Genomic DNA, 102,263 nt, shown 5'->3' on the forward strand with positions numbered 1-102,263 from the left:
TTTACACATACTCCTTTACTTTCCAAAATAATTAGCAAGTAAATCCACTCCATTAGTGGTCCCCGTTAGCTGCGAACGGTAAGAGTGTTTTGATCATTTTATGATCGATATACCCTTGATAGGGTAAAGATATGCCCACACACTACTCTAAACTCTGGATGTTATTATAATCTCTCTAATACTTCATGTGATGCCTGCGTTGCTGCGGGTCAAAAGGTTCAAGCCAATTTAACTGCTCTCGACAGTAATATATAGCATGCTACTAATTACTGGTACTTCACAATTCTCTACACTGGTGGAATTGTTAATCAATTTGGGCCGAAGAACATCAGCACTGCGTCCTGCATTTTTTAACTCCCAATTGCTTTTGTCGTGGATGGAAGCAACAACAACCACTTAGCTCTCGTGCCTACCTTAATTGGTGTTGGTGTGGTTGTTCTACTTATCTCCTGTTTATTGGTTTTCTATATATGGTGGCATATTGGTTCAGGAAAGGCAAGCCAGGAGCTGAGTTTGATGTAGAAGAGCAGCATGCAGGGATCGAAACCATGGTTGCATATGTAAGAGAAAAATATCACGGGCAACAAGTATAAGACTAGAAATACAATAAACAAATAGTAAATACAAGACTTATCTGATTGGTATGGCAGATAGTATCGCACCGCATCAACAATACACGTTCTCTTGTGTAACTCGAACAATAAATGGTAGAGTTGAGTCGCATCAAACGATGCTCTCCTTCACGTTTTTAGATGCCCCAATTCTGCAATCTGGGTTAACCATGCATCTATACCCCCAAGATAAAACAACTCTCTAATCACATAGGTTGCAGTTCCAAATGTGATTACAAAGGGCGTCCAAAGGCTATATTCACTAATTCATCGACATTGACCGACTACGGTGGGGAAGAAAAAAAATGTATTTCAAAAACAATTGTTAGAGAATGAGCAAGACCTCCTCTCTTTATAAAGGAGAGGAAGAGACACCCCTAGGGGATGTCTCCAAGAGATATGTCCTAACTCATGTCTTTTTCCATAAGGCTTGTTTGTTAGCCGCTCAAACAAGTCTTCCAATAGGCACCTATTGGCTATTTATGTGTCTATTAGGAGAGCACTCAACCCTCCAACAAAATTGTATTTTGAATCTTTAATTTTAAAACAATTAAAAATCCAACAGCATCGCAATAATTTCTCAGTTTGGTTCAAGATTGCTGACCTTGAAAAAGCTACAAATTATTTTCAGAGAAGAATTTGATTGGGAAAGGTTGGTGTGGAGTCGTGTACAGAGGGACCTTATCAGATGGTACTCTAGTAGCTGTGAAGAAGATCACAGAATCAGATTTTTAAGGGTATGCAGAGTTCTGCAATGAAGTTGAGCTCATCAGCATTTTTAAAGCACATGAATCTAGTCCCCCTCTGAGGTTGTTTTGTTACAGAGGAGGAAGATGACGAAAGAGGCCAACAAATGGAAACCTTGGAGGTCATCTCTTTGGTAGAATGATGAAGAAACAACCTCTAAGGGCCTCAGAGGAGGAGTATAATCTTGGATGTGGCCAAGGGGCTTGCCTATCTTCACCATGGAGTGAAGTCTGTAATATATCACAAAGACATTAAGGCCAACAATCTTGGATGCTTGTGAAATCATGGCAGATAGATGAAGCTTTGGATGCTTCGTTACTGAAAGATGGGGATGTTGCAAATCCCAACCTGAAGGAAATTATGGAGAAATCTGTTCTAATTGAGATTCTCTGTGCTCATGCATGTCATGGTGGCTCTAACGCCTACAATCTTGGATGCATTAAGGATGCAGGAAGGAGACATCGAGGTTCCTTCAGTTTCAGACCGGACGTTGCCTCTTGGCCACTCATCATCATGTTTCATTGATGGAAACACTTTTAGTACATCACCTTTCTTGGACAGGCCACTGCTAGACGGACATGAGAGACATGCTCTGGTAATCAGAAAGAAAGTCTCGTCGGTAAAAATAGTTTAGAGCAGTCCTTCCTTTTAGGTGAATTATTCATCATTAATCATGGAAACATGTATACATAAGGGTCACAATAGTGTTTCATTTATTCTTAAATCTTTGTAGTTTATACAAAATTATCTAATTCCAGGTCGCCGGAAGCCATTGGTGAGTTGTTTTAGCTCGCGACAAGAAACAACTACAATGGTGGTCACCTCAGAGGTGTAGTAGCAGCGGCAAGTAAAGGGTTTCTTCGTTCGATTTGAAATAAGTTTATTTTAGCATGAAGGGCAATGTGGTCAATAAATGAACATTTCTAACGTTTTCAATCCGAGGTTAATGGAGTGGGTTTACTTGCTAATTATTTTGGAAAGTAGAGGAGATATGCATAAATATCCAAAACATATGGGTGGATCTGTGATTAAGCTTTATCTCATGGGAGATACGTGTAAATTTCCCTTTTTCAAATGGTTCCCTTGGTCCCTTTGTATATTCCAATTTCTAAGAAGTTTTCTTTACCAAAAAAATAAATTTCTAAGAAGTTTTTATTTAGTATGTAATCCTTCCATTGATGTATTATATAAATTATAAAGTTTTTTTTTTTTTTTTGAGAGGGGGGTGGTAGACACTATAAAGTAGTAGGTTGTGTATATGCATACTCCATATTTTAATATCTTGTATGGAAAAGTTAACATTTCGGTGTTTTTTGTTTTTGGAAAAGTGAACATTTCGGTTTGCAAGTAGGGATGCAGATCCTCTACTACCGGGTAGCTTGGCAGTAGAGAATCCAAATTGTTACAAGTAATGCTAGTAATACACCTCCCAAACACAACACTCCCACACACACAAGAGGAAAAGGGTAATAGGGTCGTTGTGGCCTTGGGCAATGTCTGGGCTTGGAACAAATGTGTTCTCCGGCTGCATCATCGCTCATGGAGTTTGTCAAAGTTTGTCCGATTCTCCTCTGGTGATCTATGCAGTCTGATATGATCAATCCATATCGTTTTGGTATCGATATTGGGGGCAATCAGTAATGTTTCTAATTCCGTGAACAAAAGCTTTGGTGTTGATTAAGTTGGATGAACCTTGTAGTCCTTTTTTTTATTAAATGAAGTTTTCTTTCACCGTGTAGAAAACACCCATGAATTTGCCGTTATTACTATCCCCACTGATTAGAGGTTCGAAAATGCCTTTCATTATTCCCTTACACTTATTCAAACACGGAAATGAACATTAGTGGATAACACGTGTTTCGAGGGAAACTCGATTTTATTTTTAAGTGGCATGAAAACTTATTAATTATTATTTTTCTCTCCTAGGGAGAGGGTTTGGCATGCCGCTAGACGTTAGCTTCGATAAGCTAACGATACACATCATAAGGCTAAACACAGGAGGACAAGGAGGTCTTATCGAAAATGCGAAAGAATGACACATGTCACATGCTATGCACCTTGGCGGTGTGCCCAACCTTTTTTATTTATTTTTAATTACTAATTACTTGTGACAATTAATCAGTTTACGACTGGTATTTGAAATATTCGAAAGGAGGTGGCGGGGCATGATTATAAGAATATTAAGCGATAGAATAAAATAGTATGATTGCAAGTATGAAGTATTAGAATACCACATTTGATTAATTTCTCTCACCTAAACAATCATTGAGAAAATTCATTAACGTAAGGTATATTAGTATATTCGCATGTTGAGTTTTTTTTTTTTAATAGAAAATTCGCATATTGAGTGAGGTCATTCAATATTTGATTTTCCATCTAAGAAAGATGCTTACTAACAGTAAATAGATATTCATCAATAAGAAATAAAGGGGGTAATAATAACATAAAAAAAATATTCTCCCTTAAAAAAAACATAAAAATGATAAATTATCATATGTAAATGGTTTAACATCCATGGATGACAAAAGTAATTGTTACTTCACAATCTAATGTGGATGAAAATTCTCACATGTTAAAGTTTTAGCTCAATAAAATTGATGAAAAATTCAATCTAATGAAATTATGGAGAAAGTTCCCTATGTTGGGGAGTGTTAATTTCCCACGCCTCAACAATGGGAGTGTGGGGAACAAATTTATCAATAGGGGGCTGATCAGGGAGAGGAAAATGTTTGACAGAAGAGATATTGTGAGAGGGCATGAGAATCTGGCAGTGTGGTGATCTTTTTTCCCCTAAGCCGATTACCAGGAGTGGATGCTTTAAAATAGAGGAAAAAATACAAAATGGGTTAGAGATCGATGTTTGGTCATGTAGTACCTGCACTAGCATGAGGGCCAATATGAGGTCATGTAGCACCTGCACTAGCATGAGGGCCAATATGAGCACATGCATGGGTATCAACATATATGCCATTTTCTTTACCAACAAAAAAAACATATATGCCATTTTTTTATTTCGTAGGGGCAGAGTAGTACTTTCATGTTCCCATGTCTAGATGCCAAGCAACGCGATCAGGTAATGTTCTTTTTCCTATACAAAATATATGAAAGACTATACAAAATGTTTTTTATTTCTTCCATAAACTATACTGTAAGTATTCCTTAAATACCTAATGATATGGCAATGCTAGAGAAAACATTTGCTTATGGTACAATAAGAAGGATAAAGCTTTTATGACAATGCCATTTATTTCTTAGGAAAAAAATTTACCACGACGTTAGTGTACTACCGTACTATCACCTTCTCATATGATACATATTTAGGCGCATGTTCCCTGCTGGGAGCGCATCTAGATGCAGGCTGTGCCAGACACATGGGATGGGATAGGGACGGGGTTTGCATAATTGAGGAGGGGGGAGCGGGCTGGTCATTTCACCCACCCCCTATGTGCCTCCCGTGGAGAGAACTCTATCCCTATATTTTTATGTTGAGAAAGAGAAGGTCATCAAATTGTGCAACGCACGCCTGGACATAGGGGCACGTGAAATGGCCACCGCACATCCTTGGAACTCTGAAAATGACTAGGGGTGTGGCGATCATTTCGCATGCTCCTATGTTAAGGCGCAGGGACAGCATGTGTGACGTGATCGGTTGACATTCTTTCTCCCTTTTTTTTTTGTTCTGCCCTAATCATGTGAACCTCATATCGATTATACCATTTTCTACGCTAACATTAATGTGGCGTGGGAGATTCCCCAATATTGGCGTGGGAATCCTTTCCTTTTTCATATTCTAAAAGCATACAGAAACGGAACTGCATAATGTTGACCATATTGCGCCTCAATATTATATAAGACAGTTACACTTTATAGAAGGCATATATACCTATTTTTTATTTTTGGGGGTAAGGTACCTATTTACCTTCGTAACAAAAAAAAAGAAAAAGGGTACCTAATTACCTATTTACACAAATATTTCTTAAGGTGTAAACAAATACGTAATTTTAAAATATTGGGTAACCTCATATAATTATCTTTCTCTAATACTATATAGATAATAAGTATAAATACAGTTAATTTACAATTTTTCTCTTTTATCATATTATTATTATTATTTTTTTTGTGGATCGAGCGATCGCGGAAGATGTGGTTTTCCTTCATTCTCAGGATCTAGCTTCTTCTCTAGCACTGGTTCATAGAGAAGTTTGAATTTTCATATCTGAGTTAGAGTCTTCACTCCTCTTCACATTTCGTTTTTGTTTATTTTGGTTAAAGTCTATTTCTTCTACAAGCAAGAGAGCTTTCTTTCTTGTTCGGGATTGTTTCCTTCTGGATTGATCCATATCATTCAGAAGGTTTTCATTTCAAATCATATTTATTTCAAATTTTGATTTCTTATTACCTATTCCTTCTTACTTCAATATTTTATTTTGTGACTTCTGAGGTCTGAGCTTCTACAGATAGAGTGGTTCCTTATCTTTATTTTTCTCTCTCTTTGGGAATTCGGTCTTTCCTAAGCTTGATTGCGTATTGGCTTGTGAATGGAAGGGAAGGGCTTATAGTGGCCTTGAAGGATTTTGGAGTAAAATGTTATATTTGAAGCAACCGCGTGACATTTTAGGGTTTTGGAGTTTGGAACTCCGGTGATCTCTTCTAGAGCATGTCAGTTTGATCACTCCCGAGCCTGAGGCTCGGGATCCGAATCATGGCGTCAGATAACGAGCCACGGGCTGGGATCGAAGAGTTGCCGGACTTGATGGGTTGTTATCTGCAGAAATTCAAGCTCTACGAGACTCGATCGGTAAATCAACTTTTACGACTTCTCTTATTATTATTGGCCGCTTTACTGATTTTCGTTTGGCTTGTCATTCCAATCCGCGGCATACTTGTTGAAGATGTTGAATAATTTTCTCCTAATTTTTTTTTTTTTAAAGTGGGTCTCCTTTTAAAATTTTGAAGCTCTGTCCTTTGTTCCGGATTTGGCAACGATTGTGTTGAGAGTTTTCTGTTCTCAAAGCTATACCCCTATGTTCGTAAGTGTTGATTCGCTTGGCAAGTCGCGTATAAAGAGTTTTGTAATTTTTCAGCTGTATGTATACCTTGGCTTTGAGCCTTTGATTAAATCATTTAAGTACGAAGGTTATAAACCAGTTTTGCAAGTCATATAGCATTCTTACTAATCAACAATCCATGGTCCATCTGATCTGATCTATTTATTTATTTACTTTTGTTGTTTTTCAGAATGCCAGTTGTGATGATATCTGGTAGTTCCTTCTTTTTTTATTTCCCTCTCTCGATTAGTGCAGAAAAATCAAATATAATCATGGTGTCCTGCTTTTGTTGTTTTCTTTAGTGAAGGATAGAATTATCCTCCAGATTTTGTATTGACATCGAAACAGAAGAGAGTAAAGGCAAAAGTGTCATAATTGGACTTCATAATTGTTGAGTTTGAGTAGCTCAAAATTAGATTCAATATCTTCTTCATTTTTTCCCCATTGTATTCCCCAATTTTCTAAGTTGCTGTGTTGCAACTGTTACACTGCAAAAGAAGGTAATGAAGCAAAAACATTGATAGGTTGAAGTGTTGAACACAAAGATGATATATTGAGGTTTTATAGCCATGTTATAATCTGAATATCTGATTATCGAGTTTCTTATATACTTGATTCAATAATTGTGGTTTAACTAAGTTGGTGTTGGATTTGCCTGGCTGATGCCTCTTTGATTTATCGCTTGCACAAATTTGTAGGTTCTTAAAGCATTCCTCATTAAGTAGAATGTTCATTGTTATTCCTAGAAGAAAGATACTTATGATAGTGCTTCTAAGCAATTTTACCTTTATGGTCTGCCTATTTTGAGCCACTTGAAGTGCTCCTATGGTCAAACCGATCGCTGGATTGGAAGCTCCCTTTGGATTAGCCAGGTGTCAAGTTGTGTCCCATCTCCATTATATGGCCCCTCCATCTGAGGACTTTTGCCCTTCTACTTTTAACAGTTACCCTAAAGTTGACGTTCAACCAATATATGAAGCTTTCTATCTCCATGGGAAAATAGGATTATGCTTATATTATGCTAGACATACTTAGTGGACAACATGTCCACAAAATTTGAGCACCATCATAGATGGCATGTGGCATATATTTATTCATCAAGGAAAGTGGACCCTATTATTATTATTATTATTATTATTAGGGTCATTGTTCTCTGTGCTGCAGCGCAGGCTGCGCCCAGACACAAGGGGGCGGGGCGGTCATTTTGCCCACCCCCATGTGTCTGGGCGCAGCTTGCGCCCCCGGCATGGAGAACATTTTCCCTTATTATTATTATAATTATTATCTTTGAGGAGAGGGTTTCCTATACCGTCAGTGTGGGAAGGAATCTGCACGCTACATCAATTGTTGTCTTAAAGTAGTATTCATATGGGGCCCACATATTTAAAGTAAAAGAGAGAAAATATTAAAAAAATCTATAATAGAATGAAATTGCACTCTGGCAGCATAGCAATCTTTTTCCCTCATCTTTATTTGTAATATCGCTGTTGTTCCTATTAATATTTTTGGGGCTGGGGTTCCCAAGTATGTATGTGTTTTCAGTTGAGATTTGCTAATTTAGTCCTGTAATATGAATTTTATTGTGCTTTTGCTTGATGACAATATATCACGATTGTCGTGTTAAACACCACATGCTGGATTTGATTTGTCCGAGATTCTTTATATGCTAATTGGGCTAATATGTTAGTTCATTTCTTGAAACTTGTGGTGCATTATGGATACATACTTTGGTTAGTTCCTGGTTTGGATAGAGTTTTTGGACCTGTGGCTGGGTCTTCTTTTATATTTTTTGTTTGTTTTTCCCTGTTTGATAATCTCTTGCCCTCAATAAATTTACGTTTTTCACTTTAATTTGGTAATTTGACTTATTACCAATTGAAGATTTGATGACATTGTTATTTTACTTATTTTAATCTAGTTTTATTTCACTTGTTGATTGCAATTATTAAGTGTTTATATTGAAGTTTGATTCTACACACTTAAGAAAGGTTTAAAGTATCTGTATCGGGTATCGTATCGGAAAGGTGATTTTAAGAGACATGTTGTATCGTATTGGAGATACGTATCGTACACTACAGATATGCACGGAAATGGTCAAGATACAAATGGAAATATACATTTGGAGCAAAAAAGTGTATTTCCATGTGTATCTTGACCATTTTCAGAAAACCGACCTTTTTCTGTGAAATCTCCTTCAATCTCTGATCTCTGCTTGTTGGATGGTGCAAAGGATGATGTTGTAGCACTCCTTGATTTGTTTTTGACTGTAGATTAGAAGCCCCGACTCCAGAAGTGTGAAAAATCTTGGTTAAATTGAAGTTTTCAGACTCTCGGTTGAGAGTTTCCCTTATTTTTTCCTTCAGAATGTGTGTTGTATCGAGTCTGTGACTCAAATTTTTTTTAATGGTTTGTATCGGGATGTATTGAGCCGTATTGGCCGATACATATCGATACATATTAAAGCACCCGTGGAACCCTTTACCGGACGTATCGATGGTATCAATATGTATCGGTCGTATTGTATTGGACCTTATCTGCCGTTAAATTTTGATACCATTCGAGACAGTCCATTTTTTTAAAAAAAGAGACGTATCGGTATGTATGTTATTGGCTGATACGATACGTTACATACCGATACTTTAAACCCTGCCCTTAAGTACATTTTCTCTGTATGCTGTATCATTTTCTCTCCATTCTGTTTCCTTGGTCTTACTTTTTATCTATCTATCTTGCCTTGTGATTTTCACATAAAATTTACTCATTCTGTTTTGTACTCTTTTTGCACAGAACTTTTACATGATAGGTAGAGACAAGAGTAGGACATTTTGTAGAGTATTAAAGATAGACAGGTTAGAGCCTTCCGAGCTGAATATTCTTGAGGATTCTACCACATACTCCGAAGGCGAGTGTTATGATTTGTTGAAGCGGATAAATGAAGGGAACAGGTCCACTGGTGGACTTAAGTTTGTCACTATTTGTTATGGAATTGTTGGTATGTATGATTCATTTGCAAAATTTTATGTCATGCTTTTAGAGACTGTTGATATCTTCGTGGCAGCACTAATTTGGCTTATCTTTTCTTAGGGTTCATTAAACTTTTGGGGCCATACTACATGCTGCTTATTACAAAAAGAAGGCAGATTGGTAAGATAGGTGGCCACACAGTATATGCAGTCACGAAGAGCGAGATGATTCCACTGCCGAACCCTGCTGTGCAGTCAAAAATGGCTAATTCTAAAAATGAGAACAGGTCTTTGTCCAATCTAGGTGTAAATGTATAATGCCCATGGTGCTTCTAAAGGGACACTAGAAACTACTAGTCAGAATTGTTTATTGTTCCTATGTATGTAGACGAGGAATTTGTTTTTTGATGTTATTTTGTTATTCATGGCTTCTAATTAATTGTTTTGGAACAAATAATATGAAATTTTGATGCCTTGGTTTCCCATAATAGTATGTAAGCTTCAAAACATGGCGGATTTTCATGTACAAACTCTGGTATTTGTGGAATGCACCCTTCAATGTTAAATTGATGATGTCGTGAGGATGATCCAGCCTTTTCCCTTTGAATTACTCATGCTAGTTAAAGATGAAAAAAGTAGTGGAATTGTAAAATAAAAATAAAGATTAAATTGTATCCATATCTTCGGGTCTTCGCATCCTTTTATTTTTACAGTTTCCTAGATGCTATATGGCATTTCAGTTTCTGCCAATGTACCAACGCAAACTTCCTGCTGTTGTGAGGTTAATATTTCATTTTGAATGAAACAAGGTATTATCTGGGTTTGAGATGTCAGTTTAATTTTACTTTTTTAGTGTTATGGTTAATAATTTAAAACAAATGTTTAATAATTTGTTTCTTTCTCGTAGTTTTGTCTAAATTTTGGGTAAAGCATATTCATGGATTTTTTGTTTTGGTTCTTATTGATGGTTTAGATACAAGAAGCTCCTATGCACAGTGGATCTTACAAAGGACTTCTTTTTCAGCTACTCATACCATGTTATGTGTAGTCTTCAAAAGAACTTATGTGATAATCAGACAGGACAAGTCCTTTATGAAACAATGTTTGTCTGGAACGAGTATTTGACTCGGGGAATACGGAATCACCTCAAGAATACTATCTGGACAGTTGCTTTGGTCTATGGCTTTTTTAAACAGGTAAGGGCTTTGGGGAAATGACTTGGGTTTATTATCACTAAATACACATGATTTAATATACAACGATATAGCTAGACACAGAATGTTGTATAGATGACTTTGTTCAACTTCACTGCTCATTGCCAAGACTGCTTTTCCAACTAGTCCTTGATATTACTGTAGAAAACTTTAAGGATTGGTTTGGATCACAAGAATTCAAGAAGATAGGAATGTCTTGATTTGCATTTCATTAGGTGGAGAGTTTTTGTCTGACGAGGAACTGTGTACCTCCACCTAAATCATGTAGTTTGATTTACATTAAGCTGTGGCAAGTATTTGCCTTTTTGGGGATCTAATCTGCCAGCTGGATGGTTTAGCATTACTAGACTCAATGTAAAACCTAGCGATTCACGACATTTTGGGCTCCTATCATATTATGATCCAATTGGAGCCTAACTGCAATCTAGTTTGTTGATATTGCAACTTCATGTTGCGACTGAAATTACCAGTAGCGTAATGCTTATCTCATCAAATCAATACATCTGGCATCTATTTTTAATAAATGGTTGGGTATGCATATTGCACATTCATGGGATCCAATTGTTTCTGATTTTGTTGTAGAAATTAAGCATACATGTCCATTTCCTTCTGCAGAAATTAGAAGTTGTATGTGTTGCTGATGGATTTACATATTCTGCTGCAGGCTAAACTTTCAATTTCTGGGAGGGAATTTAAGTTGACTCTCATTGCTAGGCGCTCGCGTCATTTTGCTGGCACCAGGTTGGACTAAGTAGGACTTGTGAAGTATTTTTGAGATCCTGTTATTTATCACAATCGTATTGTTTAAAGGAAACATGGGTGTTCTTGGGGACACTGGATTTCAAGGAAATGGGTTATACTGGGGAGTACTAAACTCGTTGTCTTTAGAACCACGGTGGTTTATCTTCTACACATTGTGCAGTTACAAGGGCCAGGATGTATTACATGTTGGTCCAAATTAGACTGTAGCAGTTGCTTAAGCAAATAGACTCCATAAGCAAAAAGCTCCAGAATAATGTGACCCACACACATGAATATGGTTGGTTCTGATTCTTGGCTTAGGATGAAGTGGGTTCCACAGATGGTGAATCACGACATCTCTGATTGTGTAGTACAGTTTGGGACACAGAAATTACCCCTTTCTCAAGAATTCCCCTGTTTTTTCTATTATGTCTGTTGATATTGAAGTTCAAGATACTCATCTTTTCTCCATTTGTTTTGTGCAGGTATCTCAAACGAGGTGTAAATGAGAAGGGTCGAGTGGCTAATGATGTTGAGGCGGAACAGATTGTGTTTGAAGATGTCCCTGAAGGATGTCCAACGCAAATAAGTTCTGTTGTGCAGAACCGGGGCTCAATTCCCCTATTCTGGTCCCAAGAAACTTCACGTTTGAATATAAAACCTGATATTTTATGTATGCAATTCTTCCTTCAATTATAGCATTCGAAGTAGTAATCACTTATAATTGTTGTTACTCACATTTTTCTACCTGATTCCAGTGTCAAAGAAGGATCAAAATTATGAAGCTACTAAACTTCATTTTGAGAATCTTGTCAAGAGATATGGAAACCCAATAATCATTTTGAATTTAATTAAGGTAATGTATGCTCTTAATTTAGCTGTATTGAAATCACTTGGGATGCTAAAACTCTTCTTTAATACTTGATGTCCTTTGTAATGGGACTTTCCAATATTTTTTTGTATTTGATTGTTAATTTCATGGTTGGCTTTTAACAGACACGAGAGAAAAAGCCCCGGGAATCCATACTTCGTGCAGAATTTGCAAATGCAATTGAATATATTAATAAAGATTTATCAGAAGAGGACAGCTTAAAGTTTCTTCATTGGGATCTACACAAACATTCTAGGAAGTATGTGGCTTCTCTGCCTAATATTTGGTTTGATCTCTTTCTCAATTCTGATGCCAATTCTCTTCCATTGTGGTATGATTCTAACTTGATAAGAATATGATTACTTTTCAGCAAATCTACAAATGTTTTGGCACTACTTGGCAAAGTGGCTGCATATGCATTGAACTTAACAGGTTTCTTTTACTGTCAAGTAACACCATCTTTGAGATCTGAGGGATCTTTGAAGCGGCCTCACTTTGAGTAAGTGTTACTTAAAAGTTCATTAGCTACTATATTGGTGAATTTCACAGTTATTAAATGATGGACCTATTGGTGTGGTTTTTCTTTTCCTGAATCTGTTAAACTTCTTTGAGTGGTGCATTTTGTAATTGTCCTCTTACATGTCTATACAACATTCCCTTTTTGTAAGGGCAGCAGATTTTTTGTCGTGTAACGGTAGTGAAACACATTGATGAATGTCCCACATCACATGTGTTTGCACTCTTTACTCACCCTCCAATCATCTGACCATGAAGTGCCGTAAAAGTAGGGAGGGGGGAGAGGGGAGGAGCCTGAGGTTCATTAATGAAGTGTGCCATGCTAAGTGTTATAAGAGATGCACACATTTGTCATGCCTCAAGCTATTGGCATGTTGCTCATCAGTCAGTAAATTATGGAAAAAAGTGATCCTAAAGTTGCAAAAAACAAAGTTTCTAATTTTCAAATTTGTTTTTTTGACAAAAGTGCAACAAAATGATTAGGGCATCTCACATTTGGCCTGAAAAGGAAAGCAGCTTCTTCTGACGAAGAAATAGAGAACTGTTGAGGGATGGGGTGGGCAGAGAGAGATGGGAGGAGAGGGGGATGGAATAAGCAAAGCACTGAATACACTAGATAAGCTTTTGGAACCTAAGTTTAGAGAAGGTTCATGTTAGTTGACTGGTGTAATTGATATGGCAACCTTGGGGGTATGTGGTGAAATTGTAACTTCTTAAATGGAGGCCATGCTGTACTCATCCTATTGGTACCTATCTAGATCCTCTATGTTGTGTCCACATTGCATCCATTTCCATGCAATTGGAATTTTGTTTTGAGACCAGGGGCGGATGGGACATTCTGGGTTGGGAAATGTGCAATCAAATCCCAACATGGATGTAAAGACCACGATTAGATGGGATTCTGAAGTAATTCTAGTATCCATATTCATGCTTATCCGCAAGAGTCCACACAAAAGTCTGATTCTAGGATTTACTAATTGCCCTCAAGAAACAGGTAGAATCTGAGAATCATATTTTTGTCCAATACAAGCATTAGGATAATTCTCATATTAGATTCCAGAGGCAGGGTGGTAGAATCCATCCAAACCTAGCACTCCACTCAATTCTGATTTTGGGCTTGTATTCTGAACTAGAATCCTGTCCAAATGTGACCAAAGTGTATTTATACCAACCAAACACTTGGATATCTGGGGAATTGAATGTTATTAAGCTAAACTTTATTGGCAGCTCTTTGCACAACTCATTTTATCCCCTGGATTTCCAAGCTTTTGATCCATTATTGCCTAAAGAGTTGTCTGTTATTGACTGACATTAGTCCGGCTGGTTTATCTGCTAACCTGTGAGCCTGCCTCATTCTTATGCCCTTTTATTTTGATCAAATCATTGATGTGTCCATTGACAGGCCTGTTTTCAGAACATTGCATTTGATGCTACATGGGTGGGTCCATGTGATGGGTTACCCTGCACCAATCTGACTTTCTCAGTCATAAAATTTCAGCCCAAATGAGCCAGGGGAGTGGCTCAAATTATAAATATTTTCATTTTGTATTATTATGTTCATTTTTCGTAGTGGAAATTTCGTAATTTTGAAAATTTTGGTAAACTTTGAGCCTCTTCCCATTCTATTCTCTGGCTGAAACAGTGAGATTTGAGACGTAGACCCACACATGTAGCACCATGTGGAAGGTTTTGAAAGGTAACATCGCTAGGCACATTTAAAACCTCCCATAAATTTTTATTTTTCTGTTATCCAAATAAAGGACCAAGTTTCCCTTCACCCATGGTGAAGGAAGAATCCTTCAATATGGGCATCCGTACCATCAGATGCCCAAGAGGAGGGGTAGTTTTAACCCCAAACAATTGAGGGTGGGGGGTTTGTGTCGGGACAAGAGTATCATCACATGGTCACATCACCAATGGTGATGGGATTCTTCCTCCCTCCACTGGTGAAGGAAAACTTTTGCCAACAAATAATGGTGTATGATAGGCTGGGTTAAAAATTTCCATCCACTTTCCTGGGTCTTTGTTGATGACTGTTGTAGATTTTTGGATATTGGAAAGTGTAGTTCTTGAGTCAAACGAGAACTGGCCCCATTGCAGCTCTTTCACATTTATAGGTTTGGTTTGGTTGACAGGAAAGATGACGCAGCAGGTGATTGGTCTCATCAAAATCATTGCAACAATAACATGGAAGATACAGATAGCCTGGAACCAGGACAGAGTGAAGATAATCTTGTTGTAGGCAAACAAGGACAGATCGAAGATAGTCTTGATGCAGGCAATCATTCAGTCAAACCATCCATGTTCCAGAAGGGTGTCCTCAGGACTAATTGTATTGATTGCTTGGATCGCACAAATGTTGCCCAGTATGCTTATGGTTTGGCTGCTCTTGGATATCAGCTTCACGCATTGGGGTTTATTGATTTTCCAAAAATAGACTTGGATGCCCCTTTAGCAGATGATTTAATGAGGTTTTATGAGACAATGGGTGATACCCTTGCACTCCAATATGGGGGATCTGCTGCTCACAACAAGGTAATATTAGTATTGGAAAGCTTATATTTCATTGATGACCCAACTTAGTTTTGTTTTTCTAAATTGCAAGTTGCCAGCCAGGATGCACTGCCTGAGTCTCTGACCTACCAAGCCATAGTTGACCAGAATAATGATCCTGGTTGTATTTTTTTTTTTTGCACTCTATTTGGTCACGGAAAAGGCAGGAGTAGATTCAGATGTCCAGTGAACTTCTATCAATTAGATGGTTAGGATGCCAGAGACAGAAATTTTTTTATATGACGATCTACTAGGTTGGAACCACTGTGCTGTGAGGGTTCACATCCACTATATAGTTGTCATATGCATGTGCATAGACAGGTAGTTGAAGCCCGAAGCTCTGCTATATCCACCTTTTTGTGCAGGAATAGAAGCTTTTTCAAATGAGTTTAACTCAATCTTCAGAACGATCCCAACAGAAAAAAAGGGGGGGGGGTTGGGGTGGGGATAAAAAACTGGGCACTCTTGTATGTTTGGTATTAATGCTAAATCTCTCTCCCATCCCCATCCTCATCCTATGTACAATTTAGACCGTAAAATTTTAAACCTTAAGTATCTCCCAATTAACATACTTTGTCATGGCTAGCCAGGCTAGGTATCTATTGAAATCTCTACCCTTTCTAGATTCAACTGACCACTTGTCACTCATATTCCAGTCAACCCTTGGGAACTCTATTTGTAGCTCTGCTTTCTTTCACCCGAACAAAATTGTAAAATCTTCAACCCTAACTTCCTCAAACCTGAACTTTCAGAGTCTTTGGAAACTTGGAATAATTATGGTACTATTGTACGCACAAAGCATTAACATCATCACAGTCGTCTCTTCTAACTTTAGGTTAGCAGCCCAAGTCTTGTTTCGTTGCCAATTTTATCTGGATCTATTTGCTCTCTTTTTATCACCGTGCACACATTCTAGGATTCCCTTAGTAGGCAATATTTATTTGCAGTTATTCCATCTTAGCAAAAACGTCATGGTTCATTATATTTGCACTTTTCCTTTTTCACTTATTTGACTGTTCTATCCCATGCTTAATGAGCAATATCCTAGGCAAATTCACTGTAGTTCATGTTGAATCACTGAGTTGGATTAGGCAATACCATTTTGTGGTTGGTTTGTCCCACATTTAATGTGGCCTAAAAGGATATTGCCACAGCTTTTTATTCTAGTACCCAATCATATGTTAATAATTTTCTTCCCTCTTAATGTTTGGGCATTTACAATGTTAAATAGATATTCTCTGAGAGAAGAGGTCAATGGAAGGCAGCAACTCAATCTCAGGAATTCTTCAGAACTCTTCAACGTTACTATAGCAATGCCTACATGGATGCTGAGAAACAAGATGCCATAAATGTGTAAGTACAGTCTCATACTCTCATGCTTCCTATTGGCTGTTTTTTGGGGAGAAAATCTATTCACCTCTTAGATAGCACACTTGGCAATAGCAATGCATTGTGGAAGAAGTATTGTTTTGGCTTATGGACTTAACATTTGGTTGATCTCACCTAGAAGTTAATTTGATCTGTTGCATTCTTGGTCTAACTTATTGATGTTGTTTTTCTGCACTCGGCTTAACCAACAAGCAGGTTCTTGGGGCATTTCCAACCGCAAGAGGGTAAACCTGCACTCTGGGAGCTAGATTCAGATCAGCATTATAATGTTGGGAGGCATGGTAATATATTTGGGGATGAAAATGCAAGGTAATGCATGATAAGACTGTTATTGCCCACATGTGCAATTATTAAATCTGCAACTGCATCCCATCTGATTAGCTTTGAGAATATGGATCTCGTGCCCAATAGAGGGTCAAGAGTTTATACCTTGCTACTGTGGGATCTCGTTGATCCCCTTGTCCTTTTATATTCTACTTTTCCATGCTTGGTAAAATTTTTTGGTTACTCATGATCAAAGGTTTGTTTGGAAGATTATTAAAATTTAGGTATCTCATCATTTTAGCCTTTTGATAGAGTTTTGGAAAACAATCTATTGCATGATCTGTGATCTACAAGTTTCTATTATGTTGAGCTTTGTGCGATGGTGCAGTTTTTTATTTTTTTTTCCAGAATTTGTGTGATCTTACTTTCTTTTGCCAGGGTGTGATGGGGTAAGTTCAGTGAGAATTAGATTTTCTATATTAGTAGTGTTGAGATTGGCTACGTTACCCACTAGGGGTACCTAGTCCTAGTTGGCTTTTATTACTTATTTTGTTTATGTTTTAATTGTTTTAATCCTGTTTTTCCTCCCTATACGATTTCTATTTGGGATTCCTAGTTATAGTGGAAATTCCTAGTAGGAATAGGATTGGGGGGAATTCATATCTTGCTGTAATTTGATTTTGTTATAAATAAGAGGCTGGGGTGATCAATCAGATCATCTAAGCATTAATTCCCAAGGCTGTTAACATTTCATCAAAGAGAAGTTAGAGGCAGGGCTGATTTGCATTCCCTTTGTGACGTCTACTGATCAACTTGCAGATATCTTCACTAAGGGATTGTCTGGGAAGCTGTTTCATCCCAATCTAGTCAAGTTGGGCATGATCGACATCTTTGCTCCAACTTGAGGGGGAGTGTTGAGATTGGCTACGTTACCCACTAGGGGTAACCTAGTCCTAGTTGGCTTTTATTACTTATTTTGTTTATGTTTTAATTGTTTTATTCCTGTTTTTCCCCCCTATACGATTTCTATTTGGGATTCCTAGTTATAGTGGGAATTCCTAGTAGGAATAGGATTGGGGGGAATTCATATCTTGCCGTAATTGGATTTTGTTATAAATAAGAGGCTGGGGTGATCGATCAGATCATCTAAGCATTAATTCCCAAGGCTGTTAACAAGTAGAATAGTAGTTAATTTGAGATAAAATGTTGGCGGTTTTCTCCTCCATTTTTACTATTGGTTAGGTTCTTAAGTAAAATTGTGCTTGGTAATTGTGTTTACTTCTCAATCAGATTTATTGCATCAAACATGAAGTTAAAAAATGTTTATTTTTGCTGCAATTTGTTTTTATTAATTAGTAATGGAAATTTCTGACGCAGTCTGCTAACTTGATAGGAATAAGACATGTAGTGGGTTTGGCTTGGTTGTCCTGTTTGTGTCATGTTTTGACTAACGTTCAAGGTTTCGGTTTCAAGCCTGGTTTCGACTAGGCTTGAAACTGTGAAATTTCGTTCGAAACCTGGAAAGTTTTGGTTGCTGGTTTCGATTGATGGTTTCTACGTCCAAATGGCCAAAGTAGTTCCCAAAACTTCTAGGAAACCCTATTTTAGGCTCTTTTAACATAGTGGAACCCTTAGATTGTAAAAAAGAAAAAACACATACAAAATGGTAGTTTGGCTTTGGAACCTAGGTTGGTTGTGTATGTGGTATGATGTACGATGCTGTACACAAAATTTAGTACTAGAACACACATAATTCAATTAAGATAAGTAATGAATAAGCATAAAATTAGAAACCATTTCATATTAATCAGATGGTATTTATGGTTCATTACGAAGATATGAGAATGATTTGGTAAAAAATCACAAAAACTGAGATTTTCTATGAAGTTTTCCTCTTTGGAGTTGAAACTAACGAAACAACACCGAAACATGAAACATGGCTGGAATTTCATCAAAATTGCAAAATTTCAATTGAAATCATGCATTTTATACAAAGGGTTTGACAAAAATGATACAAAAACCCAAAACATGGTCTAAATTTCGCTGAAACTGCAAAATTTCGGTTGAAACATTACAATTCTTCAGTATCGCAGGTTGTTTTGTTTCGACAGCCTGTGAAACCGAAATATTCCGGTTGCTTTTCATGAAATTTTGTCAAAACCTTGTACCGTGGTTTTGACATGACTAAACTGTTGATAAACAGGATGTGCTTAGGTTGAGTGTGTAACCAGACAAACCGTGGTTGCGGAAATAACTGCTATCAACATTATATTTGAACACCATTAGAGCCTGGTGGAGTATCTGTTGCTTCTCATGCTTGAGCTCAGGAGTCCAATTCATATGCTTGTATATTTTATGAAATTTTAACTTCATTCATAAGACATGCCATACTCAAACAAACCTGAACGCAAATTGTTAATTAAATGGGTTAATTGTGTTGGGTTTATGTCTGCTGGTTGATAAATTGGTGCTGCTCATACTAGGTTTCTTACTCATCGTCTGGATGCATAATATTCGTGGTTTTCAAATTCAACACGACTAATCCGATACACTTGACACATTTCTTCCCAATGATTAATATCGTGTAGTTTGATATGTTTCTTAATTCCCAAGTGGATCCAATGTGAAGTAGATTACCCAAAACAGTATATCTTTCTTCTTTTATTACCTAGATCTAAGCAGTTTCCAGATATCCCTAAAGAAAATGAGTTATTTGGTTATTCCCCTAGGATTAGCAAGCACTTGAGATGATTTATGTAAAAATACTGCAACATACTGGTATTCCCTGAATATATAGAGATTTTCGGGTAATTTTGATGTAAACTAGTTCCAGAAAGCCCATCAGCAAAGACAGCAATTTCTTGGAACTTATATGCATATGCTGTTGGAACTTAAAAATATTTCAAAATATATTGAATAGCATCTCTTTCGTATTTCAGTATTTTGAAAATCAAAGCTTAGACTGTGAAATATTTCATATATATAACATTGAAAGTTTGATACAAAAATATAACAGTCCTTTGATAAGTCAATTAACATTTAAAAAAACATAGTATGATATGTGTTCTAATATTTTCTCCTATTATTATCTTCTTTTAATTGGATCCTGGACTTGTTTTTCCCCCTTATGGTACGTCTTAGTTTGTCAACATTCTTGTGTTTTCACTTTGAAGGGATTTAAAGTTAACTATCAGTAATTATGTCGGTCTTCAGCAATAAGTCTGTGCATATGCTCAAGCAAGGAAGTTGGGAGTTGGGATGAAGCAAATAGTGTGTCTCCCATCAAAATGATCTAGATGGAAATAATTATAGCTGAGGTGGAGAGATGCCTTACTAGTGTTGATTCTGGGAGAGCTGCTGCAGTTGGTGATAGCAATCAAAAACCTGTGGGTTGGGGGTTGCATCGAGCCCTGGGAGAGCTGTAGTGGGATTAGGAAGACTTCGTTTGTGCTTACGTGTTTAGCTTTTAACTTTCTTATTTGTAGAACAGGCTTTAGGTCATCACAAAAGTTAATCATAAGGAGTTCTTGAAAAATTTTATTTTGTAAAATGGCTCTCTTGCTGAGCCCTAGTCAACCCACTTGCCGCATGGTTTGGTTGCTGCTGAATGCAGAGTGAACACTAGTCTCCCTGTGCACCTTTCAAAGGATCAAGGCCATTAAAGCATTTCTCAGTGCCAAAGAATTCAGAGTAGAGAGTGGTGAAGTTTGGTTCTACATTCTGAGCATTTTCTCAGCTGACAAATTGATTCTATATGCTTTCCCCCCTTGCCCATTTGACTATTTCAACCTGAAGATTCTTCCTTGTAATTTACATTGCCACAGCTCATTTAGTAATAATTTTCTCTGTTTCCAGGTCATGTTTCAAAAGATCGTTGTCAGATGGCAACATACTCTGTGAAAGTGACTCACCTATATCAGCTAAAAATGTTGGGCAGAAAAAATTTTCTAACTTGGGCTTGCCTGAAAGCGTGCAAGGAGGAGGTAACAAGGGTCTTTCCGAGTCCACACCAGAAATCTCAACCTGTGAAAGTGATTTATCGTATTCAAGGTTGGCTTATTCTATTTTGCCTTTATTATTACCATGAAGAGGTTCTTTACCATCTAAATATCGCCTGGTTTCCAACATGCCCTATAATAACCTGTAATGAATTTGGTGATGTATGCACCGGCCATGATAGAAAAATTTAAAGAAGTCATTTTCCTTGCCTCTGCTGAATTTGATGTATCTGATGGTTATGAACATCCAATTTTGCCACTTCTTTTCTTTTTTCCCCTCCCCTTTTCTTTTTGATCCCATTCCTGATGTAAATTGGCCGTCTAAAACCAGCCGCAGGTGTAGGGATTCTTCCCTACACCAGCATGAGTAGCCATCGTGTGGTGTAGGGGAATCCCTACACCAGCAGCTAAAATCATGGGTTGAAGTTAGTATTTTAATTTGTTATTTTTTTAGTCAGTCCTTTATTGAATTATAATTCTAATTGGGATTTGTTAGAGCTAACACCAACCAAAAGTCCAAAACACGAAAAGAAACAAAAACAGAGCAAGTCGACACAGAGATTTAACGTGGTTCACACACCAGTATGGTGTGCTACGTCCACGGGCAAAGGCGAAGCTGTTTCACTATGTATGTAAATCGGAGAAAGTTACAATGGAGAACCCTCAAGAACACCCAAAACGGCGCTGCTGCTCTCTCCCTGGAACCCTAAAACGAAAACCCCAAATCTCACTCTCTTTACAATAAAGCGGGTAAAGAATATAAATACTCCTCCATCGGATCGGGTCGGGTCGTACCGTGTTGGCCCAAGCCCTCCGCTACCATCACTGATCTCAGAAAAAGTTCCATTCGGGTCGCCACCAAAAAATGTCGAAGCGGGTCATTCTTTGAAACTGGTCCAAGAATTCGAGACATACATAACAGGATTCCTATTGCAAGTTCGAATCCTAGTTAGAAGTCCTTGTTAGTATTCCTTGTTCAGTCATGAGTCCTAGTTAAGTTCTGAGTCATAGTTAGAGTTTGATTTCTGTCCTGCCATAAGGCTATATATGTGTAACAGCTCTTGAGAGCCCCCCACAATTTAATTAATAGAAATTTGCTTTGCAATTGCCACTGTCCTGAGATAGGCTGTGAGGGTGAGATACCCAGGCTGAGATAGCCTTCACTGTCTCTCTCTCCATTGATCTGCATTCAAGTTTCAAGTTGTTCATTTCTGCTACAGCCGATAGCTTGAAGATTCAATTGCTGGTTTCTGCTATAAAGTTCAAAGATCCATAAATTAACAAGTTCATAACCCCATCCCCAAAACCCTTCTTTTCCTAATCCTCTAAACCCAACCCTAATATTCCCCCATATTCGAACTTCATTCGCCATACCCTAAATCCTGTCCAGACCAATCTACTCATCAAAATTTTATCTTTTCAGATTCGATCTTTCCCTCTCACAATAAAGGAAACTCGATTTTGGTCCCAGCCCCAGGTGATCACTCTAAACCATAGATTCTCCCTCATTCTACTTTCCCAAAACCCAGAAACCCAAACCCTGATTCAACCTTCATCTTTGTTTACATACTCAACCTCCATAAAACATCTCAGGACCTACACTGGAAGACTTCCCTTCACCAACTTAACCTAACCCTACCATCAAACCCTAATCCTAATTTTAGAATTTCACCTATTTTGACCTATCCGATTCCTCCAACCCTTAGCAGATCCTGATTATTGGTTCTAGTTGGTATTCTAGCCATCTAGAATTACATTAATTCGTGTGACGAGTATGCATGAAGTGTTGTGGTAGTTGACATGGAGAAATGTTGTCTTGGAATAGCGTGTCATTTGAACTTTGTGGTGGATGATGCTGCCAGAAGTCACCATCCTTGATTATTTCAATGCATTACTTAAACATTGAGGATTACTTCCCCTGTGATCATTCTGTCTTGTCCCTATATTTGTAACCAAGGCTCTTTTCTTGACAAGACCACTGGGTGGCACTCTCCATAGATCTTCTCTGAGGGAAGGAACTATGGTTCATAATGATACGTAGCAATCGAGTGGAGGCCTCCCCTTTCTATATGCCGCACTGATTTATCTAAGTTTGGGATCAAGGTGATGCAGGAACATTTTAATATGCTGTTTGTTAATCTACTATTTTTAGTAATTAACAAATATATGCTGTTTAAATCGCTTTGAATGAAAATATTTTTTTAGACATCAAAATAAATAAATATTTTACATTTTTACCGCACTTTTACTTTTGAGCATGTTTTACCATATTAAGATTTATGAAATTTTTAGATTTGAGAAAAACCCCAACATTAAAAAGTTGAAATTGTCACCTACCGTTGAAAATCCAGTTTTTGTTTTTGAAATGGGGGGTTGACGTTTTATCCTTTTCGAATTTTATTTGTTAACTATTATTGGATTCAAATAGGGGGGTATTTGCTTATTTATGAATAGTATCTTAAGTAAATGAAATAACTTACTTATATGATATTAGGCATAAATAAGTGTCTGTCCTGGTTTCTGGCTTAAATAAGTGCCTGTCCTGGTTTCCAGCCAGGTTTCCTCAAGTTTCGATGGGGATAAGTGACTTACATAGGTGTTCAGGTCGAAACTAGCAAAATATGGTCGAAACAGGTCGAGTTGGGTTGAAATATGGGACTTTTTAAAGTCGATGACCATCTCATCTCGGTTTCTTGCGAAACCAAGATTTAGTTCCATGCTTCCCAGTAGGCTTTCCTTTGATCAGAATTTTAGGGTGATCAAAACCTCTGGTTTCTTGCAATAAAATTCCTCCTAATTCTTTTTTTTTTTTTTTTTTTTTTTAAGTTTCAGATTTGTTTATTTAATTGTTGACTCCAATCTGACCGTTAGAACATCGCAGTATTTTGGGTTTTGATTATTCTAACAGTTTATGAACATTAGCCAGAATCTGACCTTCATCAGAAATGAAATGGTTGACTTTTACCCTATGGTTGACCTATATTGTGTTTAGGGTTTACTGGTGATCATATATGGGGTTTGTAATTCTGAACTTAGGGTTCATCCTACCTACCCCCCACCACTTTCAGTAGCTGATACTAAGCGTTACTTAAGTGGTAACATTAATATATTCATTAAATAAATGCTCTATGAGAAAAATGCACTATAAATATATGTGTGTGTGTATATATATATTGTAGCATTTAAAACAAAAAATTGATAAAATTATGTAGTACGCATATTTTCAATCCATTTTCTTTGAATCCTACAGGATTTTTCATATCTTCTCAAGTTCTCCCCATAAATTTGTATTAAGCTATAAATGACAAAGAAAAGGTTAGATAATAAAATGCAACATGATACATTCAGCAAGGTAATTACTGCCTCAAGTTAAAAGCCTTTACAAAGTAGTTGACCAAGGGGTGCCCAAATTCTACCAAAATTGGTCTTTATGAAAAATGCTAGTCAACATTTTAACTCACTGCCTATAATCTGTTTTGCATAACTAATTCTGTTTTGTTACTGTAACCATGGGAAGATCTGATTGTAGAAATCTCATATCTTACTATCCCACCCCCCAAAAATAAAAAAAAGAGTGATATTCCGTCCCCTGGTTTGTTATGTTGACAAGTTGGGGGATCCCTCCTGTCCATCTGATAGGCGTCTCTCCGGAATATCCAACTCATAAGCAACTCTCAATATTGAACATATGTTCAGTGTCTTTGAAACATGTGTAGTGTGATCTGCTTTAATCTTCTGACATTTGACATCTGATTCAACTTAGTGGTTGTCTTTCCATAGGTACACACCATCAATGTCTCAAAGGCAGCTTTTTACAGACATGCAGAGAGACCACTGTCTTGAAAGCAATCAGCAGATTTATTTCAATGAGAATGGTGATACATTTAACTGCTCTAATTTTCTTGATGTCGACTGGATATCTTCATCTGGAAATTCGTGTGAAGAAGAAATTTATGACAGGTAAATTTTGTTAATTCCTTGGTGAGTTGTGTTTTGATTTTCTTATTGAGAAGGTTTTCTGTTACGGAGGAACCCTGTGGAGCCACAGTTATGCATGTCATGTAGAAGTTGATATGGCCAAAAGGCTTCAAACATTGGAATCGGCTTTAGTAAATCCGCCAATCTGGATCAGAATCCATGGACGGCATTCCTGATTATGAACTGATCCTCAGAGTGACCTGAATCGACCAAGAATTTATATTTGGCCATTAACTCCTTCATTTGTCTATCAGAAAGGCAGAGATTCAAGGAGACTTATCGTTTTGGTTCAATCCACAAGAGTCATGAGCCAAAAAGCTCAAAAATATGAAATCTAAGGAGATATAGACTCCTCTTCATCCAACTTTCTGAGTGAAGTGGATGATTCTGGCTGAGTCGGAGCGGAATCAGATTGGAATTCATGGCCACCAATCTGCGTTTCTAGCAGATTCAGATCATTGAAATCATGATGGACCTCATGGCCAACGTTGCATTCCATATTTGTTTCCGCCCCTAAGAGTTGTTGGGTTTTCTTAAACAAACAAGACTTGGAAAAGTGGGTATTTTTCCACATAGAATAGTGATGTAGGCTGAAAGTTACCACATGGAGGGGGATGGCCCGAGGAACATGTGGACATTTTCGGATGCCAGCTCAGCTGACTTCTCAGAATCAATTTGAAGCAGCACCACTTTGCTGCTCCATAAGAACAGTAAAATCTGGAGAATTTTTCCCCTTCCTTTTTTGGTTCATGAGTTATACTTGCTCTCTGCTTGTAAATGTGTGAGTTTTGGTATGGGTGAAGTTAACATTTGCCAAGGTTGGTGGACTCTTTAAAGTTCACCAGTTTCCTTGTGCAGAAGTGGTGGACATGGGTGGGTCCATGTTGTAGAGGATCTTGCACCATTCCCACTGGTCAAGTTTTGGCCTAATACAAGAATGTCATAGGGGTTAAAAACATGGTTCAAATTTATGCAAAATTACAAGAATGCTACAAACCATTCTGTAATAATAATTGTTGGTGTCATTTCTGTAGTTTTTTCACAACTTTTTATGCACTATGGAGTATGGCGTACTTATTATGGGTTTAATTTTGACCAATTAGATGGTTCGGTTCTTTATGACATGGATGTGTGGTTGGCTACTATTGACCTTACGTAATTCACCACCCTTGGTGAATTACAAGCTCTTGTAATCGCCTGTAAAAGGCAATTCTTGCTAATTGTAGACCATCGCGTGCGTTAGTGCCATAGTTCTTAGTGTCATTTCTATCTGTCCGAAATTGCTGAAACAATGCATTTTTTGGGAAACTGTTCTGGTTGGGCATTTCGATGGGCAAATGGTCATATTAGGCTCCGATACTTATTTTAGCCTATATGAACATATGTAAACCTTCATAATGCAAAAAAAAAAAAAAAACAAAAAAGTAACACAAAAGTCATGGCTTCTAGGCTCATGAAAAGTTCAGGCCTATTTGCATGTGTAACTTCCTCTGCAAGACCATCTCAAGAGTCATGGCTTTTCTAGGCTCATGATTCTGCTTCCTAGGCTTGAATCTGATGTGCAGGGGGCGTTCCAGAAAGGGAAGGTTATCTCGGATAATATAGGGTTGGCTTCTGAGTTGTCTAACATCATGCATGTCTCTGCCCGTGGAGTGAGAATGGGCATTAAGCTCGATATTCAGAAAATCTATGGCTCTTTGTCATTGGATTTCCTGTTTGCAGTGTTGCAAAGTTTTGGTTTCTCAGAGAAGTGGGTTTCTTGGATTCATCAGCCTTTGGTTTCCTCAAGAATCTCTATTATACTCAATGGGGGTCCAGTTGGTTTCTTGGGGCGGTGAGAGGGCTTTGTCAGGGTGAAACCATCTTCCCCCTTCTTTTTATTCTGGCTGAAGAAGCCCTCTGTAGAGGGCTGAAGGCTCTGCTTCAGAACAACATGATTAAATTCCAACTTGGCCCTAGAGATGTGGAAGTCCTTTCTCATCTTCTCTTCGCAGACGATGTTTTCATCTTCAGGAATGGCTCGTTAAGGTATGTGTGTAACCTTAAGGATTTTTATGTATGTACCAAGAGTTCTCAGGGAAGTGGATTAACCTGGAGAAAAGTAAAATCTTTTTTGGATATGTCTCTCCTCGTCGTAAGCAAAGCATTTCTTAAACTTTGGGAATTCTTCGAGCTCTCTCCCTACTTGATATCTAGGTGTGCAGATTTTTGGGGCAGAGTGAAATGGTATCATATTCTTCCCTTGATGGATAAAGTCAAGAACCGGTTGTTGGGGTGGAAAGGCAAATTGCTTTCTATGGCAGGCAGAGTAGAGCTGGTCAGGTCGGTCATCTCGGGCATTCCTATGCATAATTTCTCCATCTACTGGTGGCTGGAATCTCTAATTAAACCCATCCAGTGGTGGATTGACGAATTTTATCTGGAGTGGTGATATTGAGTCTTCCAAGAAAATCTCAGTAAAATGGGAAGATGTATGGAGACTCAAACTTGAAAGGGGGGGGGGGGGGCGCTTGGCATTAGGCATTTGAGGGATGTTAATAAAGCCTTACTTTGCAAGCTTGTGTGGCAGATCAAACATGGAGATTTGAGTATGAGCAAGTTTTTACGTGCAGGGTTGTTAACAAGGATGGATCCCTCAAGAGAGGTTTTAAATCCTCTTCGGTTTGGCCTAGGGTGAGGAGACTATGGAGTTTTGTGTTTGAGCAAGAGCGTTGGATTGTTGGTGATGGCAACAAAATTCTGACTTGGAGGGATACGTGGTTTGGTCAATCCTCGATAGTAGAGCTCTCTGATTTGGATCCATCTATTTTCCATGGGATGACGTTGCACCTCTCTGATTTCATTGAAAATTCCGAATGGAGATTCCCTGATGTTGAATCTAACAGCCTTTCTAATATGTTTTTTTTTGGCTAAGGCTGTGAAACTTCCAAAGGCTTGTTCTTGGTGTTTACTTCTTCAGGAAATTTTTCAGTCAAATCGGCTTGGAATGCTTTGTGGGAGAATAAACCAAAGGTGTCCTGGTCACTGCTGGTGTGGAGTAAATATCTTCAGCTGCGTCATTCAATCCTTGCTTGGAGACTTCTTGATGCAAACCCGAGAGGGTAAGCAAGCCAAGATCGAATCTAGAAGAGTAAAAAGATAAATAGATAAGTTGTAGATGCAGATAGATAGGTGGCAGCCTAGAGTCCCACTAGTTGCCCAACCGTCGAAGTCCCACCGAGGTCATGATCGAAGGAGTCCACCTTGATCCCACTTTAGTCTCACAAGCAAAAAGTTTTCAAAGAGAACAATTTGTTTTCAATTCATCGTTGCCTTTTAGAGCAGCCAGTACTTGCATTATATAGAGACGGAAATCTTGAACACAACAAAATAACATTAAAGAGACCCTTAGAATTCGAAAATCCTTTTGGAATTCCCCATACATAGTTAACAAATCCTAAACATAGATATCTGCCCCTAAGACATAGAAAACTAAACCCAAAACATTGAAATCCGCCCCCAATACATAGGAAACATAAACCAAGAAAATTAACCAACTCTTGAAATTCTAAAAGACACTAAGAAAATTGACTAACTCTTGGAATTCTAAAAGACACTAAGAATACCAAAAGTCTTCTCCAGCAACTGTTCCAAAATAATGGACCCAAGTGGACCCAAAAAGAACTATGTAAAATAAACTCAGCAGGGCAGGTTGGGACAGCAAGGACCTGCCTGTGGCTTGAGCTGGTGCTGGCCTTTGGACCAACTTTTGGCCCAAGTTTTGGTAAAGAACCTTGTGAGCCAATTTCTCCCTACATCACTTCTCCATGGTAAACTACTGACAGATGACAAGGTGAGAACAATGCCTTCCTGGTGTGAGCTTTATCAAAAGGAGGTGGAATCCTTGGATCACATCTTCTTATCCTGTGATTTTATTGTTAGAGTTACTAGTAGTTATGTTCTAAGGGTAGTTTGGGAACTAGCCTGTTAACTAGTCTTTTTCCCTTTTTTACTGTTTACCTCCTTAGGGAGGTGTATGTAATTCCTTTACTTCTACTAATGAATCAATATAGCTGTGGAGAGATATCTCTCACACACACAAGTTACAACCGAAATATTATTCCTCCATTCTCTTGTTCTCTTCTTCTCCTTCACTTACCTATATTCCCAACCTAGAAACCAACTTGGTATCAGAGCCAAAAGGTTTGAGAGTCGTATCACCACTCTTTTCCACATTTTTTCCCTCTCTTTGAAATCCTTTGGGTTCTAGGATTTCAAAGAAGAGGTTCATATGTAAATCCTTTGCTGAAGTAATATGACATAGGTTTTCTACAACCTATTTGGTGATTGAAGATGGTCCTTGAGATAGTGTGGAGCTCCTTTGAAGTTATTTTCAATTAAACCAATCGGCAGCCTAGGGTTCCGCCGATTCAAGGTTGCGACCATCTCGGTCCTTCTTTCGATATCTTTTGGAGCTTAGAATAGCTCAATAGAATCGACAAGGGTCCCTTCTATGCTCCAAGTGTGCCTCCTTGATGAATGAAGGTATTGTTCAAGCATAGCTCGGTTTCGTTGGAATTGTTCTGCTGCCCAGATTTCCGCCAGTTCAAGGTTGAATCAATGGCTCAGCTTCATTTCAGCATGGGTTTGACTGTTGGACCAGCCCATTAGGATCGTACAGGGGTCCTATTTATTGTGCTTGTGGTCCTCTTTGATGGATGAGAGCATCTTTTGAGTCCACCTCAGTTTCGTGGTGACAGATTTTCTGCCCAGGTAAGCCCGATAATGCTGTATTGTCCTTGTTCTTGCATTTAGGGTATGTTGGGCTTCTTGTCGGTTGAGAAGTGATTATGAATATCTGTATGTGAGTATTGGAGCTTGTTTAAGTGCTTTTTCTTATTGGGGAGTGTGGGAGTGAAGCTTTTTTCTTGCTTGGAATCTCTGTTTTGTGTGTTGGGATAATTTCGTGGGTTGAGTGTGCACTCCCCTTGCTGGCGTTATCTGTTTATGGTCAAGTGCTATTTCCCATACACTATGGTTGATACACCTACATCTCGAACTTGGTTCGGCTACCTCCTGACCTCTCCCCATAGCTCCTCCCGTTGTCTATGAGAATGTGCCCTACGCAGATTTCCTTTGTGAAACTTGATGGCACTAACTATTTGGATTGGTCACACTCCGTAAGGCTTTCACTAAGAAGCAAACGGAAACTTGGCTATATTACTGGTACCATTACCGCTCCTGAGCCTACCTCACCTACTTATGAACAATGGGAAGCCGACAATTCTACAGTCATGACATGGCTGATTTTCTCTATGACCCCTGAGATTGGACGGAGGTTTATAAGAAAGGAGACTGCCAAGGCTATCTGGGACAGCGTTTCACAAACTTATGATCGGGTGGGTGACTCTGCCAAGGTCTACCAACTTCACCAAAAGATCAACTCCATGCGACAAGGTGATAGGACCATTTCTGAGTACTATAATGCCTTTCTTGGCCTCTTGGAGGAATATGATCATTATAGAGATCTTCACTTGAAGGACCCAGAGGATGAGGCTAAGGTCTATCAGACTCTTGAAAAAGAGCGTGTCTTTACCTTACTTGGTGGTCTGAATCCTGACTATGAGCCTATCAGACTTCAGATCTTAGGCCGGTCTCCCTTCCCATCTCTTAGTGAGGTCTGTAGTTACTTACAGAGTGAGGAGACTAGACGTGTTGCAATGGAGCCAGCTTCTGTATCTTCTCTTGAGAGGTCAGCCCTCAACTCCAGTTCTTCCCGCGACACCCGTGGAGGTGGTCGTGGGCCGGGGCCTGGCCTAGAGGTAGCTAACACAGTAGAGACAGTGGGTGCCAATAGTGTTGGTAGGGACCGTTTTAAATGTGACCATTGTGGGAGAACTGGATACACCAAGGATCGGTGTTGGTCTCTTGATGGTCGTCCTCCTAGCACACGTAGTCGTGGTGGCCGTAGAGGGGGAGCCCGAGCTCTCTCTGTGATGACTGAGGCAGATACTATACCGGATGACCCCACCTTTATGGAGACAGTGGTTCGGCGGGTCATGTCACAGCTTAGCACATCTTCTACACCTTCTGTAGCCAGCTCCTCATCATCCTCGGCCTTACAGGTCTCTACTTCACCTCTATGCAGTCTAGTCTTGGGTCATTGACTCGGTGCTCACGACCATATTCGGTACGTCCCATAATTATGATTCCTATACCATTTGCTCGTAAGGATAAGGTTAGAATAGTGATGGCTCCTATCCTCCATCTCTGGTAAGGGTAGTATTCCTGTGACCTCGTCTATTTCTCTTTCTTCTTCTTCATGTTCCTAACCTTACGCTTAATCTCTTATCCGTGAGTCACTTGACAAAATCTTTGAATTGCTCCGTCACATTTTTCCCTTCTCACTTTGTCTTTTCAGGATTTGGTGACGAAGAGGATTATTGGTAGTGGACGTGAAGAGCAAGGCCTTTATTTTTGACCCTTTTCGCCACGCTCGGTCTTATGTGTGTGGTCATACTGAGAGTAGTTCTGTGGAGTCTGTTATGTTATGGCATAGGCGTCTTGGCCATCCATCTTTTGTTGTAATGAGGAAACAATTGCCTCACTTATTTTCTTCTGTTGTTTCTTCTCATGTTTTTCAATGTGAACCATGCATGTTTGCCAAACATTGTCGTTCCTCTTATCCATATCATGGTAATAGAACTGTTCCTCCTTTTCATCTTGTGCACACTGATGTTTGGGGACCTTCTCCTACTACCTCTTTATTTGGTTATCGTTATTTTGTGTCCTTTATTGATGATTTCTCTCGTGCTACTTGGACTATTTTGATGAAACATAAAAGTGATGTTTGTGATGCGTTTAAAACCTTCTATCAGATGATTCTTACTCAGTTTGACACCCGAATCAAAGTTGTTCGATCTGATAAAGGGGGGGAATACATGTTTAGTGGTCTCCAAAACTTCTTTACTGATAATGGCATTCTCCATCAGCTAGCGTGTGTTGACACTCCCCAACAAAATGGGGTTGCTGAGAGGAAGAATCGCCATTTATTGGAGGTCACCCGTAGTCTCTTGTTTGGTATGCATGTCCCCAAAACCTTTTGGTCCGCTGCTCTTCTCACTGCTTCTTTCCTCATCAATCGCATGCCTACCAAACTTCTTGACTACAAATCTCCCTTGGACATTTTATCTCCCAAAGTTTCAGCTTTCTCTCTTCCCCCTAAGGTCTTTGGTTGTGTTTGTTATGTGCATGTAAACAAATCTGCCCGCACTAAACTTGATCCCAAAGCTCTCAAGTGTCTCTTCCTTGGGTACTCTTCTACTACCAAGGGCTACAAGTGCTATCACCCTTCTTCTCGCCGGTGTCTTATCTCAAAGGATGTCACCTTTCTTGAATCCCTTCCTTTCTTTGCCCCTTCTCAGCATCCTCTTCAGGGGGAGAAGTGTGGAAGTGAACAGGCTGCTGATTTTTTTCATTCTCCTCTTCCTATCTCTCCTTTTATGTTTGACATTGGTACACACAGGACTGTGGATGTGGTTAATACTAGTGATCAATCTCAATCAGATGTGAACACAGAATTGGTGGTTGAAAGTGGTCCTAGTAAGGAGAAGGATTACCACATTACATACAGAAAGGGTGAAGGCGTACATAATCAAAGAAAGCAAACCTACCAAGAGTCCTCTTTGGATCCAGATCCATATTTTGAGCTTCATCACTCTCAGGCAGGTGACATCCCTTCTCCTCCTTGTGATTTAGACCTTCCTATTGCTGTTAGAAAAGGGAAAAGAGCTTGTACTAATCCTATAGCCCATTTATTTCCTATGATGCTCTTTCTCCCACAAGTATGGCCTTTATTACTGCTCTTTCTACGACTTCTATTCCCAGGAATGTCATCGATGCTATGTCTCGACCCAAAGTGGAGACAAGCTATGTCCGAGGAAATGATGGCCCTTGAGAAGAATGATACTTGGCAATTGGTGGACCTTCCTAAGGGACGTGTCCCGATTGGGCTGCAGATGGGTCTATACAATCAAATATAAATCGATGGCAGTGTCGAAAGATACAAAGCAAGGTTGGTTGCCAAGGGATACGTCAAGTCTATGGGATCGACTATCGAGAGCGTTTGCTCTCGTGGCCAAGCACAATTCTATAAGAGTCCTCTTATCCTTGGCGCCAATAATGATTGGCCTTTATACCAGTTAGATGTGAAGAATGCTTTCCTTCACGGTGACTTGGAAGAAGAGGTGTACATGCAAACCCCTCCTGGCTTCAAAATGCCTTCAGCTGAAGGGAAAGTGTGCCTTCTCAAGAAAGCACTATATGGTCTCAAACAATCTCCCAAGGCATGGTTTGAGCGCTTCCGACAGGCTATTCTGAGAAATGGGTATTCCCAGAGTTAAGCTGATCACACTCTCTTTACCAAGCGGGGCAATGGAACTATCACAACCCTCATTGTTTATGTTGACGATATTGTGGTCACAGGGGATGATATAACTGAAATAAGTAAACTGAAAGACTACCTGGCACAGCAGTTTGAAATCAAAGATCTGGGTCCCTTGCGGTACTTCTTAGGGATTGAAGTATCAAGAACCAAGAAAGGAATCAACATATGTCAACGGAAGTTTGTCCTTGATTTGTTGACAGAGACAGGGATGTCAGGCTGTAAACCAGCAAATTCTCCCATTGAGCAGAATCATAAACTGGGAGAAGATTGTGGTTCTCCTTTGGTTGATGCGGGAAAGTACCAACGGCTAGTGGGGAAGCTTATCTATCTTGCTATGACTCGCCCGGATATCTCCTATGCGGTGGGAGTGGTGAGCCAATTCATGCATGCTCCCAAGAGTGGCCACTTAGATCTTTGTGTACCGCATTATTAGGTATTTGAAGTCTTCTCCAGGGAAAGGACTATTATATGCCAAACACAATCACTCGAGAGTGGAAGGCTTCACTGATGCTGATTGGGCTGGCTCCATTACAGACAGAAGATCTACCTCTGGCTATTGTACCTTTGTGGGAGGTAATTTGGTTACTTGGAGAAGCAAAAAACAGCATGTTGTAGCGGATCTAGTGCGAAGCGAATTTGAGCCATGGCTCATGGTGTTTGTGAACTCATATGGTTGAAAAGGCTTGTTCGAGAACCGGGATTTGCTACTGAAGGCCCTATGAGACTCTACTGTGACAACAAGGCTGCCATCAGTATTGCCCATAATCCGGTTCAACATGACCGAGCCAAGCACATTGAGGTTGATAGGCACTTCATCAAGGAGAAGATTGATTCTGGCCACATTTGTACTCCGTTTGTGCGGTGGTGATCAGGATGCGACATCTTCACTAAAGCTCTTGGTTTTCCTCGATTTAGTACACTCTTAAGCAAGTGGGAATGCATGATATATATTCTCCAGCTTGAGGGGGAGTGTTAGAGTTACTAGTAGTTATGTTCTAAGGGTAGTTTGGGAACTAGCCTGTTAACTAGTCTTTTTCCCTTTTTTACTGTTTACCTCCTTAGGGAGGTGTATGTAATTCCTTTACTTCTACTAATGAATCAATATAGCTGTGGAGAGATATCTCTCACACACACAAGTTACAACCGAAGTATTATTCCTCCGTTCTCTTGTTCTCTTCTTCTTCTTCATCTTCTTCTCCTTCACTTACCTATATTCCCAACCTAGAAACCAACTTTTATGTGATATATCTTTTGTTTGTTCCTGGCTTGCTTTGAAGTATCTTGGCAGCCCTAATCTTCTATCGCAGACTTGTTCTTATGGTGGAAAAGGAAGGTGCAAGTTTTTTTTTTTTCCCTCTTAAAGAGGGTTGGCTTGCTGGGTCAGTTCTGATTCCCCATATTTGTGAAGCGCGAAATTATGCTCTTATATCTAAGTTTAAAAGCCATATATCTTCGGTGCAAGACCTTCTCTTATCAAGGCGTCTGGGTGTTCCTATCCGCCCTCGCCTTCTTCGTGGGTCCCTAGAAATATTTTGGTTTCCTCCTGTAGGGTTGGTGAAGCTCGATGTGGACGGGTGCCCTTTGGGGAATCCTTGGGAGGGTTGGAGCTGGTGGTGTCTTCCGTGATGAGTTGGCCAAGGTAATCTTTTCTTTCAGGAGATTTCTTGTGGTCAAAACGAATTTTGCAGCAGAATTCTGTGCTGCTATTATTGAGTTGGAAATGGAAAAAGATCTTGGCTGTCAAAAGGTGAGGGTGGAATGTGACTCAGTAGCAGTAGCCCTTTTGCGGATCAGATATAACTGCAGTTGGCCTAGCAGCGTAAGGCCTATCTCTAAAGTACCTCCAGGTGATCTACATCCACATGGTATCAATCGGTCATCTAGGCAAACGAAGAAGGAAATATCGTAGAAGAACAAGCTTTCCTGCGGAGGAGTCAAGGTATCAAACTCCTGTCAGAAAAAAGCCCTTGGTGGTGCATATTGTGGTCCCAGAAGCGGTACGACCACCTCATCCCTCTAGGGACATTCTTTGGTACACATGGACGACCGATATGGCGATATCCACATACTCGTATAGCCACATCTGCAAGTGAGAGTAAAATCATGATCAGTTCAAGGATATGGAAGAAGTTCAGTCCGCAGCATTATAAACGAGCAAAAGTACCTGGATGATGTAGTAAAAGCCATAGATGTAGAAATGTTGACCTACGCCACCTCACGAGCTAACCGCAAAGAAAGGTTTGCATACGACCGGCCCGTTGGTACCGTAATTGAAACATTATCAGAGCTACTTGCATTTTTTTTAACCTTCTCTCTTCCAAATCTTTCCTTCCCTTGAGCACCTGTAACCGTTGACCTTTGGTAACACTTGAGTTATCTGCTTATTATAAACGAGTCTTTTGCTTACTCCTAGACTAAAAAACTTGCGTAGCCCCTCGCGGAACCGTTTACGTGCCTTACTGACTATCCCTACCGCAATGAACAGTTTTCTTACTGCTTTAGTTGGAGTTGGTGTTCTCTCATCAAGCGCCTTACCCAATAGAGCCGCCCAGCTTACAGAATTGGTGGCCATTGTGAGATACGGTGGTGAAGTTGGGTTCTGAATACAAACAGAGCGAGCAGGGGAGGCAAAAGGTATGACATTGAAGCTGCTTCAAGGTAAGCCCCTGAATTGGTTATGCCCACGACTTGTATCAGAGAGTGCTCCATTGGCATTGGAGGCACAATTGAGAAGCCATTTCGGGGGTTATCATAGAGGAACTGTTTGTTGCTATCATTGAAAGTTGTTCCATGGTTTGTTCGTCAAGATTGGCTCTCTCCAGTTTTTTCTCTCTTCTATCGAGTTGAAAGTTTCTCACTGCTATAGAGGAGCCAACCCCCTTGCTGATTTTCTAGGCTAGTCAACTGCAAGATTGGAAGCCTCGTCCTCGATGGTGCCCCTGCCTCCTATGCAAGCAGAGTTGCTTCAGGATGCTCATCGGCATCCCAGATTTCGTTTCTTGTGATGTGCTTTCAGCTTGTTTTTTTTATAGTGTTGCGAGCTTTCCTCTCCTGTTGATGGCCATCCCGAAGGTGGGAGGTTAGCTTTGCTTTTCTATTGGTGTGTCTGGCTTAGTCCAATGTATCTTTGTATATTCCTTTTTTTCCTTATTAATACAAATGACCTTTTAGAAAGAAAAAAAATATCACGTAAAGTGCTGGTTTGGATTTGCACCCTTGGTTGGCAGTATTCATCGAACCCTATTGTATGCCTTGTATGATATTGTATATTCTACACAATGTTTTAGTACTAGAAGCTGGAAAAAAAAAATAAAACAAGTAAATTAGCCCATGAATGAAGAAACATAATATTCATTAGTTATGAAATAGTCAAAGTACATGATAAGTATGGTGATTCATGATAAGACCCAAGTCCCAACTCCCAACAATACACATCCATAACCTCGTATCTAGCATAGTTTCTTAATAGGGGCTCGTAGGGTCCTGTGCTAGGATCCTATGGAATAACAACCACTTAGACACAGAATCCTTAACCATCCCCTTCATATCACTCCACATGTGCTTCAATTTAGCTTGCTTGTGGCCTTTTTTCATGTAGACGTCGAGATCCTAGTGTAGTATGGAGTCCTGTTGTGGTGGTGCTGGTCTCGTACTTTGTGATCTCCTCAGGGGCAACTGAGGCTACTACCTACTCCCATGTGGTTGTGGTTATGTGGATCCACTACCACTGCCCTCACCACCTGTTGTAGACGAACCAGCTCCTCCCTTTGAAACTGGCTTTGCTCCTCGCCTGTGCCTGTCGTAAATCCCTAGCTTTTGCCTCGACATCATCAAGCATATACATTCGGTCATCATCGTCCCTTGGTTGGGTGGCTAGAATTGCCTCTCAAATTCCTGCTTTTCTACCTTCCTCCGAGCCCCTCTCCCTATGTGTGCAGCTATAGCTCTAGAAATCTCCATAAGAACCATAGGGCATGTGGCCAATCTTTGGCATTCCCAGCCAATGTTGTTTCAGTTCTGTGGCTACTCCTCCCAAGATCTACTTTCCACAATAATTACACTTTGTTTTTTTCTTTTCACCACATACTTGTCCATAGTTGTCACGGCGTCTCGACGACTCAAGGCGGTGGAGAGGGTCAAAATGGCAGGCGACACCAGCTAGGTGAACAAGGCGTCCAAGGCCCCCGCCTAGGCCACCTAAGCGCCCAAGCTGACCAAGGCGCCTAGGCGACGCCTTGACAACTATGATCTTGGGTGGGGGTATTCCTCATGCTTTGCTTTTCCCTTTTGACTCTTTGTTCTTGTCAAGGTGGCAAGGTGACCCAAGGCGGTGGTGGGGTGTCTAAGCGCTTAGGTGACAAGGCGCCCAAGACTTATTTTTTATTTTCCCTCTTTTCTAACATTATTTAGTATGCTACAATATATACCATATATCATAAAAAATCAACATTAAGCCACATCAAGTCATCAAATATCAACATTAAGCTACCTCAAGTCATCTAAATCAACATTAAGTTGCATCAAGTGATTAAAAATCATTATTAAGCCACATCAAGTCATAAAAAATAAACATAGAATTACATGAAAGCAGAACTGAAGAAGCATCTATTGGAAGTTTGAAACAATCAAAACATACATTTGGTTTATACTGTTTTTGGAATTGTTCATTGTCTAAGGGCGCGTTTGGTAACGGTCTGAACAAAGAACGCTCGTTCTTGACTAGAAACGTTCTTTTGCGTTTCTAGTCTGGAACGGCGTTCTGAGATTGAAAATGACCGTTTGGTAATGGTCTCAAGAACGCCGTTCAGAACGAAAATGGTGTTTGGTAAAACCTGTTCTTCCCTATTTGATGTTAATTACAATAATGCCATTTCTTTGTCAATTATACCAAAAAAAGATTTGTAAAATCCTTTTCTCTTAGCAACCTTAGCATAAAATTAAAATATCTCATTAACATAACTAAAGTAAGTATAAAAATATGTTAAATTTCAAAGATGCCATTAAAATTGGGTTCTTGTGTGGATTAGTGGCATAACTGACTATGCTATGAACAGTTGAATAAAGAGGGCCTTGGTGGACTCGAACCACCATCCTCTTGGAACATGCTCATGTTCCAAGTGCTCTACCAATTTGAGCTAAAGACCCATCAAGTTGTCAATGAATTAACACAACAGATTAAACCAAATTATATTCTCCATTCTTTTTTGAATTAATTTGCAATGAATGAATTTTAATGGCCCAAGAAGCACAAAAGAAATCACTCAACGAAGCTGTGGAAAGGGAAAGCGTTTTTACCCTATATGTGTGGCCTGTAATCTCCAATCTATACAATCTTTGTCTTCAATTCTAAGCAAATCCCAGATTTGCACTCTGCTAAAGCCTTCCTGAATTTTCCTTTGTTACAGTAAACTTCCAGCATCTCCTAACAACAAAATTAACAATTAAAAATGGAACCGAATATATTTTGCTGGTCTGGTTCTTAGGAGGTCCTTTGATCATTAATACTAAAATGGCACATGTCATGCAGGTTTAACTTCCCAGGTGAAAGCCTGGAAGTCGTCGTTTTCTCCTCTAAAAAGCTTACAGATCTTGGATTTGAGTTCAAGTACAGCTTAGAAGAGATGTACAAGGGAGCCATAAAAACAGCTAAGGAGAAGGGTTTGCTTCCCCTTTCTAATCCAAACCCAACTCAATAACACTAGCTGGAACGCTAAACCAAAATCAGAGGAAGCTGGAAAAAAAAAACACAAACAATGAAAGCCAAGAGGATATAAAAGGAGGGGGCAGAAGAAGAGGAATTAGGCACAGCATCATAATGCAAAATCTCTTCGATTCTCTCTACTTTAACCTGAAGCTCCAAACTTTAATTCCCAATTACTAACCAGACTGTTCTGTGTTGTGCAATTTAAAAAAAAAAAAAAAAGGAAACACATTCATAATGATCCTCATGCTTCTGTAGGAACATCTCATCATGATCATCCCATAGAGAACCAGTTCTACAAATTCATAAGTGAATGTGCTAGAGATAGATGTATCTTTAAGGGAGTCTATGCATCAAGGACACCATATTTCTATGTTGCTTTACCTTTTATTGTATAGAGCAATTTCTGGTTTGTCGTCCCACTTAGTGGGGTTTTTTTGTCTTCTTGATTGAAGTGCTTATTCATTTAGAAAGGGGGAGGTGGGGGGAAGAGATTGAAGTACAACCAAATGCTCTGTAAGAATTATTCCTTTAGCTAGAGACTTGACTACCATGCCAAGCCTTCCAATCTAAGCTGGCATCTTACAGAACATAGTCCAGCAATCATATAATATCAGTCCATACAAAGAAACCAGTTGATTAACACCTGAGCTCAACCAATCGACAATATTTAATACTGAAAACAAAATAAATCAATGTTGAGCAAACCATACAGGTTTGTTCTAGATCAAATCAGCCAAAAGAACCCCAATCATCAGGCATAATTTGTGAACCAACCAAATTCAAATTAAAAATCCCCCATTTTCAATCGAATTACCTCACAAAGCTGATGTGAACACCCAGGCTTCGGTGAACAGCGGAGCAATCGATGCAAAGAAAAATCCCATACGTGACGAATGCCCATGTTGGATTCTTCGCATTGCAATCAAAACACATCTGCAGCAAAAAACCGAAACAAATGAATAGTGAGAACCGAAAATGAATCCGTACAGATCTGCAACTCTTAAACCAGATCTCAAAATAAAAAAACCAATAAAATTGAGATAAAAAGAAGAGGGAAAAACAGAAACATGAACCTTGTCACAGGTCATACAAAATTCCCAAATCACACCAAAAAAATCTCTAAAATTACAGATCATACAAAATTCCCAAATCATACCAAAAAAATTTCTGAAATCCCATACCTTTTCGGTTGAATCCTTCGAAGTATAGGGTTGGTGAGTCAATTCGAAGACAGAGAGAGTGAGAGGGAGAGAAAGAGCCAGAGAGAGAGAGAGAGAGAGAGAGAGAGTGAGAGGGAGAGAGCGAGACAGAGAGAGCCAGAGAGAGAGAGCGAGATTGAGAGGGAGAGAGAGAGAGAGGAAGCGAGAGAGAGAGAGAGCGAGGGATAGAGAGCGAGAGAGACATGAGATCATGGTTTGGCCGTAGTTGCAGGTACCTTCTCTTCCTCTGCTCCTTCTATTTCCTTCTCTTCCCCTACTCCTATTTCCTTCTCTTCCCCAGATCTATCGCAAGGAGGCAACGATTCTGTTGGCTTCTTTCTCAAAATCACGGGTTTTCACGATATCGCGATGTAATTGTCGTTCTTGTTCTTTTGGTGCTCAAGACCTCCGGTTCGTTCTAAAAGAACGAAAAAACGAACCGTAAAGCCAAACACTTTTTTCATGTTTTTTTGTTCTTTTTGAACAAAAGAACTGTTCAGAATTACCAAACGCACTCTAAGTATAACTAGTCTCACATTTGGTTTGTAATGTTCTTAATAAATATGATCTTATCTATAAGTAATTAAACTGTTCTTGATTTAGAGAAATGTTCTTGTTCTCTAATCAAATGATTTTATTTTTACATGAGACTTTTTGTATTAGTTAGAACACAAAACCAGCTTTCCAAGAAATCCAAGATTGCTTAAATCTTATTTATATTGAAAGACTTATGTTCTAGTCAAACCTTATTTAGTGTGCACGAATGCTGTCAAAATCGCTTTGAATGAAAAAATATTTTTAGATATCAAAACAAGTGAATATTTTACCGCTCTTTTGGGTTTTTAGCAATGTTTTACCACATTAAGATTTATGGGATTTTTAGATTTTAGAAAAACCCTAGCATAGAAAGTTGAAATTTTCAACTACTGCCAAAAATCCAATTTTTTGTTCTTGAGTTGGGGGGTTATTTTTTATCCTTTTGGAATTTGTTTTTTTAACTATTTTTATTGGATTCAAATAGGGGGTATTTGCTTATTTATGAATAATAAACATTTACTTAAATGGTATTTGGCATAAATAAGGGCCAAACTTGGTTCAATACCACTAAGGCGATAGTCGCCTAGACCCCAATCCGCCTAGACGACGCCTTGACAACTATGTTTCACCATTAATTGATACTTCATGCTTCCATGCTATGTCTCTCCTGTCGTCATCTCTTCCCCGTGCCATTGTCTCACCATCGTACTGTTGCATGCAGAAAGCAAACCACGATTAATCGAGACACATCAACTGAGACCACTAAAACAACTATATAGCTATTTATTATTTGGGAAAAGGTTCTCTGAGTCACTGGGGTAGGGTACAGTAGCATCCCCATGTCTATCTCTTTCCTCTAAACATGGAATGATCTTGCTGACCTCCCATGCATGATATTGCTTTGACGCAGCTCGTTGGTGTCCCTCTTGCCGCTTGCTCAGAGAACCCTCACCCTTATTATTTTTCCCCTAACCCATATATTTTTTTTAATTAATAATAATAAATTTTCATAATATATTTTTTCTCTCTAGAAAATATTGGCCTAATACAGCAAAAGCAAATATGGTGCGACACAATAAGCCTCATATGCACTTCAAAATACTCTGATAACTTTCACAAATTTTCTTTATTTTTCCAATCAAAACAGAATATTTTCCCTTGTTTTTTCCTATTTTTTGAAATTCTAAAATATGTTTCATAATTTTGAAAATAAAAAAAGTATTTATCGGCAAAAAAAGTACCAAAAGAGAAATCCTAGATAACATTGCGCAGAGATCAACACCATCATTAGTTGCCACACCATCATCTCTACCCCTGCGTATTATGTTCCATGGAACTATGGAAGATCACTATTGCTGCCCCCTGTCAATTAGCACCATGAGTGGCTAAGTTTCCTTTGCCTTTAGGTGTAGATGAACCTTTTATAATTGTTATTTAATATCTGGTTTAAGCATACTTGATTGTTTGATGTTGAGACTCCATCCCTTTGTGGGTGATTTTAATTGAATTATTTAGTTTAGAGAATGTGCTTCTGTGATTCATATTTTCTATTCAAACAATAGTTTTTATCGAAATTTTGGTTGCACCGATGATAGCTTATAACTGACCGAACTAAGCGTGCTAAGCGTATGCGAAAGACGATAGTGATCGGCAAGATAGGTTATAACCAGGATGAACTAAAAATATCATTGTGTGGTTGCATTAGGCTTGTAGCTATAATGAACCGAAGAATGTACCAGAGTTAAGTAGTCATGTCAAAGGGATTTGAAACCTAAAGGCTGTTTTTCTCATCAATTCTCACTTTTGTTAATTAGTCGTTAATTTAGTTTTAAATTTTGCAAATTGCTTTTCAAAACCACTTTCACATCATTTTAGTAAATTTAGCCTTTCAGTTCCCCGTGGATTCGATCCCTATTTGCTACTATTCTAATTAGTTTAATTAGGGTTTATTTTTTATTTCTTAACGACACGATCAAATTTTGACTGCGTGGGGCAGTAGATCGACCAACAATGTCTAACATATGTAATCGAGCCCGATCCAGTTTATATCGTCTCTAATTTTTTCACATATTTGTTGTAGGAGAATTCATTTATGAAACCATAAAAAAAAAATAAAATTATATATAAACAGAAAAAAATTTCTAACAGCGTGAGGCGATCTATGTCTGACATACAAAAATTCCATCATCAACCATCGGGTATTTATCTTGTTTTTTGCAAAAAATATTTTTTGGGAAAAGTTCATTACCTGGAGATTGTTGAATGTAGCCAAATCTTCACCAATAGGTAGTAACCGATCTCTTTGGAGTGATGTGGCAAACCCCCAATAGCATATTCTAGGAGTTTGATGAGGAGATGTGGCAAAAATCCAAGCAAATTAGTTGTTTTCTCCTTCCTGCATGCAAGACTGGCGAAATAGACGAGTTCTGGTCAAGAACTCGTGAAACAAGGTATTTAAATGAACAGGAAAGTATCATTTTGCCGAAACGACACAAAATAGGCCAAAATTTTGGCAAAACACAGAAATTTCAACTGAAATAATGCAGGTTTTGTGATTCGCTTGTTTTAAATTTTTTTTTGGTCTCGGTTATATTGAAATTAGCGAAATTTCTTGGAGATTTAGAACTATGGTTAGTGCAACAGTTTGATTACTGGCACATCAGCACGCCTGTTAGCAACCTAGGGTATTTTTTTAATTTCCTAGTTCCTTCGTGTGTTGTGGGAATCAGGATATTTTAAAAACTGTTTCTGACCCAGTTCTTTGCATTTTCTGTAACCCCATGTCCTTTTCTTTTTCGTGAAAATGGAAGATAATTGTTTTACTGGTAGAAAGTTAATGACTACCAAGGTTCCTAATTTCAGTTTTGACCAGACGTATTGTCGAAATATGCGAAATTGGTCAACTCGAAATGGCCATTTCGGTGGTCAAATGATGAAGAAGAAGAAGAAGAGTATATTGAGAGAGCCTCGAAAAAGTAATTCATATAGAGATAAGTTGTACAGGGGCAACAAGGGGAAATAAAAAAAGTAAAAAGGAGAAGAGAGGGATCCCTTCTCGGTATTAGCGCCAGACTCTCTGATACTCCCCATCAAGCTGGAGCATATATATCAATCATGCCCAGCTTGTTACAGATATAGTCAACCTTCCCACTTCCTAATGACTTAGTAAAGATATCTGCAAGTTGCTCTCCAGTCTTGATATACTTTGGAGAGATTACTCCCTGTTGAAGTTTTTCTCTCAAAAAGTGATAGTCCACCTCAATGTGTTTAGTTCTCTCATGGAAGACAGGGTTTGAGGCAATATGTATTGCTGCCTGGTTGTCACACCATAATTGCATTGGTGTAGAACTCTCAAACCCTACCTCAGTCAATAACATCTTCAACCAAACCAACTCACAAGTGGCATGTGCTCTGGCTCGATATTCTGACTCTGCATTTGATCTAGCCACCACACTCTTTTTCTTGCTCTTCCATGAGACAAGGTTCCCTCCAACAAATACGCAGTAGCCTGTAGTTGATCTCCGATCAATCGGTGATCCAGCCCAATCTGTATCAGAAAATCTCTCAACTCATGTATGGCCATGATCAGTGTACACTAACCCTCGTCCAAGAGCTTTCTTGAGATACCTTAAAATCCAAATGACAGCATCCCAATGAGGTGTCCTAGGAGATGACATGAATTGACTTACAACACTGACCGGAAATGAAATATCAGGTTGAGTGAATGTCAATTAATTAAGCTTTCCAACCAACCATATCTCTCTGGATCATCAAGGGTATCTCCCTCATCTGCAACAAGTCTGATATTGGGATCCATTAGGCTATCAAGGGACTTGCACCCTAGCATCCCAGTCTCCGTAAGCAAGTCAAGAGTATACTTTTGCTGTGAAAGTGATATGCCCTTCCTGGATCGAGCCACTTCGACCCTTAAGAAATAATTCAACTTTCCCAAATCTTTAGTTTGAAACCTCTTTTGTAGATGAGTTTTCAAACTATCAATGCCTGTTGAGTCATCACCAGTAATCACAATATCATCAACATATACAATCAGAAAGATCCTTCTAGCACTTGTCTGACGATAGAAAAGAGAATAGTCACTATTGCATCGTGACAAGCCAACTCAAGAACCACTTCTGTAAACCGACCAAACCAAGCCCTCGGAGACTGTTTCAATCCATACAAAGATTTCTTCAATCTACAAACCAGCCCAGACTCCCCCTGAGCAACAAACCCCGGAGGTTGCTCCATATACACATCCTCATGAGGATCTTCATGGAGGAAAGCATTTTTGTCATCAATAGGCCATCGATGAGAGGCGGCAAGAGAGATCAAGACACGAACAGAAGAGAGCTTGGCAATTGGAGAAATGGTATCCAAGTAATCAACACCATATACTTGGGCATAACCCTTAGCCACCAATCTAGCTTTTAGGGAAGCAAGAGAGCCATCAGCATTAACCTTGACCACATAGACCTAGCGAGCAAGATCCCAAGTATGGTTATGCTCCAAAGCCCGTAATTCTTCTTCCATAGCTGTCCTCCAGCCAGGAATAGATAATGCCTCTGCAATGCTCTTAGGAATAGGATGAGATGCAATAGTAGAAAGACAAGATTGAAAGCGAGAAGATAAGCCAGAATAAGAAACATGAAAAGAAATGGGGTGTTTAACACACTAACGGGTACCTTTCCGATGAGCAATGGGCTGATCCAAATCAGAAAAAGGAGGATCAGGGGTGGGATCCACAAACGATAAAGACGTGGCAGCAGGAAGAGCATCTATGGGGGCAGCAACTTCTTCTCTTGGACGAGGTTCATGGTGATAACCATTAGTGATGGGAGGCTGAACATGAGGCTGCACGGGACGCTGCATAGGAGGCTGAATAGCACAAAGAGGAAGATCCTCATCCAAGGAAGGATCCTCAACAGGCTCATGCTAATAAGTGCGAGACTCAAAGAAAGAAACATCAGCAGTAATAAAATACTTGCGAAGTGCGGGAGAATAACAGTGACACCCCTTCTGAACACGAGAATATCCCACAAAAATGCATTTAATAGCCTTGGGATCTAACTTCGACAAACCAGGAGTATGGTCCCAAATAAAGCAAACGCACCCAAAGACCCGTGGGGGCAAGGGGAACAAAGAGTCAGAAGGGAAAAGCAAAGCATGAGGAATACCCCCCACCCAGGATAGAAGAGGGCATTCGATTGATAAGATAACAAACAGTTGACACTGTATCAGCCCAGAAAGACTTGTCCACTTTCATTTCAAAGAGAAGGGACCGAGTCACTTCCATCAAGTGACAGTTCTTCCGTTCAGCCACACCATTTTGTTGGGGTGTGTCAGAACAGGAAGACTGATGAATGATCCCACGAGCGGTCATAAAATCAGATAAAGGGGCAAAAAAATACTCACGTGCATTATCACTAGGCAACACCTTAATATAAGATCCAAATTGATTCTTAATTTCAGCAATAAATGAAGAGAAAATAGAGAACAATTCAGAACGACTTTTCATTAAGTACAACCAAGTCACACGAGAGTAGTCATCAACAAAAGTAACAAAATATGTAAAACCCAACTTGGAAGACACACGACAAGGGCCCCATACATCTGAGTTAACCAAAGAGAAGGGATGTAAGGCCCGTTTGTTGACACGAGGGAGATAGCTCACACGGTGGAGTTTCCTAAACTGATATGACTCACAATCTAAAACTGAAAAGGAACGCAAACTAGGAAACAGTTTTTGCAAACTCTGTAAGGATGGATGACCAAGCCAACAATGAAGTTGATGAGGGGAAGCTGTGCTGGAACAAGCAATTGAAGATGAGGTCTCAAGAAGATAAAGTCCCCCAGATACCTTGCCTCTACCAATCGTCCTCTTCGTCTGCAAATCCTGAAAGACACACCAATCAGGAAAAAATGTTACAGAATAGTTGGAGGCATTGGTAAGTTGGCTAACAGACAAGAGATTGAAAGGAAATTTAGGTAAGCACAAGATAGAAGATAAGGACATGGAAGAGGTGGGCTGAACAGTACTAGTGCCTCGGACAGAGGCACAAGAACCACCAGCTAAAGTAACACTCGAATGAGAAGATTGTAAAGAGGAAAAGATATCTGAGATGCCAGACATATGATCCGATGCCCCGAAATCAATAATCCAGGGCCTAGAAGTGGAGAGACACGCAGTGGCATTACCTTTCTAGACAAAAGTAGCTGTGGAAGACATGTCCTGAGCAGCCTTGCTCTGACTGTAGCGAGCATATTCCTCCTCTGTCATAGTCAAAGTCACACGACGGTCCTCAATAGGTACAAGTAGGGCTGCAGGATCAACACTAGCAGTGTTAGCAATCTTGGATTGTGGGGGTTTGCCATGGAGCTTCCAACAATAACGCTGAATGTGGCCAGATTTGCTAGAATGATGGCAAGTCCTTAGAAGACCAGATTTCTCAGACCTCTCAGGTATGTCATGGGTACTAGCGGAAAATTATCGCCCCCAGTACTGGGGGCGGTCCAAAGCGCATCGTGCGGCGCAGCACAATCCATGTGTGCACAGTGGGCCCCACCGTGCACACATGGATCGTGCTGCGCCCACGATGCCCACAGGACGCCCCCAGTACTGGGGGTGATAAAGATCCGGGTACTAGCAGAAGGTGCAGCTGGGGGGGACTTGACAGGCTGACAACCCCCACTGCGGCCACTACTCATAAGAGCGGCACTATCACTAGGAGAGACTCGAGTAGTGTCACGAGACATGCGAAGAACTCGAGAAAAGGTGTCTGCAAGAGATGGAACTTCAACACCTCCAAGAACCTGAGATTGTACTGAATCAAAGTCAGGGCCCAAACTGCCCAAAAAACTCATAACTGCAAGTTGCTCACGCTGTTGTTGCATCTGGGTAACATTAGCAGTAATGGGCAGCAAAGTATTCAACTCCTCATACATTCTCTTGAAATCAGCAAAGTGTTGGGTCAAGGGTCAACCCTTCCTATCAACTCGATAAAACTCTTGGGAGAGTTCATAAATCTTGGATAGATTGTTGTGTCCAGAATATAAGACGGCCAGGTAATCCCATAAATCTTTGACAGTGTTAATATGGGTTACAAGATCTACAATAGTACTATCCATTGAGTTCAACATTTGACCCAAGATATGAGCATCAATGACCTCCCATGTGTCAGCATCCATGCTAGCAGGTTTCTTGCCAGTCAAGGGATATTTCTCATCCCTCCCTGTGAGAACCAGGGTCACAATCTTTTGCCATTGCTGAAAATTCTGACTGCCTGCTAACTTCTTGGAGGTCAGAAAATTTGGGGAAGATGATATGACCTCAGTCATAGCCTTGGTGTCCTTCGATGTCTCTCCCATAATGATCACCAAAGAGGAACACCAAGAAAATACCAAACAGACAGTTGCAGCTCTCAAATAACCCCCAGAAATCGATTCATCAATTCAACGGAAGCATAAAAAATGCACAAAAATCTATCAAGGAACCAGCCGAAGTGTATAGCATATCAAGCAAACATTGCGCAGCCCAGAAAAGCAAACCAGTAGCATATAGAAACAGTCCAGCAGAATAATATCCCCCAAAAAATCGATTCAAAATATCGATATCGATGCCATATCAAGACCAAGATCCAATCCAGCAGCATAGCAACATATTCAACCCCAAAAATCAATTCAAAGCAGTATAGAGACATCAACACAGTCCAGAAAATCAATCCACAACCATAAACCAATACGAAAGACATCAAACCTGAGATTTCAATAAGAATCAATGTCTTCAAATCATCACTGCACCCTCCGAAAACCTTCAAGAGTCAGAAATGGGGTAATATACCCCCTACGACAGGGAAGAACTGTAAAGTGTCTTCAAAATCTGCTTGAAGCTAATCCAACGTCTTCTTTCAGTTGTAGAGATAAGAAAGGAACTAATATAAAATAGTAGAAGTGTGCCCTCTTGGATCAGATATGCTCTGATACCATGTTAATAGAAGAAGAAGATAAGAGTAGAGAGCAAGCAAGACTCTCGTTATTGAGAGAGCCCTGAAAAATTAATTCATATAGAGATAAGCTGTACAGGGGCAAAAAGGGGAAATCAGAAAAGTAAAAAAGGTAAAAAGGAGAAGAGAGGGATCTCTTATCGGTATTAGCGCTAGACTCTCTGACGCTAATCCCGAGAAGGATAAGTTCCCTTCTCTACCCTTCTAACAGGCCTGAAACTTCATGTAGTGCCTATTTAAGCATGTATACTGTTAAGAGGACCAGATTTAGAACTCGATGCTTGAATGAGTTAGTCATCCCAAACACATCTTTATTTATAATCATAATGAAGGATGAAACAATTGTACATTAGCAATGTGGGACTAAACCACATGTACGAAATAAATAAAATAACAAAAGAAAGAGGACCAGAATACCCCCACGGTATTCTGGCCATATAGCTAACATTCCCCCTCAAGTTGGTGCATATATATCATGCATGCCCAACTTGACTAAGATAGGATGAAACAGCTTGCTACTCAGCCCCTTAGTGAACACATCAGCCAGTTGATCAGTGGACTTCACAAAGGGAACACAAATGAGGCCGGCTTCAAGCTTCTCCTTGATGAAATGATGGTCAACCTCCACGTGTTTAGTACGATCTTGCTGGACAGGATTATGAGCAATGCTAATGGCGGTTTTATTGTTGGTAATAAAGCATCATAGGAAGATGGACAACAACACCAATATCCTGCAATAATCCTCTAAGCTACAGAAGTTCACAAATTCCTTGTGCCATTGCGCGGAACTCGGCTTTAGCACTAGACCTTGCCATAACATTCTGCTTTTTGCTACGCCATGTGACAAGGTTCCCACCCACAAAGGAACAGTAGCCAGAGATAGATTTCCTGTCAGGAGAACCAGCCCAATCGGTATCAGTATAGGCTTCAATCTTCAAGTGACCATTAGGAGATAGAAGGATTCCCTTTCCCGGAGCAGACTTCAAATACCTCACAATACGATGGACTGCATCCATATGAGAGGAATAGGGATCATGCATGAACTGACTCACCAAACTTACAGCAACTGCAATGTTAGGGCGTGTGTGAGAAAGGTAGATTAGTTTGCCCACTAACCGCTGATAAGCACCCTTGTCAACCGGCTCACCCTCTTTCTCCCTAAGTTTTGTAGTAGCTTCCATAGGAGTATCTGAAGGATGACAGCCAAGTACGCTTGTCTCAGTCAATAGATCAAGGACATATTTTCTTTGAGAAAGAAAGATGCCCTTTGAAGATCGAGCAACTTCTATCCCTAGAAAATATTTTAGGGGACCAAGATCTTTAACCTCAAACTCACGGCCAAGAAGAATTTTCAAATCCCTGATTACAGCATCATCATTACCCGTGACCACAATATCATCCACATAGACTATGAGAAGAGTAACCTTGTTACCAAGCCGTCTGATAAACAAAGTGTGATCAGCATTGCTATGCTTGTAACCTGCTGAAATCATAGCCTTATGAAATCTGCCAAACCAGGCCCTAGGTGACTGCTTCAAACCATAAAGGGCACGCTTCAACTTACAAACCTTGCCCTTAGTCCTGTCATCAGAAAAACTTGGTGGAAGGTCCATAGAAGGTCCATATATACCTCCTCCTCAAGCTCTCTATGGAGGAAGTCATTTTTGACATCGAATTGCTGAAGATCCCACCCAAGATTTGCAGCAGAAGATAATAACACCCTGACGGTGTTGAGCTTTGCCACTGGTGCAAAGGTCTCCTGATAGTCAACTCCATAAGTCTGAGTGAACCCCTTTGCAACCAGACCTGCCTTATACCTATCCACCGAGCCATCAGCTTTTTGTTTAACCACGAAGACCCATCTACATCCCACTGGTTTTTCCCCTGGAGGAAGAGCCACAAGATCCCACATATTATTTTTGTGTAGTGCTCTCATTTCTTTAAACATTGTAGCCTTCCACTTTCCATCTGTAGATGCTTCCTGCCAATTTCTAGGAATCGAGATAGAGGAAAGAGAAGATACAAATGCACGAAAAGAGGGAGAAAGAGAGTTATAAGAAACAAAATGAGATATGGGATGTAAAGTGCAAGTCCTAGTACCTTTGCGAAGTGCAATAGGTAGGTCGGAAGGAGATGGATTACCAGGAGATGTAGGATCTGTGTCTGGAGCCGGCAATTGGATGGGTACTGGTGCTACAGTGGGATGCAATTACCCTCTGGTGGATCTGCCTCTTGTATAGGTGATCATGTTGGAGTTGTCAATTCTCTTCTGAAATTCACCAATAGTTCTCTGGACTGGAGTCAGCTCCCCCTGAATAGGAATATTAACAACACTATTTTCTATGGTCTCCCCCTGTAAAGGATTCCCATTAGGTGAGGGAGGAACAACTAGAGGTTGTTGGGCAGTCTCCAAAGTAGGATGGGTAGCAGCCGTGGGTGGTAAAGGGGGCTGGACAGCAGCCGAGGGTGGTAAAGATGGCTGGGCAGCAGCCAGAGGCACCTCAGGTAAAGGAATTTCGAAAGCCACATCTTCACCAGCACTCTCCCCCTGAAGAGGTGGCGAAGAATAATAAGAAATGGACTCATGGAAAATAACATCCATACTAACCACGTTACGGCGGGAAGGGGAATGGTAGCATTTATAGCGTTTCTGGGTTGGAGAATAACCCAAGAAAATACAACGGAGCCCCCGAGGTTCAAGTTTGCCTGGAGATTTGGTATCTCTAGCATAACACACACAACCAAACACCTTGGGAGGCACAATAAAGGAGGAATTACCAATCAAAATATCAGAGGGGCTACGGGAGTTAAGTACCCTAGAGGGCAGCCTATTGATGAGATAGGCCGCCGTAAGAACCACATCCCCCCAATATTGAGACGGGACATTTTTCGCAAACATCAAAGCTCTGGCCATTTCTAACAAGTGGCGGTTTTTCCTTTTTGCCACACCATTCTGGGCAGGGGTATCAACACAACTAGTTTGATGAATGATTCCATGGTCAGCTAAATATTTTTGAAATTGTGATTCTTTATACTCTGTCCCATTATCACTTCTCAATATTTTGAGAGTTGCCTGGAACTGAGTTTGGACCATTTTATGAAAGTGCTGAAAACATGAAAAAACCTGATTTTTTGTGTGCAAAAGATACACCCATGTGTTCCTAGAATGGCAATCAATGAAAGAGACAAACCACTGATGACCAGAAATAGAGGGTTTACGATTAGGGCCCCAAACATCAGAGTGCACTAATTGAAAGCAAGAATAACTCCTTTTATTTAAAATAGGATAATTTGAACGTGTCTGTTTGGCCAGAACACACGCCTCACAAAAAAAGTCATCCTTAGTACGAAGGGTGACCAAACTAGGAAATAAATGTGCTAAAATTCCTAAAGGGGGGTGACCTAACTTAGAGTGCCACTGGTAGAGTTCAGAAGAGACCATGGAGTTCTGGTGTAGTGGAGAAGGCAATGGTGGTGGAGAGAAGCGACCATCATCAAGCAGGTACAACCCACCGTGCACTTTACCCAATCCAATCGTCCTCCCAGAGTCAAGATCCTGAAACACACAATGAGAAGGAAAGAAAGTGACTTTGCAGTTAAGATCACGAGTAATACTACTAATGGAAAGAAGGTTAGTAGTAAAATTAGGAATATGCAAAACAGAAGTTAATGGAAGAGAGGAAGTGTAGTTGATGATTCCTTTTCCAGATATAGAAGAAAGGGAACCATCAGCTACCTTGACCTTGTCTTTCCCAGAAGTGGGAGAATATCTATGAAACAAACCAAAGGAACCGGTCATATGATCTGTAGCCCCAGAATCTATGATCCAAGGATGTGAAGCTACATAAGCACAATGACCCCCAAATGGAATACCTGACCGGGCAAAGTGGGAACCTGAAGTAGCAGAAGAATTGGTAGTAGCTGATGTAGTAGAGGCAAGCAACAGCGGAAGACCTCAGCATACGAAGGAGTGCCTGTAGATCATCCTGGGATAGACCAGGGTCAGTAGCAGGGGCCGCAGTAACAGTCTCAGTCTGATGGGCCTTGGTCTTGGTCTTAGTCTTTGTCTTGGTCTTGGCAGCCCTTTTAGCTTCAAAGTCAGCCGGTTTCCCATGAAGTTTCCAGCACTTCTCCTTGGTGTGGTAAGGTTTGTGACAGTACTCACAAACAACAGACCCAGTAGTAGAATCACCAAGAGAAGCAGTGCCACTAGGTGCAGGAGTGGCAGGGGCAGCAGCCTGGAGTGCCGATTTGTCAGAACAGGAGGATGCAACATGGCAGCCCGACGGTTCTCTTCAGAGGACACTAAGGCATAAGATTGTTCAAGTGTGGGAAAAGGCTTATGGCCCAACACTTGAACACGAATCTGATCATACTCCACATTTAAGCCAGCCAGAAAATCGTAGACCCTAATCTTGTCCACATGCTTCTTATAGGAGGCAACATCAATAGCTGTACTCGGGTGAAAGTCAGAGAAATGGTCCAGTTGTTGCCAAAGGCTGCGCAAGGTAGCATAATATTTGGAGACTATCAACTCTCCCTGAGTAGTGTGAAGGTCCTTCTTCCTGATTTCATGGACCTGGGCATCATTGCCAAGCTGTCCATAAGTCCTTGCAAGCAGCCCAAATTTCCGCGGCTGTGTCAAGGAGAAGAAAATTGTGTTGTAGCTTTGTAGTCATAGAACCGATCAGATAGGACATAAGAACTCCATTGTTGGCAAGCCACTTGTCCTGAGCAGCTTCAACCTTAGTAGGCATAGCAGTGGTTCCCCTAATATGACCAGTAAGGCCACGGCTTGCAATGGCAAAGGAGGCAGACCTAGACCAAAGCAGGTAATTTGTGCCATCCAACTTGATTGGATTAGGGGAAAAAGTAAGGTAATCTGGTTTGCTGTTTCCATCACCCACAGAAGTAGCAGTCGAATCCACAGAGTCACCCATGACGACAGTGAAGAATTCCAAATCGCAGATAAGGGCTGTTGTGAAGAGAAACCCAAGAAAATCTCCACGATAAGGGCTGCAACAATGATGAAAGCCTTCTAATAATGAAGGAATAAATATCTCCAAAAATCAGCAATACCAGACAGAGGAAACCTTGAGATCGATTTTTGCAGGGTTTTGAACAAAACCCTGAAAGTGCTGAAATCGATAAGAGGAGAAGATGCCCAACCAGTGAGTGGATTGAGGCTGAAATTGCAGTCGAATCAGTCTAGGCCAGAGGAGAATCACTCCTCAAAAATTCAGAATCAACTGATATATAAAACCCCAATGTCGACTATTGTCAGGGTTTTGAAAAACCATGAAATCTTGAAAAAATATCGACCTTGAGAGGCTGCAGGTGCTGGAATAATAAATTGCTGCAAGTCTGGAGCTCCAATATAGTGAACAAATCCCTTGTTGTATAGAGGGTTTCTGTCCAACGAAGGCTGAAGTCTTCAATATTCACAGCAAAGAGAGTGCAGCACCCAATCGATCAAATCTTCATATCATGGGATGAGGTAAAGGAGGGTAGCAGCTGGATCAATTGATCACCTCATCAGTGCTGCCCTATGGGACAGAGAAGAACAAAACGAAACAAAGGGAAGAAGAGAAGAGAAAGGGAGAAAGATCGAGAATTAGAGAAGGAAGGAGATCGTGAATTGCAATCTGAGTTCTAATCCTGCTCTGATACCATGTTAAGAGGACCAGATTTAGAACTCGATGCTTGAATGAGTTAGTCATCCCAAGCACATCTTTATTTATAATCATAATGAAGGATGAAACAATTGTACATTAGCAATGTGGGACTAAACCACATGTACGAAATAAATAAAATAACAAAAGAAAGAGGACCAGAATACCCCCACGGTATTCTGGCCATATAGCTAACATATACATGTTTGAATCGTTAGATTGAACCCTTCCCCCGCAAAGTAAAAGTTTGATGATGCGGATAAGTCACCTTAAGGTCACATTTTATTGAAAATAAGCTTTCGGTTGGGTTATGTAGGTGTTGGGCTTTTGATCCCATGGCTTTACTTTGTAATTGGCCAATTTAATGAAGCCTAAAAGATGGGTAGAAAGTAGGAAAACGGAATTTACTTCGTTAGTTTAGTTAGAGTCATGTTTTGAGTCAATTTCTTTCATTATTTTAGTTCCCTAATCAGTTTATGTTACCTTGTTAGTTAAGGATTGGGTTAGACCTTTCTTTTTTAGTGTTTGAGTCTATTTTTGAGTATTCTATATAAGTTTGTAAAGGGCTACAGCCTTGTACACGAATTTGATTGATAAGATTTTGGTTTGAGCCTTTTCTTTTATTCTGTGAGTGTCAAATGGCTGGTGGGATTCCAGTCGAGGCTAGGCTGGATTTCAGACCAATCCATTGGTCGGATTGAATTTAATATCAGATTTCCATCTCAGGGATCTCCGCCCGTGAGGTCACTGTTTTCTAAATTACTTCCAAACCACTCATCGGACCATTCCCTTTCTTTGAAGGGTTATTATCCTTTCTATTGGCTATTGTTTCTTAGAGTGATGATAATTTGAGAGGTTTTGATTTTCAGTCAAATTTGGAGTGTTCTGAGTGGGGTTTGTCTTGGGATCTTGTCTGGGAGGTTTTCTTTCAATCATCCACCATCTGGTTTCGAACCCTAGGTTGCTAGTGTATGCCGTGGCCTAATGTATCCTTTTCCTTATATAGCCTATCTTCACATAATTTAGTCTTATAACATACAACATTCAATAAAACATTTTGAAATATGCAAATGGAACGAAGAACCATAAAATTGACGAGCATTACACAATTTCGACCATTTACATTTCGCCGAAATTTCGACCAAAACCTTGTAAACCCGTCAAGTTGCTGGTGATTTCGTTTTGATCAAGGTCGAAACCAAGATAAGTCGTTGAAATTTCAGTATTTTCAACCAAAATTTCCAACCACGGACTACATTCCAGATTTGCCTGCAAGAGAATGGCTTACTTTGAAGCTGTCATAGCTGGGAAATGATTCCATCAGGATCCTAACAAATCTGTTGCAGTGTCTTAGACCATGAAAATTTTGATCCAAAGTCTGAAGTCTATTAATCTGATGGATAGGATGTCCTTGCCATATTGGATGCCCCTATTCCTGGATTACTTGTATCATTTTTTGAAATAATGGCAACTCCAAATTTGAGGACAGGGTCTATTGCAAACTGGCCTGACAATAAATTTGCTTGTAGGAATTTAGGAATGCTTTAATGAGAAACTTTATTGAGTAATTTCTAATGTCTGCAGGTCTGGCCTCATTAACTCTCCAACAACGGGCTTGTCATCAGAAAACGTTGTGGATGGAATAACAATGGAAACAACTCCACCTCAAAGCGAATATGGATCCAGCATGAAGGTGAGTATATTATTTTATGGAAAATTCAAGGGCGTAACAACAGCTTCGATCCCTGTCGTGCACTGGGACCCACCCCTGTATTGGCATGCATTACTGCACAGCTGGGATCACAGCCACTATAATGCTACTTGTACTTTGCAGTAGCACCCCCACCATCCCTGCAGATTTATCAGTGTCTATATTCTGCGTTTGAATTATTGTTACTTTTTTTGAAACTGTTAGTCTATGTGGAAGGTAAAGAAAAATAAAAGGCACCATCACTCAGTGGCGAGTGGGCTGTGCAGACTTCATGGGTCCTTGGATACAGAACCAGAATAGAACCTTCAGAAGATCATTGTAACTATTACACATCTTGGATGGTCAAGAACTATGAGTCTGTAGATAATCAGTGAAGTTCAAGAGTTTGTAGACTTTTGGTGTGGGGAACCCATAAACCCATGTTTTTTCTGTTAACCTTTTTGTGGTATTTACGTCATGTTCTCTGCAGAATTTTTTGAGTCATTGCCCCCCTCCCCCACCTTGCTCCCCCCCGAAGAAAAATTTGTTTTATGCAAATTTTTTTAGGGGAGCATCTTGTCAGTGCTCAAGGTGAACCTAAGGGCAGCTTTGATTGTGGGTTTGCCAGGACTTGAGCCAACTTGTGACTGAAGGTGCTGTACCAGATTTGACTGGACAATACAATATACTTGGTAGCCTTTATCTACACTGGTTGTTGTGATGCATTTGGGTCCACTGGAAAGGATCTAAATTTCTTTAACTCCTCCCCTAAACGGAAAAACAAGAAGGCTATTTTAAGATTTATGGACTTGTACACTTGGAGGGACCATTGCTTTTGTTGTTGTTGCAATAAAAGCTGCAGCCCTAGCTTCGTGCAAAAAATGCAAATGTTAGGACTGCATGAATCCAAGCCTTCCTTCCCAGGGGACTTGCACCTGTAGGGGTAGCACCTGGTTTCAGTCCTTTAATCAATCTGCAGCTGTAAATGTTCCATGTTTAAACCATGCATTTAACAGTTAACTGTTCACCGTTTAGGAGGACAATCTGGAGGAAGTGAAATGTAATGATATTAAACTGAATTACTTTTTTTTTATTTGTTTATTCGTTTCTTCCCAAGGGATATATTTAGGTGAAGAAACATTTCTTTCATCTAAAATTTTCCACCTCTTCATTTCCCCTTTTATTTCTGCAGGGAAGAGGGCAGACGGAAGCAGACCTATCTTATGATGCTGCTCAGGGTTCAGACACTGTGGATGAATTTTCTGACAGCTTTGTGCGTTGGGTGACATTTGGAGAGACACTATGTCATTGACGCCCACCAAATTTTCCTTATCAGTCTTTATTCCCCTGCTTTACCTAACTCAACCTGTCAAGAATGCCCAGCCCCTAAGTAGGAACCAAGGAGGGAATGAAAAAGGAAATTAGGGGCGGCAACAAATGCAGTGGTACCGGCATTCTTTTGTATGATAATCTCTGTTTAAGAAAGGCCTGATTGGCTTTCATGTATGATTTGCTGCGTATATTCAATCCTGAAAACCTTGGTCAAAGTCCGAAAGAAAAAGTACAACAGCGTAAATAGGGACAGTGAAATTCTTTTTGGAGCTCTTTGTTCCCTTTTTCTTCCCCAATTTAATGGACTGCAGAGTTCATATTCTTGTAAATATTTATAAAGACATTCTGCTTATTCAACCTTCACTTTAGGGCATTTTTTGTTCCGTTTACTTTTTGATACTCTCATGGTACCAAAAAATACTGATCCTGCAAAAAGCTTCTCTTATCTGAGTTTCACCATGACAATATTTAACTAGGGATTCCTGCACAGCATGAATTTTCTGCAAAGATTATTATTATATTTTTTGGTGGGGGGAGGAGATGAAGAAAGATTTTGTAGTTTGATCATGGCAGCTTGAAAACAGTCCGAGTTCAAATAAGCATCATTTTGAATGGAATTAAGTCTATCAAGAGGACATCCAATCATATGGCTCGTATTTAGAAAGACAGTTCTCTCTCTCTCTCTCTCTCTCTCAATAGTGATGTATGGCAAAACAAGTTTAAAGCTAAACCTCACTAGTGGGGATAAGGTGTTTCATATCCTCAATTGTGTACTAGTTAGTCATAGTACTACAAACAAACTAGTTCAATTGAACGACATTAATAAATTGAACAAGCTCAAATAGGAAAGGAAAGGTCGGATAACTTGCCCAATGGAAACATAATTCAGGTATTATTTTAAAGGGAAAAAGTTCTTTGTGCGGGAGTGTGGCCTATGGCAGCACTTCCATGAGTCTATCTCTCTCCTCTTCATATAAAAAGACACCTCTGTCTCCTTGTTTTGAGGAGAGACAGAGACACGTGGGAGTGTTGGCGTAGGCCACACTCCCGGACAGAGAACTACTTCCCTATTCTACAATACAATGGGAGAGAGAGCTTGAAGTTCACTGTTCTGGGGAAATAAAAATAGATTGATTGATTGGGAAATTTTCATTCAACTCACTTTTCAGAAAAACCTAAATTAAATAGTTTGACTCGATTTGCCTTTCAGAAAAACCTGGTGACTAGGCCTTGTCAAACCTAGTCAAGACGAATCAGGTTTTTTTTTTAAATGTAATACAATAAATATTTATAAATTAGTAAAAAATAAAAAAATTTAGAAAAATAAAGGAATCACATATCAATGCATTTTGAGTTCATATCATTGAACAAGAGAAAGGAAGCCGAAGAGTTGAGGATTTCTTACTGTTTTAAATACGGATTTACTATTTTACTCAACTCAGATTCTTTGTGAATCGGTTTTCTGGTTTTTTAATAAATGATTAAATTAGTTGAGTTTGTCATGACTCAGGTAAAAATACCGATTCTTATTTGACTCGAACGATTATGACCAAGTCTTGTCAGTTTTTACCCTGACCTAGTCTACATGATTCTTGACCAGGTTTTTAAAATTTTGACTCGACTTGGGTGGCTCGCCATAGTCAAAGCCTAATTTTCCAACTATGGATATTACAGGAGAAGTATAGGAGATTGACAGAAATTTTCACTTAACAACACGTTGCAGTCGGGGAAAGATATTGTTCGTAGACTTTGTAGCCCACTAATTAGCTTTCCTAAAGGCGGTGAAGCTCCAAACGTTTTTGCTATGTCATGCCCCTACGAGCAAAATAATCCTCTCCAATTCCTTAAAGTGTGGCAGTGTGACAGTGCTAGGTGGAGATGTTGACACCTGGCAGCGGTCGCATCCAACGGTCTATAACAATGAACTCGGACCATTGGATGCGGCAGCTGTCAGGTGTCGACATCTCCACCTAGCACTGTCGCACTACCACACTTTTAAGGAATTAGAGAGGATAATTTTGCAATGTTCTCACTTCTCGATTTATCTGACGATGGAAAATGCTTTTTCATTGTCATAGTGCATCGTACAGACGGATTTTAATCTGATATCAATGAGCTCGGATTGTTGGATGCGACAGCTGCCAGGTGCCAACATCTCCACCTAATACTGACGCACTGCCAAACTTCAGGAATTGGGAAGGATTAAAATCCTTCAAACTAGAGTACAAAGATGGTTTTCTAAACAATGTGACGAGTATCAACTAGCAAAGCTATATAAATTGACTTCGCAGCACTAAATGGTCAATGCACCTACCAAAACTGATGTTCGAACAGCGTTTGATAGGACAAAAGCAACACTGCTCAACACCCTTGCATTTAAGTCTTCCGCCACCACCCTAAATTGGTAAAGAGAACGCCACCCGGTTGCGCACGCTGATTCTGCACCCTGATACAGGGACGCACGAAATGATCGCCACCTCCTGGAACCCCAAAAATAAGACATTTGGTGGGCGAGGATATGATCTCATTGTAAACACAAAGTTCAGGTAATATAAAGAAAATTCCGAAGCATCTATACAGGAAAAAAGAACCCATGGGTTGTGGGGATCTACAATAACAAAGCGGAGATGATAGTTGGAACAATAATGGAGTAGAATTTCTATTCAATAGAAGAGTACAAAATTTCCACATTCATGAGTAATCAAGCTTCTGGTTTCAATCATAAAAAAAAAACATGCTTCTGGTTTCAACCGAGAATAGGGAAGATCCGGGTAATGTGTTCTAGAGGGATACTATCAGCAGTGTTTTTCTTGAGCTCTGGCTGGTTGAATTCATTGCGAGGAAGAACAATAAGCTGGCCCCGACCGTGGCCCTTCTCAAGAGCCCATCCACAGTTGGCAACCTGATGCTCCAGGAACTTGTCCAGCGAGAGCCCTTCAATGTTGATAGCCTGTTAATTCATCAAAAAATGCAAAAAAATATCTGAAGCCACTCAAGCCAGTAGGATAAACATACTCAACGAGTTTAAGAGTTAGATAGGAATGCCTCACCGCTGCAAAACCTAAGAATTGGTTGTCAACCATATCTATTGAAAACTGACAAATTAAATGGAAGGGAAAGGGAACCATAGCTTACCTCTGCAAGTACAGCTCTTGGAACCTTTTGGTAAGTCAGGGATAGGACATGAATTGCATAATCTTGTATTGCTTGCTCAAAACCTGCATTTTTTAGACAACAAGAATGTATCAGGGCAGCAATAAATGTATAGTGAAATAAGTCGGTAAAGATTTCAAACTAATTCACAGAAAAGAAAACTACCCCACCCCTCATCCTTCCTCCCCCACACCTCCCCACCCAAAAAAAAAAAGTCGGCGGGGGGGGGGGGGGAGAATGAGAGTGGCCAGTTAAAGCACAATTGGAATGCATTCCGACTGAAGTGGCTTGTTTTGCCATATAGACTACTCATTTGTTCATTCTAAGCCTTGGTTGGGTGTGGAATAACCTGGACCAGACCCGTTTAAGAGGCTATCTGAACCACACACACATTTAAGTCTTTTCCCTTGGTTTTTGAAATGGTTCATGTACTGTGCTCATGACCAAACAAAATGTGACTTTTTTAAAGCTCTAAAACTTCACAACACAAATCTGATGAAAATAGACACATGGTTAAAGGATGACATGGATAATATCTCTATTAAACTTGGGCCCTAATAGAGACTTCTACATGGCCAAAAAACCGCATCATTTCCAAGTTTAAAAGAGATTCCATGTTAGGTGGCTCATGTTTTCTTCTGTTTCCTCCAGTAATATATACACCTGTCCTGTGCTTTCTAAGAAGAAATTTCAATTGCATGCCCAAGCAGCATAAAGCAAGGGAATATAGATACCAACCATATCAAATGATATATTCTTTAACAGTTTTAATTCTTACACTTTGATTAGTCAAATGAACTAAACAGCACCCTTTAGAACTCATAACTCTCCTATTCTCTTTATTTCTACTTTTATCAGCAAGGATTACATGTTCGATAACTTGAAATTGCTAGCAGCATTTTAGGACCAAATCTACAGCAGGAAGGTATAACATAAGAGTAACATACAACATCAAATTTTACCTGGCACTACTTCAAGTATGTGGCGATTCTTTGCTGCCTCATCCCAGAACTGGCGGAATCTTGCTGTCTGTACAGGATGCATAGACTTTCAGGCCATTCCAAGCATGTGTTTCATTGTATATAAAAGACAACAAAGACATACCTCCAAATAGTGTGAGAGGACAATCAATGTCTTGAACTGTTCTTCCATTTGCTAATAATCAAGAGAGCCAAATTGAAGCAGTGTGTTAAAGCCTACACATGACTAAAACTTTGGAAAGAGAAAAGAGGGCAAAAGAAAGCTAACATTTACAAAGGGACCATCACTTGGTCTTCAGGAATTCAATATTACTCATTTTTAACAAATTTCAACCCCCCCCCACCCCCAAAAAAAAAAAAAAAGAGAGTAAAAGGGAAATAAATGGAATGAAAATGCAAAGGAACCATTTAAAAGAAGGGGAAGCATTAAAATTCCAATTCGATCTTGATTAGTATAGATAGCATATCGACGAGTCATTTGCAATTTTTCATACATATGCATGTTGACTTGAGTACTAATCGAGCAATGTGGACTATTGGGTCGACTGGCAGCCAATAGGTTTGATCCATATCAAGTAAGTCTACCAACTAGGACAACTATTGTGCATGTACTTTTACTTGGCATAGGAACTAAAAAACATGCTCTGTGTTTCACATTTATGTTGTCAGTTGACTGACTAGGTAAAAAGCATCATAGAATTCAATTTCTTTTCCCCATTACCCTATCCCCTAAGATAATTCTAAGCTATCCTTTTTTATGAATAGTGAGCAAAACTGACCTCACCAACAACTAAAAAAAGTACAATAATCTTTAAAAAACACTGATGGCACATTAGTTTCAACTTCCAAGAAACAGAACCTTTAATATAACACCCCAACACATTGGATCCTAGAGGAGCACATCAATATTATTTCTTTGACAGAGTGGAGCACAGAAATAAATAACAAGCACACAAAATAAGAGGATAAGGAAATGTACCACGCGTTCTGGGATTAAAAAGAGACAAAGACCAAAATCTGGTGCAGGCATTGCCATAAGAGCCTGCTCAAAAAGGAAAAGAACATAAATACCAGACATTTAAGAGAACTAGGGGAGAGGAAGGTAGAGAACCTTCTTAAATGTTTAAACATTTTAACTAGACCTTAACCAAAATGCGTGCAACGATATTGGTACTCATTCGCTCTGGTTCAAACTGTAGAATAAACAAGATTCATCGGATGTAAATAACTCAGAATACTTCATTTAACAAACAAGAAATGTGTGTGTGGGTGCATTAGATAGTTACCAACCTGATAGAGTCGAAGAAGGCACAGATTTGCATCCAGACTGTATGTTTGAGATGAAACCTATATTGAACAAAGAGGGAGACAGAGAAAGGAAGGAAAAAAACTTCCACTATTATGAATTGGACAAAATGACATATATTACCAACACATATATACTTAAGAAAACTACGATAACTCAAAAGGCTCTCTAAGATGGAAATAACAAAATATTAGGCCGACTCCCATTTAAATCTTCTGACAGAATTCATAAATTACCATGCTTAATCTCTCTCTCTCTCTCTCTCTTAATGGATAATTTCTTAGGCAACTGATGGAATACTTCTCAAAGAAAGTTGCAGGGAATGAGAGTTCTCAGCTTGTTCTTGAGTAAGTATTGCAAAGTTCTACTGCAGATTTTCCCTTCTGGGTTGTTGGAAGGAAGACACAACGTCCTTCTGTGTTTCTTTTTTGAATCACTCAAACTCGGAGAGGGGAGAGGAGAATCGACAACTTCACAAACAAGTTTCTGAATTGACTCTATATTATGAGGTGTTGAAGAAGTTGCAAACAGATGATCCACAACACAAGAAGTAGAGTTGATGACATAAAATGTGGTAGACGATCGATTCATCACATATGTTGATTTTAGCAAACCTCCAATGTTTGACAAATACTTGAATGAGGAAGTCGACGAACACGTCAGTTTCATGAGGCTTGAACCAGATTCACAACAGGTTTTCTGGCCTCATCATGGCATGTTAGCAGGACTCAACTTAAAAGATTGTTTTACTTGCACCAAGATAGACCGGTTGACCACCCAGTAGACCGTCTGGTCGACCCCCAAACCATTTTGTTTGATTCCTTTCATTCATGCTTCTATTCCAGTATTTGCAGAATTGGTTTCCATTTTTTGTAGAATATTTAGTGAAGAAAGAAAGAGGTGATCTGATCACCGTCTGCAACAAAGGCAAGCGCGTTCGGTGTTGGCAGGTTCAAAATTTTGTTTTTGGGTTTGCAAATATTTCACAAATCCAAGATTAGATATGGAGAAGAATCGTGAACCCTGTGTTTTGGTTGGCATTTTTGTGGGGTTGCATACCTTTTTCGCAAAGCGATTAACAAAGAGAAAGAAGGATCCAGGTAAACAGGATCTATTTTTCATTCCAGTTTTTATTTCCATGTCTGTAGCTTGTGGTAGCTTGCCCAAACACGGAAAGCTAGTTTCCATAATTGCAGAATTTTTAACGAAGAAGTCCCCCAACAGCAGCTCTTAGGTCTGCCAGATTGCCATCTCCAAGAAGGGAAGACCAAAAATCCTTGAGATCTTTGGTACCGTTTGATAACGTTATGTTTCTGGTGTTTCTGTGCTATTTGTGTTCCTAGCACACAAATAGCACAGAAAAACCGTTTGATAAATCTGTTTTGTTTCATGTGTTTTTGATAACATAAATCAAAATTTATGGCCATTTATGCCAATAGAACCAGATTTGTAGAAACAAGTATTACTTGTTTTTACCATTTTGTGTACCAATGTGAAAAAGTGTTACCCGATAAATGCAGGAAAACACCCATCTCTCGGCCTTCTCCCTTCTCTTCTCTGTTCAGCTAGCGTGAGAGCTCCAAAAAATCCATGGCTAAGGTTGAGAATGAACAGCCTGCAAAATCAGAACCCCGAAATCGGAGAAGAACTCAGGTTCCATCAGCTATAATGCTGGGGACTCGGTTGATCTGGGTTCTTCTCAAGCCGCTGCGACTGTGTCTTCATTGGAGCTGCCTGAAAATTCTGCTCTCTCGTCTCTCTCGTCTAGTTTTTTTTTTTTTTTTGGGGTCGTTGTGGCTGAATTCTTGCAACGGAAAGGGAAGTCAGTGAGGGTGGTTCTGTGAAACGAGGGCTGGAAATTAATCTGCTTAGGGTTTTTCTGAAGTTCCTGCGTTGGTGCTTTTGTGTCTTCTCTGGACCTTCTTTCAAATCAAGGTCAAGCTGCTCGGTTTGTTTTGGTTTTTGGCAAAGGTTCTCAGAAACCCTTCATCAGATCTTCCCGTAATCTCATCCTCCGTTTTCGGTCAAGAGACGATGATCTGATTTTCTCGTCGGCATATTCGAATCTGGTAACGCTCCTTTTCCTTTTGTAGCTTTCTTCCCCTGCTCGCAAACCCTTGTTTTCTTTTTTCAATTATTAGTCTATGGAAAAGATTTTATTGCTCCTTTCCTCAATTGGGTTTGGTTCTGATTCTAGGGTTGTATCCTCTCACTTTGGTTTTCAGTTTAGTGTTATTTTCTTCATTGAATAGTTGAATTTGACATTCTGTGCTATAATTACTTTGGTTTGTAGTTCTTATCGAATTGTTTGAGTTTCTAGTTATTTCTCTGGGCTACACACACAACTTCCATCTGATGATTTTGATATTTGGGACAGATTTTTATCTTCTGTTTTTGGTTGGGCTTAGGGAGAGTTCTGATTTTTTTTTAACTAGCAGAACACTGAGGAGACGAATGAGTGTGGCAGTGGGTGTTGAGCGAGTGAAAATGAAGGACAAGGTGGGAAGGGGTGCTGCTGGGGATCGAAGATGGGTTTGGGATTTCACGGGAATTAAAGGGAAGGTGGGGGTTGCTGCTGGTGTTGTTCGGTCACAACTACAGAGAAAAGAAATTAGGAAAGAAAAGGAGGAAGAAGAACAGAATGGGCAAAACAAAACAGGTTTATCAAACACCATTTTGCAATCCAGAAACGTTATTCTGCAAACAAAAACACCAAAATACGTTTTTGGTGAGAAACGGAACAGAAACACACGTAACGTTATCAAACGGTACCTTTGTTTCCATTCTCGTTTCCGATTCGTGTGTAGCAATGAGAAAAGATGGTGGAAAAGTTTCCATTTTGTGCAGATTTCTTGTGAAGAAGAGAAGACGAGGAATAGTAATGTTATTATAAGGTTTTTGTTAGAGTGTGTACAAGACCCATTGGATTAGCACTTTTAGTTCGTATGATGATCCATTTCTGGAGATGACTTTTCTGCCGTCTCAACTTTAATTCATCCAAGCCATGAGCATCACCAACGGACCAGATTTGGTTGCATCTTTAGACAAGGCTTCCCTCAATGAATCAGAAGTGAGGAAATGGAATCTTCTTCATTTTTTAGTGTCTGACTTGACAAAGAAAGGTGCCAAAATGGTCCCTAAAACTCGAGGATGAGTTTTCTTCCATCTTGGGGGGGGGGGGGGGGATGATGCAATCTTGGAATTGTATCTTATTATGTCTTTAAATTTATTTGTAACTATAATTGAGTTTGATTCTAGGATTTTAATTATTTTTGGGTTTTTGTTCAGTTGACGGCTCAGCCCAAGCCCGTGAGTAGTTTGTTTAATTAATGTAGGCTCATGGTAAAATAAGTTTAGGGTTTTATTATTTGCTTTTCATCTGAGTCGTAGGAACTTAATTAGATGGGGGTTTGGTATTGATTTGGGTTTGTTTAGGTTTTATTTTCTTATAAATATGAATTGAATTTGGAGTTCCTCCTTTTTAAAGTCTTGAAGAACTTCACCCCTTTCAAGCCTTTAAGAGCTTGAAGACAAACCCTAGAAAGAGCTTGAATTGTGCTGGCTGAGCACATCCTCACCCTCTATCGTTCTTTGAAGAGTACGATAGTTAGTTCCATGATTCCGGCCAGCGCCAGCAACCTTCTGAAGCAAAGATTGAATGTTATACATTCAGGCTGTATACCACATATACCTTCAATGAGATTACAAGGACTAACCAAACTCCACTTTCCACCATTCCTGCACCACATATATGTCCCAGAAAGATGTTGCAGATAATACAAAGGAGTGTCTGATGTCATGAACACTATCATAACTCTCTTGAACACTGTCAATGCGCCCAACGATACTATCAGAATGACATAGATGCAGAGTTAATATAGAATCCTTACATTTCCTTCTATCTCTGATCAAATAAGTTACAGGTCCAAATCCTGATTATGTGCAAACAACTAAAATCAATTTCAATCTTAATGTTGACAAATATTTAGGTCAATAAATTGCCACATTTTATTCCAACATCGACTCCTTTCTTATTTTTATGGGTTTTTAACTTGTACGAGTTTTGGGGGATTTTTTGAAGTGCCTTTCTATAGGAAGCTTTGCATCTTACACCAATACTGAATGCGATGCAGAGATGAACCACCTCCCCAAAACCCAACAATATTAGCGAGCGGAGTTTGGGGGTGGGGGGGGTGGGGGGATGGGGTTCTCGTGTTCCACAGTCCCAGTAACTTCTTCACCTTGAACCATAACTAATTACTCTTAAAAAAGAGAAAATGACAGAATCAAAAGAAATAGAATACAGAGAAACATATGTAAAAGAAAGACAATATACGAGGAGATAGATGCCAGAGTCTCACCTGCTCGTTCACATAGTTTTCGAGATCGGGAAGAATGTCAGGATTGTACGGGTTCACAGCGACAAGCTGTTCAACCGTGTACGAGATCGTCTGTTTTGGAACCTCTCGTTCTCTTCCCATGGCGGATTTCTGAGATTCGCCGCAAGTAAAGCTTTGCAACGTTCGAAGGAACAAAACAGAGAAGGATCAGAGGGACAGCAAGGGTTTCTTTAGAACAGTCGGCTTTAGGGCGAACGTAGGAATTGTAATATAAATCAAACATCTTTAAATTAAGGGAGGGTCACAGTTTCCACACCACTCCTCATGGCCACCGGTTCGATTCCTAGTTGATCTTGTATCGATGGATCGGTATGGCAAGGGTAAAAATGTTAAAAAAAAATTCAAAGGGAATTGAAGGAAGAAATTTTAAGATGCATAAGCCACCGAGGGAAATATTTTTTAAAGGGAATGTCTGAATGACACTAGTATGGGGATTTTTTTCCTCTAAGGTTCCCTAACCATACGATTCATGAGGTTCTCCTTAGGGATGCTCGACACATGTCAAAGCTGCATCCAACGGTTGGCTTTGACAAATACAGTTTGCAGAGCTGGTTCCCAAGGCTACAATGACTTTCTCTCTCTCCTCTCTCCACTCTTTCCTCAAAACCACTGTCTTCTCTCTCCTCTCTCCACTCTATCCTCAAAACCAGCCTTATCTCTCTCCTCTCTCCTCTCTCCACGTTTGCAATTTCCCAATGAAACAACAAAGTGCGTAGACGTCTCTTCTCTCACGTCTCCTCTCTCTTGTCTCTCTCCTCTCTCCATACTATTTCCAAAAATCAACGAAGAGCCTTGGAGAAACTCCGGTGAAGCCGAGCTTGGATGCAGCTTTGCTGTTTCATTGGAAAATTGCAAACGTGGAGAGAGGAGAGAGACAAGGCTGGTTTTGAGGATAGAGTGGAGAGAGGAGAGAGAAGAGAGTGGTTTTGAGGAAAGAGTGGAGAGAGCAGAGAGAGAGAGAGTCACTGTAGCCTTGGGAACCAGTTCTGCAAATTGTATTTGTCAAAGCCAGTTGTTGGATGCAGCTTTGATACGTGTCGAGCATCCCTAAGGAGAACCTCACGAACCGTATGGTCAGGGAACCTTAGAGAAAAAAAAATCTATATGTAAGGGTGTCAATTGGGTACGGAACCAGGTATTCGGTCCGGATCCGGTTCGGTTCCAAGCAATGGCAATGGGATCCAGATCCGGACCAAGTCCCGGAGCGGTTCTAGAATTGAATACTAGAACCTTTCTTGAACGGTTCCGGTTTGGATATGGTTACAATCCAGTTCTTGTATTCAGTTCTTATTTAGTTATTACATCTGGTTATTATATTCAATTTAAATTCGATTATGTCATTCGGTTATGTTATTCACGAGACAAAGCAAAGCAAAAGTTTGAGATCAAAATATATGACTTGCTTAAGTAAAAGAAATATTGATAGAATATTAAACTAATTGGAACAGATTGGTTAAAAAATGAGACAATTTTCAAGTTATATTACAACTATTAATTCATTAAGAGACCTAAATTTGTTTTTGTTAAATCTTCAATCAAGCAACTATTTCAAATGAATAGAAGAATTTTTTATTTTTAAAGCTACAAGTATTAGGGTTTTATGTTAATTTTTAAGGCGGGTATTCGGTCTGGATCTGAATAGATCCACATAATAGGTGGGTAGATCCGGATCCGATCCGAACCAAATTATAAAGCCATTTTTAGATCCAGGACTTAACCATATTAAATTCAGATCGGATCAGAACCGGGTATTCGATTCGGTACTTGGTTACTAGTTACTCATCGACACCCTTAGATGTAGGCAGTGTTTGGTATGCATTTTTGGAATGCATTCTAACTCGATTTCGCATTCTTGGGCCTGAGAATGTGAAAACGACCAAAAAGACATTGCAAGAATGCATACCAATTAAACACAGTCATAGTGTATACATTAGGCGGGAGCCTTTTTCCTTCTTTTAATTGCTACATGTCTTACTCTCAAAAATTCTTTAAGATATGGAAGTAAAAAGACTTTCAAAAATAATTTGAAAGTGATGTATCATTATGTTATTAACAAAAGGTGTCATCGATTTACCCAAAAAAAAACAAATAATAAAAAGTATCACTGTTATGCACATTTTTCGAGTATACATGTGAAAATGATATTATTATCGTTGTAAAATAAAATTGTGTATTATATTAAAAGAGCAAAAAAGTAAAATAGAAGGAGTTTTCTGTCTGGGAGTGTGGCCTATGTCAGCACTCCCATGTGTCTATCTATCTCCTCTTCAAAACAAGGGGGCAGATGTGTCTATTCATATAGGGAGGATAGAGATAGACTCATGGGAGTGCTGGTATATGCCACAGTCCCGGGCATAGTTCTTTTCCAACCAAGTGTAGTGTAGATTCATCGACATGGGCTTTTTTGTGTTTTTTGTCAAGGAAGCGTCGTTTTGGCTGCTGCAGGGTTCCTAACCGCGTATCATGACTTGGAACCAAAAGTGACTTCTATAATTGTTAGGCTCCATCAAGCTTCTAAATTGGGCCTTCGGATCAAGGAGGTTTGGCTCTCAAACAAGGAAGCTCTTCAGCATATTCCATAGCCTTCGCAAAGTTCTTGGCCATGGAATATTGTGCCTCTGCTATTTAAACGGAACGCTTGTATAGATGGTGATACAATTTTTTTTATACCTCCTAACCAAGATCTTATTTTGTGGATGACAAACTTTGCTTGGAAAGCAACCCAATGTCACCAAGCTTGTAGATATGATAAGGACCAATGTTCATACTCTTTTTATCCCCTAATTAATATATATTTTTTTTCATAAAAAAAATTAAAAAATTAAAAAATCCCTTTCTTAAAACACCAATAGGATTAGGCTTGATTATCCTTAAAATCACTAGGTTTCGGTAGGGTGAATTTTTAGGCTATTTAACTTTTTTTTTTTTTTTTTTTGGTAAAGGGGAAATTTACTGAGAAAGGGGGTGTGTACAGGCAGCAGCTTCACGAGAATAGAGCTCATGAAGCCACTGAGTGGAAAGAGGCCAATCTATCAAACACACCAATGACAGGGCTTTCCTAGTTAGGGCATCGGCAACACCATTAATGGCCCTAGAAATACAATGAAAAAAAATAGAAGAAAAAGAAGCAGAAAGCCTCCAAATGTCACCAAGCACCACAGCTGAATCAATAGGGGCTGTACACGAGTGATCCAAGATGTAGTTCACGGTAAGGTGAATTTTTAGGCTATTTAACACGACTAGATGAAAAATTACTAGAAGAACACATACTTGAAAATTTATTGATGACCGTAAGTGCTTTTGTAGTTAACCGGCCTGACTAATTAGAAGCCAGACAAACCCACAGATCATGACCAAGATTAGCAAGTAGTCAAATTTTTAATATTGTAGACACCATAATATAACACAACAAACTAAATAAAAGAGCAACATTTCAATCATTATTTACCATAAAATCCCTTTTTTTTTTTTTGGGAAGAGAAGAAATCCAATGGCAAGATGATGGTAAATGAAACCATGTAAACTAAGAACCCACGGATCCTACCAAAATTTAATACTATTTCCATCACCCATATGAATAAAGACGATTTTCCTAAGCAAATGTAATATCTTGGTAATGCTATTCTAGGTCCAAGGCCCTCTCTTAGATTCCACCGAAAAATTCAATAAAAAAATTAGAGCAAGAGATCTCTATTTGGTCACATGGTCTCTACACAAGCGTTTGGGCCAATGGGTGAGCAAGCCAAGGTATCTACCCAAGGGGCAAAAGTGTCATCTTACGGTGCCCTGTGAGAGGGTGTAGGAAACACCACCAAATAGAGATGTTTTTCCAAAAAAACTATTATAGAAATATTTAGCCTTTAACAATGATGACCAAACTGCCATTGTCATTTAAAAGCTTCCCCAAACTTGATTAACAAAAACCCTAATTATGGGTGGCAGGTCCCTCATGCCCAAACCTCCCAAACATTTAGGTGAACAAACTTTTTGCTCACCTTACATACTTAACAGGTCTTTTCTCACCATTCCCACCACATTAGAAGTTGAAATAGAAAATAGTTCATCCAATAAGTTGAGATAGAAGATAACATGAATAAGCAGATGTACTTTCCACAAAGCCAGTCACCTTTCAACTCGATCATTAAATAATTTTTTTACTTAACCCCAAAAAAAAATAAAAAATGAAGGTAGGCAACATTGAAGAGTCCATCCATGCCTCAATAGATTGGCATCCCATTTGAATTCCGAACCGCTACAGTGATTCCTTGGAGAAAGCCCCTGGTCTCTACTTCAATCTCACTCCCTATCATACCATAGTCCAGGCCAACAAAGATAATATGATTTTGAAGTGTAAAACAAGAATCCTAACTATCCTCATTAATAAGGGGACTAAACCAACGAGATATATTGTGTAGAACCAAGAAAAAATCAGGTTAATTTGACATTTCTATAAACAATTTGGTTCTTATGAGTCCAAAGAAAATAATAGGCCTGTAAATGGATCAGATTTGGCTCGGATATGGACCGGATGTGATCGAATTTGTATATTCTCTAGCTAAATATAGATACCTCTAAACGGATTCGGATGGATTTGGATGTGGATTGAATTCGAATTTTCAATCATCCATTTACATCTCTACCTTGTGTAACTCGGATGATGAGCACATTTATGTGTGAAATCTTAGGGCATAAAGCATACATTTTACCATATTGGACAGAGTTACTCGATGCTTTCTTATGCTTTTCGGGTTTTAGGTGAATTCTTGTGAAAATGGAGGAGATGATGCTAAGGAAATGTTTTTAAGGTGTTTAAAGGTGTTAATGTCTTGGATGCATAGCCCATCGAGTCGGCTTCGCAACGGTTTAAACGGCACATGATTCCGAGTTGAACGAAGAAGTTACGGCGATTCGTAACGCTACACGAAAATGGTCTATAGGGGTTTATTTGTAATTATTGACAGTCGGCTGGGGACAAAGTGAAGCGAAAGTTCAGATTATAGGGTCTTAACAGAATTATTAGAAGTTACATTTCTTGTACCGAAAGATTCCATTTGGAGGGCTCGGACAGTCCAACTTCAACTTGAGATATCTTGGGCTCCCGAACTCCAAATTGGACGAAATTTGGGTCTATTTTGGTGATTTTTCGCAAGAAACACAATGGTGAGGCCTATATAAGCACTCCATGCTCCACGTTTCCTGAAGGATAGAATGGGTATTTTATTTATTCTTGAAGGAATCCTAGTCATCACCCTTACTCTCTCTCTCCTCCAACTTCTCAAGGGCACTTACGAATTCTACTTGGGATAGACTTATTTTGAAAGATATTCTCATCTATGGAAAGTTGAAAAATCAAAGATGCTTTGATTTTATTCTTGAGAAGATATCTACAAGAAAAGCAAGCACTGTTAGAATTGGAGTTTACTTTTCTAGAAATAGAAGTCATGTAAACAATCTTCTCTTCTTCTTCTTTCTAATTTTTCTTTTTCTTAGGATTCAAGGCATTGTAAAGAGGAAGGAGAAGAGAATATTCTCTTTTCTTAGGGAATATTTCTCCTACACTTCCTCTTCTCCCTTCTCTTCTCTTCCCCTATAAATACCCCTTGCCTTTGGGTTGTAGAAGTTAGTTAGTTTTTAGTTCGAGTTTCTAGTTCAATTTTAATTCAGTTTTTTAGTGTAATTTTTATTTCATTCACTTAGTGAAATTTTCTCTTCTTTTCCTATTTTTGGCTTAAGTTCTTAGTTTTGATTTCAAGTTCTTAATTTTGATTTCATAAGTCTAGTTTAATGGTTGTAATAGTTTTAGTTTAAAGCTTCCTCTAAGTTCCATGTTGATGACAAGACATGGAGATTTGAAGAGGAAGCCATGGTGAGTTTATTTAAGTATTCAAGCACATCAAGGTATCTCATTCTCCCTCTCTCTCTATCTCTCTATCTTCTTCTTCTTCTCCCTCTATTTCTTTTATTTTTTTTATATGGTTGTGATTTGTGGATGCACTTTTATTCCCTTATTCCTTTTATGTGGTTATAATGTGTGGTCGTATTTTTATTCCTTTCAATTTGCGTTAGTTTGATAGGTTAGATGCTCATGTGTTAGGACGCCAATTTAATCCCTTAATTTTGTTAGATGCTTATGAGTTAGGATGCATTAATTTTCATTAATTTAATTAGTTTAAGTTAACACTTTAATTTGGTTCACTTTGCATTACTTTTAAGTTAGTTAAATAGAGTGGCGTATATCTCCTCGTGTTCGACCCGTGGCTACGATTGACCCGTACGCTTGCGGTTTTATTTTAACTCAAACACCGGACTTTCCTCCCCTAGCGGATACAATTCACTCTCTTTTGATATCTCTTAACTCATGATTCTCTTTTCCTCATATTCTAAAATCTGTTGAATCTTCAAAAACCCTGAAGATCATTATTTACTTAATTTATTATTATTAAGTGGTCGGATTTTTTTGGGACCAATTATTATTGGAGTATTCGGATTTTTTTTCCAGAGATCTCTAAATGAATACAAATGTCCCTAAACAGATATGGATGTGGATCGAATTCAAATTTTCGATTATTCATTTATAGCCCTGGAAAATATAAGGAAATAGCTATTGTGCTAAAAACCACTTGAGTTTGAGATTCAATGGCATCATAAAAAATAAATTAAAAAAAAAGAGAGAGGAAAGAAGCAGGCTAATGATGGAATCCATAGACATAGTTTCAGTCTTCAAACTGTCCTTTCTTTCTCTGGTACATTCAAGTGACTAAGAGGAGTACGGCCCCACTATATTAGTGTTGCATCAAGAAATCGTCTAGTGGTCCCTTCGAGTGCCGTAACCTGCAAAAGGACCTGGGTGACAAGGAAAAATCGGTGTGGTTCTGGCTTAGGACTCTCCGATGCCTAAGTTAGATCTCTCTGAGCAAACAGATGAATAGTTAAAATTCAAGATGAGTTAATGGGGTAGAGTACCTTCGTATTTATAGTGGAGTGTGGCAGTATGGAGAGTCCTAGTTGGTGATGAGTAGTCCTCGTAATAGATAGACGTTTCTAGGTAGTAGGATTCCTCTCTTGGTTGGTTGCTTTCCTACGGGAGATAGAGTCCCAATAGGGAGGATGTTCCTGGTAGGTAGACATTCATACGTCTTTGTGTGTTGGATAAGGTCCTTGGTGCATGAGTCCGTCTGGAACTGTGTCTCTGGTGGGTGGTACCCTCTACCCATGAGATGATGTATATCTTGTCGTTGATGGTAGTAGCCTGCGTGTAGTACCTGGACTTGGTTCTTGGACTTCCTTGTTGGTCCTTTGTCTTCCGGGCTAATCAAGTGAGATGTTAGGTGGCCGGGCTTGAGATGGCCTCCCACTTGGGTCGGGACACATGGCGACTCACGATTGGTCGGTGTAATTTTGGGTTTATCAATTAAGCTCTGGCTAGCATCTTCCAATGACATTGTTTGCTGGTTTTCTATGTGTACGTTTCACATACAATTAGGTGATGACACATGTCCTTTTGCTTCTATAAATGCCCTCATGTCATTTATGAAAGCAAAAGAACACATATCATCACCTAACTGGACATAATCGAAACATGTCCACAATATGCAATAGAAATAAGAGACCAGTCTACCAAAGAGAGGCATTGGCTGGGCACATTAGACACCACAAGAGCGGCCAGGCCGTCTTAGAATATTTCAGAGCCGCCTGCTCCATGCGGGGCTCATGCACTACCACCAACTTCGTCTTCCTTGGGCAGAGCTTGGGCTATGCTTTTCAGCCAGCGGATCGGGCCATGGCTGGGATTTTTAGTCCAGGAATAATTTTCAGACTGGTCCACAATTATCATAATTTACAATTAATATACATTATTATTTTAATATATGAGAAAGTTATAGTTGCCTGGGCTTCTCGAGCTTGCACGAGCACGCTGGCCAATTGGAGGACATGCAAAAGCATCACCTTGAATGAGATTTCTGCCTTTTCATGGGGGCAGCATGGTACTTTTGCGTGCTTCATATCTAGGTGCAGGAGCCACAAGGGCCACATGACCAAGTACCGTTCTTTTTCCCTTTATATATAAATGTCTAGATCATTTTTTATTTATATAACATTAAAACGACATAAACAAGGCTGCCAAGCCCGAGCCGCCCTGAATCCATAAGGGCTTGTGTTTGGTCCCATAGATTGTAGCATTGGCCCAGGCCTAACACTCAGTATATATAATACAATGAGAATTCTGGTCCATGGCAATTTCAGACCTGGGCAGTCAAACCTACCTGATATAAGCAAGGTGAACCTGATAAAGGGCTATGATCAGGCTCAGATCATGGGCTTGAAACCATCGACTTATGGTTTTCAACCCAATAGGCTATATTATACCCATCCCAATTCCCAACCTGTCCGATTAAGCCCAATTGAGTCAACCCACCCCAACTCGATTGACCCACTTGATTCAGCCTGATCCCATAAAGAATCCACCCATTTGACTTATTTTTAGCCATTTTTTCAGATATATTGAAAAAAATAATAATAAAGTGGGCCAGACTAAATTGGCCCCATTATTCATGGGCTGGGTTCAAGTTGGGGTACTTCTAAGTCTGAAGACTTTGAACCCATAAGAACCTGGTTCTTAGTTCTTACTCAACGTTTAGCTTACGAACCAGACCAACCCGGCCTGTTTGCCACCCGGGTTGGTTCCCAATTTTCAGAACTTCAACATCTTATGCCCAACCTCTCCCCAAACCCCCCCCCACCCCCCAAAACAAAAAGAAAAAGAAAGAAAACCTAAAGCAAAAGTCATAATGTATTCTATTTTTCCTACCAAAGAAAAGAGCTCAAGTCCAACTTCCCAATCAATTTTAGTTGTAATAACTCCACCCCCAACCCGCCTCCCGTCAAAAAAAATTACAATCTTTCAAATCCTTAGGGCCGTTTGTTTGTCGAATAAAAGTGGGATAGTCAAAAAAAGGTAGGAAAAGTGTATTATTTCTCCACAAAATATCAAGGATGTGTGTATTTGGATACATAGGGTGGGAAATTTCCAGACAAGCTCATTAAATGCATATATTCTTGTCTGGTGAGGTAACACCTCTTTTTTTCCCACCCCATTCACTTTCAAAGTTATTTTGGTAGGACTTTGGTACTATTCATGGAAAAATTACTTTTGAGTCTATCTCTCTCCTCTTCTTATTTTCTTTTTTTCTCATGGAATCCCACCCCATCTCCATTTCCTCTCTCCCACTAAATCCCATCTCCATTACAAAATGTATATTCCATTATTTACTTTCCTTTCCTTTCCTTGTCATCCCAACCCACAACGTATGAGACCCACACTCACAAGTTTTTCACTCCTTTTTATCCGGCAAACAAACGGAGCCTCAATGATTCAAAAGTTCTCCCACCTAAATTTTTTTTTTTCTGACATTTTACTGTTATAGGTTGACAACTCAAGTTTACGAAGGGAAAAAAAAAGTGAACCAATGGATGAGGTTCCCTCCATTGCGAGATCTGATGTTAACACCTCAACCGAATTCAAATTTTTTTTTTTTCAAATCAAAGAAAGAGTAAACTCATCTTTTCAATTTATCCTTTAATTAATTGTGTTTGCTTTTGTATTTTCAAAGTCATTGACTTTCGTTTATTGCACATTTTCAAAACTTTCATCACAAGATATCTACTCTAGCACATGGATGATGTGTTCATTATGATGGTTGGATAGACTACAACTAGCTTTCTTTCTTCCTTTTTCTCTTTTTTGAAAACAAAAAGGAAGACCTTCAAAAAGAAAAAGGAAAAGACTCTCTAAAACAATCTCCATAGAGAAGAGGTGGGCTTCCATTCTCATACGAGAATGAGATTCCAATCATCCAGATGGCATCCACATTGTGGGTTCATCTGGATGATTGGAACCTAATGTGAACCCCAATTCCATAGAAAACGTATCAACGATGAACAACAAAACGGTTTCATGCATAAGGTGATAGAGTTCTACCAAAAATACACATTAGCTGATAGAGGGTCATTTCATGTGTGTGGAGAGAGAGAGAGAGAGAGAGAGAGAACCCTAGGGTAGGAGAAACCTTTTTTGTTCCCTAAAAAGGAGGAGATGAAGTGTGAAAATTGTGAGAGGGTGGCGAGTCTAGTCATAGTTGGCAACACCATGTAGTTTGAGTTGGTGCGGTGAGACGTACAGCGGGTGAGCATCAACCAAATTATTGATTAACCGCACCTTACTTAACTTAAAATGCCTTCAAACTTTATAACTACTCCATCATCATCGATACATATAGGACGGTCACAGTCACTCACTACTCACTATATGAATTCGGATCCTCTCCATTCTCCAATGACATTTAATCATTAGAATCGATTAAAAGGGCGTATCTAGTACAAGAGGCTCCCACCACTGTGGGGTCTAGGGAAGGTCATAATGTATACAGTCGTATCCCTACTTTCAGGTACAGGATAATTTCAAACTCAAACCAGTGACCACTTGGTCACAATGGAACAATTTTTCTGAATTTTTATCACCTCCAATTCGTTGCCCCCTCCAATTCCCTCCAATTCCTCACATAGGAGCAGAAATGATCACCTTACCCACTGCCCGAACACACTGCCCAAGGTGGGGTAGGATGATCATTTCTGCTCCTATGTGAGGGATTGGAGGGGGCAGCGAATTGAAGGTGATAACGATTCCAACTTTTACCGTTTCATCAAACCAATGCTTCTTGTGAATGGTGTGAGATCGACTCTAGTAGTTAAATGTCATTACTGATCATTAGAGAGGATCCGGACTCTACACTACACCATGTCCTAATTAATGAAGTCCCAACAATTAATTAATACCCTTCTCTTCAACCTAATTCTAATAATTAATGGCATTAATTATCGTTGTGGAATGCTTGTATAACAAAGGAACCAGAACCGTTTGAAGAATTAGGAACATCCATCTCATCATCCAATACTGAAACAGACCGGCCTTTTAACCTAAACAATGTCACCTTTCCACAAATAATGGATTTCAACCCCAATGAAGAAAAGTTCTCTGTGATGATTTATGAGTGTCCATCTATAGTGATCAACTACTCCTCTACTTCTGCCTGCCCCTACTTTCATGTGCGTCCAATACACAACGGGGCATGCAAAGACCGCCTTACCCCTGCTTGGGCAAAGCGCTCGAGCAAGGATAAGGCGATCTTTGCGCATCCCATTGTATGTAGGGCGCACATAGAAGTACGGGCTAGAGGATGTGGTTATCCTCTACTACTAGTTTGTACTTACATTGTTAATGCCTTCAGATCATTAATTAATCAATCTGCTCAAGTCTCAACAACTTCTCCAATATGATTAAATTTTTATCCCATAAATTAATTTAGCAAAAAAAAACTGTAATCGATCGTATGGTTAGCATGATTTCTCCACCTAAACACAAATCAATGTCATTATGCGTAAAAAAAATCATTCAGCCCCAGTAAAATCAGAAATAGCATCCAAACCAATGCCTCTTTGTATAAGGTAGGGGACTACGCGACCGGTAGTTACTGTTCTCTTGCCCATTAATTTAATTGATGAAATATTATAATTATTTGGCAGAAAACAAAATCATATCCAATGGGCGGGAGGAGCCGCCGCAAGCAATAGCATACAATGTTTAATTAGTGGTTTGGTACTACAATTTGACAATATTATTATGTAAGATTAATAGGTGGCTTGAATTATAATAATTAAGAGATATTCTTTTCATTCATTCATGTGCAACAATAATAATAGTTGAGATTATAGATGTTCACTTAGGGTTGACGTGGTTGATTGATTAATTTTATTTTTGAGAAAGTTTTTTTTGTGAGGATCAATAAAATAAAAAATTAATAAATAAACAAAATAAAAGACAAGGCATTTTAGTAATAAATAACAACAAACTTGATCTTATCCTAACTTAACTTAATGAGGTTTACTATATGGATCCAAACAAAATAAATAAAAAAGAGAAATAAAGACATGGGAAAAGATGGATAAAGAAAGAATTGAGAAATGAGAAACCGAGAATGACAAACGAAACATGAAAAATAAATAGAAAAATGAAAGATGGAAAAATGAGACATTTTAAAATAATATATATTTTATGAGATGGTAATGGTGCATGGGTATCTCTTGGGCATATGCTCCTTGATCTCTAGTGATTGGTAAGAGAAAACAGTGAGATAAGCCTCACAATTAATTAACCGACACTGCCCTTCTTTTGTTTCTTTCACCAGACACACTCATCTAGGCAGCATCTTTACACGACCTAGCTAGTGTAGATCTCTCAATATGTGTGAGCATCATCAATCTTTTATTTTTTTTGAAGGGTGATCTAGATCTCTATCACTAAATAAGTTTAGCAAGAGAACTGAGAGACGAGATCAGAGAAGAGGTAAGGGTGTCAATCGGGATGGTTCTCAATATTTGGAATGGGGTACGTATCGATATTGGTACTAAAGGTGACAATCCTAAAATTGTCCCATTTAATTAACGAGATCAAACCTAGGTCCTGCTCTTGATTATTAACGATACGATACCAATTCCCAAACGGTTCTAAGCATTCTAGAAAAGAGAGAAGAATTTCAGTAGTTTATAGTAATAGAACTAAAGGTTCATCAATTGCAACCTTCATAAGAGAAAAGCTAGACTACCCAATTAAATGCATCAAACTATCGTCATAATCTGTTGAATACAAGAACATGAAATATATCCTTTGAAAATACACTAGCGATTCTGATTCCATCCAATATCTACCCAATATGATGAAGTTTTTTTTTATCCATATATTAATTTAGGGAAAAATATCATTAATCAATCGTGTAGTTAGTGTGGTTTTTACGTCTAGACATAAATCAATGCCTTTGTATGTGAAAAGATTGTTCAGTCTCAGTAACATCGTAAATCGTATCCAAACCAATGCCTCTTGTGTTGTATAGGGGTTACGTGACCAGTTACCGATCTCTGACTCATTAATTTAATTGATGAAATATTATAATTATTTGTTAGAAAACTAAATCATATATCCAATGGGTGGGAGGAGGGGCCGCAAGCAATAGCATACAATGTTTAATTTAGTGGTTTTGTTATCGATATTCTTTTCATTGGTGTGCAACAATAATAATAGTTAAGCTAGCGCGCACATACGTCAGATTCATGCATTTGTAACCATGATCCCATGGTGATTCACGCCTTTGCTTTCTAATAGTTTCTATTTACTTCTTTATAGATGTTCTTTGTTTTTGTTTTTGGGGTAAATTCTTTATAGATGTTCACTTAGGTTGACATGGTTGATTGATTAATTTTAGGCCCTTAATTTTATTTTTGAGATAGTTTTTTCATTAGGGTAAATAAAATAAAATAAAATAAAAATAAAGGATGAGGTATTTTAGCAATAAATAACAATAAACATAGTGTTATCCTAACTAAATGGAGTCTAATACATGGATCCAAACAAAATAAAATGAAAAAAACTAACATCTGACAAAATAAGAGGAAAAAAGAGATGGAAAAAGATGGATGGAGAAAGAGATGAGAAATGAAAAATCGAGAATGACAAATGAAAGATGATAAAAAAACAGAAAAATGAAAGATGGAAAAATGAGGCATTTTAACATAATATATATTTTATGAGAGGGTAGGGGTGCATGGATATCTCTTGGGCATACGCGTGCTCCTCGATCTCTAGTGATTGGTGAGAGAAAATAGTGAGATAGGTCTCACAATTAATTAAGGGAAAATTACATGATTAGCTACTTTTGGGTTTTCATTTACAAAACTATCCACCCTATATTTGAATAAACAAAAATATACAAAAACAAGTTAAGGTATACAAAACTGGACAAAATAGTGACTTTCCCTCACACACTTACTTTTTTAATTAGACATTTTTACCCTTGTCATTGCCTTCTCGCCCAGGCATCCTCCGTTCCCTGCAACCCTACCTTTGTCCCAGCCACCGCCATTCTCTGCTACCCCAAATAACAGAGGGAAAAAAAAAGAGATTTTTTCAGAGGGGAACTGCCGAGGAAGGAAGGAGAGTCACTGTTTTGTCTAGTTTTGTAAAACTAAACTTGTTTTTGTCTATTTTTGTTAACTCAAATATAGGGTGGACAATTTTGTAAATGAAAACCCAAAAGTAGGTAATCATATAATTTTCCCATTAATTAACCCATACTGCCCTTCTTTTGGTTCTTTCACCAGACACACCCTAGGTAGCATCCTTACCCGACCTAGCTAGAGTAGATCTCTCAATATGTGTTAGCATCATCAATCTTTTATTATTCATCTTTCATTTTTAATCCTTCTTTTCCCCATCTTTGTATTCCCCTTTTTTTTTTTACATCTTAGTTTTTCCTACTTTGTTTTGTTTGGATTCATGTAATCGACCCCATTAAGTTGGATGAGGCTGAGTTTGTTGTTGTTGAGAAGTATGAGGTGTCACATTAGAAATAATCAAGGATAAGTGATACCCATCATTAGAGGGTTGATTAGTTGTTAGTGGAGATTATGGGGGTGGCAACACCCTAATGGACCACATGGTTCCAAGTGAAGCTGCCACCATGTGCATGGCAAAGGTAGTGGTGGCAAGCCATGGCCAATCACATGGTTTGGCAATGTGATGGTGGCAAGACAAAGGCCAACCACATGTCATAGTAAGGAAAAGGTGGCTTTAAAGTGATTTTGACCAAGGTAAGTAAGGTTAGTTAGATTAATAATTTGATTAGACTTAAGATAAGTGAGTTAGTAGGTTAATTAGATGTTTCCTAATTAGACTAAAGGTTGAATATATTGTGTTAGAATTAGTAGTTAGATTAGTGTTTATTCTAAGCTAGACAAAGATTCATTCGGTTGGGTCTATTTGGGTTGCTGAGAGTTCCAAGTCCCAAGGAAAAGAAGAAGATAAGGGATTAGAGCAGAATCCAGGTGAGTTCTGATTTTTATTTGTGATTTCTACTTATTACTATATGATGGTTGATGATATGCAAATGAATGGAACATGCTTACTTATTTTCTTTATTTATAGGTTAATGTTGAGTATACAGATTATATGAAGGGAGCTTATATTTAATGTTATAAAAACTTATTTCTTGTGTGAGTGAGACACGTATTAAGATTGTATGATGGTGAAATGTTATATGATCTTTGAATGCAATGAAATGTGATACTGTTTTACAATACTATGTTATGTGAATGAATGAATGAAATACTAGGTATGAAAAGTGAAATGGGAAATGTATGAAAGAATATGAAAGGTTGTGTGAAATGCTTATATGAAAGGAAAGGATAAAAAATGAAAGTAATAAAGAAAGAAGAACTCATGTGACTAATATCACTGTCTAATAAGGGGTTAGGTACTGGATGAGATAGACAGTGGCAGGACATCAAGATGACTAGACTTGACCTAATATTTGAAAGTTATGTTTATAAATGTTGAAATGCACTTATACTCTTGTACACCTGTTTTTATTATATAGCATATTCACCTCACTGGGCTTGTAGTTTACCCATTTATATACGTTGATTTTACAGATGATGAGGTAGGAGAGTGTACTTACACGAATCCTACTACGACAGGTTGCGAGTACATGAAATGTTCGAACATGAAAGAGACATTGAAGATGTTTTGATGATTTTGGGTATTAGAGATGTTTTGTGTTGCAATAGCTTTTGAATACTGTGTTCATGATGCAAATAACTATCACCAGTGTTATATGTTTTAAACTATCAGTTTAGAACTATTATCTATATCCAACTCTAGTTTAAGTCTTCCATTGTGTATGATATATTTGTATGGAAGTTGTGGTGATTTTTAGTAATACTATGGATCGTTTGATCAACGCCCGTAAGGGCATTACCTTTTACCTTATCCAGGGTTCAAGTCGTTACAATGGCCCTTACACAGGTACAGGGGCCAATGAGAGCACTCGTAAAAGCATCATGGGGGCATGTCCACCTTTCATAGGGGGCAAGAATGTCATTTCGCCCACTGTGTTTGGGCTTGGGCGATACAATCCCCCACATAGAATTTTTATCCTTAATTAATTAAGACTATCATTTCTCTAAATTTTATTAGGGGTAAATTAAATGTCACCCTTGGTTTCAAACGAAACCCAAATCACCCCCTGGTTTTTGAAAATACTCATTCGTCCCCCTCTACAGTAACGGTGTTAGTTTGCTGGTAGCTATTATTGTGAAAGGACTATTTTTACCCTTGTACTAAAACATTAGAATTAAGTTTACAATACTACAAAATCTATGTTTGGATGTCTAGGGTAGTTTAGGAATTTAAATTTATTTAACTAGTTGACATCATCATTTAAAAGCATAAAACTAATGGAAGGGACTAATTTGTCAAATTGGGGTCTAATACAGGGGGCGATTTGAGTAATTTTAAAAACTAAGGGGTGATTTGAGTTTCGTTTGAAAACCAAAGGGTCATTTGAGTTTCATTTAAAAATCAGGGGGTAACGTATAATTTACCCTTTTATTAGTTAATTTTCATGGGGAGTAGACTAAAGTGTAAGTATTAATTTTTAGGGGAAGAGTTCTCTGTTTAGGAGCGCGGCATCTACACCAACGTAAAGATCAATGAAATCGCGTGCAGAAACATCAACAGAGATAGAATTTCAGCCTTTTATTGAGGGTGTTGCAGTTATTTCGTAGACTCCCATATGTCTATCTCTCTCCTTCTCAAAACAATAGGGCATAACTGTCTTTTATAGGAAGAAGAGAAATAGACTTATGGGAGCGTTAGCTAGGTCACACTTCTAGAGAGATTTTTCTCTTTTTATTTGTTCAAGATTCGTTAGAACGGGTCGTATTAAAATAGCCCAAGTATCTGCCCTGTGACAGGTGGCCTATTTTTTTACCAAAAAAAAACAGACAGGTGGTCTATTTGGCAATAAGATAATGGGCTGCCCACTTTCCCAAAGCCGATACAATAACTTCACACTTTTTAGTTTTTGTGGTCCAAGCTCAATTATACGTAAGTAGTATTTGAAAAAAATTATTGATGTGGATTACGACATCGGTCTACTTGGGGCATAGATGATGAGCTGGTAGAATAAGTTTCTCCTTCTGTTTTTGAGGTCCAAGTTCAATTGTACAAGTTTATATATATATATCTATGGGAGAGGTTATGTAAGTGGGATTTATTGATGTACTATTTTATTTATTGATCCGCATCCTCTCCAATGAGGGCTTTGCCCAATCAGGCATCGAATGGTTGGGCTGCCTGACACACATCTTGGCATACACCCAATTTGCGTGCCTAAGCAGTCCAGCCATTGGTTGCTCCTAGGTTGATGCCTTCATTTGAAAGGAACCAAATCCTTTATTTATTCATTTCATGAACTTTTTAATTTGTGTCATACGATAGACCACAATTTAGGGTGCATAAACTTTGATGGGTGGAGTGTAAAAAGGCGTAAAAACCCACCCTACTACTACTAGGAGGTCTTGGGTTCAAACCTCTTAATTCTCATTTTCCTTCCCTCACCCCATAGAATAATCATCTATCTAAATCTAAAAAGCGAAAAAAGATATATAGCTTAAAAACAAAAGGTATTTAGCTTCCTCAACTGGCTTACTATCATCTTCATCTTCATGGGGTGAAAGTACATATGTGATATAGACTTGAAATTGAGGCTTGTACGTTTGAAGTGATAGTGTTATTTGTAAGCCATTTTTTGTGTGTGAAAAGGAGTCTTACTGAAGAGAAAGACAAGTGAAATTTAAAGCTTACTGATTACAAAGGTCACGAAGCCAAGAGATGGAAAGAAGCGAATCTATCTTACCTGCCAAGGATAATGCCAACTTGATTAACTATATTAATTCTGTACATCCCCCTCCATTGTCATTTTCAAGCTTTACCTTTAACATTACAAGATTGGCTGTAAGATTTAACGACGCCTCCTTTTCTTGTACTTGAATAAGGAGTAAACCATGGATCGATCCCTGGATTATTGGATTCCACGTCTCCCTCCTTCACTCACCCCCTATCTTCTTCCCTGCAACGCGCCTTCTTCAACGTCTGATTTTATCATCGCATCATTGTGATTTGTGTCTTATTATGTTTTTTTTTGGAAAATTTACACATATCCCCCTGAGGTTTAATGAAAGGATATTTTCAACCCCCAGGTTTGGAAAATTCTACGTACCCCCCTGAGGTTTACAAATGATAACAGATAGGTTCATTCCGTCAGTTCATGACTGACACTGTTAAAAAATAGACTTGAACTGACGGAATTGCCCTTACACAAAAATTTAAAAAAAAAACAAAAAAAACACCTCCAACTCATCTTCCCCAAAATCGACCAATCGATTTTGGGGAAGATGATTTGCAAGTTTTGCTGTGTTGATGCACTGATTCAAGGAAAAAACCATTAAAATTGGGAGTTTCCAAAACTAAATAAATGAATTGAATCTCTTCACCCCTTCATTACCTCTTCTCCTTCTTCTTCTAAAACCTAATCGAATTGCTGCTCCACCATCACCACCTACTGTTTAAGCAGTCGTTCTATCCTGGATTCAAGATCATTGTCTGAAATATCTTTCTCCATCTTCACCAAAAATAAAAAATGGCATTCTCCATTCCAGAGGGTCAGATTCCGTGGGAGAAGATATTTTCCCTTCACAAAAAGTGGGTCCTTAACGGTTTGTTTGTATCCTTCGAAACAGTCCATAAGTCCCATTCCATTCGGAAGCAGAGATCTGAGCCAAGAACTGTAAAGCCAAGATCTTTTAACCGGCGAAAAGGGTAGCATCACTGGAGATCTGACACTGTAAATTTTTACTAGCTAAGTGGTTTTCCAATATTTGTAGGAATCTCGAATTTCATAAAAGGGATAAGTCTTCCTTGGTTTTTTGGGCTCTCTTCTGTTCTCTTTCTCCCAAAAATTGAAAGGAAAAGGGACGAAAAATGCAATCTTTGCTTTGGATTTTCCAAATTTTGAAATCTCTGCGATCGCTTCGATTGACCTTCCCAAATCCTCTGCTTAGAAAACCTTATAGCTAATGGCGATCGTTTCTTCTTTATCTTCCGCCAGGTGCTACTTCCTGTCAAATTAACCCCTTGATTTTTTAGGTTGCTGAACCTCGAATTTGTTGGCTGGTTCCAATAGAGATGGGTGAGTTTTAGTACTTGAGTCCAGAATTTCTGCTCGAGTGAACCTCATAGCATGGAGTTCTTCTCTTCGAGGTTTGGAGCTACCGCCTGGTCTTTCATCGAGGAAGAAGAAGAAAGGTTCTTCTATTTCTTAATCTGACATTGGCCTACTTCTATCTGTTTTGATTTTTGTGTCAAGCATGGCAATCTTGAAGTTGTTAAAGTCTCTCTTTTTTCATGTCTTCACTTCATTCCTGATGAGATTCCTCTTAGGAAGATGAGTTACAGGTGGAGTGGATTTGAAAATTTTCCCTAATTTCAGTGAGGGTTGAAAGGGTTTTGAAACCTACAACTCATCTTCCCCAAAATCGTTTGGGGAGGAAGGGTTGCAGGTGTGTTTTTTTTTTTTTAAAATTTGTGTAAGGGCAAATTCGTCAGTTCAAGTCTATTTTTTAACAGTGTTAGTCATGAACTGACGGAATGGACCTATCTGTTACCATTTGCAAACGTCAGGGGGGTATGCAAAATTTTTCAAACCTGGTAGTTGAAAATATCCTTTCGTTAAACCTCAGGGGGTATGTGTAAATTTCCCTTTTTTTTTCACTCTTTTCTTGACATCCAAACATAACCTTAACTCCTTAAGTATTAAAGAATTCCTTAGTCAAACGTAATTGTAATTGTATAGAAATAAATGTAATGTAGAATATGTGTATGGTGGATTTTAAAAACTTCAAACGGCCACTCACAGAATGACAGGTGCAACCGACCATATAATACATATAGCGAGTCGTAACGCGTAAACTTGCATTTTCTGGGGAAGTTAACATCAAGTCGTCAACTCTTCTACCAAATAAAACGTCGTCAACTCAGAATTAAAAATTGTTTTTTCCCCTTTTGATAAAAGCTTTCCCAAACATAAACCGGGGGAAATCGCTCGCAGCTTTGAATTTTATTGCCCGCCACGGTCTGGCCGAATTTTTCTCCATTTCGGTTTCCTATTTGGTATAGTTGTCCAGTTTTTTTCATAAGAAAGCGAAAATAACGACTTAACCTCAATCCGACAATGTGTTCGGACAGGGGATTAGATCATCATTTCTGACCCCTTATGAGAGGATTTGAACAACTGTTCCAAACAAGGAATTAGAGAGGATAATGATCTCGGCCTGGCCTGGCCTGGCCAACCAAGGCAGCCTATCAGACCATCAAGATCCAAGATACGTGATGACATACAATCGTCACCAAAATCCAAAATCCACATGCGTATACATGTGAGAAGCCACCACTTGTCTTATTTTTGTTATTTGCAAAAAAAAAAAAAAAATATTTATGAAAACAAAATAAACATGTGATTGGGTTTCCATGGGACCGTGCCACCGCCCCAATTCCCCACCTCCCCCACTGCCAAACTTACGTGAGCTGCTGAACTTAAACAGTTAAACCCCTACATTCCCTTACGTTGTCTAAATTCCGCGAACAGTATAGTATTAGGTAGAGATAAAGTGGGACCCACACCTTCTCAGAAGAAAAAATAAGTGGGACCCCCACCCAGCAACGTATCTTCTTTTTGGAACCCCTTGGCGACTGGAGCACAGAGGAAGAACGTTTCTTTGCTAATTTATTTGCCACTTTCCCAATTGGAAAGGAAAAATCTAAAAAAAAAGGTTTTTAAAAAAATCGTATACGATGAAACTGGAAAAGAATAAATTAATGGCGCAGCGGTTCCGGAATGGTGAACCCGGCGGCAGTGGAAAGCAGTTTTGTGAAAGCAACACTCAAACAAGAGGAAACCAGGTGGGTGTGAGTAACAGAGCCTCCGCTACTTCTCCACCCGAAACAACCAATTCTCTAAAACCCAACATTTCCCCTTTTGCTATATAAAGTGGTATCCATTGTTGCTCTTCCTTCCTCCTATCTCCTATCTTCTTCTCTTTTTCATTCATTTCGTCTCTACTTCTCCTTTCTCTCGTCTTCCTTACTGTTTTGTTATTCTGTTCAAGGTGAAAAAAAAAGCAACTTCTTAGCTTCTTAAAGGTTTCAATACTCGAAATTTTCTGGGCGGTGAGTGTTTTTTTTTCCTTTTCTTTTCTTCCTGTTGCTAACATTAAAATCCGAATGTTCAGTTTACTTTCTGGTTTTTTATTTTGCGAGATAGATTATTTTTCCTTTTTTCATATAAAGGAGGCGGTGGAATAAGATCGTAGTTGTTGTTCTACACGTCATTAAGGTTTCTTGGTTGAAAAGTTAACAGAGAAAAGTTGAAATTTCTAAAAGTCTGAATTTTTCACATTTTTAGGAGACCTGATAGCTTCGACAGAGCTTCTATGAGATTCAATCCAAATTAATATGCCTTTGAATATTCTCATTAAAAAGATAAGGTCGGTCGGTTGTTTAACACATTTGTTTGTAAGTTGACTTCCTGGTCTCTTTCGGTTCTGTTTAAAGTCTCTAACAATCTGTTCTGAAGAATTTATTGTTTAACATTTTGGTATATGTTTCTTCAACTTTCTTGGGTCAAATATGGGGGTAGACTGTAGAGGTTTAGAATTCTGTTTTGCCCTTCTAGATGTTGCTTTCTGTTTTCGGTTTGACTCACTTGCCCTATAAAGTTTGTGTTTTTGGATCAAGGATTTCCTGATTTCTTATTCACTGTTATATCTGTGTTGCAGTCCAAGGTTTCTTGAATTGTTAGTAGAAATTATAGCAAAAAGATCATGGCGGAACGTGCCTTAACTCGGTCTCATAGCCTACGAGATCGCCTGAGTGAAACTCTCTCTGCTCATCCGAACGAACTGTTGGCTCTTCTATCAAGGTTTTGTTACTTCCTCATGGGTTCCTTAGCTTATATATTTTCTTTGCTCCTTCCTTACCCACTTGAGCTTAGAACCTATTATTCAGATTTGCATAAGAAAATCTAAATGTCTTCTTGTTTCTGATGACATTTTTGGTATTATAGGCTGGAAAGCCAAGGGAAGGGAATTTTGCAACCTCATCATCTCCTTGCTGAATTGGAAGAGATATCTGTAGGGAACAAGCAAAAGCTAACGGATGGGGCATTTGGTGATATTTTAAGATCCACTCAGGTGAGTTTGATTACAACGGCTACTTATTAAGGCCTACTGAATCATCTTTTTTGAATATAGTCACATATTCACATTTTCTTTCATTCAATTGTAATTTAGGAAGCAATAGTCTCCCCTCCATGGGTTGCCCTGGCTGTTCGCCCAAGGCCTGGAGTTTGGGAATATTTACGTATCAATACCAACGCGCTTGTTACAGAGGAGTTGACTGTCCCTGAATATTTGCAATTCAAAGAAGAACTTGTAAATGGAAGGTAATTTTTTAAATGCATGTATTAACTTACTTGTTTTTGTGTGAGGAGGGCGGGCCTTGGTGCAACGGTAAGGTTGCTCTATTGTGACCAAGTGGTTACGGGTTCTGAGTCTGGAAACAGCCTCTCTGCGAAAGCAGGGGTAAGGCTGCATACATTATGACCCTCCCCAGGCTCCCGCAGCCCTTTAACTTACTTGTTTTTGTATGTTCTCTAATTATTGTTTGTCATCAGAACTTCATTCATCATATCTTGCTAACTCTGATGCAGCGACAAAGATCATTACATGCTTGAGTTGGATTTTGAGCCATTCACTGATTCTTTTCCTCGACCAACTCTTTCAAAGTCCATTGGCAATGGTGTGGAGTTCCTCAACCGACACCTCTCTGCAAAAATGTTCCATGGCAAAGATAGCATGCATCCACTGCTGGATTTCCTCAGGGAACACCACTTCAAGGGAAAGGTAAACTCAGGCTATAAATTTGAATGCTTAACTATTTTTGTTCAAGTTTTCTTGCTTAATCATACCCCCTATGCAATCTTTGATTGAAGCATGTCACTTTTGTCCCCAGATACACAATGCAAACTAGAGACTTTATAGAACCCTTCTTTAAGATTTTCTTAATGAGTTTAATGTAGGATGTTTCCATGAGTCTCATGTTAGTGCTGTTTGATGTGCTTGGGCAGACTATGATGCTGAATGATAAGGTGCAAAACGTTACTGCCTTCCAATCTGTTTTAAGGAAGGCAAAGGAATACCTATCCAGTCTCCCTCCAGAGACACCATATTCAGAGTTTGATCAAATGTTCCAAAATATTGGGTTGGAGAAAGGGTGGGGTGATACTGCTGAACGTGTCCTAGAGATGATTCGTCTACTATTGGACCTTCTTGAGGCACCTGACCCATTTACTCTAGAGAAATTTCTTGGGAGAATCCCCATGGTTTTCAATGTTGTGATTCTTTCTCCTCATGGATACTTTGCTCAATCCAATGTTTTAGGCTATCCTGACACTGGGGGACAGGTATGTTTCCATTAAGAACAGTTCTACTTCCTTACATCTTGAGTACTACATCCGATTTTGAGTTATTTATAATGCATAATTGAGTTTTATTATTTCAGATTGTTTATATTTTGGATCAAGTTCGTGCCTTGGAGGCTGAGATGCTTCAACGTATCAAGCAGCAAGGACTTGACATCACCCCTCGAATTCTCATTGTAAGTTTGGTGATTGTCTTATTCCTGCTTATTCTATCCGTCTTTCTTTGTTTCGTACCTTTTTTTTTTTTGGGAGAACGAGGGCTTCTGTTTGATGTTTTATCTTGCTGTCACACCCAGGTGACCCGACTGCTACCTGATGCAGTAGGGACTACTTGTAATCAGCGTCTTGAAGAAGTTTCTGGAACAGAGCATACTAGCATTCTCCGAGTTCCATTCAGAACTGAGAAAGGGATTCTTCGTAAATGGATCTCAAGATTTGAAGTATGGCCATACTTGGAGACATTCACAGAGGTAAAATGTGATTCAACTAATACTCTTTCTGGTGCATGGATTCATAGTTATATGTTTCACTTCCTGAAAGCATTTACATATATTCTCTCCTGTCTTGATAGCTACGGCTTGCTAAAAATGTCTGTTACTCCTTGCGTTGTTATTAGGATGTTGCAAAAGAAATAGGTAAAGAGATGCCGGGCAAGCCAGATCTGATCATTGGAAACTACAGTGATGGAAATCTTGTTGCCTCCTTGTTGGCATACAAGTTAGGGGTCACACAGGTTAGGTGTTGAATAAGTCTGTTTGCTTATTGGATATGGTTGCTCACATTACTCCTTCAGAAACTAAGACATTGTTCTCATTTTCTTTTTCTTCTGCAGTGCACCATTGCTCATGCACTCGAAAAAACTAAATATCCTGATTCTGATATATATTGGAAAAAGTTTGAAGACAAATATCACTTCTCATGCCAATTCACAGCTGATCTAATTGCTATGAATCATACAGATTTTATTATAACCAGTACATTCCAAGAGATTGCTGGAAGGTACCATTGCCTGTTCAATCATCTTTTATTTTTCTTGTATGATTAATTTAGTGCCCTTTTTTGGAGGCCATAATTCTTATGCTTTCAATGTTTCAGCAAGGACACTGTTGGACAATATGAGAGTCACACCGCATTTACCCTCCCTGGACTCTATCGAGTTGTCCATGGTATTGATGTCTTCGACCCCAAGTTTAACATTGTCTCTCCAGGAGCAGATATGAATACCTACTTCCCCTATTCAGAAAAGGAAAAGCGACTCACAGCCTTCCACACTGAGATTGAGGAGCTTCTTTATAGCCCTGTTCAGAATGAGGAACACATGTGAGTTTTGCTTAATTTTGCCTGATCTCTGTTTGTCTTTTGTTCTGTGTCTTATAATAAATGTCATTTTATTGGGATTCTGCAGAGGTGTGCTAAATGACCGGAGCAAGCCAATCATTTTTTCGATGGCAAGATTGGACCGTGTGAAGAACATTACTGGATTGGTTGAGTGTTATGGTAAGAATTCCCAGCTGAGAGAGTTGGTCAACCTTGTTGTGGTGGCTGGTGACCGGAGGAAGGAATCAAAGGACTTAGAGGAGAAAGAAGAATTGAAGAAGATGTATGGTCTCATCGAAACATACAACTTGAATGGCCAGTTCAGATGGATTTCTGCCCAGATGAACACAGTGAGAAATGGTGAACTCTACCGTTATATAGCAGACACAAAAGGAGCTTTTGTACAGCCTGCATTCTATGAGGCTTTTGGCTTAACAGTTGTTGAGGCCATGACCTGTGGCCTACCAACATTTGCAACTCTTCACGGGGGTCCAGCTGAGATCATAGTGCATGGGAAATCCGGTTTCCATATTGATCCCTACCACGGGGATCAGGCTGCTGAACTTCTAGTGAACTTCTTTGAGAAGTGCAAGGAAGACCCAATGCACTGGGACAAGATCTCGCAGGCAGGCCTGCAGCGAATCAAAGAGAAGTGAGCAGAAGCCGACTTAATCTGTGAAATTAGATTCTTTCATTTATAAATTAAGTTACCGACTGTTGGGTTAGAAGAAAATAACCACATTTGCCTGTTTCTTTTCTGTTTCACAGGTATACTTGGCAGATATACTCTGAGAGATTGATGACATTGGCTGGGGTCTATGGCTTCTGGAAGCATGTCTCCAAACTTGAACGCCGTGAGGCCCGCCGCTATCTTGAGATGTTTTATGTCCTCAAGTATCGTAAGTTGGTAAGCTTCTCTGCCCATCCCAAGTGCTATTCAGTATTCTTTAACTTTTTATCTGTTCTATTCTCAACTCGCATCCTCATTCCTATAAATTATTTATCTGTGGATTTCAGGCACAGTCTGTTCCTTTGGCCATTGATGAGTAGATCATTGGTGGGAGCAGTTTGTTAAGAGCAAGCTGTCAATGAAATAAAAGGGTCATTGTCTGAGATTAGAACCACAAAGGATTTGTTCCCTTCCCCAACCCCATTCCCCTTTTCCATTTTTTACTGGCAAATGGTATTTGTACCATTATGTCAAAGTATGATTGTAGTTGCTCATCCCATTTTACCTACAAGATGTAATGGTGGCTTGTATGTTTTTCCCTTTCTCTTACTAAAATCTCCGATTTCGAGTATGTGTTGTTTTGGATTTAAACACCCCCTCCCCTCACACACAGAACAGGCAAATTTTTGTGGTTTTAGAGAGCGAAAGGAAATGAAATTTCTGAGAGCCTCTACCATGGCTATCTTTGAAATTCATTTGCTGGTTGATCTTCCTTAGCCGTGAGAGGACTTTGCAACTTTTTTTGTTTCCTATAAAGAGATTTACTTAAAAAGGACAAGGAGGAAGTGGATGAGACACTCAACAACTGCATCTAATCTACCAACGATTCCATAGCGGTCAGATTCTCTTTGCAGAATTTCTTAAGTATTGGCTACAACTTTCAAACCTGTTCTATTCTGTTTCATGTTTTTTCTCTAAATCTTATAAAAAATCGATGCCTTACTGCCTTTCCCACACGAGCCCCCCAACCCCCTCCACCCCCTAGTCCTTGCACCTCTTTTCTTGTATCGTTGTCTGGATTCCGAAGAGAGAAACTTGAGTCCAAAACCATGAAGAAAGTTGCTGAAACCTTCAAGAAGACGATTCTACTCGTCGTCTTTCTCGCCCTCTGTGCTGTCTTAGTGGCTGTGATTCTTGGAGGATCAATTCACCACCACCAACACGAGCAAGAACACCACACAATTCTTCTCGAGAAAACCTGTGCCAAGACCCTGTACCCTTCTCTCTGTCGGGACACTCTGTCTTCCCTTCCTGCCACCAAGATAGCCACCCACCCACGAAACATCCTAGAGATTGCAATCAATTACGCCCTGAAATCGATCAAGAAATGCCGATCAGATATCTTGGATATTATTATCACTCGCCAAGATCTGAATTCGCACGAAAAGAATGCTCTCCGTGACTGTATTGAGATGCTGCAACAGACCCTTTACGAGCTCCGACAAACCCTTCATGGATCCCAGTCGTCCAACCTGAGCTTGGGCTACGCCCTTGCCAGCAACCTCAAGACCCTACTCAGCGCAGCCATGACCAACGAGAACACATGCATAGATGGATTATCCGACATCGAAGAAGCTGACCGAGAAAATCAAAGTCAAAGCCAAAGCCAAAAGAGTCTGAAGGAAAAACTCCAGAGCATATTGACGCCCATATCTCACATGATCAGCAATTGCTTGGCCATGGTCAAACACCTGGAGACCAGCACCAGTCACAGCCACAGTCGGAAGTATTCAATTACCAAAATGCCCCTGTCATTCTCATTCCCTGACTGGATGTCCTACGGAGAACGGAAGCTGATGGAAGCAGCGCCGGAAATAAGGCCGAACGTCATCGTTGCCGGTGATGGCAGCGGGGATTGCCGGACAATTGGGGATGCAGTGAGAATGGCACCAAAGATGAGCTTCAAAAGGTTCGTGATCAAGATCAAGGTTGGGATGTACAGGGAGAACGTGGAGATATCTAGAGAGATGACGAATATAATGTTGATTGGAGATGGAATGAATTCCACCATCATCGCTGGAAGCAGGAATTTCGTCAATGGATTCTCCACCTTTACTTCCGCAACCCTAAGTAAGAAATCTCTTTATCTGTGTGAATTTGTTTTTCAAAAACTGATGAAATCATGGATATATGGCATTCATTGCAGCTGTGGTTGGAAACAAGTTCTTAGCAAGAGACCTGACGGTGATCAACACATCAAGTCTGGACAAACACCAGGCAGTAGCCGTGCGAGTAACTTCCGATTCGGCTTTCTACCGCTGCAACTTCTCTTCCTATCAGGATACCCTATACGCACATTCTTTCCGGCAATTGTACCGTGAATGCACGATTCAGGGAACCATCGATTTTATATTTGGGAATGCAGCGGCGGTTTTCCAGAATTGTTTGATTCTCGTCCGAAGACCAAACCCTGGGCAGATGAATATGATCACCGCCCAAGGGAGAGATGATCCGCATCAGAACACCGGTTTCTCCCTACAGAATTGTACCATCTTGGCTGCGCCGGATCTCCGGGAGTCCCTCGGGTCAAGCCGGATTTCTACTTACTTAGGGCGGCCGTGGAGGAACCATTCTAGGGTTATGGTGATGAAGAGTTACGTGGGGAGCTTCATAGATCCAAGGGGATGGCACAAGTGGAACCGGTACAGTACAGTTGACACGGTGGAGTACATTGAGTGTTGGAACCGTGGACCTGGGTCCCACACGGGTGCCCGTGTGGCATGGGGAGGGTATAAAAGGAATTGCAGCGAAGTAATAGCCAGAAAGTTTACGGTGGGAAACTTCTTACACGAAACTGATGATTGGCTAGGATCACTGGGTTTTCCTTTTCTTTATGATACTTAATTACTATCACTACTACTATCATCATATCTTCTTAATAAGGTTTCGCCTTTCCTTGATTTAAGCTTATAGGGCAAGTGATCGCTGCTTGGTTGTGTAGTCCCTCCACCAGTACAAGGGTCAATGAGAATGCACGAAGAGGCATCAATACGGATGAAAGTTTTGATTTCAGGAGGGGATAGGTGGTAATTTTGCATGCTCTTGAGTTTGGTGGAGGAACCATGCGATCAAATAGCGTTTTTTTTTTCCATTATTATGATAGTTTGTTGGGAGAAAGAACATCACTCGATTGCATCAGACACGTCGCCCTTGCACCTTAACACGGTGCAAAATGATTGCTGCACCCTTAATCATTTATGGAGTTCCAGGGGGGTGTGGCGATCATTTCGCATGCCCTTGTGTTAGGGCATAGGAGCGGCGTACGCTGCACGACCAGATGGCATTCTCTTTCCCTAATTTGTTAATGAAAATTGTGATGAAAGTTGATAATCGAATCCCGATAATGGTTTTGCCTGAAGTCTGGTTATGTTTGTAATGTAACGAGACTTATAAGTCGAAGCGAGACAAGAAGAAGTTTTCAATGACAATCCACGATTCCATTCCCCTGAATCTCTCTAAGTCTCCCTTAAGGACAACCTATTGTCTTACTCAAAAATTTTAATAACTTCAAAAAGGGATTAATCGAGGTTAACTTGATGTTTACAATACAAACCCTCCACGTGATCTTAACTAGTCCACAAACGGTTCTTCTCATCACCGTAGCTTTTTGTTTCCATTATGTCAGTCAATTCCAAGAACATAAGGTTTTCACCACACACTCACAAACAAAGGAGAAGGAGAGGGAGAGATCCATTTTGGAGCGAAAGAGAGAGAGAGAGAGAGAGTTGACTGTGAATAATGTGAAGATACTTATATTCTTCAGATGGGCGAGAGAGGGTATCATGTAGGAAAACTGTTCCTTTTCCATTATACTTTTACTAAAAATTCTTTTTAGAATACGAGTGATTTGGCTTCCCATACGCAATCACCTATCTTTCCCTAAATCACACTTTTATTAATCAAATCCTATTATGATATGATTAAGTTGCAATTTGATTTCACAATTCAAAGGTATAAAGAAAATGGGAAAAGGTTCTTTGAGTCGTTGGCGTAGGGTACACTAGCATTTATTTCTCTCTATCTTTTCCTCATGTGAAATGTCCTTACAGTTCTCTAATGTACGGTACCATTTTACTACACCTCATTGGTGGGCTTCGCTATGCGGCTAGCTCAGAGAATCCTCTCCCAAAGAAAATATATTCTTCGACGTCATCTCTCTAATCTTGATGTGGGATCTAATATTTTATCAAGATCCTCATCCAATGGATATCATGCAAAGGATTATGGCCAATAATAAACATACTCCATTAATGGGTTGAATCAATTGGGAATGGGTAGGATTCAATTGGGATTCCAATTAGCTTCCTACGTGTTAAGTCAATGTCACATTCCCAATGTGATATTTACCAATATGTACATAGCCAAGTATTTATAACAAAAATTTTCCAAATTAAGTAGGTAATTATGTATAAATCTCCCATGGTACAATATCACATAACAGATTATAAGGAATGCGTGAATTTATGGTTGTCACCCTAGTCTATTGTAAGTTCAACTTGCGTGATTTTGTAATTCCGATTAGATCAATAAATTTTTTTTAAAAATGTTTGTGAAAATAATTATCAATAAATAATATTAATTTTTTAAACTGTACAAACAATTTATCAAAACGCCTCCAAATTCGGATACGTGTCTAATTAATTATAGATATTCTCTCTCTCTCTCTTTCTCTCTCTTCGATATTCTCCCAATTTTTTTTTGGTACAAGATATTCTCTCAATTAAGGCATTGAATTCCATGTTGGACATCTCTTTTGAATACGGTTGAACACTGTGAATCCAATACACTGATATATAGTCAAGGAGACAACAACCGTTGGTGTATCAAAAGTCACAATGCGTAATTGCATCGAAAGACTACTCAACTCAAGGGATCAACCATATACTAGAGACGAATATTCAATTCCCAAATCAACAAACAATAACACACAAGTGAAATTCTCCTATAATCTAGTTCAATGTACACATCGTATGTACACCAACACATGTGCCATAGAACTCCATTCCTACTAGGTACAAATAGTGCGACAACTATACGAACAGATGTCCAGTCGTGCCCCTAGTCAAGAACAACTTTAGGTTAAAACCTAAAGACGTCCATTTATTAAATCACACAAATTAATTTATGGGCAAGAGATCTCTACTTGATTGCATGGACTCTACACAAGCGTCTGGGCCAATGGGTGAACACGCATAGGTATCTGCCCTAGGGATTGAGGCATCATCTCACAATGCCTTGTGAGAGGGCGGAGGAAACACCACCAAGTAGAGATCTTTTAATCCATACAAATGTGAATTTGATGAACACATTTGCGAAGGAGAACCCGTATTCAGAAGGGAGATAAAGTACGTCCAAATTTTAATCAATTGGTCCTCAAGAACAACTACACAGAGACCCTCCACGGTACCTCTCAATGCTTTGCAGCCCTTTTCCATGTTCCGGCTCCTGCAGGTAATTTTCACAGCTGATGAACGAGTGTTGAGGCTCGCATTTTGCAGGACTATTTATAGACATGCATGGTCTTGACCTATCGCGCACTGGGATCTTGACAGCTCCACGGCTTGTCGAAGGCTTTGGAAGCGTGAGCTCCTGCTAAGCATGGTGTGGCGGACCAAGAAAGCAGTCTCCGGGAGTTCTGAGAGGTTTGGATCTCCCCGGGTGTCCGATAAAGCAATGGAGGGTAAGGTTGAGAATCGTGAGACCCATCCACATGATTCGGATCGTGATCGTCTATGGCCTGCTGCCCGTAGCGGCCATAGCAGCGCACAAATGAGGCAAGGCGTAATGACCTCCTTACCCCCACTCAGACAAGGTGCTCAGGCAGGGGTAAGGCAGTCATTATGCCTCGCCTCATTAGTGCGCTGCTATGACAGCTTCGAGCAGGCAGACCGTAGACGATCTGGATACACATGATCCGAGGGCGGCTTTAAGGGCTCCAATGCGTGATCGATCAAGACCATTCAGATCCACAAGGAAGAAAAGAGGGGCTTGTGTATAATTGTCCGGTGCGGTTTGAGTCTTTGACGTATCAAACAGTCACAATTCAGTAGTAGAAGAAAACTCAGACCCTGAATTCATCCATCGATGGGCCATGGAAGAAAGTGGTGATGATGTGATTGATGGGCCCACCAATTAAGACGGTTTGGACCGTTTGGTGTATTACTTCAAGCGGAGTGAGCCAAGATGTGCAGCAAAAGGGGTTGGGGATGGACCAGCGAAGCCAAGTTTCAAGTAACAATAGAAAGCATATTTTCTACTCTTTCATTAACAAAAATTTATGGGGCAAAAATTTCTTCTATTCCAATTATCTTTTGCTTCTGGGTACTCTCTTACAAGGTATACACCAAAAAATTACAGGCTTGACAAAGAAAAAGTTATAACCACACCACACCCAGAAACCTATCCTACCTATACTGATTTTCTCTCTCTCTCTCTCTCTATCTAAGTTTCCTTTAAATTTTTAATTTTTTTTCCCCTTTGTTCCTTCCTTATTCCTCCCCCCACAATTTTTAACCTACCTCGGGCAGTGTGTTCGAGCAGGGGATTAGGTCGTCATTTCCCTCCCACTATGAGAGGAACTGGACCATTGTACCAGGCAGGGAACATGAGACGATAATGATTCCCCCCATCTGCTTATCTTTCTCTTACAATGAATACACCAAAAAATTACAGGCTTAACAAAGAAAGAGTGATAACCATACCAGAACCAGAAACCTATCCTACCTACACTGATTCTCTCTCTCTCTAAGTTTCCTTTTTTTATTTTCCCTTGTTTTTTATCCCCACCCCCACATATCTGCTTGTCTTTCTAAGCAGAAACGGAAACCACTCACAGCCACAAGGTGGCAAGGTCCCGAGAGCACCCCAGCTTGACCATCACAACTCGAACCACACTGTACAATTTGTACAACCCACCCTATAATCCCAAAATTTGGCATTGTCCCTCATGGTCCGTCCTCAACACTGCCAAATTCTGCAAATTGACTGCCTACTTCCAGATACAACTCAACTAAGCCTTATCCAACCTTTCTCAAATGGCCTTCATAATTTTCTTCCTCTGGAGAGGCTTTTGTGGATACAGAGCTATAGCTAATAATAAGGATATGGCTAGACCAACAGCTCCACTGAATGGTTGGAATGGATGAGACCCAATTAACCAGAGAGGACCACTGCCCTTGTAAGCTAAGAAGCCACCCTTTTGTAGGATGAGATTGGTAGCTATGATGCCTGCACGCATTCCAATTGGAATGGAGAGACTACCATTGCTCCTTTGCTGAATCCCAGAGAGAGCCAAAGACAGCAGCCATAAACCTGGTATGGCACGAGTAGACCTACAAAAGCATGAATATGCAGAAAATGAGAAGTATATAGAAATTGTATTTAACTGTTATATCTAATGGAAAGAAAACCAGGGGTATTCAAATAAAGGTAACCCAATCAGGTGTAGAGCGGTTAAAGGAAGGATGATCAAACTATTTCCCCTAGACAGAATGTAAGAATGTTAAAGAAGCAGAAAAAGCAACAAAAAGGAAGCAAGTCTCCTGATTGTCAGGTGCCAACTATGCAATTGGTTCAATACCTAATGTACTATCACAACAGCATTTTATCTGGAAATGAGGTATAGTAGTGTGAATGCTCCATATTTAATAAAAACGAACATTTGACAATGGATGACTTGTGCACAAAGTTCTGAGCTCTGACATCCATTATAGGGCTGGCTCTGAGTCACCAAGGGCCAAGCCAAAGTGGTTAGGCTGTTATTCCATGAATTGATGATTGAAGTCATATATATTTAATGAAATGAGTTGCTAAACAAACTGAAGTAGTGGCTTGTTAGCAAACTACCGTTTGATTAAATTGACAAGAGGTTGAGTGTCCAAGTCATGTAGTGGCAGTGGAAATGGGTAAGTTGAACAAACAGCCTACAGAGGAATCTCTAAACAGGCACCCTTTGCCATGCAGAGCACTGTGTTTGCCAATCCCACCAACATATTGCTGGGGCACCCCTTGTATCTCATATAATTACATTATCTGGAAGTTCTTACTTCTACTGTGGATCTATAATTTTATTCCATATATTTCTTTTTTGTATTTTTAAGTAAGCCAAGAAAGATGAGGAGTATAGAAATGAAAATCCTCAAATATTTCAACTGGTAAAAAAATGTCAAAAAAGTCAGCGTCTTGCAGAAATTAGCTAACCGATGCATACAAACATACTAGTAGACAACCAGATGCAGTTGCAATATAGGGATTTACCTCTCGAGTATAGAAAATGCAAGTCCTGAAATGATAATTGCTTGGTGATAGCCAAGATCCACGGCAATTTCTTCAGGTAACCATGACCTGAAAAGCAATTCTTCTGCAATGGCAATACCAATTGCTGCCATAATTCCTTGCCCGGTCAGTACAAAAACTCCTCCACACACTTTGAGCCATGCTACAGCATCTGATAAAGATGAAGGCAGGCTGCTAGGCCAAGAGAAACAGGCCCAACCAAGTAACGCATTTATAGAATGTATTGATAAGACAAGCAAGAATCCTGCTGTCAAACCCTTCAGACAATCCTGGATCTGAAAGCAAAAATCCCACCATTAGTTTTCCTTTTTTCTTGTTTTTCCTGGATAAACAAGATCCCAGTATTAACTCAATCTTAAAATTAAACCAAAACTGGAGTAACATAAATGCAGTGTGGATAGACAGAATGGGATAACAGAGCTCCTCCAAATATGCCACTGAGGAAATTACTTACAAAAGCATAAAAAATCACTGTGGGACCTTGAGTTAACAAAAGAAAACAATAGCATGCCCATTCTAGATTAAGTAGGGTAAAAGAGAAATTAGAAAAAGAAATAATCATAGATGCATGAAGACAACAAACAGAATGGTTTATGGTTATGTATATGCACATCTATTCGTGTGCTGATACTTGTGAGACCATCTATTAGAGGTTAAAAAAATATATATTTCCTATTGGAGAATTTGACAAATTCCCATTGACCTTCTTTGTTATTTTCCATTTTTCAACACGATTTTGCCAATCTGGTACAAATGTCAAATTTCAAGTTCACCTGTAGAGTGCATTATTTTGAGTTCATCCTAATATTGAAATTCATCAAAAGAAAAACAAGCAAATGTTCAGAAAAAGACAAGTCAGGAATAAAGTAGACTATCCCACTGCCCTTGGCAACATAAATTAAGAGCACATAAAACAGGTGAAGTTTTCATTAAACCTTTATGTTGGGTGACAAGACCATACCTTTTGCATTGATGTCAAATCCAGCCCATATTGCGCAAGTGGATTTTCATATCCCCGGACTCTTTTGCCCCACAACATAATGAGGATCAGAACAGCAGTATAAAGGCCTATGATACAAACATATTTAGCAATTCCATTGGAATTATGTGTTGCCCACCCCTGCACAAGTGTTGGAAGTAGTGGAAC

The 102,263-nt window shown here is 39.4% G+C and overlaps 5 protein-coding genes across 9 annotated transcripts in view; 3 read left to right on the plus strand and 2 right to left on the minus strand.

Moving 5' to 3' along the window:
• Positions 1-5,612: 5,612 nt before the first annotated feature.
• LOC122656557 (phosphoinositide phosphatase SAC2-like) lies at positions 5,613-57,681 on the plus strand. 3 transcript variants are annotated; one of them, XM_043851134.1, is made up of 16 exons: positions 5,615-6,156; positions 9,194-9,398; positions 9,491-9,656; positions 10,343-10,565; positions 11,248-11,324; positions 11,810-11,997; positions 12,083-12,180; positions 12,321-12,454; positions 12,566-12,694; positions 14,847-15,246; positions 16,496-16,617; positions 16,849-16,962; positions 20,773-20,967; positions 24,696-24,875; positions 56,015-56,123; positions 57,313-57,681. In XM_043851134.1, the coding sequence occupies exons 1-16, from the start codon at positions 6,061-6,063 to the stop codon at positions 57,430-57,432; spliced, it is 2,556 nt and encodes an 851-aa protein (XP_043707069.1). In that variant the 5' UTR covers positions 5,615-6,060; the 3' UTR covers positions 57,433-57,681. The 3 variants fall into 3 exon arrangements, with proteins under 3 accessions (XP_043707070.1, XP_043707069.1, XP_043707071.1); XM_043851135.1 differs by lacking the exon at positions 20,773-20,967 and having other exon boundaries at positions 5,613-6,156; XM_043851136.1 differs by lacking the exons at positions 5,615-6,156; positions 9,194-9,398 and having other exon boundaries at positions 9,622-9,749.
• Positions 57,682-60,125: 2,444 nt separating this feature from the next.
• On the minus strand, positions 60,126-67,473 carry LOC122656560 (eukaryotic translation initiation factor 3 subunit K-like). The gene is made up of 8 exons (XM_043851139.1): positions 67,253-67,473; positions 62,876-62,932; positions 62,728-62,778; positions 62,565-62,627; positions 61,710-61,760; positions 61,568-61,634; positions 60,588-60,670; positions 60,126-60,402 (listed from the first exon to the last, which is right to left on the minus strand). Exons 1-8 carry the CDS (start codon positions 67,370-67,372, stop codon positions 60,199-60,201), a joined length of 696 nt encoding a protein of 231 aa, XP_043707074.1. The 5' UTR covers positions 67,373-67,473; the 3' UTR covers positions 60,126-60,198.
• Positions 67,474-82,385: 14,912 nt separating this feature from the next.
• On the plus strand, positions 82,386-95,665 carry LOC122655078 (pectinesterase-like). The gene is made up of 3 exons (XM_043849318.1): positions 82,386-82,390; positions 93,853-94,891; positions 94,968-95,665. Exons 2-3 carry the CDS (start codon positions 93,871-93,873, stop codon positions 95,663-95,665), a joined length of 1,719 nt encoding a protein of 572 aa, XP_043705253.1. The 5' UTR covers positions 82,386-82,390; positions 93,853-93,870.
• LOC122656559 (sucrose synthase-like) overlaps positions 89,070-102,263 on the plus strand; it is a 19,566-nt gene continuing 6,372 nt past the window's right edge. Inside the window, exons 1-13 of one of the 2 annotated variants that reach the window (XM_043851137.1) lie at positions 89,070-89,214; positions 89,359-89,485; positions 89,585-89,736; positions 90,004-90,196; positions 90,421-90,756; positions 90,855-90,950; positions 91,071-91,244; positions 91,391-91,507; positions 91,607-91,773; positions 91,870-92,094; positions 92,180-92,743; positions 92,860-92,998; positions 93,109-93,386. In XM_043851137.1, coding sequence (XP_043707072.1) covers positions 89,117-89,214; positions 89,359-89,485; positions 89,585-89,736; positions 90,004-90,196; positions 90,421-90,756; positions 90,855-90,950; positions 91,071-91,244; positions 91,391-91,507; positions 91,607-91,773; positions 91,870-92,094; positions 92,180-92,743; positions 92,860-92,998; positions 93,109-93,141 — 2,421 coding nt within the window. In that variant the 5' untranslated portion in view covers positions 89,070-89,116 and the 3' untranslated portion in view covers positions 93,142-93,386. Of the gene's footprint in view, positions 89,215-89,358; positions 89,486-89,584; positions 89,737-90,003; positions 90,197-90,420; positions 90,757-90,854; positions 90,951-91,070; positions 91,245-91,390; positions 91,508-91,606; positions 91,774-91,869; positions 92,095-92,179; positions 92,744-92,859; positions 92,999-93,108; positions 93,387-102,263 lie in introns of those variants that run through there. The other variant, XM_043851138.1, reaches the window with a different exon arrangement.
• The window catches only part of LOC122656556, a 21,056-nt gene continuing 18,469 nt past the window's right edge, over positions 99,677-102,263 (minus strand). For both annotated transcript variants that reach the window (XM_043851132.1, XM_043851133.1), the window contains exons 9-11: positions 102,078-102,263; positions 101,078-101,391; positions 99,677-100,152 (exon numbers count right to left, since the gene is read on the minus strand). The exon at positions 102,078-102,263 is cut by the window's right edge and continues 49 nt beyond it. In XM_043851132.1, coding sequence (XP_043707067.1) covers positions 99,852-100,152; positions 101,078-101,391; positions 102,078-102,263 — 801 coding nt within the window. In that variant the 3' untranslated portion in view covers positions 99,677-99,851. The remainder of the gene's footprint in view (positions 100,153-101,077; positions 101,392-102,077) is intronic.

This window comes from Telopea speciosissima, chromosome 3 (genome assembly GCF_018873765.1).
Source record: "Telopea speciosissima isolate NSW1024214 ecotype Mountain lineage chromosome 3, Tspe_v1, whole genome shotgun sequence".
Classification (NCBI taxonomy): domain Eukaryota; kingdom Viridiplantae; phylum Streptophyta; class Magnoliopsida; order Proteales; family Proteaceae; genus Telopea; species Telopea speciosissima.

Coding starts and splice junctions, on each gene's coding strand:
- LOC122656557 (XM_043851134.1), top strand. CDS start 6,061: ATGGCGTCAGATAACGAGCCACGGGCTGGGATCGAAGAGTTGCCGGAC. Junction 12,695..14,846: donor TTGAAGCGGCCTCACTTTGA/GTAAGTGTTACT, acceptor TTTGGTTGACAG/GAAAGATGACGCAGCAGGTG. Junction 15,247..16,495: donor GATCTGCTGCTCACAACAAG/GTAATATTAGTA, acceptor AATGTTAAATAG/ATATTCTCTGAGAGAAGAGG.
- LOC122656560 (XM_043851139.1), bottom strand. CDS start 67,372: ATGGGAAGAGAACGAGAGGTTCCAAAACAGACGATCTCGTACACGGTT. Junction 62,628..62,727: donor TTGCACGCATTTTGGTTAAG/GTCTAGTTAAAA, acceptor CTTTTTGAGCAG/GCTCTTATGGCAATGCCTGC. Junction 60,671..61,567: donor CATACTTGAAGTAGTGCCAG/GTAAAATTTGAT, acceptor TAAAAAATGCAG/GTTTTGAGCAAGCAATACAA.
- LOC122655078 (XM_043849318.1), top strand. CDS start 93,871: ATGAAGAAAGTTGCTGAAACCTTCAAGAAGACGATTCTACTCGTCGTC. Junction 94,892..94,967: donor CTTTACTTCCGCAACCCTAA/GTAAGAAATCTC, acceptor CATTCATTGCAG/CTGTGGTTGGAAACAAGTTC.